General features: G+C 42.3%; 14 protein-coding genes across 17 annotated transcripts in view; 7 read left to right on the top strand and 7 right to left on the bottom strand.

Annotated features, from left to right (window-relative positions):
• The first annotated feature begins 1955 nt into the window (after positions 1-1955).
• LOC131259435 (kinesin-like protein Klp68D) lies at positions 1956-7278 on the top strand. Its single transcript, XM_058260933.1, has 4 exons — positions 1956-2097; positions 3733-3920; positions 4007-5711; positions 5786-7278. Exons 1-4 carry the CDS (start codon positions 2062-2064, stop codon positions 6311-6313), a joined length of 2457 nt encoding a protein of 818 aa, XP_058116916.1. The 5' UTR covers positions 1956-2061; the 3' UTR covers positions 6314-7278.
• A 118-nt stretch (positions 7279-7396) lies between these two features.
• Positions 7397-9095, bottom strand: LOC131259458 (N-terminal Xaa-Pro-Lys N-methyltransferase 1). Its single transcript, XM_058260958.1, has one exon. The coding sequence runs from the start codon at positions 9025-9027 to the stop codon at positions 8254-8256; it is 774 nt and encodes a 257-aa protein (XP_058116941.1). The 5' UTR covers positions 9028-9095; the 3' UTR covers positions 7397-8253.
• Positions 9096-30845: 21750 nt separating this feature from the next.
• Positions 30846-33438, top strand: LOC131259440 (calpain-C). The gene is made up of 8 exons (XM_058260940.1): positions 30846-31309; positions 31392-31659; positions 31740-32226; positions 32298-32664; positions 32736-32847; positions 32913-33103; positions 33175-33307; positions 33383-33438. The coding sequence occupies exons 1-8, from the start codon at positions 30846-30848 to the stop codon at positions 33407-33409; spliced, it is 2049 nt and encodes a 682-aa protein (XP_058116923.1). The 3' UTR covers positions 33410-33438.
• A 20883-nt stretch (positions 33439-54321) lies between these two features.
• LOC131259431 (patched domain-containing protein 3) lies at positions 54322-81891 on the top strand. Of its 2 annotated transcripts, XM_058260930.1 has the most exons (9): positions 54322-54452; positions 55479-55624; positions 58345-58562; positions 58675-59036; positions 59133-59296; positions 65578-65916; positions 78241-78767; positions 78845-80215; positions 80285-81891. In XM_058260930.1, the coding sequence occupies exons 1-9, from the start codon at positions 54322-54324 to the stop codon at positions 80546-80548; spliced, it is 3522 nt and encodes a 1173-aa protein (XP_058116913.1). In that variant the 3' UTR covers positions 80549-81891. The 2 variants fall into 2 exon arrangements, with proteins under 2 accessions (XP_058116913.1, XP_058116912.1); XM_058260929.1 differs by having other exon boundaries at positions 78845-81891.
• Positions 81892-82023: 132 nt separating this feature from the next.
• LOC131259429 (uncharacterized) lies at positions 82024-89329 on the bottom strand. Of its 2 annotated transcripts, none has more exons than XM_058260927.1 (6): positions 89280-89329; positions 88934-89071; positions 87796-88666; positions 87352-87712; positions 87104-87282; positions 82024-87026 (listed from the first exon to the last, which is right to left on the bottom strand). In XM_058260927.1, exons 3-6 carry the CDS (start codon positions 88626-88628, stop codon positions 82472-82474), a joined length of 5928 nt encoding a protein of 1975 aa, XP_058116910.1. In that variant the 5' UTR covers positions 88629-88666; positions 88934-89071; positions 89280-89329; the 3' UTR covers positions 82024-82471. The 2 variants fall into 2 exon arrangements, with proteins under 2 accessions (XP_058116910.1, XP_058116909.1); XM_058260926.1 differs by lacking the exon at positions 89280-89329 and adding an exon at positions 89157-89262.
• A 1644-nt stretch (positions 89330-90973) lies between these two features.
• On the top strand, positions 90974-93831 carry LOC131259436 (ATP-dependent RNA helicase DDX42). The gene is made up of 4 exons (XM_058260934.1): positions 90974-91404; positions 91473-91557; positions 91652-91836; positions 91904-93831. Exons 1-4 carry the CDS (start codon positions 91115-91117, stop codon positions 93750-93752), a joined length of 2409 nt encoding a protein of 802 aa, XP_058116917.1. The 5' UTR covers positions 90974-91114; the 3' UTR covers positions 93753-93831.
• Positions 93832-94245: 414 nt separating this feature from the next.
• Positions 94246-95933, top strand: LOC131259443 (histone PARylation factor 1-like). The gene is made up of 3 exons (XM_058260943.1): positions 94246-95111; positions 95175-95670; positions 95759-95933. The coding sequence occupies exons 1-3, from the start codon at positions 94312-94314 to the stop codon at positions 95822-95824; spliced, it is 1362 nt and encodes a 453-aa protein (XP_058116926.1). The 5' UTR covers positions 94246-94311; the 3' UTR covers positions 95825-95933.
• Positions 95934-96492: 559 nt separating this feature from the next.
• On the top strand, positions 96493-97318 carry LOC131259464 (COP9 signalosome complex subunit 9). Its single transcript, XM_058260964.1, has 3 exons — positions 96493-96786; positions 96870-96942; positions 97012-97318. The coding sequence occupies exons 1-3, from the start codon at positions 96718-96720 to the stop codon at positions 97053-97055; spliced, it is 186 nt and encodes a 61-aa protein (XP_058116947.1). The 5' UTR covers positions 96493-96717; the 3' UTR covers positions 97056-97318.
• Positions 97319-100159: 2841 nt separating this feature from the next.
• LOC131263835 (transcription factor Dp) lies at positions 100160-110734 on the bottom strand. The gene is made up of 7 exons (XM_058266100.1): positions 110215-110734; positions 105848-106053; positions 101840-101906; positions 101686-101756; positions 100507-101555; positions 100343-100425; positions 100160-100272 (listed from the first exon to the last, which is right to left on the bottom strand). Exons 1-7 carry the CDS (start codon positions 110264-110266, stop codon positions 100160-100162), a joined length of 1641 nt encoding a protein of 546 aa, XP_058122083.1. The 5' UTR covers positions 110267-110734.
• A 384-nt stretch (positions 110735-111118) lies between these two features.
• On the top strand, positions 111119-116032 carry LOC131259457 (F-box/SPRY domain-containing protein 1). Of its 2 annotated transcripts, XM_058260956.1 has the most exons (6): positions 111119-111180; positions 114138-114463; positions 114561-114727; positions 114797-114903; positions 114969-115059; positions 115132-116032. In XM_058260956.1, exons 2-6 carry the CDS (start codon positions 114147-114149, stop codon positions 115224-115226), a joined length of 777 nt encoding a protein of 258 aa, XP_058116939.1. In that variant the 5' UTR covers positions 111119-111180; positions 114138-114146; the 3' UTR covers positions 115227-116032. The 2 variants fall into 2 exon arrangements, with proteins under 2 accessions (XP_058116939.1, XP_058116938.1); XM_058260955.1 differs by lacking the exon at positions 111119-111180 and having other exon boundaries at positions 113845-114463.
• A 2007-nt stretch (positions 116033-118039) lies between these two features.
• On the bottom strand, positions 118040-120439 carry LOC131259462 (trissin). Its single transcript, XM_058260962.1, has 2 exons — positions 120403-120439; positions 118040-119135 (listed from the first exon to the last, which is right to left on the bottom strand). The coding sequence occupies exons 1-2, from the start codon at positions 120437-120439 to the stop codon at positions 118657-118659; spliced, it is 516 nt and encodes a 171-aa protein (XP_058116945.1). The 3' UTR covers positions 118040-118656.
• A 3081-nt stretch (positions 120440-123520) lies between these two features.
• On the bottom strand, positions 123521-124415 carry LOC131259459 (leucine-rich repeats and immunoglobulin-like domains protein sma-10). The gene is made up of 2 exons (XM_058260959.1): positions 124347-124415; positions 123521-124271 (listed from the first exon to the last, which is right to left on the bottom strand). The coding sequence occupies exons 1-2, from the start codon at positions 124364-124366 to the stop codon at positions 123521-123523; spliced, it is 771 nt and encodes a 256-aa protein (XP_058116942.1). The 5' UTR covers positions 124367-124415.
• A 5827-nt stretch (positions 124416-130242) lies between these two features.
• LOC131259447 (uncharacterized) lies at positions 130243-132080 on the bottom strand. The gene is made up of 4 exons (XM_058260947.1): positions 131514-132080; positions 131235-131433; positions 131059-131159; positions 130243-130605 (listed from the first exon to the last, which is right to left on the bottom strand). Exons 1-4 carry the CDS (start codon positions 132078-132080, stop codon positions 130243-130245), a joined length of 1230 nt encoding a protein of 409 aa, XP_058116930.1.
• A 9302-nt stretch (positions 132081-141382) lies between these two features.
• Positions 141383-142553, bottom strand: part of LOC131263824 (pro-resilin-like) — a 3142-nt gene continuing 1971 nt past the window's right edge. Inside the window, exons 2-3 of the mRNA XM_058266088.1 lie at positions 141608-142027; positions 141383-141511 (exon numbers count right to left, since the gene is read on the bottom strand). Coding sequence (XP_058122071.1) covers positions 141383-141511; positions 141608-142027 — 549 coding nt within the window. The remainder of the gene's footprint in view (positions 141512-141607; positions 142028-142553) is intronic.

Genomic DNA, 142553 nt, shown 5'->3' with positions numbered 1-142553 from the left:
TGAATATTTTTGCAAAAACCAAGGCTTTTCTTAAAATTTAAACTGAACTTACAGCTGAAGTAAAAATTTCAGATTTATCTGTTTGGCCGCTCTTTTTAACAGGCTATATCTCCACTTTGGGGGTGCCCATGGCGCAGCGGTAGCGCGAGGAAACACCACACCACAGGTGTGGGATCGAATCTCGAGTCTGGCACCCTCCGGTATTACGAACGGCTGACCACCGATCTATAATATACCGTCTTTCGGTCACACAAACTCTCTTCGGAGAGAGGCCTTGTCCCACTAGGGGATGTCGTGCCATATAAAAAAAAAAATATATATATCTCCACTATCTTTGAAGATTTACCAAATCAGTTAACGATTACATTTAAGTAGATTTGTTGACTATCCTTTGGTGTCTTTGGTTTTTTGATGCACCGCTTCATCATTCCGCTAGTTGGATGAATTTTTTTTGCTTTTTTTTCAAAATGTATTATATAAATCCAGAAAAAAAGTTAGAGAGCAAATACATTAAGCAACATTTAAAAATCGGTAAAAACAGAAATGAAGCCCCCAGCCGAAATCACTGTCGTCGCGACAACATAAACTCCCTCATGCATTACTTGCATGAGTTTATGAAAATTTGTCTACACAATCAACCTAGGGGTGCGGTATGAGGGGGTCCACGAGCCCCATCTCTATCACAAATTTATAACAAACTCCCTTTTGTTCAAACTCATTGGTTTATGTTGTTCATCTTAGTTTAACCGATTAGATCAAACTATTACAGATTCTAACGGAAATTTAACGGTTCAAATATTCCAAAACATCAAGCAAACAAAAAAATATGGGTAAAATCCCAAATGAGGCCCCCTACTCGTCGCATCGTCGCTAATTTTTCTAAGTTTGCGCCTGAAAGTTATGCAATAGGTGACACATCAATTCAGTTTGAATATTTGAACCGTTGAATTTCCGTTAGAAGCTGTAATGATTTGAACTAATCGGTTAAACTGGGCAAGATGGACAGCATAAACCAATGAGTTGAACTGAAGAAATGAGTTTGAAACGGCAGCGCGCCCGAGGCGAGCGCAGCGAGCGGACTGCGCTAGGTCTACCGAAAAAGAGAGTTTGTTATAATTTTGAGTAGTAAGAGGGCCCGTAGGCCCCCTCATACCGCATCCCTAGGTTGATTGCGTAGCCGAAATTAACGGTACACACGACGGTTCAAATACTCGTAGGTCGAAATTAATTAATTGATCACCTAATGCATACACTCGGGTATATCCTCGCACAAGAGGTCGACCACGAGCCACGACCAAAAAAACGAAGGCCGGGGCCTCATTTACTCTTTTACCGATAAAGTATATTACCCTGCATTCAACCTAAACTGCATGATTAATTTCAATCGTTATGTTCTTTTAAGCGAACCGTTAGCTTGTGTCGCAAGTATCGCATTTTTCATAGCTTCAGGCGCAAACGAGAACCAGCAGGAAGAGGAGAATCTAGACCGGGGCCTCATTTACCCTTTTACCGGCAATCGCTACCGTTATTTAAACTGTAGATCCTTTCTTCTATTAACCTTAAACATAAGGTATGCTTTGTGCTGCAAAAGACCCATCCGCTAGCAGTTTTATAGTGATGGGTATTAAAGCTCCATCAAATCAGGTTCAATTCCTTAAAATCCAATCCGATAAAGTGGAAAATGTTTTGCGCTCTTGACCCCACAGTTGTTAGTCATTATCAATCGAGTAAATGTAAAATTAAATCTACTCCCGGATGAAGATTGATTTTTCTCATATTTGGTAAATGTAGTTGCTGAATAAAGAAATCTAGCCTTACTAAATGAAAGACGATTGAAAACATTCGCTCCATCTCCGACTTCACATCTCTAATTCCGATGTTGGGATCAGAACTGTGTTCATGTTGAAGTGCTCACCTCTAGTTGGAAACCAGCTGAATCGATATCGCAAACAAACCTTCCAATCTAGTCACCAGTATGTTTTCCGGATGTGAAAAATCTCTGTACATCATGAAAAATTGAGTGTTTTGTTGACAATTTCACAGTGAACGGCAACTAAAGCAATGGATCGAAGTACCAAAACGAAAACCAGTCCTTCGGTAGGTATACCGTGTAAAAGTTTGAGAAAAAAGCAAATGTCTCCTTGAACTCCCATCGCTGCCTTGAAAAATGGTGTATGGCATCATCGGTCAAATTTAGAGCTCGAAGGGGGTGTTGGGTATTCAATACTACGATTTAACAGGGAAGTTGAACGAAAATCGTTGTCTTCTGTTTGCGGTAATAACTTGTAATCGGTGTAAGAAGATGATCGTGCGGTTGAGAAACAAACAAAAGAGAAAAAAGATTGGCAACCAAAGTGAAGTACAGTCAATCGCGAAAGGGAGCATACATATCCAAAGAGAAAAAAAAACTCTTAACATTAGCGAAATTAGAAATATTCCAATTTACTTTTTCAATGTATTTCAATAGCGAATAAGATGGACAATACAAAACTAAAAAAAAAGGAAATATTTTGAATGATTGCTTTTCATAACTTTCCCATGAAAATGCTTTTCATAACTTTCCCGTACCGTAAAATTCAACTTACAGGGTCCAAATTGCTAACATTAGTTCGGGCACTTTTGTGTGTATCCAAAATGTGCTAAGATCGATATTTGGACAGTCTTTTGCTCAAAATATGAACCGCCCCTACTTGAAATAAACGGACATTGCTATGCGTTCCCAGTTATATAGTAAGTGTTTCGATTGATTTTTTGTATCAGTTTACAAAGAAAAAATAGTGCATTCAAATGGAATCCTCATTAATCCTCATACACGCACTCCATATTTAGGAGATCCGCCAATGCTGATGCGGTCCGGAAAATTACCCTGGAATATTATATACCATGACATTACGCATAAATCAGTCTATTTTTATCGGGTTTTGCGACAGAAACTACAAATTTGTCTGGTAAAATTGGAAACATACAATTTTTCGATCACTCTACGATCAAAATGAGTTATTTACTAATCCTAGAACGTTATATTACTTTACATTGAGGCTTCTGGTATAACAGGCCAATGGTATAAATATCGACATGATTATTGCCACAATTAGAATAATTTTCTTTTAAAAAAAGGTAATTCGAAGTCGAATTAGTCAGAGCAATAGTTTTTGTTAAATTTTTACATATCAAACACAATCAATAAGATAACAGAATTTTTAAATCCACATATTTTCATTGTTTTATTTGTCACACTTCGGCAATCGGCTTTTTGCTTTGGTTCGATAAAAATGCAGAAATAATTGTTGGACTACGCACAATTTTGTGGTTCACTGTAGTTGCACAACACCAGTAGGATGTTCCACTTGTCTGGTACCCTCAAAAGTGTGGCTGGTAGCGTCAACGCGTCAAGCAGCTCTCAATCTTTGGGTTGTGTCTGCCTGATCGTGATTTGAAATATTAGCCACCACACTTTCGCCCACGATTCATCCAAGGGAGCCCTCGTGGTGAACCGAAGTGTGACTAACAGCTATTAAAATCGAAAGTGTTGAAATACTAAAATGCCAGTGCGCAAAGAGCATCGTGCCGTTTGTAGTGTGATTTAAATTTTGCCATTGAAAAACGAGGCGGCCGCTTCATGAACAAACTTAAGAAGCATACGTCAACTTTTTGCTATTCGGTGCATATGAGATGTAATTTAAAAAATATCTTGTACTAATAATGTAATTGTTATTGTTTTCTTTCCTGCAGACTGCCAAAAACGAGTGCGTACAGGTGGTCGTACGATGTCGGCCGCTTAACAACAAGGAATTGACTGGCAACTTTCAAAAGGTGGTCGATGTGTTTCCGAGCAGAGGTGTGATTGAAATACTAAACTGCAATGAAGCGTCGCGGGAGAACAAAAAAATGTTCACGTATGATGCCGTGTATGATTACAAGTAAGGATATGAGTTGTCAGCATAGTAACGGCACACCGAATGTGACCATTATTTATTTATGGGTGCATTTATTTTGCAAAATGTAGCTCAACGCAGCAAACGATCTACGATGAGGTGGTACGTCCGTTGGTCGCCTCAGTTATGGAGGGCTTTAACGGATGTGTTTTTGCGTACGGCCAAACGGGAACGGGTAAAACGCACACCATGGAAGGTATAAAAAATGATCCCGACCAGAAAGGCATCATCCCGCGGGCGTTCGAGCAGGTTTGGGCTCACATTAATCGTGCTCAGAACATGAACTTCCTGGTGGCAGTTTCGTATTTGGAAATTTACATGGAGGAACTGCGCGATTTGCTGAAACCGAACTCAACCACCTCGCTGGAGTTGCGCGAACGGGATGGCGGCATAGTGGTGCCAAACCTACACTCAGTCCTCTGCAAGAGCGTGGAAGACATGATGAACGTGATGTACCAAGGAAACAAGAACCGTACGGTCGGGTTCACTAACATGAACGAGCACAGTTCCCGATCGCATGCCATTTTTCTGATCAAAATCGAAATGTGCGAAGCAGGATCGACTCTGGTGAAGGTTGGAAAGTTGAACCTGATCGATCTGGCTGGTAGCGAACGACAGTCGAAAACTGGTGCTACGGCGGATCGCCTAAAAGAGGCTAGTAAAATAAACCGTGCCCTGTCGTCTCTGGGAAATGTTATTTCGGCTTTGGCGGAAAAATCACCCCATGTACCGTACCGCGATTCGAAGCTGACGCGTTTGCTGCAGGATTCGTTGGGCGGCAATTCGAAAACGATCATGATCGCCAACATCGGACCGTCGGAGTTTAACTACAATGAAACGCTCACAACGCTTCGTTACGCCCATCGCGCCAAAACGATCGAAAACAAACCCGTCAAGAATGAAGATCCGCAGGATACGAAGTTGCGCGAGTATCAGAAGGAAATTGCCGAACTTCGCAAACTCATCAGCGAGCGCCAGAAGCGAGAAAAGACGGTGCATCGCGAGAAGAAGACGAAAAAGAAGGCGATACGCGTAAAGCGTGAACCGAGTTTGACTCTGTCGGACGAAAAATCCGACTCCGAAGTCGAAGAAGAGGACGACTGCGAAAAGGAAAACGAACAGGACACAAACGAGCTGGACGCGAAGGCAAAGGAGGAGCTGATGAAGGAGCGCGAAGCAACGGTGGCGCTGGCGTCGAAGCTGCAGGAACTGGAGGGTCAGCTAGTCAAGGGTGGTAAGAACATTCTCGATACTTATACGGAACGACAGTTCGAGCTGGAGAAGAAGCTGTCGGAAATTGCCGAACGAAAGAAGCGAGAGATCGAAATGCAGCAACAGTTGGAGCTGCAGGAGGAGTCGACTATGGAAATTCGCGAAACGTTTACCTCACTCCAGCAGGAGGTTGAGCTGAAGACTCGCAAGCTGAAGAAGTGCTATGCCAAGTGTATGGCCCTGAAGCAGGAGCTACAGGATACGCGGGACGAGCACAATCGCGACCGACGCGAGCTAGAAATGACGCAGAATGAGCTGATCAAGGAGCTGAAGCGGCTCCTGTTGATAATTGACAATTTCGTCCCGGCGGAGGTAAAATCGCGACTTTACACGCAGGCCAAATACGATGATGAGGCCGAAGAATGGTTCCTTAATGGGAGCATGATGCTTAACAATCATCACGCTCTAGTGCGCCCAGTGGCCGACCCGAGCCGCAGGCGGCCAATGAGTGAGTATGCGCTGCATATGATTAAGACAAACTCGCTCGAAGCTATCCGATACAAGGTAGGATATGTTCGTTTATTGTTTATATTTACTCCTGGAACTCTATTAAACATATCGTGTTTCACTTGTTACAGGGTGAAAATATTATCAACTATGAGTTGGATATGCCACTGAGGACTACGTACGAATACTCAAACCCGAAAGTTTCGGCCTCGTTGCAGGCAGTCTTAGCCGAAGCAATGCAAACGGAAGATGATATCGATATCACCGATCAATCGAATTACGCTAGCATAATGAAGATGCGCTTGGATCAAATTACCAAGCGCAACGTGCAAGAGCAGGCTGCCAATGCTGCCAATGGTCCCGCTGGGGTTAACGGTGGAGCTGGTGTAAGTGGCGGGATTGCATCCGGATCGAGCTTGGCTGGCGGTGGTAGCAGTGGCTCATCCGGGATAGCAACCGGCGCAAGCAGCATTATAGGCAGCGGCAGCAGCACTAGCCGGGCTAGATCTTCGATTTACAACCGTGGCAAATCTGCGGCACCGGCTTTCGGAGCACATTCGGCTGCACCGATCAAGAAGACATCTGCCTCGGCGATGATGACCAGCAGCCATGGAAGCGGGAACACGTTCCCGAAAGCGCGCGGTCTCATACCGAAGTAGAGTCTGCGCCACGGTGAAACTGAAGTACTCATCTAGCATCATCCTCATTATCATTGGCCCCGTAATGGGTGTATCATAAATCGAGCGGCTCGGACCATTCACTCTCACATCGCAAGGATAGAGCCGGTAAACACGCTTAATTTTGCAACCTGAAAAACGTTGGTTTTTCGAAAAAAGTTCTTTACCCTTAGATTCGAACCAAATGAATCCGATGCGTGGCAAGCGTTTGTTTTTTGTTTGCTTAATTTATTTCACCAACCCGACTGATGGTAGAATGCAGGAAAAGTTTCACTTACGCGCGCGCTAGCTTAAAAATTCACAGCTTTTGCGGGAACTGGAAAAGAAGTTTATGTGTAGCAAGTACTAGTGACTAACGAATTTCATCCGCAGTGATGAATGGAAGGAAATGAACAGTTTATCCAAAGTAAATCGGAGTAAGTTTATTGTGCAGAATGGATGATTCGATACAGATATAGTCAGATAATTAATGGGAAGTAATTATAAAAATACTCGTAATTTCCATATTCGACAGTTTAACCAAATTCGGTATGCAAAGTATCCGTGTTGTGTTTTTCGGTACTCGGTATGCAACACACATTTCGTGTCGATGATTCTTTCTCTCGAAGGAAATGTGAATTCCCATGAGTATTTATTTTGTTACTTACGAAATTATTATTCACGTATGAAATATGTCTTTTATATTCCTCTCTACCTTCTATGTTTCGCTTCGGTTCTTTGGAAAGCATTATGCTGTATCTTGTATAGTTTAGGTAACGTAAAGGGCGTTTATTTTCTAGATTAACCAAACATTTAGTCAAGCATTGAGTCTTTACGTTGTTAACTTTTTGTTTCCTTAATACTAGGGCTAAAGGCATTTGACACGAATTTGTTGTATTTTGTGATAACTGTTTTGTTTTGTAAATATGTTCGACTGCAATGAGAAAGGAAAAGAATATGGAACAGTATTTTTCGGTTTGTTTTTGTTTTCTTAGTTTTAAAAATAAAGGTTCATTCTTTCCTAGTTTTAAAATTTTGAGCATGACATAATCAGTACCCCACCGAGTACAGGGTGCATCGAGTATTAAATGTTCCAAAAACACTTGCAACACATCAATTTAGACCATGTTGATGAGTGTACTTTTCATTCACGTATGTTAAACGAACCTTCTACATTGCCATAACCGGACATCATGGTTTTTACACTCTCATTCATTATTTATAACGCATAACACAAAGCATTATGGAAAGAAGCATAAAGCTATAGCTCTGCAATTCATCCATCATACATTTGCAAAATAATCAGTGAGTGTGACGCAAAATTAGTAATGGTGAATGTAGTATATAATCCTGGTTTTTTTTTCTATTGGTACCCCTCTAGCAAATCATCCAGGTGAAATAACTAAACCTATCTTTAGATCAAGAATTAAAATTCTATCCTAATCCTACCAATGCACAAGCCCTTTGTACTAAATCATAATCGGTAGAATTAATTGTGTGCTTCACCCACCAGCCTAGGATATTGTTGCAACATGTGCAAATCCATATGAATTCAGTGTTCAATTATTTAAAACTAACTTCCATTGTAACGCTTTTGAAAGATTATCAGTAACGGTAATTTTCTCTGCTTGGAAATCAACAAAATTAATCACAACGCTCTGCATTGAATGAATTTACACTCAAATAAATAAAATAATACAAAAATTCAAATACAAGTAGAAGATTGGACATGATTTCAGTCTGCACAGTCTGAGGGTCGAAGAAGGAAAAGGAAAAATAGGATAGGTAACCCTAGTTGAACGTTTAGCACAACTCCACGAATACAGTCGGTGCAACCAACGGAGAATGTAGAAAAGATGAAGAATATACTATCTGGAAAAAATAAAGCAAACTATATGGCAAACAGGAACCCATGGTGAATGCTGCTGCATGTGCGCATGCATTTAATTCTTTATTACAGGCCTTAGTGCAAGCATGTACACCGGATACAGATCCTTGGGGAAGCTTGTTTGTCGCTGCTCCTTGACAACACGCATGTTGCCCTCCTTTATCAACTGCTTCATAACCGCCAACGGGCGTGTCACAGAAGAGTCCTGCTGGTCGACATCCACTATATTGCTAGAGGTGAAATTTTCCTTTATAACCATCATTCCGCCTCGTGCGAGACCTTTCGTGCAGCGGATGAAAAACTGCACTGCATCCTGATCCGTAAGATGGCCCAATACCCACTGGACCCAGATAATGTCGTAGCGTCCTTGTTCTGGGCTGAAATCCTGCAGCCCGGAATTGTATACCGTACCCAACTTAGGGCCACAGTCCGCTAGTTCGGCTCGGGCAGTCTGGCAGAATTGTTCATCCTGTTCGACGAGGTCAATTTGTTCGTACAAAGGCACGAGCAGGTTCTTAGTGATGCGCCCAATTCCTGCGCCACAGTCCAGCGCTCGCTTGCGTCCCGGTGCCGGCTTCAGTTTGTACAAGTGCTTTAGGAATTGCTCTGAGCCGCGTATATCTATGAATGAGATGGCTCCGAAACCGCCGAGCATGCCGTCAACGGTTGGTGAGACGTTGGACCAATACTTTTTGGCATTATTGTAGGAACATATTCTGTCGGTTTGCACGTTTTCTTCGGTGGTGCTAGATGTATCCGAGGTAGGTTGGTGGTCGTTGTTTTGGGATGACTCGTTGTCGTTCAATTCGTTGGCAGACCCGTTGTCCATTGAGATGAGCGATAAGGAACACTTAGTGAAATAAACAAAGTACGATTCAATTTAGAACACAATCTATCCTCCCTGACAACAAAAAAGCTGACAACTAGTGTTGGCAGAATCGGGATTCGGAAGTTTCGAAGATTCGATCCCTAGACGGATTCCAACGATTCGAATCCCATTTGACGGATTCTAAAGATTCGAATCCCATCTGACAGATTCTAAAGATTTCCCGGCTGACAGACATTTAAATTGTTGCTGGTACTATGTAGTTCCAGCAAGAGTCCCAGCAATCTGCCATGGAAAAACATGCTGTAACTACATGACAGCTGCAAAAAATTTGAAATTTTGTCAACCGGGTTGGATCCCATTTGACGGATTCTAAATATTTGATTCGATTCGACTTGATCCTAAACTGTTTGAATCGACTCAATGATTTGAGTCGAATTAGTCACATAACTAGCCGATCTAGAGACAATTGAGGGTATTATGATCCAGTTCCGCGTTATTGCTCGAAAGTTTCCGCATATTTGCTAGAATAGCAACCTGGGTATTTATACAAGTATTCCAAGGTATATAAATATATCCGCGTGACCACATTAGGCGTACCATACCAAAAACTTGGTACGGTCGAGCTCCAGCGTACCATACCAAATGCAACCCAGCACTTCTGGGTTGGCTGACGATGGTGTGCTCGAAAGAGCTCGATGAAGTGCTCGACTTTTCATATTGGTAAGAACTTGTCGAGCAATTATCAGTTAATTTGTGAAGAGCATCTCCAAAAAGTTAATTGATAGAAAATAATAGCATATTTTAGAATCATGATGGAGTTTAAAACTGTTATTATTATTTTTCCGTACCATAATATTGTTGAAACATGGCAACTTTACTCCATGGATGAAAATAATGCGCTGCAACTGTCGTTCCAACCAGGCGTTAACAAACAAAAATACTCGTTCTCTTTTCATCGTTTTTTTTCTTTTATAATAATTGATACGATGTATTTGCTTAAAATTTTTCTACCCGCTCTGTTGGTCATAGTTCTTAATCCAACAAATATTTCGTTTTTAAAGAAGTTATGCAGCATTCAATCCGTTGATAAAAATATTCTCATGTTTTCTAAGTCGTGAAACAATGTGGTAAAACGAATCTTATTGTTTTTATTTGCCTGTAATTACTATCTGTAACCGTAAACTGCTGGATTCAGTTTGAGTACACGAGGTGAGCAGGACAAAGCATAGAGTTGGAGTGAGAGGTTTCGTGACTACACTTGCATCGCTCGATTCTGACAGAAAAATCGGTTTTTGACACTAGGAGCGTACCAGTTTTTTGGTATGGTACGCCTAATGTAGTCACGCGGTAACACTTGCTGCTCAATTCACTTGCGCCTGCACTCTGAGATTGCTATGAACAGACTGCGCAAATACATGATGCTGTAGTTGCTCCAACAAGGAACACACTCACATATCTCAAATAGGTTTCGTACGTAAGTACGTGCGTATACGCTAATAACGACACATGCTTACTGCAGTAAGCATATTGGGGATAGTTTGGCGTTGCATGGTTGCAAAGGATAGAATATGCATAGGAAGCATTCGCACTCTCTCTCTCCCTAACAAAACGACCAACGCACACATTCTCATTTCTAATCATAGAGTTGAGGGGGGGGGGGGGGGGGGGGGGGGGAGAAGTACAGATTTTTGAATGCGGAGACCCAAAACCAGGATGAGCTGACATTTTTCGTCAACCGGGTTGTTAATAACTTTTGATTCTTTGAACCGATTTTCACGATTGACCCCTCAAAAGAAAGGTCTGCTCAAGACACACAACTTTAACGAATGTGAAATTTTCTTGGCTACTTGTAATGTAACAAAGGATTAACTAAAGCTAAATATATTTAGAAAAAAGATAATTTGAATAAAAAGTTTACATCTATACCAGTGATGTCAAACTCGTTGATGTTGATTTTGATATTATAATACTTCTTAAAAAATTTACAATTTTGAGTAAAAGAGAAGGTTTCTTGATCAATCGTTTTCCAAATTTTAACGAATTCAAATCAATTTTATTTCAATTTATTTTGCAGTTCAACACTATTGTGCATTTTGGTAAAGATTTTACAACTATTTTACTTTAATACGATTTACTGCTCCACACCTGTTATTTTATTTAGACTGCTCTTGTAGTTCATAACGTTTGTTTTCTATGAACACTATTTATTAGATTGTCTCGAAAAATCTGTGTAAACCCTTTGCTCTCAAACCGCAATATAATCGGCGTGATGTGGATCAAAGTTGTATATCACTCTATTATTATTTAAATTGACATTCGTTTTGTTCTCATGCAATTCGCAATTCGTAAAACCATTCAAACAAAATGTTGCTATTCAAACGAAAGCCAATACTACCGCATCCATTGTTCTTGCGGGCCGCATGTTTGACATCCCTGATCTATACCTACTGCTGACAAGGATAAAATTCGACCAAATTTGTTACAATGTAACAATTGTTTAATAACAGCATGTGCGTTCCATTGTAAAAATGTAGTGTGTAATAATTCTACAGTCTTATCAGATTTTAACAACCACTAATATTCATCAGATGACGTGAATAATAAAAAGTAACATATTCTTTAACAGAAATTACCTTGTTTCCATTAATTTATAAGGCCTAGACATAGAAATATCCTTGCGGGTCCGCGACAGCCGAGCGGTATCACCGGTTAGAAAGTCAACCCACGAGCTCCGAATGCCTCGACGGCGTGGGTTCGAATCCCAACAGAGACCGGACACACCCGGTTGTGCGAGAGGACTGTTTATCCACGTTTATTTACGTGGAAACAAACTTGTAAGCCCTTAACGGGCAGGCATGACCAACAAGGTCGTTACGCCAAGAAGAAGAAAGAAGACTAAATATGAAAACTAAAAAAATATTAAAAATCTTTATTAGTCCAAGAACCCCAAACAACCCCAACAGATTTAATTATTTTATCAGCTATGATCATATTATATCGAATGAAGAACCAAGAAGAAATATATATTGGAGATTATTAAAATCAATTGAAATGTATTGCAATAATGCAATGTAATGAAATGAAATGTTAAATAAATAGCTAATATGATGCACATCGCGTTATGTTTTTTTTTAATTTTCTTGATAAATAACAATCGCCGGAATACACAACGTCCACATTACGAATTAAGTCGTATTTTAGAAAGTTTCTGCCGTATTTAACTGTATTACAAGTGAACTTTCATTTTCGACATTCCTGCAAGTAGGGTGTAAAACAGGATTTCAAAAGCATCAGCATACTTTCCTGCGACGGACCTAGAAAATCAATCCCATCAGTGGGAGCATTGTTTGCTTTTTACTTACATATGATGATTTTTGAGAGCATGAAACTTAGCACGAATCATTTCAGGAAAAAACAAGTTTTAGATTTTGATTGCAGGGTCTGCCGGAAGTCATACATCACGAAATTTTGATATTTTAGAATAATGTTTTGAAAATAATCGAAACTTGATAGAGGAATCGATATCGTTTCTATCACAAATGCAATAAGCGGGAAATATAAAATATTTTGTAAATTGCGAAAAAATATGCACTGCTCTACTTGATTATGAAATCAATCAATCACGACTTCAATAAAAAAAAAACAATTATGTTTTCCCGTTTGACGAAAATGTGTGTATCGTGACAGATATGGTGTGCCTTAAATAGCACATGTGTGCCTGTGAGCCTAATAAATCGTGAGCTAAATGTTTTGTACCATTACTCCTATCATGCTTCGGATATGATTCTGTGTCCGACTTATGCTACGCGAGCGTCTGATCATTTACGGCTGAATAAATAAATTCCTCAAATGACAGCTGATTCCTTTGCGTGTTCCAACATTGGACCATAAAAAACCGGTTCCAGCATTATCGTCGTTTTACCATAGCCTCCACTCGAATTCATCGATGACCAGCACGGAACGAAAGAGCATCATGGATAGACTCTTCAATAACACAGCTAGATGGTATTTACTACATGCATGGAATTAAAAATTTGCTTAAGATTGCGAACCTGGAACCACCATTACAACATTAGGTGAATGTGCTAGGGTTCCAAAGATATGGCAAGTTGAAACACTGCGGTGGGGATTTACGTTTGTTTTGTAAGATTTCTTATGTAGATTTATTTGAATCCTATCTAACGCTACGCTACGTATTAGTAATGTTTATTCAACGTCTGTTACTTCGATAATGCATCATTTTATGATTATATTTCCTGATCCTAAGCTACAAGGTTCGTTTCAGTTGTGTTACTGGGTCCAACCAGACAGTTGATGATACGTCTGTTGTTAGTGATACTGAAGATGTGCTTTTCACGTGCATTTTCCTGCTTGCCTCATCCACTACCGGCGATTCGTTTTTCAGTGTATTAATCAAACATTTATCGTAGTGTTGGAAAGGAGGACAGTGAGCGAGAGCAGGTGAAAAATGAAAACAGACAGTGCTGAACGATGAAAAAGAGCAAAAATGGAGAAAGGACGGGGGAACCGCATCGAAGTGTGCTTTATCTCAAACTCTTATTCGACATGTCGCATAGTTTGGCCTTCTTCGTCGTCATCACGTTGGCATGCTTCGGACCTTGCCGTTGAGATATGAAAGTTGCCTCGGGCCATTTTGGGCTCATGAGAGAGCTACGATCATGCTCTTAAACCAAACAAGAGAATCATGCCCTTCAACCAAACGAGAGAATTGCGTTAGTGAGCTTTTGTGGAGAGCAGCTTAAGATGAAGGAATACAATCATTGTGAAATAGCATGAAAATATTAACCAAACCTCCTAGAGCTAATAACAATTTTATTATGTTTGAAACATATTGTATTGTAGTTACCGATGCACTTTGTTTACAAAAAGATAAAAAAAATCAAATTGAAAAAGTCCATTACAGTAACAGATTGTGACTGATTTGTATTTAGTCCTATTTTTATTCAAAAAAATTATTTTATAACGATACATTAATTAGTGTCACCAAGAAAATGGCTGATGATGCAATTGACTAGTTTAAACAATGTGATTTTTACAGACTAGCAATCAAGTATCATGGTACTAGAGATATTTATGTATAACACTTTATATGTTTAAAAATTCCACATAACAAAAACATGATCATTTCTAAAGTAATAACTTAATAAAAGTTCATACATTTACTCATCGATGCATTTATTTCAATTGCAAAATAAGCGGTGTCTTTTGCCATTTTACGGATCAACGAAAACAGTTCTGAGGTTTATTTATACATTATTTTGATAATGCTCCAAAACCGGAGACAAATTTGTATATACAGCACTTAAACAGCAGCTTAGACACACTTGTGTTTTGGGGCAACCAAATGAAAAAGAAAAATTTACAAGAAAATGTGCTGTGAAATCTCGGTTCTGACAAAATTTAACAGAATTGGAAGCATGTCTTCTAAATGATTGAACATATTCCAAAAATACAGGCAAATGTAAAAATACATGTTATAAATTTAATAGTACCACTGTAAATAGTAGTCAGAGTTACCAATACTACTAAAAATAGTAGTTTAACCCACCTACCTTCTTCATTTGAGTTATCGCACGGGTGGACAATTGGTTGGACATGTGGACATTGATCGATATCAAAACCATTCTCCAACAATCAGAAAAACAAAAGGTATGTTGGCAGAGAGAAATCAAAGAAGCTTAGCATAGTTTAACACTCTCTTTTTAAGAAAATCCATGCAAAAGTCCGAAAAAGAGAGAGAAAGAGAGAGAGAGAGATAGAGAGAGAGAGAGAGGATCGCCTGCAATCGTTCCGCCATGCTGGTTCCGGCCGACTCGCGGTGCTTTGGCGCAGTCAGTTCTCAGAAATTGCTCGTCGGACGCAGTCACGATCTTTCCCGTGGGTTCCGGTTTGTACGGTTCAGCTGCCCCCCCATCCAGTGACGGATAAGGGTGGTTCTCAAGTGTGTTGTGGTATTTCTTGGCACCATTCGGGTGCACTAGAAACCTGCCAGTGTGTGCGCAATTTCCCGTCTCGTCCGGAACTCGACTGGTCTGGTGTTGTGCGGGGGGCGTCCCCATATCGGGTGCGTCAAGCAACGAGAACCGTGCAAGGTAACTGGTGTGCGGGGTGTGTTAGATCCGCAGCACACTGTCTAGCTGACTAGCACCGAATTGACGCAGCGTTTTGCGCCTGGCCGCACGTGAATGAACCGCAGGCATTCTTCGGCGTGGCCTTACACTTCGCAGCCCTTGTGTTTTGCCCTTCCCGGTGGTGAACAAGCCCGGGATCCCAAGCGCGAGTCGGGCCACCGAACCATAGCTTCGTAAAACAATATTGCAATCTCAGCATCAGCTCGAACAGAGACTGGCTGTGGAGTGCGTTCAGTGCGAGAAAGAAAAAGTAAGGAAAGCAAGCGACGAACCTCGAACTGCTTCTACTGGGCTGCTGCCTAGAGTCGATAAATGTGCGTGTACGAGTGTAAACACCTGGTAAAATTTGTTTAAAATAAAAGTGTTTGTTTTAGTGTTTGCCTTAAAGTGGCATTGGAAATCTTTCGCATCTATCCCAGCATATGACATCATCAACAGAATCCCGTGTTGCTGCTAGTTCCACCAGAATCCATACGATTCACACCAGCACCACCTGTCCTGCTCAACTACTCTTCGGCAAATCAGCAACGGTGGGAAATTGATCCATGCAGTAAGATGCGCAGTTTCTTAACTTGTTGAATCTGCCCTGTTGAGTGAATTCAGTGGTTACCAAGCGAAATCATACCGGTGCAACCAGTGACAACTGCAATATATGTCTATGCGTATACACATGTACGATATCATATGTTTTAGTTATTTTCCTTTCGTACTACTGGCCCGATACTGGCCCGTGCGAGTTCGTAGAGAAGTGAAATTCAGTTCAGCGTGCGCCGGGCGCGCACTTTCACGTTTTGCGGGTCGTTACCTTTCCGGTCGCTGGTCGAAGGAGATTGGAAATCGCGCACATTAATATTTCATCGTTTTTCGGAACCATCCCCGCCCCGTTGGCTTTCAAACGGGACGGGTTGACGGTACGATTGCTGATTTTTTTTCTTTCTCTCTCTCTGTGTCTCTCAGTGAAAACCCTGCGAGAGTGTATATGTGTGTATGTGTGTATGTATTACTAGTGGATGTGTTTCGGATCCATTCTAACTGATCAAGAAAGCAGGATCGAGAAAGATCTGACAGCTGTGGACGGTGAAGTCAGTCGAACTTCAGATAGATCCAGCTTGAGCTTGAGTCCCGGGGGCAGTGAAACGAAGGCCTGGTTTAACCAAACCAAATTTGCTTCCTAGACAGTGATTTGTTTCTTTGCTCAAGAAAAGGTTTATGTTGAGGCAGTGATTGCTCCAATCTTCGGTAGTGAAGCTGTTCTACGATTTCAGGGCATTATGTACAAAAAGGTATTTAATTAGTTTTGCCAAATTACTTTGTATTTATAGTCAGCATTTTCGAGCATATTTCAAAATTCTTAAAAAAATGTAAAATTTCAAAAGTTTTACTCAAAAACCACTCAAGCAAATATCAACACAACCCGTTTTATGCCTATTTTGACCCGCTAATTCGCAAACCCGACACGATGCCCCCCTTTTCCGACACTGTTCTCGTACGATCGTTTTCCCTTGAGCGGGAAAAAAGAAGGCCATCCTTCGGCTAACGATGGGCAATTCTCACTGAGCGGCGCGGCTGCATGAATGATTGTGTTGGTGCTGCAACCAAGTTGCAACGAAGAGGGAATTTTACCGTTGTGTCTGCGCCTCTAACGGATAATTTATCAGAGCGGCATCTAGGGCTCAGCTCAACGTTATCCCTACCGGGCTGCAAATTGCTCGAGACCAACATATTAAAGCATTTGTTGCACTTTTTATACATTCTGTTGGGGTTGTTTTTTTTATTCTTGTTTTCTCATTTCTGAGAATACTGAATCCGTGTTTTTTAATGAGAAACCTATCTGTGTTTCTTTACAGCTGTGGCTTAAAAACGCCGTCGTCATAGAGGGGGTATTAGTGAATTTAATATATCGTCTTCTTCAAACTCATGTTTATCAGTTGTCTTTCTTGACCAACATGTTTTCCATTTGCAATTTAGTGATAAAGTTATAATAAACAATGGCTGGCTAATAACATAGTTATTTTTAAAATTGTAAGACTTTGCGATTATTCTACCCGAAGATTCAGTTTCTCATATGTATCAACCGTTTCAAGCATCCACTTGTGGTTTTGTTTACTACGGCTAAGAAATTCGTCAAAACTATAGATACAAACTCACTTTACCTCAAGCGCAAACCGGAGCGAGCGAACAAAACCTAGAGCAGATCAGCATAAAGGCGACACTGCCCGCAAACCACAGCGATCCCCATCTGGTAAAGCTCGGGAGCGAAAGCTCTACTGGCGCCGATGGACGCTAGATTTTTCACTGGTCCCTCTCATTTCATCGTACACCGGACAGCGGTGAGAATTTGTTTTCCCTTTTGGTCCATAAAACCAAATTGTCTCATTAGACACTTGTGCTCCATTGTGCAGCACTAGTTCAGCCCGGACTGGAGAAGGTAGCAGATAATTATGCGCCGGTCGCGTAACATAGCCACGGACGGAGAGGGTTAGCCCCTTCGCGCCAAACGCAACAAAAAAGTGATCGGTAAAATGGGTGATTATGTTGGTGAGGGATAGAAAAAAAACAACAAGCCAAGCGCAAAACCTAGACCAACGTTAGCTACGGCCTTCAGCCGGTTGCGTCAGAAGCAACCAATAAAAGAATGACCGGGGTGTAACATTTCATAAACGCAAACCTATGTCGATGTTAATGTGTTAGTTAGCTTAATAAAAATATGTAGCAACAATTTGTTTTGATAGTAATATCTCTATGAAGGTGTAATAATCAAAATATGTGTAAAAATGAGATAAAATTATCAAAATTTCCTTTCTTGTATATAGAATTTGTTTTAATAATAATAATAATATAATGTTTTATGACATCTTAATGATCAAAATATAAACTTTAAATACATTTCCAAAATTTCTTGTCTCGTACATCAGCACATGAATTAAAATGAAGAGAATGTTAAAAAATATTTTTTAAAGTTTGTGTCATTCTTGCAATTTGCAAAATTCAAATTAGAATTAAAAAAATTATTTACAATAAGTTGTTGTAAAGGAAGTTTAGTTAATCAGCTTTTACTGGACTAGTAGAGTCAAGTGAACGAAAAGAACTGCTCTTAGCTCAGATCAGCACAGAGCTCAAGCAAGTAATCATATTCTTGAATTTGTGTTGTGTGCGTATAACCTTCCCGAATGAGACAACCAGTCAATTACAGTACGTGATTGTTTAACCAAACTAAAAAGTAATGCTTCGTGCATTGAAAGCTAAACAACCTCGACGGTTGTGAAAGAATTTCAGTCCTTCCAGCCGAAAAAGAAAATTGTTTAGCAGAGAGAAGCGGTAAAAGCTGGATCATAAAAATTAAATTCTCTCCCAACTGCTTGGAGGCTTGGAATGAAGAACCTGACGACAAGTAGGACGTAAAATATGAGAAAACGAAACGAACGAGAGAAACGTACAATTTCTGCAAATATGTAACTCGCCAACCGAACTCCCCACGCGGTCGAACATTTTTGAGCCGCACCTAGCGAGCCACATTTGCGCACCGTCCAAACTTGGACCAAAATGGGTGTCTTACGCAGCACGACCGAAGCAAGGCACCGGATGTCGTTGAACTTTGCGCGGTGGGGTTGGATAGGCAACAACACACCAACAAGAAGGGCAGTAGTTCTTAAAACGACGTGGATTCTCTGACAGTTGAAGGGTAATGAGCAATGTGTATAAAACAACGGAAGAGACCAAGATTGCCTTCCTGTGCTTTTCTCCAATCTTTCTTGGCCACCTTCTGGCCGGGCGGTGGAAGTGAGGAGTTTGATTTTCCCAATCAAGTTTTTTCTTTTCTTGTTTACTCTACTCTTGTAGGAGCTCAAATTCAAACAAAGCCATCCTAACATGCTTTGGTGAGCAGCATTGAAAGATACCTAGACAACTTTTTCATGCGCAAAATAGTAGAAAAAGTTAACAACAAAATCTCCACGGTTCGTTGCTTCCTTGAGCAACTAAATTACACTTCGTGCAACATGTCATTTAGAGGTGTTCAACTTGTCATCGTGGCATTTAGTAAAAGGAAACAACTAAATAAATGTTTTGATAGAGAAAAAGCTACATAAATGTTTACGTTCTATGAAGTCGCAACATCAAATCAATCAGACGGTTTCATAAGCTGTCTCAAATCATCGCCATATGCTACATAATGCATTGTTCGTCTAGTGCACGAGAGGGTTTGCTTTTGTCTATCTTGGCCTCAACCGCGTGGTTTGATGCGTATTGTGTACAATCAGCCTACTTGAGAATTCTGCTAACATTTCGAACACCATTCGGTGGAATAATCCCGCGCTGGAATGCATAACGAAGGTGCGTTTGGCAAAATGTTTTCCCCCACTCGACGGTGCCCTTGCGAGAAGATCCAAACGCAATTTATGGATTAAATAAACAATGGTTCTGAGATATTCAATGATGACCTAGACTGAACAGCTCGTTTATTGTTGGGCACTGTTCATTGACTTAGAAAAATGAACGCGAATTGTTACACACATTGAATAATATCTTGTAATGAAGCGAACTTTAATCTTAATATTCGGTTGAGTTTCGGGTGCATTGCGCAATATTAACCGTTGAAAAAGACGGAAGAAATAAATATTCTTATACTCACCACCACAAACTAAGGTAGTCGATTTCGTGACAGCATTTATCCATTCGTTCGGGTATTCAAACATATGCAGAATTCAGGTGCAGTAGAATCCATCCACAGTTGAATGTCTGGTAGCAAGTGGGCAAACCAGTCGTCCGTACCACGCACAGATCTGTGGCCAATAATATGAACCACCGCTCCGCGTGGAGGCCGACATCCCACCCACATCCGTGCGACGCAACCAGCTGGCAACGCGATCGAACATTCCTTACTAGGAAACAGGTCGATCGGTAGAATTACTCACTAATCGAAACCAGTTTTCGATTTTCTAGACACTTTTCTTGCTCTACACCAGCACTGATGGTTTAAGTCACAGTCCTTTGTTTGCTTTCTTCATATGGTGTAGTTTGCAAGGGATTTTAGATGGTAGTTAAAGAGATTTTTCCAACTTCGCAAAAATGATGCCATTCATTCTGAATTTTTTTTCTAATAATTCAATTGTAAATATCATTCATTTGATCGCCCTGTGTCTCAATCTATTTTTATCAATAGCTTTGATAAGAATTACTCATTACACATTTTTATTCAATACATTTTTTTAGAATCTAGGACCAGTTTGTAAATCTTTGTTTTTTTTTTGATTTGTAGAAATAGATGTTTTTCTATAATATTTCGACTATCAGAGTTAATAAAAGTTCAAAACAAACTATGTTAGGGTCAAAGTTAATGAATATTTATATCATAATGCAAATACAAGCTGTTTGATGCTGCCATTGCAGAAAATATCAATGAACAATGTTTTTTCCATTATGATTTGGATTTCATGAGTTCGACACATTGATTTTTCCGTTCTTTTTTGCTTTTTCATTGTATGGTGTAATGCGAATAGCTGCCGATATTTGTTATAATTGTAACCTCTTTTTTATTATAGCTGAACCTTAATGTTTTATGGAGATATCCTCATATTGCTCGAAAATAATATCCTTATTCACAGCTGTAGAAACTAAAACGGTCATTATATAAACAAAAAGAAGAGATAAAATGTGTGAGATTTGAAATACTATTCAATATCTAAATCAATGATGTAGCTGTAAATATGATTGTTGCACTGCACTTATCTCTCAACGCGCCACCTGAGTATGATTTTATTATTTTTTAACTTTTGGATTTACCTTACATACACTTCAGTTATATACAACTTTTTATGTCTGAAAATATCTAGGGAAGAAATTTAAGATCCACCAGTTTCTTGTTCATTTTACACCAACATAAACATATACATCATGTGTTTTATGTTCATAAGCGCTCTTTTTTCTTCCCACTTTTCTTCGGATCGTACCGTGTACCCGACAATCATGATCCCAATGTTCACAACCTTGAAATTAATCATCGTTTTGGACGGCTTTCACTCGTAGTCTTCGCTACTCCGGGAAACAATTGAAGATACAGCGGCAAATATTCGTGGGTGCAAAGAAGTATTTGTGTTTTTTTCTATTTGTTGCTTCTGAACGAATTTTTGCTTCCCGCGTATGATCTGTCATGACATGCTAACCACAGATCATCGAGTACAATGCCCAACTGAATTTCCCTCCTACGAAGCAAGAGATCGTTGTGCACGTTGGAACACGGTTTTGTTGCAAATAAATTTTAACTTACAGCTTCCATTGTGGCGCATTTAACAGCGTGATAAATTGTGCTGCTTTTATTTTTGTGTTTTTCTTTTATTATTTTCAACAAGGTCAAGCCGTTGGCTACGAAAGCAAATGAATAAGTCATATGTAACCGTGAATGCAATTGATTTGTGTCTCGTGTTTTTTAATTTATGCATATAAACCCCTCTTTCAGCCAGGCCTTAGTACACTGCATTACACACTTTGTAGGATTAAATGAGTCTATTATATCTCATCAGCTTGGACGGCTGCATGTTTGAACTTCGTTTAACATGTACAAAATACAAGTACCTGCCTGATATAACTCAATTCGGAACAAATCGAAATTGAAAAAAATATTGATAACGTATTGTATAAGAGACAATGCATCTTGAAATCTAATATGTTCCAGAAATAATAGCATATGTTTCTCTACTAATTTGTTACATTTCATATATACACAGACAAATTGTATTCATTAAAGAATACAGTTTCTATTGAGCTGAGCCAACAACTGAATAAATTTAACATGTTTTGCAACACGTGTTTAGAAATGTCCATATTACCCCCGGGAACATTTCACCGATCCATCATCGAACTCATATAAATTCAGCTTTAGGGCCTCGAATATGCTGCCCCCAATCAATGAAACCAGCAGTCGCCTGAGGCCATAAAAAAGGCAAAGCCTGCAAGGAAAACCTACCCTTGGATGGAAAGTGACTGTCGACTGCCGGGGGCCGACTTGACACATTAAAATTCACCAACGACCGAAACTGGACGTCCCGTTTCTCAAGATGGAATGTTAATTGCGTGCGTACAGCTTTGGAAATGCGCTGCAGCCATTTACACTAACTTTGTGTGTCTTCTACTCCCCTCGAGTTGGGAGACGATCGATTAAATTGGCCAACCAGTTCTGGCAGGGCTTAAAAGACCGGTATGCATACCACACAGAATGCTAAATATTTTTCGCTCAGCGCTTAGTTAAATTACTTCAGATTTGTTGGTAAACTGGCAAGTCTATAGGTTCGATGGCCTCTTAGTGTTAGCTTATCAAATGATGATGAGAAAAACAAAATCCTGTATAAGCATAAAGCGTGTTTGTAGAGAGGTCAACAAAGTCACCAAGGTTAACACTTTCTCGAACTAACGATTGTCATTAGTGTAAACACAGGTGATTGATGATATTCAAAAGCCCTATTAGATGTTGGTGGTCGAACAAACCGATGAGCCACACATCTACGTCTTACTGGCTGGTTCAGCAGCTTGAAGATCACGTTGTGAGCACTTTGCTGAAAAACAAGCTCTTGTGATTTCGGCTGCTTTCTATATTTTTGTAAAAGAGAAATCTTCGAGTCGTATTACAGATACCAATATACGGGAAACTGATCTCGATGTGGAATGCCAAGCCAAATCTTGAATTGTTTATTTTGGGTGCCACAAAAAGGAGTGCCATTATTGCCTTTCTTTAGTTAGTTTTATTAAAATGTTTCAATCAATTATTTGAGTATTGATTGTGCGCTTGCCTTTTAAATTATAAATTATACATATACGATTATAATAATGTTTGATATTAAACGCTGTGCCAAAATATCATGCACACAATCTGGATGAAGTTTTATTGTTTTGCTTGCGTTTGATATGTTTTCAAATCGCACATTTCTTTCAATCATAGTCTGCATTCCCAACCATTCAAGGAGTTATACTGATTTTGCGATGAAAGATGTTCTTCCGATCTCAAAGATCTACTCTTGTATGGGCTGAAATTAATAGAATGAAAAAAAAATACCACTAACGATCACTACTTGAGGGAACACGCAACGTGGAAAGAAGAAAAACAAAACAGATACAGGAATGCAAGCATAAACTTTGCAACCACACTGCTCGAGCGTGTGATGCTGCTTAAAATAATTTTCAGAAAACGGACGATGTTCACAAGAACATAAGTTTCCCTGTTTTCCTGTTCCGCGCGAGAAAATGTAGCCCGAGGCGCAGTGGTGAAGTAGAAGAAGCAAAAAACAAAAACAAAGCAAAGAAAGGAAGGAACAGTTATAATATACCACTTGCTCTCGATATTTCCCGTCCCATTTCCTTCGGGTGGGCTGCTTTTCTTCACACATACACACAAACACACACACAAGTAGTCCCACCGTGTGCCTGCGACGGCAGCGATTAAACTAGCTCACGGCCTCGCAGACGCAGATGTAGACTGAGCCGAAGGTTAGCTTAGAGGGTAGAAAATGGTTGCAAAAACTAGGCATAACATACTTTAAAGCTACTTATGTTCATCTACTCCAATGCTGAAGAGGCCTAACCACTGTTAGAATGTAAGTGTTTTCTGAAGAGAAGCTTCTCGGATAGAATGAGTTTCACGATGTCGGATTATTTTTCAACACATTTTATTGAATATTCAGCTATGTTTATTGTGACCAATAAACTGTGACGAAAGATCGCGAACGAATCTTATGTATATCATTTTCGTATTAAATTTCGATAAATTCAACGTTTGCTCACGTGCTGTCGTTTCAAGTTCAGTGTAAACTTTCACAATCATTTACACGGCACAGGGACGACAGTCGAACAGGATGGGGCGGATTGGCCGAAAGCGAAAGCTGAACCTTCCTATGTGATTCCGAGATATGGAGGATACCGAGAGAAATCGTAATAGAAACGTACGCCTTGCCTAGTCGATCTGTTAAACGTTACACGATTTCGTCACTGTAGGCCCCGCGCGGAATGAAGCGAATTCGAACAACGATCATCTCGTTCTTCACATCACTGCTCTCCTCTGTTTTATCCTCCGGCATCGCAGTGACAACGAAGCAATAAAACCGGAAAACCTGGACCGGATCAAGATTTCGCTTTCTCCGCTATGCCTCTTTTTTGGACTGGGGGTGAGAGATAGATGGGCGGGGCTGGCCTTATCATTTTTGCATCAAAAATTTAATGTAGCGTAAAATCAATATATTGGAACTCAATAGTGGCCTAAATGAAGTTTCTAATAAATGACCAGATCGATTCCAACGCTCAAGGACCCGAACCATGTTGTTGGAAGGACTATGGGCTATTCTCAATTTTTTGTTTTGTAGATTGGATGAAAATAACTAAAACGACATTTAACCAGATTCTAATGCTGACTGTTAGATTCTTATGCAGCTATAATAAAATTTGAGATTGCCCCATGTTGTAAAGAGCTGGGTCAAAATACATTATCAACTCAAATTTCCTTAGATTTTTAAGGCTGTGAATTTTGATTCTGTTCTTTTTTTTGTTGTTTCACTGAGAGGGGTTTTGTGATCCTTTTAAAAAGGCATGATAAATTTATTGGAAATGAAACTAAATTTTTCTACGGATTGTTTGCTTTCTATGTGCGCTCAGTAAAGCAGTTTGATTTGAACAAACTGCTGTACAAGTTCATTCGAATTGGTATTTTAGCATAAACTGTAGATGGATCGCCTTGTAATACTGTAAGAATTATTGATTTACTAATTTTGGAAATTTTATTTTACTTTAAAATGTTGGAATTATATAAAAGAAATGCGTTTCTCGTTTCAGTTAAACAAATCCTTTGTCTTGTTCTGTGTGGAATTACTAATGTCGCTTCCATTATGTTCAGTGCTATAGGAAGTTGGGTTAATACAAGTAACAAAAAGTAATATAACCAAGGGTAATTACTGTAGACATTTAAATGCCACTACATCTCTCTCTATTTACCAGGGACGACTGTGCTTAAAATACCATTTGGTTGATAGTCGCGTGAAAAGAGTGGTAAGCCAGAAAACGAAACCAGCAAACAAACAAACAAATTTATACCATATGGCGTCCGTCTGGGTACCGTCCCACGGAAAGTAGAAAAAGGTGCGATACGATAATTTCACGATGAACCACACACACTGTTGCCATAGTCGGAAGCTGTCCCAGCATTATGCGAGCGAAGCAGATCACTTTCGCTTTTTACAACCGCACTTCGCACGTCACGTGATCACGCACTAAAGAGCATTTACCTTTTGGCAGACGCTTCGCCGACCGATCGGTGCATATGTGTATGATTAAGGGGGCGTTGATTTTGTTCCACTAATTGAATTTGGCAACGGTTGCATCAATCGACGTAGCATAATAGAATCGCGCGTGCCTGTTGCGTTTGCACCACGGCACGATACGTTTCCTAATTGCACTTACGAAACTGCATGAAAACCGAAAATTTCGCCAGCGCGTAGTTCTGTCGCCTGCGGCAACGGACGGGTTTTCCACGAGCTCGTGCAACTTTTGTCACCGTCCAAATGTCAATATTCGACTATTCCACGCAGCGGTTCGCATAGCTTCGGTGCTGCTTAACGATAATTACAGACACCATTTTCGGGGTGGGTTTCCTTGGGCACTTCGCCACACGCGTCCCATATGAGCAGTGACTTGCGAGCCCTCGAAAAAGCTGCGTTTCGGAGTGAAAGTAGTACCGGTGTGTTGAAGCGCTCACGCGAGATTCCAAACGTCGTCGGGGTCGATGGTCGTGTCGTGCTGAAGCTTAGCAGTTTTGGTAGGATCGCAAAGCGCATACGTTTGCGACAGAGTAGTCAAATTTGCTTTCTCTGGAAACAGGTTCAGAGTTGGCTGTATCCATGAATAAGATGCTTTTCTTGCTGCATCTTGCAGAATTCCATTATTTTATTTTTAGTACTTGTTGAAGAATGTTGAGAGAATGTTCAATAAACTATGATATTTCTTAAATCGTACTCATTTCATCAAATCGCCATAAAATACCACATTCACAAAAAAACTCGTCTTGTTCATGTGATGCTTGTTACGTCGGAACAGAAAAATTAAACTTAAACGGCAATATGCACTTTTCAAGAATATTCAATTGACATTAATTGTTTGCAGTCCATTAAATCTCCCAAGCAAAGATCTGTGAAATTCTTGGTACATTATATAACAATAAAAAATAATAGAGAGAACCATCTCAATTTACCTTCAAACATTATACTCGAAGAGTTGCTGGCCCATTCGTTTCCGTACGGCATAGTAAACTGATGATGAGGCGAACCTGACGCCAAAATACAGCTACATCGATAGGTTTTTAGCTGTTGAGCAGCTATTTTAACATAATTTAACATATTTTAACGTCATAAGATATTCATAAACCGTCAAATAAATGTTCTTTCAACAATTGTAAATTAGAGACTGATTATGTACATACATACTAGAGTTGATTATGTTCGGAAAGTCCCATCTCGTAAAAGTGTAGAAAAATTGCATGCTTTGCTTCGTATTGGAAGCAACATATTGCAACCGGTGGAGCCCGTTTTATGTTTGGTCTCTATTTCAGGAATACAACTGTCGTTGGTATTAAATCCATTAAAATAAATACCTGCTGTATCAAAACTGATTAAAAGTTTCATTCGATTAAACTATGTAACATGTTGTTCAATTATCTAATGAGCGATTCTTGATGTCTGTCATGCAACTCTTACAGACACATTAGAAAACCTACTTCACAAAGGCTATAGCATTTGGAAGGCAGCTAACGGGTGCGATTAAACTAGTTCATAAAAATTCCATCTTGACCAAGGAGGCGTATTAATTGTTACGTTCTCCCGAGAATGACAATTTAACCAACTGAACTGACTAGTTGTTTTTCTCCATCCCTCTTTGTTGGAATGGAATGTTTGGTTTTTCTTTCCCGTGTGATAGCTGTTACTGCTCGCGATCGGCATTCGATCGGCAATCAACGATTTACATAACATCCACTTACCTGCGCACTTGGCGCGGCTTTCGAAGAACCGAAGTCGCCAGTGTTTGATTGGCTGACACACATCAATCCGAGAACGGTTTCGACTGGATCACCGTTGGCTGAGCCCCATCGAGACCAGTGCTTCTCATATCAACTATGATACTCGCTTTCTAGGTGCGAACCCTAAGGTTCGTGTCTTGCGATCCATTAAGATCGACGAGATCACCTTTTCGCACGCAATCGCTGTTGCAGCTGATACTAATGCAACCAGCGTCGGTTTAAAGCCCCGTGCTGGGACGTGTCGCTTTTCCCCCCATTGCTTCCCGACACAATCGGGCCGTTGAGATTTTCTCTCTCCCCTCTTACACACACACACACACACATGGTCGATTAGTTCCGACATTCCTTCCCGAGTCGGGGTGATTGGCTTAGGCGAATTACTGGCGCCTACATCGAGCCTTCGTGGAGCATCCTTAGGCTCTAACTGCACCGTGTAGTCATAGGGCGCCGTTGCACGCATGTGTGAACCACTCAAATAGTAAGCAGCAAACCTCGAGCAGACCCGGGCAGAAGCCCCACGGCATGAAAGGAGAATGTAAATAAAGCAATTAACTGTTATAAAACGCTATAACGTTTTCCCTTCCCAAAGCCAAACTCTCAACCGGCTCGGCTATTGATGGGGTCTGAATTTCTCCCGTCTGTTTCCAGCTAGACTCGCCAGAAACAGCAACGATCGCGAAAGTATTATGAGTACGTGCAGTGCTGGAAAACAATTGTCAATCACATAATGCCGATCGGGAACATTTCTTTCCCTTCGGTGTGCCGTTACAATGCCAAACAGAGTATGTAGTACAGATAGTATCGAGGTCGATTGTGGGTTCATGAACCACGATCGGCAAATTAAAACTAGTTTGTCTACATGTGTTTTGTAGGGTAGAAAGTTTTCCTCGTCGGTATTTTGTGCTACGGTGACACATCCACACTGCATGGTGTATGGTGTTCTTCTGTTGAGTGTGATATATTAAGTCTAGGAAACTTGTTTCAATATATTTTGGTTAAGCAAATCATTCAAGATCTTCTATTAGTTATAAATTCACTTGGTGGGAACTGTAACTAAATACGCGTGACACATTATGAGGCTACTTCGTGAAAATATTTATAATACATTTTCTACGACCGGAAACCAGTTCCTCAGCCACGTTACGCATCGATACGGGATGTGCTCGTCGAATTAAAAAACAATCCCCTTAGGCATGTGTGTCTTGTGGGTTATTTTTTAACCCACTGCGGACACCGCGGCCTCGCCAACTTCCACAAATAACAACCCTCGTGTAACCTACCTTCTGACCCAAAAATGGGTTAATCAAATGCGCTCACTTATCATCCATCACGCGGTTCATATCGCGCCGCTTTTGCGCGCGTGCGGTTATGTGCATCTTCTTCCACCATTCCAATGACCCGTTAGGATTAGTGCGTGGCTCGCAAGTGGCAGTTTCGATGCAACATCAGCGTATGTGCTTGCTCGTTCGAACGGATACCATACGGGCGAAGAAGTGGCCAGGATGAGGCAATCCGCAACCCGATGGCGAAGTTCAAGACTTTTATGAGTCTCCCGCCATTGGCCTGAAAATTATACGTTAATAATACGTTTTATATATTTATCGCTTTTCTTATACCTGTGAATCTAAAACGAGAAACTGTTGAAATATTTATCAATTACCTGTGATTGTTGCAAGAAGAAACGATTTATTAAAACCCCTTGATCTGACAATCAAATGTGATTAGGGCAAGAATTTTCGGGTGGAGTTAGATAAATTTAACGCAATCATTTATCAATAATATTTGTTTCAGTTCATGTAGATTGGATCCCAATCTGAAACTTAATTTAAATGGTAATAAACTTTACTGAAATATATTTTCTGATTTAATAGCAGATAAGAAGATAGAGCAAGAAGATAAAAACATTAATAATTAAATAACGTCTGATAATTTTTGCAGCGTTCAAGTGTTTTTCTAGAAAGTCTTCATCTCTCCAAACAATATTTTTTCAGTAATCTAATTAGATTGTAATCGATTAATGAACGATCTAGTCGACTTGAAAGATATAAAAAATTGAACGGGAATACTGTCTTGCCCCTTTGTTGCATATTGTGACACAACCTGATGGAAGGATTTGATACACTTTTCTGTTTCTGTGCCTCAACAATGTCCGCAACGGTATGCTTCTTCATGCACAGTTTCTGGTTGTGCAATGAAATGGCTAATTGAGTAACAGCACACAGCGAAGTAGTATAGTAGCGAATATGCGGGCGGGTGGTTAAATCATAAATTATACTTTGGTTATACGGACGTTCGCTACCCAGCGCGCAAGTGTTTCCAAACGATGATATACCGGAAAACTGCTAAATGCAGCAAAGTGCACATTCACTATGTTTGTTATTGTCGGAAAGATATGGCCCATTGCGTCGATCCTTTTGTGCATCTACATATACATCAAACCAATTCTTGCGCATGTTTCTGCCTGCTGTCTTAAGACGCTAATGTGGGTCTGTCTTTGGACTTTATCCTGGGTTTCATTGAACCAAATTAAATCATTGTTCCCTGATAGTTTCGCATAATAAAACTTTTTATTCTGAACAAAGATCATAAAGATACACAGGTTTTATGTGTGAAGGCTCTTAGTACTCCTTTTCAATCGTAACAGGTAATCTCGAGTAGATGGCACCCCAAATTATGAATGCTGTTGTGCTAATTTAGCTTTCCGTTACACAATATTTATCTAACACTTGGAGTTGCTTTAAAATGGCTCGTGTTGCGACCACAATTTGCAACACCATCAACAGAAAGGGAGTATTTAAATGATGCTACTAGAAAATGGAACCTTCGGGCGAGACGGAGCTTGCAGTGAAAACGCAACAAATCATAAATGCGTTCCCATGCTCACGATAAACAATGCAACTGACTGCATTGTGCCGCTCGGGCATGGGAAAACGTGTGCCAAAGCGTATCGTAACAATTCACTCCGTCCAACGCTGTAACGAACGTTGACACTTGGGTGTAAATCGTCATCTGAGACGGCATCATCTGATAAGACTTACTAATTTAGGGCGAAGCGAAAGGACGCGTGTTAAACATAAACAATTCGAGGACAATGGGGAATGGTTGAACAAATGTTCATTTTGCAACTTCCCCGAAAACTACCATTCAAATCGAATTTGAACGCGTGTAACAATAGTGGAAAGCCACTTGACTTGAAATTAGTTGCTTTCCTGTGTGTATCATAAATTACAGGTTGCAATGAAAGCCACAACAGAAATGAAACATTTACCTTCAGATATATTGAAAACTAAATTTATTGCTGTTGAAAACCATTTGACGACAAATGGAAAACAGCATTGTTTGAAAGCAATAGTAATGTTAATATTAACTTTTAATACTTTTTGCAATTAAGTTGGTTAAACATACTGTCCTTCAAAAATGTTTGTTGTCTTTTGTTCATTTTAGGTTCCAAATTATCAAATGAAATGAGTAATCAGCATCCAACGAAAGAAGAATACTTTCGGGCAAATACTTAGAAAACCATCACTAACTTTGAAAGCACACAGTTGTCCTCAAGCGCATTCATTTCGTTTCATCCGTTCACCTTCCCAACTGACCGGAAGCTGACCGGTTCCTGCCTCGAAATGACCTCTTCCTACGAGCGCATTAAATCGGAATGCAAACAAAAAGGCGTCCTCTGGGAGGACGACGACTTTCCGGCCACACAGTCGTCCGTGTTCTACCATCAAACACCTCCGTTCACATTTCAATGGAAGCGGCCACATGAGATCGTCTCGAATCCAGTGTTCGTCAACGACTCCACCGCGCAGTTCGACATCGTGCCGGGGAAGATGGGTGATCGGTGGCTGGTGTCCTGCCTAGGGGTGCTGTACCTTTCGAAAGGGCTGTTCTACCGGGTTGTACCGGCAGATCAGAATTTCGACAAGCCATACTACGGCGTGTTTCGCTTTCGTCTGTGGTGGTGCGGCGAGTGGCTCGAGGTACTGGTCGATGATCGGCTGCCGACAATCAATGGCAAGCTTGCCTTCCTGCAGGCGCAAAACACCAACTCCTTCTGGCCGGGGTTACTGGAGAAAGCGTACGCGAAGTAAGTCTCCATTACGTACACGTCAGTAGTTGATTGATTGGGTTTTCATGTAAGATGTATTTTACTACCCACACACACACAGGTTGCACGGATCATATGAGGCGCTGAAGTACGGCACACTGCTCGATGGCTTGGCTGATCTGACCGGAGGCATCACCGAGTCAATATCCATCAAGGTGGACAGCAATATCATCATCCGGCCCCCGTTGCTACACAACCTACTGGACACCACCAGCATAATCACGTGTACGATCAACAATGGAACCATCACGCAGATACGCAACCAAACCGAAGCCCTGCCAAATGGGATACACATTGGCATCAACTACCGGCTCTGTTCGATGGATAAGGTAATTCTATGGGGACCTGAAAACCCATACCCCTATGGCTCTATCTCAAACGCGGTTATCTTTTATCCCTCCCTTGTCAGGCCGAAACGATCATGGGAGACACAGTTCAGTTGGTACGACTGCGCAACCCGCTCGCACAAACGCTCAACAAAGCGGCTGCGAACTTCAACGGCGACTGGTCGTCCTTTTCCAACTCCTGGGAACGCGTGACTATGAATGAGCGCAACCGGCTCATCGAGCAGCTCGACCAGGGCGAGTTCTGGATGTCGTTCTTTGACATGACGCAAACCTTTACACATCTCGAGTGCGTTCATCTCGACTCGGACACGGCCCGCGACGAACCGCAGCTGGCGGACAAGAGCCGACGCTGGCTGATGCGACTGTACCAGGGTGCCTGGAAGCGGGGCGTAACGGCGGGTGGTTGCCGCAACAATCCGGACTCGTTTCATATCAACCCGCAGTTGCAGCTGTTCCTCAGCGAAAAGGAGGACGTCATCATCTCGGTGAACCAGCACAGTGTGCTAGAGCCGAAAGTCATAGGATTCACCGTGTACAATCTAAACAGTGGTAATGCACTCCCAGTTGTGTTTGATGGAGTTGTTCCGGAGTGAACTAATCGCGCTTCTGCTACTTTCCAGTGCAAAACATCAACGGATGCCTTTCGAAGAACTTCTTCAAGAAGCACAAAAGCTTAGTCAACTCCCAGTACACCAACTCGCGGCAGATCAGTCACCGCTGTTCGCTCGATCCTGGTCGCTACCTCATCATGGCGACCACCTTCGAGCCGGCCGAGGAGGCGTCCTTTAGCGTTCGGGTTCTCGGGAGCACCATTCGACTGGCGCTGCTAGAGACGCAAACAATGCTCCTGCTCGATCCATTCCCGCTGCTCAACTCCAACACCAAGATCCTGATCGATTCGGCAAACAACAATAACAATAATAATGGTATCGCCTGCAGCACCGCGCAGTACGAGCCAGTGTTTATGCAACTGGCGGACGATCAGAGGTAGGATGGACGTCTCTAATAGCGACATGAACGTCCACAACTGACGATGTAACAAATCCGTTTTTCCGTAGGACATTGAACTGCTTCGATCTACAGGAGTTGCTCGAGGCGTGCCTTCCCAATGATTACATTCGCAGCTGTGCCAGTATAGATGTGTGCAGGCAGGTCGTTTGCCTGATGGATGTATGTATATGCCAAATAACCACAAAGTTTCTCTATTAAAGACATTTCTTGAACCTTTTGTACAGAAAACCAACCGAGGCCGTATTAATTTCAACGATTTCAACAAGTTCATGATCAACCTGAAAACCTGGTGGGGCGTCTTCAAGATGCACACGAAGGAAAAGTCGGGTATACTCAAGGCGGAACGGTTAAGGGATGCACTGTTCGACGTCGGGTTCCAACTAAGTACCGACAATATATCCATTCTTATTTTACGGTAAGCCACGGCACACATGCTCTAGTAGTTAAGGTGTCTCCTAACAGCTCCATTGACTCTGTCTTTCGCAGGTACATGCGCCGAGATGGCACGTTGCGGTTGGCAGACTTCATATCGGCCATCCTGCATCTGACGATGGCCTTCGAATTGTTTAAAGCGAAAGATACAAACCAAGATGGCATTATCAGCATGGGAATGAGTGAGGTACGTAACATAGGGCACACGATATGATAGTCCACAGAAATGTATATTTTAACACCCCACTTTCTATATTTTTAGTGGATTAAATCCGTCTTCATGTGTTGAATATAGCTGAGTGTAACCCTCGACCTGGATACTCGGCGTACTATGCGGATATTTGTTGATTAAGCACAGTCGGTATCTTTGCCGAAGGGATTCAATTAGTATGCCATCCAGAAGTATGCCGGTTTTAGCGTTGCTCGTTTGGTATATCATACTACTTCTTCATAGCATGCACATTCTCTACCATAATGAAAATAAGATTAGAATAAAAGTTGAGTAAGAACCCTCCGCCCAGTTGGCGTGTTGTCTTTGATCGATATTGTAATATAGTATGCGTAAAAAAGGTTACCTTATGGTAATCATAAAACAGGCCCACTGTTGCACAAAATTACTAAAGCAACAATGCGGGGTGATGAATATGTTATGCGAATTTTGTACAACCGTATCGAGCAGCAAGTGACAACGTAAGGAACATTGCTTATTCGAATTCCGGTTAAACAGTGAAAAGCTAGTTGCTAATATTAAATGTTGATTTTTGTTGCAGGATGTTTGTGAATTCTGCATAGTTTTGTAAATAAAATGTCATTAATAAAAAGTATCATTACTAAATGAAAAATCACTTCTTGCAGCATTCATTTGTTCTACTCAATAAAACATGTACATAATTTACCCGCGTTTTCTTACAATCAATTGGATGTTTTCTGGTCCCTACTACACGCAAATTAGAAATCTAAAGTAAAGAGGTAAGCTCTACTTTGAACGTTAGTAACCACCGCTCACTGATTCCATTGGTTGAATATTTTGCTGAGCTCTTGAGGTATACTTTCTGTGCTTCGATTCCGCCTATGTATTTACTTGATCCTCCAGAAGCGCAACGCTTCCAAAATATTTATTTTGGTTTTCTCTCTGAATAACATTGAGTTATCAACATATGTACTGCAGATACTCGTATAAATGGTCCCCATTTGAACCATTTTCTCCTTATATTCTTCAGCCAGTTGAAATGATATTGATAGTCATTTCATTTATTTCATCAGTTAATTTTGGGGCAATTATTTATGCGTCATTTACGTACTGTTAATTTCAAACAGCAAACTGCCCTGGTCTTAAAATTAAGACAAATTTTCTTAATTCCCAAGAATAGCTTCTTTTATTTACACTGTCGCAATATTCGTATATCCTGTAATCTGCATGCTTTTACATGCTTTAAAATATATTCAACGTTAAATTTTAAAATTCTATATTTTCACCGGGGTTCGTTCGGTAGAGGTCACTGAACCGGGTACGCTCAAGCGCCCTCTAGCGGAGCCGGGCTACCCGTGATACGTTCTTTGAATTTGAAATTCGATCGCAACGTTTTTTTATTTGCCGTTGATTCATTAAAGGAAAGTTCATGGTTGTCAAAAGACCGCCTTCGCTTCTGTTGCACCATTTTCACCAAAGTGATGCACCTGCATGCATTCAAAATCAGCTTATTTTAAATTAACTAATAAAAACGGAAAATTGATAACAAACTATCGACAAACTGCTACAAACAGGGAAATCATAAGATAGAAAAATGGATATAAATAGATAAATGCTCTAGTAAAGGATTATGTAATGCGGATATACATGTAACGTTTATTATTATTCCAGCTAATTGAATGGCTTTAGTATCTAGCCAAAGGCGGATCATAGGGTAAGCAAACTAAGCAGCTGCTTGGAACCCTCAGTTTTCAAGGGCGTCCATGTAGCTCTTTGTTTTATTTAATGTTGAAATTATTTTTATTATTTTGAAATAACTGGGTTATAAGGCGGTGGATTTACTTTTGAATGAAAGTAAATTAGGAATATGAAAATGCGTGAATGATCCAACTTATCTGAATTGTGCTTTGATGCATAGGTGCAGTGGGTTTTGAAAAAAGATGTGATTGATAGCGTAAATTAAGAGATCAGTGTAAAGATATTGTTAAAGAACAGAAAAATTCTCTGTTAAATGAAATTAAGGTTTGCAAGTTGAGCTCTTGGCAATAAAAACTTTGGTCAATGGTATATATATAGTATGTTTTCGGGCCCTTTACCTTGTAGCTGCTTAGGACCCCTAGACCGTTGAATTCGCCTCCGTATCTAGCGTTTTAATTCAAAAACTATTTTTCTCATAATGTTTCTCTTTCTAGTAGAAAGTTTGTATTATATTTTTCATCGAACAAATCCAGCTAAGCTTCAAATTTTCAGTCTGTTTTATTCATCCAGCACGAAGCCTCATGCTTATTCAAATTAGCTGTTTTCGCCAAAAACTGAATTGAAAAAGAATGCCCATTTTGCCAACATCCTGTAGAATATTTTGTCATCATTTTTAAGCAGCTTATTGACCAAAAAAGCATTGTCTGAACATCAACAGCCTATGTCAATTACTTTACGATCACTGTTAACCGGTTCTTTTTCAGGTTCATTTTACTGGACCAATGTTACCAAACCATTTACCCTGTGACAATTAGATGATGGTCAATTAAGACGGTCTGCAATCATGTCATCCTTCAGGTTGTCGACAACAACATCGTCGGCGACAGAGGCGATTAATGCTAGTGGTGTAACCGCAAGACCAGACACAGCGGTGTTTGGAGATTAGCTTTGTTGACTTCTACAGATTTACCGGGGGGTCTTGCCGGCTACAAACACACAAACTACAAGGTCAAAGAGTTTGTAGCGCATTTCGTCGCGTTGGCGGATGCGTCTGAGGGTCCGTTTCGTTAAAATGGAAATTCATGGCCATTTTTAATGAAATCTGGGAGCATCAAGTGAAACTTATCGCTATGCGTAATCTAGTCAACGGGAAGAGCGATGCCCGGCATGTTGCTATGCGTACTGACCCGCCTGTAGATAGTCATTGACACATTCTGTACGATAAGCGTATAAAAATTGTACCTTGTATCGATAGTCGAGAGGTATTATACATAAGAGACAAGTAATTGGTGGTGAGGGTTAATGCAATAGACCTTTGTTTCATCTTGTGATTATACAGCAAACATCTTGCGTTGCACATTGCTAGAGAGCTGATATGTCTAAACTGATTATCTAATGTCCCATACTTTCAGCATTGAGCCGTTCTAGAAGAAGAGTGCAAAGATTTAATAATTTATCTTATATCATCTTTTATGCAGGAAAGAGTGTCACACTCTTGTTTCATGCGTTTTAGTGCGAGAAAAATCAGCAACCTTTATCCCGATGGGCACACCCTGTTAAAGCGAATGGCGCATAGCGTCTCGAAGGAACTAACTGGGTGACTTGTTGTGTCAATTTCAATTCTAGGTCTATCTGGCAATAATCATGCAGTACCGTTCGACTGCTTCGACTCGTCGGCACATTCGGTACATTTTATTATATAATTGAATTCGGCGGTACCGAATTTGCATACGGACGAACTACATAAGCGTCGGTAATGAAGAGGTTCCTCGAGTAGACCGAGTTGACCAGTATCCTGTCTCTCCTCGAAGGCGGTCGGGTTCTTTGCATTAGGGTCTGCTTGTTTATCCCCACAGATTACACCGGAGTTCCATGACAGGGGTGAATTGATAAATTGCTTTCACGCTGGTTTGTGCGTGACCATTTGGATCAACAGTGTGGTGCGATGATGAGTAAGCGTAGTGGAGCTGAAGATGGCACCAATTGTACTATTGTTTTATTAATTCGTTTTTTTTTGCATTTTTACTTCATCTCAATATTTTCAGCGTAGCAATGTGAAATAGAGCTAGCGAAAAATAAATTGAAGAACAATTTTCAACTTAGCATGCACATTGACGATTAAATCAAAACATGATAACAATCCAATCGAATTAAGCCGATCGAATTGAGCTGTCAAGTTTGATAAATATCACGTCAAAAGTTCGGTACCTTATCGATATTCTTTAAACATATTTAAAACTTTAAGCATGCTCAAATACCACGTGAAGAGAAAATAGTTTAAACACGACGTACAAAAACACTTAAAGGCCTTGAAGTGGTATGGCAGCACTAGTGATGATTAATAACTCTTAATGAAATGTCAAGGAAGCTGATTAATTCCTTCAAACATTTTGTTTGATGATAAAATTTACGAGCCATTTTTGAAGATCGTTGTACACATTCACATCGTCTTAAGCATTACTTTGAGATGGTGTTCTTTGGTCTTCCGCAGCTGTATTTCGGTCCCATGCATTTTTTCTCGAAAATCGATCTGTCTACTAATGGGTCGGCCTCTGGTAATGGGTGAATGATAAGTTCTTCTGCATCAAATTTTGAATAGGTTTTGTTATCACTATTTTGAAGTTGAATTTTGATATTTTTTTTTTCATTTGAAATATCCACTGACTAAAAAACTGTCATTTCAATTACATTCTTAGGGTAATCTTAAGGATTCCAGCACAATACTCTGTTCAGTCTATCTCGTTTTGATACATGATTTGCAGATTGGTTTCAAGGACAGGTTTTAAGACCGACTTAACTTCCCACACAACATTTGTCGGGTCGGAATTAGCAATAAAAACTACCATGAAAAAATAATTCAAACATTTTTTATGATTAATAAACTAATTGGAACTGGTCAAAAGTGAACTAGCCAAGACCAGGTATTATAAACGTATTTTAGTATATGTTTGATTATCCGTGGAATTCGATTATCCGGGGACCTCCCGGTCCCGACACCCCCGGATAATCGACGTTCACCTCTATTTCGATTCGGAATCGCCACATGTCCAAATATTTAATTTATTCTGCACTAAAAAGGCTTAATAAAATCTAATTTGACCCATATACTAAGTACACCCGTTATGAAACCTTGATAAAACTTGCTTAAGTTGTTTGTTCAATGTTATTTCAGGCATTTCAACTAGATCAGTAAATAAACAACGGCTTATCAAATTTGGTTAGCATATTTAAAAACGATTCTACAAAGCTAACACATTATTATTTGTATTTAGAACAAGGATAAAATACAGCAAAGCGAATCAACGTTGCAAATTTTACCTGTAGCGGCTTTTTTTCTATCGAGGTACAGCAATAGGCTCTTACAACATTTGTTCAACAATTTATACATTTCATTAACTCATTAGTTAATTTACTGGAGAACCTCATAGTGATAATGATCTGCAATGAAAATAATTTATTTGAAAAAACAACACCCAAATTCGACTAGCCAAAATCTCTTATGCAGTGATGTTTAGCTATTTGCATGAAACGAATTGCAATTTGTGCGGGTGTGTTGAAGATAACTTTAACCCAAAGCCATCCATAAGCAGATGTACGAGCTATCTACGAGAAAGTATACGAGAAACAATCCCTTTAATCAATCCATCATCGCCTATGATGTTCATGAAACATTCAACCCAATCGAAGCCTATCGACTGTTAATCGCTAGATTAACGCAACACACTCATCTGCTGTCTTTTCCTCAGCTCGACCGAAAACATTACTAACCAGTTTGGTAAAACTTTCATGCCAAACGCAATGTTCGATAAAATCTATAACCAGTTCACCAGTAAGCTCCGGCAGTTCGTAAGTACACGAATAAAGTGAAAACGCACTAGTTTATTTGAAAGAAAAAAAGTACAAACAAACTATCGATAAACACTGAAGGCGGCAACGGCCACTGAAGAGAAATTATGCTGCCCTGTCCGGCACATGCAGCACCAGCAAGTCCCGAAGTGCCACAAGATGCGTGCCGCTGGATGATGAGTGACCCAGCGAAAGTGAGTGCTCGTTCGCGGTTCGTGGAAAACGCAGCACACAGCTGTTGCAGAGAGGTGCCGAGGGACGCTGAGTTGCATTCGCTGAATGCGCTGGCTCAGCGCGATCGCAGCTCGCGGAGTTGTTTATGGTTTGAGCGCACAGCTCGAGATCAGTTTCGATTTGACGGTTGTGGCGTGCACAGTGCGACTTCTCGGGCGATTCGCTTCATTTGAAGATCCTCCTCGGTGTTGGTTCAATTTTCTGTGCGTAACAGGACTTGAGTCCTCGTGCGGCTGTAGCTAGCTCAAATTTTGGAATACATTTGGCTGTTTTGCGGCGAATCCATCGATCAAAATGGTCGCTGGAAGTGTGGTTCAAGGATCGTCGATTGCACGTGCAATCGTGTAACGGTTTCTGTCGGCAAGCAGTAGACGGCCGCAATCCTTTACGACCAGGAACGGATTTTTTCCGAATCCATTCCAAAGCTTCCTCCTCCTCTCTGCCGTCCGTTTTTCCTCCCCTGCACCCGTGAACTGTAGGAGTGATAAATGCTAGTGTAATTGTGCGAGCAAACCCCCGTCACGTTTGGTCGCTGGGAATACTTTAAACCCTCTCGGGCAGCAGCTTTTGGCAACAGGGGTTGCACCAGTTTATACGATTATTGTTATCATTTGGCGTTTATTATTGTGGCCAACGAGCGAAAGTTGGTAGCACCAGCAAGTGCGGCCGGGGTGTTGTTGAAGTTGGCTGATCGGTCAGTTGCGTCGTTTGAATTTTGTGGTGTACCGGACCGCCAGCACTGGCACCAGTTCCATCAGTCGTTCGTTGTTGAGTGCGTGCGTGGTCGAATCGATTTTGGTGTGTTTCGTGCATAAAAACCAAGTGTAGAAGTGTGAACCGTGTCCTGGGCGTTAGTTATTCGGCTGGCGACGTAGATTCCCTCCTGGAATTACTGATCGACACTTCGTTGAACCGTGCTCTGTGAGCTCGATCCGTTCGCATCGCAGAAGAGGGTGCAATTCTCACACGTTTCGAACGAACGCACGCATCGTAGGCACGCACGTTCGCTGCACGGCCATCACGGCGAGCGGCAGCAATTGCGGCCAGCGAGTGCAGTTGCCTCACGTAAAGCAAAACTAATAAAAACGAAAAGCGAAAAAAAATAGTGTGCCAGCCTCGGTGCAATAGGGTGTCGGTTTGCGGCCTTTCGCAAAACCGCTCGCTCGAGGGAGGAACCTCAAGCCCTTGCTGTGGCCAAGGAGTGGTGGAAACGAAAGGAAACGGTACGAAACGGCAACACCGAAATTGACTTGTGAAAGGCGCAGTGAAACAAACCCACCATCGCCGGAGCCGGTAGATTGGTAACGCGAAAACAACCTGAAACGAAAACCCCCAGTGCTTGCCGTCGAGGAGATCCTGCCCCAGAGAGCTCGAGCCGAAAATCGATCAAGGTAAGATCGCGCTTGCGCATTGCAGCCTGCAGGTTTCGGAAAAATCCCTTCCCAAAATCCTAATGACACCTCAGAGCCTCGACGTGAACCTCGACCGTGACTGGTTCATGGCTCGTAATTGACCTTCGGCACATTCTTCGGGACAGGTTCTATGATAATTAAAAGTGCTTACGAACCCGAAGTGCACCAGGGAAGGCACGGCGGACAGGGCCGCTCAAAACAAAGGCCCCGACGGAAAAGGGCCAGATCGAGCGAGAATTCCTCAAAAGGGTCCGCCAGGGGTTGCCAGGTGGATTTGGTTGGCTGTCTGTAGCAACGGCCGGGCCTTTTCTCGACCTTGCCGCACCGAGGGACTCCCATGCTGAACACTCCTGTATGGCATGCCCCGCTACATGGTGGAATGCAGAGACAAAAAAACCACAGGTACCGGACAGGATATTACTTTTACACCTCTGGATCACACGGTAGGGGTTGCCCTTTACAAGCTGGTGTTAGTGCCGGTACCCGACGCAGATTGGTGTGCGTGTGTTTTCCATTCCCTTTACTCCCGTCTGGGGTCACTGAGTGCGAGCCGAACCGATTTGTTATGCTGCCTTAAGTGTTGTTTTATTTGCCGGATCACTCTAGCAACTTTCGGGACCCTTCTGACCTGAAACGTCAAAACAACGGACCGCCGGAGGGAACGGGCGTCCAGAAATAACCCTACAATATATGAATGGCCGAACGCAACGACGAGACAGAACCGCACGCAGCCAGCATGAGCCAGCACGCTTGCTGGTAACTGGCAGGAAAAACCGGGGTGGTCAAACCTGTTAGCACCCTTTTCGGGCGGGACAGGTTCTTCGGGGAACGGTTTTTGTACGGCGCATTCACTTTCTCCCGGTAACACAGTTTGACCCGAGCAACCAGCGGCGAGAGTGACTGCAGTGTAGTAGGTGAGATCACTCCCTAATACGAGTGACGGTTTGATCTGTCCAACAAACTTCTTCTTCGGCACGGTTCGGCGGCGGTTTGGGTTATGCTACACATTATCTAGCTAACTCATGGCCCGATTTGAAGCACCCGAATGTTGGCTTTATCCAGCGGGCGAACGTCTCCACGCGGCACACATTCCTCCAGCAGACTTTGGTGCTTTCGTGACACCAATTTCGTTCCCTATCACACAGCATCATTTGCATTTCGGGACTCCATTCGGGTATGCATGGTTTTATGGATTAAAGCAAACCTGGTGAACGGCTTAACCCATCTTCATTCGTTGAAATTCTCTTCAAACACTCTCTGGAAAGTGTGTCGCTAGGAATTGGTTGTCCAAAGGATTCCTGGATACAACCCCAATCGTTCAAAATGATATATAATTGTTTGTGTAAAACTGTCGTTGCATAAATGATTTGAAATACAATGAAAATTTAAAAAGTATTTTATAAAATATTTAACTAGGTATTGAATCGTATGGACCTATAAACGAATAATACAAAATTGGTTACAACCAGTTTAAGCGGCCTGCGCCAAACTCCGAACCTGATAGAAACGGGTGTATGTTATTTGGGGCTTGGTGTATTGCTTTAATTACGAAATTGACCAATACGAAACAGTGTGGAACTAATCTGGCGGAGGTTGAAAAATCAACTTTCTTTTTACCCCCGCCCCCATTTGCGGATCCATACTTCCGTTTCCGCTTCCTATGCAGCGAGAGATCAATCCACCTACCATGAAAGACACGCGTGGAGGTGTATTTGGACAATTTTGGAGCTTTCCTTTGTGTCGTAGGTGTTCGTAACGTTTTAACTCTGCTGCTTGTGCCTTTTGACTGCAATATTGCGATAAATTTATCAGAAAGCGTTGTCTATCAATAGAAGATGATGCTGTTGAAAGATGGCAAGTTTTTTTTTTTTTAATTCTGTTACACGGCGCACAACCTTTCCTACGGTGCAAAAACCAAGGACCCGATCGTTCTATCACGGAAGAACATCCCGACCTAACGGAACATCGTTGACAACTTGTTGGACGGTATTTTATATTCCGTGCGCCAGCCATACGTCTATCCTCGGATTCATAGCATTTCTCGCGCTCGCCACGCTTCTTCCTTCTATTGCTCTAGCAACTATGAGCAGCGATCGCCTTCAAATGGACGATCGGCTGATCTGTCGGGAGCTTGAGGAAAGAATTCCCTTTTACGAAACGGTGGCAGCGAGACATGCCTCATTGAGTGTATAAATAAACATAACATTGATTTTCTCGAGCATATCGCGAGATTCGACGGACATGATTATGCACAGTGAAGGACCACCGGCTGGGACCTACCACGATACGCTGGTTCTCTCAGGTCATGCAATCATGCAGTCAGCATCCCGAACGGCTGTTCTAAAGCTGATACGGTTATTTAGCCCCAACGATGATAGCGGCTTTAAGCAATGATAGTTTTCCATCCATCCACTGTACGTCGTCTGATAATCTGAGAAACATGGAACGGTTGTCTGAATAAGCATGAACAGGTTTATTTCAACCCTTCGGTCATATTGACCCTGATGTTGAATTATGATGCTGTTATTGGGAATCGGTTCCTGAAGCAAATTAATAAATGCATCGGCTATAACATATTGAACAGAATACAGAAATAACGACGAGCTAATATTATGGAACAATAATATCTTAAGAGTATAATTGAATGAATCCTATTGGTATGCCAATGAATCAGTGAATTAGAATTTCTTAATGGCCTTTACTGTTATTCATTATAGATGCCACAACGATACATCGTTGAGTGAAATTACTGATTTAATTTATTAATGCTTTTTATCATAATATCCTGCAATAGAAGGAAAATACTCAAATCATACAATAAGTTCAACGTTTGTCACAGGTCAGTGTTGCTACCAGAGACGCATATCACCGCCCTACTTTTGAACCCACCTCTGTAGATAGAATCAATGAACTCTCATAACATTAACCGTAGTAATTGCAGATTTGGCAAAGCCCTCCTCTCATTTCCTCCGCTTGCGGACCGACGTTTCTACCGGCGTGTTTGTGCGAGCTATCAGACAACCCATAACATATAATTCAACTTTATAATCATTTCCCTCCACCATGGGAAACCTGCTCTCGATTTGAGAACGGCCCGGAGCGTGTGTTGGGATTGGATGGAATTTGACTAAAGGGGGAGAAAATTTTCGTGCCTTCGAACGGGGGGCGAGTAACAGGAATCGAAGCAGACAAAATCCCATACCAGCACACAATGCTAAAACATGGGAACCGATTGCATGCAGGTGGTTTAACGTGATTGTGCTTAAACATTACGGTTCTGCACCACTTCCCAACTGGAAGACTGGATGCTCAATAAGCCGACACATGGTACGAGGTGTTCTGGCCTGTTTTGCAAAAACCTGTCGAGCGGGAAGGAAAGAAATCGTGAAATCGAGCTGCGCGGATGAAGGAAGAGTCAATGGTTGAACAGTGGTTTGTTTTGACATGCAAACTCTTTCTTACCGTTACTACAAACATTCATAAGGTGGACAGCTTTGACAGAGAAAAAGACTGTGATCGATTGAAAACATAAAATGTAAATCTAACGGAGCAATTTTGGTTTTGAAGACATACTTTTTCCGAGAAACATTCCGTTTGCTTTCTTGGTTTCTGAAAACATTTTAGTAATTGATGACATAATGATGTTGTATTTTTGTTTTTGTTGAACCATTTTCATAGCTTCTGCATTAAAGAGAAAATAATAATGTTATTCCTTGAGATTTTTGTTTTAAATATATTCGGACGACCAATATTGTACTTATTCCTTACACTTTTTTTCTTTTTCACTTATACTCTTTTCTTATTTTAATAAATTATTGATCGCAACATTACACTACAAAATTAAAACCATTTTGTTAAAACATGTCCGGAATTATTTATCGAATAAACAAAATGAAAACATTGAAGCTCCGAACCAATTTCCCATCCTATGGTCACAATTTCCGCATCAAAACAGAAAATTTAGTTCCTACCACGGAAACCCCTCAAGCTGAAACCCATTTAGGGAAGGAAATAGTTTGGCTATTTGGTGCTTTCCTTCACTTTGTTTTTGCCAAACCAAAATCCCTTTACTTCCTTGAAACGATCACTTTTCATCAAGGCCACCACGATATCATTTAAATTATCTCCCGTGACGAACCACACGTCAATTTGAACCGTCCAAAACGAACCGATAGTTGTAGTTAAAAGCAACGTAAAAAGTCATTATGATTTGCACGCATATGTGATGGTTTTTGCAACGCTTTGAATCGACACACATCTGGCCTGCACACTTAGAAGGACGCTGCATTTTCTACGACATTTATCGACCATGGAAAATTGATTTTCCAATATCACATCAGTTTGTGGAATTCGCTGAATAATGCTCCGCTCATGGCCATTTGTCCGATGTCTATACGAACAATCAGGTAATTTAAAGCACATAGGAAATTTGATAGTCAATCTATCAATAGCAAAGTAATAGCGCAATTTAACGCATCAATTACAAGTAAGATTTTCCTTATTATTTCCTGGTTTCTATGTCAACTTAAGATAACAATATGAGGTAAAAAATGCGTCTGTCAACAACTGTATTTAGTAACAGTAGTCGATCGAATCGATAATTCGAAACGGATCAAAATTTTTACGTGATCGATTCCTGACTATCCAAAAATCGAGTAGATTTCATGTAATTTAAATAATCAACGCATGCCCAGCGACCTCAAAGCTTTTTTTCGCTCTCAGGTGGTTTACCTTGCAACCATGTGGTTTACCAATTGTAATTTATTAACAGACGTTATAAATTTGAAGTGGAATTGTACTTTTTTTAAATTGCAAAATAACGGATCCAATCAGCTTCCACCAAGAATTGATTGTTTAAACCGATTGCAGCATTGAATTTTAAAAGATAAACCAAATGGCTAGCTTGATTGTTTGTAACATCTACAAAGAATCGCGTTGCAAAAGTGTGCACAAGAGCTTCAACAAAATCGTCGAACGCCACCTCAGAATTGAACGAAAGCCGAGATGTTGATTCTGTGATAACATAGCGGTACCGAGCATAAAATATGGAAATAGCAAAACGGTATAACTACAACCGCCAGCCGCTCCGTACCACCGTCAGGCCGTAGACATATAAAAACAACATCCGAACATTGGCAGCAAAGAAATCCAGTTTTAACAACTCAACTCAAATCGACCGAGATCACCAACACCATCCTATTTGATCTCACTCACTTTCTCCTCCTCCCTCGCTCTCCATGCCGTTTTCCTTCTCTAACTGCTGTTCGTTCGTTATCTAATCAAGTGTATAATTTTAATTATTTCACCAAACTCTAGAAATTTTGTTTCCCCTGCACCAATATGCGCATGCCGCTTACGGATCGCAAGCTACCCGTGCATCGGCCAATGCCGTAGGTTATCTAATGACTTCTTCGTTAGCTGCGACGGGCTAAACGAGGCCATGTCGATACGAGGTGAAGTACCGTGAAGCACCCGCGACTCCCGCCAGAGCCAGACAACGCCAGAAGAAATCAATTTATGACTCCCCGGCGTTAAGCGCTGCAAAGTAGCGTTAAATTAAGTCCATACCGTCGGTTGATCCTACCGCGGACCGGTGTGCAAATACAAACGGCCGCAAATATATGGTAGTTGGCAGGCCAATGTTAGACGAATGGGAGTCATTGTTGATTGTTTTTTGCAACACATTTTCGTCGTCAACCGTTTTCCTTTGCCTTTCGTTTGGGTATACCCTTGCGACGTTAGTCGTAAATTCAATCAAAAAATCAACCTGAACAGAAAAGAAAGTCAATACTGATGCGACCAACAGATTACGCTACTTCCTCATTTGTAAATTTCGCAAACCCCGCAACGCAACCCCGCTGGATGTTCGTCACGGAGCTCGCAAATGCCATGTCCTTTGATTTAGTAGTAATGTAATTTGAAACAAGTGATCCAAAGTGACACAGTTTCGGGATGAATGTGATAATTGACGTTCGCTTAGCAGATCTGTTAGTGCGATGTCCCGACTTGCGAGTACTGTGCCCGATGGCTCCACCGTGATCATCACGCTGCCCAAAGGGCATTACTGTAAATTATATATTACAAGCCCCCATCTTGAAAGCACTTCCGTTGCGGATCTAGCTTTCCACGTTCCGTTCAGTCACAAAGGCGCAGGAAACCGACGGACCCGACGAGCAATGTCAGATGGTGCCGGAGCTATTACAGGCCACAAAACACGATCAGCCAGTGGGCCAATGCGTGCTAAAACGTTGGACCGGAAATCCATAAGCGAAAGTTTCGGTTCTCTCGCGTGCCCTCGCCCCCGGCACGGCCCTGCTTCAGATTATGATAGCGGCATCTTGAAGGGGGTTATTAATGTATTTTCTTCGCAGCTGTACAACTCACGCGCGCGCACTGCACTGCCCCTGCCGGCGGGATTTCCGCAAAAACACAGGAATCAATCAATGGGTAAAAATCACAGTTTTTCCTTCAGATGTGTTTTCAGTTTTTTCAACAGTGGCCTACCGTCGGGCCCGGATTGGTCGGGAGAAAAATGCCCTTCCGATTGCCGGATTATCCGTATCCGCGTGAAGCTTGGTTTTGTGGCGTTGGCCTTTGCCTGGCAGACACGTTCCATGTCCGTGCGGAGGCTATTAAAAACATTTTAACATTCCGCTAGACCAATGGGTCAATTAGGTTGCTAATTATGAAGGCTGGAACTGTGGTTGTAAATAGAAGAGAGTGCATATAGATGCTACCTGCTGCCATTTCCCTTGTCTCGTAAAGTCTCGACTCGCATGCCATTCTTGGTACTGCACCAAGATTATTCTATCGGGACTTTATGCACCTGTACCACCTATAATATCCCAATGTATACCAGCAGATATGCAAAACCTTCAACGAACTCAATCAAAAACTTTCTCTTGTTTCAGTAATATGTAACACAGTAATCCTTAAGCGCGATATTGTTGTCTTTTTCTCCCAAAACTATTTGATACGCTTGTTTGACGCAACACTAGAAATGGTTCGACTTAGAAAGAAGCACATTCTTCTTAGCATTGCGATGATTCGCGGCGTTATCCAGCGTGTTCAACGCCGCCAGCGAAACATGCCTTTCTGGCACCGTATCTGTTGATCTCCCGTTGGTCAGTTCGTTTAGGTTTTCCACCGTGTGCCCATACTTGTTCAGTTATACAACCCCTAACCAGTTAGACAAGCGCATACAACAACAACTACTACAACACCACCGACCCGTGCGCCATTGGAATGAGCTACTACATCGCTTGAGTGCGTCAACGATTGGTAGATGTTGCTCCTGCTATTGATAGACTTCAACCAAAAACCACGGACTTTAGCACTCCACGCCAAACGGTACATAAGCTCCCCTAGCCCAAGCACCCCAATCAGTGGTTGCTATTAAAACAGTTCCGATGGGTTCGTGATTAATAGAAAGGTTAATCAGGAGTAACTCAATTGACAGCTACTGTTCACGTGTAGCGTTTTTGGAGGTTCGTCGTCTGCTGCCAAAATGTCTTTTGTTTTGTTACTTTCATTCGCTCGAACAAATTGGGTCAACGCAACACGCTACTTGAAAGAAGATTTACTTAACATTCCTTTTCCCCGATGTTATTTAAAATACCACATACCGACTCCCAACGGTTTCCGGTTTGGACTTAAATATAACAACAGTGTTCAGTTACATCTGAGGACTAACAACTGAGGACAACTAGCTTATGATAGGTGTTTTAATTGAACTATTTACACACACGTGCTGGCTCTGATTCTAAGGACTGTTATGTAAAGGTTCAAGTTTAGCCCCAGCACCGACGTGACTGAGGGGATGAAACTTCGAGATCAGTTGCCTCATTACGGAAAGGCCTCACATGGCTTACCTTATTGTTGGCGTGTTAACGCTGTCGTTGTGAACCACACTTCAGACTGATGCCTCCACGACTTACACATTATGTTCTTATGATAATGGGGTCTTGATTTGAAAAAGAGTAATATTTTAAAGAATAATCTTACCAAAATAGATTCTGGTTTTTGACAGCTAACATGTTACCAGTATTGCTGATTAGTAGTTTTAAAAAAATTGATAATAAAGTCGAACAATAAATTTGGTTTCCCCTCCACCCGAAAGATGTGAAAACAAATTGTTTTCTTTCTTTATATCATTTGGATGGGTGAGCAATAAGCTGCTGCTAATGGGAACTATGTGTCCCAAATAACCATGCTTGTGCGACCAACACCCTACTTGTTGGATATTCGCACGAAGTAAAAGCCAGTTTTGAGGAAGTATACTCAACTCAAGCATCGTAATTATTATCACCTACTGCCCTTTCCTACCAGTGACCGGTAAAACAAACCGTAGGAACGATCGTTAAAGATAACAATCCCCCAAATGGGATGCCCGTGGTCCCCTTCGGTCAAAAGTACGAAAATAGTACAAGGTTAACGATGCGAAATCATGTAAATGCGATAGCGTTAAATTTATTTATTAATGCCTCCGTTTTGCGCCATCTCATTCACCCGGCGGAAGCATCAACACAACATGATGAACTTTTCCCCCAAAATGGAGAAAATAAAACATCTTCCTGGGTACACTTTCGGCGTCACGTTAACGCCGATCGCAGCGATGCGATGGAAGTTAAAACGCTCCCAAAACAAAAAAGAAACTCTTCGTGACGTAGGCGAAGCAAGCAGCAATGAACAACGAAGACCAAATTCGGCCGAGTACGTTTTGGGAAATAATTTCGATTAAAGAAAGTTCATCTGCCGAGTGCGTTGGGCTCCACACTGGATCTTCCGTTTGAGAAATTGTTACGGATGGGTTCCACTATCGGAAAAAGTGGAACGACGTGCCTTGCATTCCTGAGCGTGCGGTATCATTAAAAATGATTTAAAACACGCTTTATACTTGCGTCACAAACGAACCGATTTGGCCGTTTTTTGTTCGTAGTATGAGGTCGCTCTGTCAGTTAGTGGATCCAAAGACTTGATGATCTTATTAACAAATCTGTTTAAAGATCATCAATCAATACACATTTTTGAGCCTAAATTGAATAATGTTTCTTTAGTTAGGATTATTAATGATTGTCGCTCAGAAAACCATCCATCGCGGGACCTGTCAACTGGAGTATTATGGGTTCACTGTGCTTTTAATGAAGTCAAAAAAAAATTGAATGAGCAGAAGAATAGTTTCATAGGACGATCAGGAAGTTCATTACCTTTCTGACGCAGGTGAATGAAATAAGATTCTTTATTGAACAATTGATGGTGTTTTTATGGCAAAAGGTGAAAGAACATCCAACATATAAAGATAAGATATAGTTTATATAATGTGTATCTGAATCATGATTTATTTCACAGTAAAAATATGTGTATAAAAGAAGAAATACACAGATATATGTCTCAGCTTGGTAGTTTATATTTTTCAAAAAATATTTGCCACTATCGCTTAAAATTATTTATTGGTGAATTCTGGCTGAAATTGTGTTTTATGGACAGTAGCCTGGTTTTAAAATGTTCCCATTCAAATAATAAGTCATATTAAAAGCTTATGGCCGAGTTGCTCGTTAAACGATGAACGAATAACAAACTTCCTGTGATTTTTAAATTTAGGAAAATGTCTTCCACCTACTGAACTCAAACGCTCTACAAACAAGCAAAACTGATACGCAACAAACAGGTAAAGGTTCCCAAAAGTTCACACCGAATCGATGGTGTTGGATGGCTGGGAAAAATCCATCACCTCTCCCAAATCGAGGCCATTACCATAACCAACGATAATGGACTGTAATTGTTGTATCAAAAAACCCTCTGGTGCCGTTGCAGCGGTGGCGTGCACTGCATTTTCGAGCCAACCTGCACACGACTGACTGACGTGGCGTAACTGCGCGTGAAATATGAACCAGGGAAAGGCGTCGTTCCTGTTTTCCAGACGGCGAAGAATCGTGTGCAGCCCAATCGACAGACCTCGGAAATGGAGTCGCCGCTCATTTGTCCGCCCTGGACCACTTGAGGCCGAGTTGTATATAGGTCGACCTTCTTCCGTGGGCAGTTTCTAGTATCATCCAACTGCGCTCCTACCTCCCCTCCGCTCCTGACCTGACTGAAGCCAACAAGAAGCTGCGAAGATAAACAGGTGAAACACCAGCACAAGCCCTGAATCAGGCCTAGCGATGCTGGTTGTTTACCACTTTTCTCGCTGATACGTATCACGCCTTTACTCTGGTGGCCAGGCCGTCAAAACATCAGTTTCCCACCGATTTCCCCATGGCCGTGGCACTCTCGCCCTCTCTCAGCCCATTCTCTCCAAAGCCTCCGAAAGGGTTGTGCTACAAAATTGCCGACTATCCAAACATGCCAAGCTAATGGCAACGAGGTGTATTGCTGAATCTCTTCACCGACGCAGCGTAGCTTCGAAAAGCACGCAAACAATGCTCATAGTTTTATGTCCCGTTGTACGCGTGTCTGCTCTCGGTATGATAAATATGGATTGTTTCCAAGCGGCCACTTGCAGACAATTAATAACAAAAATCAACAACTTGAATTTTAAATAAAGCTACCATTTACTTTAATGCTATCACTGCAGTAATGTTGCAAGCACCAAGCTAATTTTCATTCAAGAAAAAAAGGTGTTGACAACTCGTATTGCAAATGCGAATTGGAGTAATCGCGTCAATTTGCACATTAATTTTTGACAATTTTCTTTTTGCGTTAATAAGAAACCAGAATGCTTGGGAAATCTTGATCTTGGAGAAATTAATGTTCCGATCAGTTATTGATAACTTTTTCTCGGATTTTTCTCCCGCTTTTAAATCGTTTGTGGAAAAAACGTCTAATTAACAACCAATTCTATCTGTGCGACCACATAATGAAGGCTTTTACTTTCTCGCTAGCCTCTCATTTATAATGAACATACAAACATACACACACATAATCACACAAAATCTAACTACTGAACTCGGCAAGCGAATAGGTGTACTAACTTCCATCGTAGGTAAACGGTAGCACCGTCGGCTTCATTGCATCCAAGTTCGTTGCCCTGGGCACATTATGGCCACACTTCTAGTCAATGGAGTTCGTATACACCTTGCGCTGCCATTTGGTGTTTGGCCATTAACAAACTTCAACGTGGGCTACGGTCGGAGCAAATTTTCACATTCTTCGTGCAGTCGCGAAGGCTGACGGGATTCGTTGCCTGGCGCAGTTCATACCCTCCTCCCATTTGGTCACGAAAGCGAGTATATGAGTTTTGTAAGCTGCTTTCCATCACAACTCGTCTCAGCCGGCTTCTATCAGCTGTTGCATTAACGAGCCAAAACGGATAGGAGCAGGCATGTTAGTGCACTGCACGTTCCTAGCAGAGATTAACTGATGTCAACAATGAATTATATGATGAAAATTACAGCATGATAATCAGAAAATAAAACAATTAACATTTTTCTAACAAATAATCGATCGATGACCGCATTATGATTTCCCCTGAAGTTGTTTTTCTTTAATCCTTTTCTAGTACCCATCTTGTTCGTATTCTAGTAACATAAATACCCATCTGATTCACTATACATCTCACGTAACAAGTAATTTTGTGAAACTGGTTGCTCTCATCAATCATTTCAATCTGGTGAAGGAATATTGGTGTTTGCACAAACGGCAAGTGATACGCGGAAAAGAAAACAAACTATAAACAAATCTCATTGAATTCGAGCTCCAAAGTGCAAGAAGAAAGTTATTCAACAGAGCTCAAAACACTCACCATGAATTACGCAAAGAAATGTGGCGAAAATAAACTCAAGCACCGCGTTTTCCTTGGCCACTGTCGACAATAATAACATTCTTCCTTATGGAGCTTTCCAATGCATCAATCAATGCATTGACGAATGCACGTGTGCTCTGTCATTTGCTACACCCGCTTCGCCCTCATCGTCAGGGTCGCATCCGGATGGGATGCATATGTACGTAGTTTGAATGCTCCAATTAGTCGAATCCGTGCGGCAAATTATAACTGCGCATCGAACGTACACATATCCGCGCTATCGTACGTCGACCTTTGGAAGCCTTTTCCTACATATCGTCCGATCGCCAATGTCGGCTGAAGTAGCGGAGCTGCCCGAACACCACCGGTTAGTTTGCAAAAAACAAACTCAACCATGCACACCTATCGATTTCCACCCCGGTCTCGATAGAAAGTGAAACGGATATGCTGATGGTCTGGTCACATTTCACCGGAGGCTCCTTCGATGCCATCGACTTGTGTGCTCTGGAAAAGCTACCGGCGCCTTCGGTCCTGTCGAGGGGCAGCATGACGCTTAGGAGCGCTTTCTCAAGCGACAAATCCACCTCCTTTCCCCCCACCCCTGGGCGACTCAGCAGACGGGGCGGAAAGTGTAATCATATTCACCCGTTTGTCGCTCGTAATTAATGCTACCACGACACTAAACTCCGCTCAGTCACATGACATTTAGCTTTCCCGCCAGATTATCATCGAGCGAAGTAGGTCAATGTCGGTGTGGGTCGGTTGTACGACTGTACGCGTGATTGTGCGCACTACTGCTCGGTTCCCAATATTTAGCACAAGCGCAACTTTATGCAATGCAACGTAACATGCAATGAGGTATACCTAAAGTACAGTTAAGCACATGTTGTGGAAAAAATAGTTCTTTTACACGTGCACTGGATCCATAACAACGACCATTAAAATCCACCAACTACTAACGTAGGGTGTGATTAAAATCATCCCAAAACACATTTCCAACCAAGACAAATATGTCGCTTTTTTCTGGAGTGTATGAGTTTGTAGATTTGTGTTACATTCCATTCCATTCCATAAATTTGGTTGCACTGAATTCTCTGATTAAGATTATGTTAAACGTAGGTAAAGAGAAGATAAATTATGTGTTCTCTTAGAAAAAATTGTTATTCATTTAATGTTACCCATAACTTGATCTAATGAGACGCTATTATGTAGACACGGGTTATAAATTAAAGCTAACACACAAAGTTTAAGGTCATATCTAGCTGAAAACACATACTACTTTCGAAGTATGCAGCACATTTTGATGAAAATATTATTTTTAAATCACTTTAGAAAGTACTATTGGATGTAATTAGCTACATGGCTTAGCTTGGTAAAGTCCGGTATTCATTAAGTTCAGATTAAACAATCAACAAACTCTGATCAAAATACCATTTGGCATTCCATTGATTTCTCCGCGTCTTTTATCAACCACAAATCGCGAGCAAGCTAGACAGAAAGTGACAAGACGGGGCAGATCATACCCGCTGTCTTATCCTTAGCCGACATCGACCCAGCGGCCGCCCGGGGCCGTAACATAATCATTGGAATTGTACAACGAGTGGGAAATCGACTTGCATGAAATGAAATTTTCCCTTTCGCCGACAGTCAAAGAACTTTGGTGGTGGTTTGTTTACGTCGTATTGGAAATGGAAAGTTGCGCTGTCGTACGTTTTCTCTTCTTCCCCGTTGCCTATCGCGCCCAGCGTCCGCCCACAGCTAATCTGCATTTTACATCCACTTGTAAACTCGAGCTGGAGAAAAACTATTTAATCCATTTCACATCGTTTATGCGAACCTTCGCAGCCCACACTGCATGTCGGAGGGAGTTTTCCAGGGTAAACGGGGTACAAATTTGATTGTGGGTCCAGCGCAAACACACTGCGTTTCTATTTGTATGCTGGTTCATGTTCCAGGCTAAATTTGTGTGCGTGCATCACCGATAGGTCGTAAAGTTAAGCGTAAGAGGAATCCACTCGATTGCATTCCTCCTGTTTCTTCATCGATGACTTATCGAACATAAATGTCTTATTCCTTTGCAGATGACTTGTGGTATCTCCTGTGTAGACAATGCGCTAAATAGATCCTTCTACAAGCTGGGCCTCTTCATCGGAAGGCATCCAGGCTACTTTCTGATTGTGCCAGTCCTGCTGGCTCTGCTGTGTATGACCGGGTAAGTAACATGATCGTACATTAGTACTGCCTCATCATCATGCTTCTCTTCCGAGGAATTTGGTCCGGTGTGAACTTCTCTCCAAGTGGTTAAACGAAAGTGCACGCAAACCGGCGATTCGTTTCACCAAATAGCAAAGATTCATTAATTAACCAATTTGACCAACGAAAGTGGAGGGGATGAAAAACATCGTAAAGGTGCACAGGTGTTAGACTGCTTTTGGCAAACAGGTAAAACCCAGCAGCTAAGGCCACCGCGTCAGCTGACTGGTAGTGAGAGTAGATTTCATGTTTGCTCGAAACAGATTCAGGCCTTATAAATGTGAGCGAAAATGGTGTAAAGATCCATAAAAAAACATAATATTTCTTTATCAAAGTATCGTAAACATGCATAACTTTCTGTTTAACCACCTTCAAAAATCATTATATTCCTTCCATAACCATTTCTTTAGTAGGCATTCTATTGTGGTAACTTTTTTGAAGTTTGCTTTTAATTAGTGATTTTCTAATTAATCTATTCACTAAATTAAATCTATTCAAAAACAAAAGGTTTATTAGTATATACTACCCAGAAAACACTTGAATACGAGATTATTTGAAAAGTTTTTCTAACATTAAACTTGAATCAAATGCCTTTGTCAATCCTTTGAACAATATTGAAATATCAATATGCATAGCATTTGCTTGAATCACGCAAAAATGATTTAAAAAAGTACACCGCCTCATTAGATAACATCGGCTGAGCTTTTATCCCCAGGAAATGCACTGTTTTATTACCGTCCTCTGTCATTCTTTACGATGAGCGTACATGTATTATGCCGTCGAAATTGATGTCCCTTCATTAATCTTTGACACGTTCAGTTTTAGCACCAAGCTTTACGACCAACCGGCTTTGCCGATTCGAAACTCCTCAGCATTTGCGGTATAACACAATCAATACTATATAGCATCACCGTTTCTGGTTTATTGCTAGAGCCTACCTTCTCTGTCTGACGCAGAAAGTATACCGTTTTGTGAATCGTTGCAGCTATCAACAGATCAAATATGAAATCGACCCGGAGTATTTGTTCTCGCCGATCCGCGGCGAGGGCAAATCGGAACGTGCCATCGTCGAGAGCTACTTCAAGGTCAACTATACGCACCGTTTCAACGTTGGACGAATTACACGGCCGGGTAAGGATTGGTTCACAGTACATTCCAAGAACAAACTTGTCCAGAATTATATATATATATAGCTTCAGTAATACCGGTTACATGCGAACGTCGCTCCACATATGCTACTAGGTTTTCATCTCGGCCTTACACGGTCCACGGGGAAGAGCTGTGCGGTAGGAGTGGGTTCACTTGTCTACTTTCTATTCCGTTCGATGGCCAACGAGCCATTTAAAACCGGATCGATGGGCGACATAGCGCCGATTGCTAATTACAGTTTCAAGAAATAGGGCTATACACATTGTTTAATCGCTTTGCATACATTTTTCTTCCTGCTTGATATGACCAAATGTATTATTCCAAATAATAAAATTTATTAATATAATTACTAGAAAATTCTGTTTGAATTATCTGTGTCCTACAGCTGTATTTGAACATTGAAATGGACGTCATTCAAAACGTCAGGAATAATAACAATGATTATAAAATCCATGTCTCATTAATAACCACACGTAGTCAGTTACGCTAAGGCCAAGTCACTGGTTGGGCTTGTGGAACATGATGGTTTCGAATTTTTTTTTCACTACCTAACAAACCTTCATGTGAGTGTATTTAACTCATGAGTTTTAATTCAAAGCAGGTCAACGTATAAAACCTTCGTACAATTTGAATGACTGTGAGGTTCGTCGCTTATATCATGGTGATCAAGTCTTTCGTTTCATTTCTTTAAAGTGAATGATAATTGTTTCAAATTCTGGATTAAACCAATAGAGGGATAATGTTGTAAAATGGTATCTGCGACAACCTAGTTGTTAGAATGAGTGAAAACACAGGTAAAGCATACACTTTAAAGTATGGGTAAAAAACGACCTCAAATTCTCCCACCATGCGATGCCCGCAACCTTCGCACAATGAACGGGTGGTTGCAACCGTAACAAGTTGTTACTAACAACGCTTCGCATACACAAACACACCCTCACATGTTGCTAAATCTTAAACGCTTATCAGAAGCAGCTGAGCCTAGACAATGCTTGGCAAACGATTGGCGCGACTTAGTACGTTCAGCTTTAAGTCAAATCATGCATTCACACGTTCTCAAATGAACTGCCCAATTGTTGATGCATCGCGCTCATCGATTAAATAAAGACTATAAAAACATAGCGCACGTGCCCATAATGTGGTCAACAGTGACGTAGGCCAAAGGGGTTCGATCACATAGAGGCTTTCTTGATGGATTCTCAGGGAACGCATCCCTATGCAAAACGATTCAATGCGCCAGTCCGGTGTAAACCGTTTGTAACTAATAATTGATTTCATTGTGTTTTGTGGGCAACCGCAGCTAATTATTGATCTATTTTAGTTATCAGTTAAGCCACCCTCGATTAATCACGTGCTAATGTTTTTCCGTGCACGAGGGTAACTCGTCCTGGCTTGTTTGCAAAACATTTCCTATTCGTTGTTCATTTTCCCATTAGTCTGAGTTCAATTGCAACAATTCAAAAGTTATGATGCGGTATTATTCCTTATCAAATCGTTATTAGTGCATGCATTTTATAAACAAAACATCTTGACAACTTTTGTCAAATCAGTACGTAATCTTCGTTGAATTCCAGTTGTATCTACATCTGACACGCTGTGATCACGTGGCACATTTTCACACCAGTGCCTAAGAATAATCTCACGATGATTCCGCGCTACTGTAATATTTTTTAGGGCGCTCTACACTTTGAATTCCGGTCATACACACGCCGCCCATAGATCTAAATGCTTTCACGATAATCTGATAGCCGAACGTGTGGGTTCACGCGTAGCTTGGATAATAAAAGTAGCTTTCGTATGATGCAAAAAAAGAGGTCGATAAACGTGTGCATTGTTTCAGCGTGTATTTTACCCCGGTATTAAAACACGTGTCGTAGAACTATTTTAACCACACTCGGTGGGTCTAAAACAAGAATATTTATCCAAACAGTTAGAAAGTAGTCGGGGTTTATAATGAACCTAAGGTAGCACTTAAAATGATCATTGTCTAGGTTACAAACGACCCCCATCTGACGGGTTCTGCACGTCTCAGACACTAGCAGTGTTATGTAAGTCGACCTTCGACGGTGACTTGCATACCTTCCTCGAAGGTTTAAGCTTTAGCGTTGTATGGACACTAATCGATGTTTAGGCCCACAGCCACAGCACAATGCCGTTGCAGTGTATGACCGTTAATTCCGTTATCGTTTTCCGTCATCGATTGATGCAGATAGATACTTGCTCATACAACTTTGCCTACTTTGAAAGCTACTCCAGTTATTCAGCAGGACCAAGAAGGCATCTGTAAATTATTCATCCTTTCAATCCATTCCATACATTTAAATAAAACTACTTTGAGTCAAACGATTGAAATTAAAACATTTTTTAACAACCGGAGTCAAATATGTGTGTCTGAAGTAACTAGCATTTATTAAAGCGAAATAAAAGTTAATTATTGAATCAACTGATCAGTCATTATTTGCTAGATACATGCTATAACCGATTAGCAAGCTTTGACAGCAGGGGCATGCGAAACGAAGCAAAAAATATTGGAAAAATAAGAAAAATCGATTAAGCCTAAACCTTGATGACCGAATTCGAGCAATCCACTTAAGCGCAGTCCACTCCCTCCGCTGAGTCACGAACGTACCACGATTGCCAAATGCAACTCAACACACATACGAACGCGATTCATGTCGAATCTGTTTCGCATTCTCTTCTAGGACGTTTCGGCCGAGTAATTGTGATTTCGAAGGACGAAAGCAACAAAAACCTCTTACGAAGCGAAGTCTGGCAGGAGCTGCGACTGTTGGACGGAATTATCCAAAATGCGACAGTCCAGTACGATGGGGAAACCTTCACCTACCGCGAGGCCTGCGCCCGGTGGGAAAACGAATGCTTCACGAATGACATTCTCAACCTGGATAAAATCATCGATGAGGTAAGTTTCCGGTCTCCGGTCTTCGATCCCCGGTTGTTTCTTCGTTTCTAAAATAATCTTTTGTTCACCCTGTGCTTTCTTTGCTGTATTGTATTCCCGAATTGTCCCACAGGTTGAAGCGGGTGATTTAAATCTTACGTTTCCAGTCATGTTCAATCCCGTCACGTGGGACGCGCATGTGTTTCCGGTGTTCTTCGGCGGGACGCAGGTGTCGGAGGATAACATTATCATTTCGGTGCCATCGCTGCAGCTAGTGTACTTTGTGACGGCCGACTCGAAGCGCCAGGATGCACGGGGCGCCGCCTGGGAGGAAGCGTTCCTGGAGGCCGTCGGCTATGCAGAGGACAACGGCGTGTTCAAGCACATCTCCGTGGCTCGCTTCGCCTCGCGTACCCTCGACCACGAGCTGGAGCGAAACACGCGAACGGTGATACCGTACTTCAGCTCGACGTTCGTCCTAATGATACTGTTTAGGTAGGGCTCGAATACAGGCGAAGAGGTGCCTTAATGGGAGATGCCATTACCCGATACCGGAATACCGACGAATTTCTCTTCCAATCTCGATTCCAGCGTGGTGACCTGCATGATGGGCGACGTGGTGCGTTCCAAGCCATGGCTCGGCCTGATGGGCAACATCTCAGCGGTGATGGCAACGTGCGCTGCCTTCGGACTGGCCATGTACCTGGGCATCGAGTTCATCGGAATCAATTTGGCGGCACCGTTTCTTATGATTGGTAGGTCTTGCCTCATTGCTCTAATTGCCTCACGTACCTTTACTTCGCACACTCAAATGATCGACCCCAAAAAACGTACGTCACTCTTCGCATCTCATCTATCGCATACATACCCACATACATCGCCACATACGGAGATTACCAAGCAAATTACACGCGATCACACCCGAAAGGTAATCCCTGGCCTGATGGCGCCGGTCGATCTTCTCGAGACGAGGCTGACTTTCGAAATAGATGGCACCTGTGTACGGTACTCGCGCACGTAACGCTCGCACTGGCGTCGGCCGGACTTTTTGGCTACCGGCTTTCATTTTCATAATCTAATAACTCTTCTGATCGCCATTCGCCTGTAATGAGGAAAATTGCAACTGGCGGCCATACTGACGCCAAACTGTTTTGCAACCTCTAAATCAAACCCAACACAAACACTGCAAATCGTTGCTTGATATCTGATCGGTTATCTACCGACACCCAACTGGGTCGTGTCGCTAGGATCCTTAGTCATCGGTCAGCCGCTTTGAATTCGATTATGGTAGTACGGCCCTGAGCGCTGCTATCTTCAAGACCACCAAATAGCCGCAATAAAACGGCATGCAGACACAAACAAACAAACGAACGAACGTTCCTTGAACAATGTCACTCTGGAGCTGGGTCCATCGCTAGAGCTCGCCGGCGACATTGCAGAGTTGGTACGACTCTCACATGGTGCGCGTAATGCGTAGAATACTAATTACCCGTTTGAGCAGGCAACTGTCCGATGGCAAGGTGCTACTCCTCGCATCCTCGTCTGAACCTCAAGCGCCTGCACTTTTACGATAAATGTGTGTTGCCTCTGATGGCGCGACGATGGCAGCGGTTCATGGCAGCACCGGGACCTACCGGAATTTTCACGTGTCCATTTCGACGGCGAGAGAGTGCCGTTGCGCCAAACGAGGCCCTCCCCCACCCCAAAATGGCACAATAAAGCCAAATTGTTTACACTTCGCCAATACCGGGGGACGGACGTGCGAGTGCTCAACAACGGCGACTTTTGTCACCTCTACTCAAAGGTTCGTGGGACTTTGCGCCGTTAGTCATCTACCGCAGCTTTCGGACAGACAATGAAAGGTTCTTAAACCAATCATGTGAGCACACAATAACCAACGACGAGCATCTACTGCTTTGTTTCAACGTGAACAATTTTCCTTTATGAGATAATTTCTGCAAACAAACGAACCATATGGACTCGCTTGAAGGATACAACAACAAGTCGGAAAACACTCTTAATGAAAAATATCCGTTCCGAAAGTTCGATGCCACCCGACGAGGGTTGGCACTTCCCGGTTCAACCGCTCACTGGTGCTCGATTTTCGCGGCAGGTGGAAGAATTTCCCCATTTGCGATGCGGTAACCATTGCCAGTCTCATAACGTTCCAATTTTCACTCACACACCGTGCGTTTTTCATATCACACCAGCTTCCAAGCACGAGATGTTTTTCTTTCCTGCCGGCGAAGAAACCGGAAACCGGGCCAGCGGAAGATTGTGTCTGGCGTTTGCCGTTTGCCTCGTGTGATTGTTTGGGTTTCTGTTTGCTCGCCCGCAATCATTTCGCTATCATTGGCTTACGAAATAAAACGGTAACGTCTTATTTTTTAACAAATATTATCCATTACGGTAATGGCGTACCGCGTGGGGCAGGGGTCTCGTGTCGTTGAATTTTCTTTTCTATTTTCCCGCCACCATAATACTATGCACACTATGCTTGGGGCCGCAGTAGAAGCAGATGACTAAGAAGAAGAAACCCGGTGTACCGAAACAATGGCAGCAACCAGCACAGCCAAATCACAATGTAGTGAAATGAACCGAAAAGAAATCAAGCAGTCAGCATGCGAATTAACCATGTGAGGGAAAACCTCCTCTCCGGTCCGGAGCCGACGGCGCACGGGGTGTAGCATATACCCATGGGGATTTTTGCCGTTGCATAACGTCGTGCCCGCCGCCGTCGGGTAGAAAAAGAAAAAAAAAGAAAGATTTAAAAATTTCCAAACTCTATGGTATTTGCCAGTGAGCCGAAAGATAAGTGCGCAAGTGCATGCCCGGGGAGCAAAAAGGGAGCAAGATTGCGAGGGCTGGCGAACCGTGGCCGAAGAGCGGGCCGCGCACGGTGTGAATGTATCGGAGAATTCAGCAATCAACATGACCGATGCACTCAATTGCCGGCAATTTACGGCCACCGAAAGGTGCGCCGCAAGCAACAACATCGCGACGCCGAGAGCGTAGAGCCGGCAGGACCGAAAGGAGCGACCAATTGGCAGCGGCGGAGGCGGCAAGGGATGGGTTGAGGCGGCCAATGTAATGGACAAATAGATCAGCACATCGTAAACCGGTCCGGTGGGCGATTTCGCGAGGGAGAAAGCATTTTTCGGTCGTGCGGGGAAAATGGGCACATCCACGCACTAATGCATTGTTAGCTGGAATTGAACTGGCGCCAACGAGGTGAAGATGGGGTGTGACGCGTGGAGAATTGTCGAAACACATTTTCGTGCGGCCACTCGGCCGGTTGGACTTGGTGGAAAATCAAATGCGTGCCCGTGCGAGCGGCCGCAAACCGGCTCGCTTCCCCACTCGGTAATTGGGGGTTTTATTTTGCAGCCCAATTGTCACGGCATGTCAATACGATTTCGAAGCCGTCAGTGAACACTGTAAAGACGCAAACATGAGGTAAACAATCTATATATACGTTTATGCTCGGGGCTTACGAGACACGCAGCACAGTCGCCGTAAGTGCAATGATGCGCGAGGAGTCGTGAGGAGACGCTCATCTTTTCAACCGCACGCCCAAAGGAACCAACTGGGTTCATTTGCTGATACGCTCGGTTGTTGTTCTTTTTTTCTTTTCCCATATACCCATGCAGCTGCAGCAACAATCTATTTTGTGCCGCAACAATTGTGTAGGGGATAAATTTGAAAATTGCGAAGAAAACGGTGAAGACCGTCGCCGCAAACCCAATCGGCGAGATAATTCAGCCAGACGGTGCATCGGCGGTCAAGTAAACCACTTGTGACATCGCGCCATGATTGACGATCTGCTATTTTAACTGAAGTCGGTTCATGAATGGGAGGCGTAATTTTGATGCACTGAATCTAGGCCACACGGGAGAAAAGCATGTTTGTCCTAACGATTTGCAAACCAATCCCATGCCGTTCTGATACTATAGTATCGACCGAAATACTAGTGATGAGAATAACAACTTTTTTTAAAGATTTGAATTAGAGTGAACAATTATCACGATGATTCGAATCTTCAATTCACTCTTTTGTGATTGACAATGTGGTAAATGAGTTATTAGTAGTCACAGAGAATTGAATACTTAACAAGGAATCAGATTCCAAAAGCGTGAATTAGTGAGAATAAAAGCTAGTTATAGAGATTCGAACCCCACATTGAGAATCGATTCCCAAGAGTGAGTAAAAGAGATACTAGTTGCCACAGAGAGTCAAAACCCAAAATAGGATTCGATTGTCAAATAGGGATTCGAATCCCAAATTGTATATGTATTCGTATATAGCTCGTATGTAAAGTCTCAGTTTGGGATTCGAATTCTTATTTGAGATTCGAGTCACAGTTTGAGATCGATCTTTGTGACGACTAGTAACTCTTTTACTTTTGGGATTTGAATCTCAACTTGGGATTCGAATATCTATGACGACTAGCAACTCTTTTACTCTCTCATTCACTCTTTTGAAATTCGAATCCCAGTTATGGGTTCAAATGACAGAGGAATAACAAAAACTATGCGTTAGGATTTAAATCAAATCAATAGCAATATTCAACTCAATCACTAATTCTTCTAATTTACTTTGTAAATTTATAAAGTTCAAATCATGTAATTGGATTTGGAAGCATTTGGCATGGATGCATTCATAAATAAAATAAACATTTGCCTAAAATTACTCAAACCACATGTCCATGGACTGCGGCATCTTCTTCTTCTTGGCGTAACGACCTTGTTGGTCATGCCTGCCCGTTGAGGGGTTACGAGACTATTTTACCCTATGTGTATGTGGATAGTCCGTTCTCTCGTACAGGGGAGGGCCCGGTCTCGATTGGGATTCGAACGCACATGGACTCCGGCATGTGGTTAGCAATTCTTTTAAAAAAATTGTTGCTATTTCAGTTTTGAAGTAATTTTTATGAAAGTTAGTTTCTTATAACTCTTATATTTATCCATTTTAAATTGGTATAAACTATTTTTAACCGTTTTTTAATCCTGATGTAAGGATTTAGACAGATCGTCAGTGATTTTTTATCGGGAGAACATACAGTAAGGATCAATATTCGGAACAATTTGTCTTTTTACTCAAGCAGAATCAAATATTGTATCGTTCATTGCGTATCCAATAATAACTTTCAATAAAGAATGTCGATCGATCACGCGCAAAACAGTTTTTGAGACATTTTTGTGTACATTGGTTAAACATTAATTGCGGCTGCGTGTACAAGCATTTTTATCTTTTGGAAGAAAAGTTTATTGATCGTCCTTGTTTTTGTGACTTTATTTTACAAATAACTGGAGATAGTTTTACAAGCCCTGGCAGTGCAGGAAATGTTTCTGCTAAATGTTACAAGGTGAGGCTGTACGTGCGCAGTTTATTATACCATCCACCAGAACGTCTTCAGTGCAAGGAACCTTCAATCCACTTCTTCATACCACAACTATCAATGAGCACTTGCTTCAAATCCGCCGCTTGTTTACTTATCGCCACCCAATCCCACCATCCGTCCGATAACACCCGCATACACGCAAACCAATCCTTTCGGAGGTTACTACCTGCCGCTAATACAGAAACAAATTTACTATCCCATAAAGTACCCTGAACTACGCATCATGGTCTGATTGGCTTCCGTACAGTGTTCGGACCTTTGTTCGAACGCGTTAGCTCGCACCGTTTCCGGCTGCCATTTTTACTCAAGTTTTGTACCATACTTGTACTAGCCAGCAAGGTGCACACAAGCAAACCGGCTAAGGTTAGCTTTAATAAGCCGTGAAATATTAATTGAAGGTAGTTGAAGTTAGTACTTCTCAGGAGCTATCGTTGCGTTTAACATTTTTTCACCATGGTCCCATCAGATCTTGTTCCGAAAGTAATCTTCCCAGCTGGCGCGAATGTATGGTAACGTTTCTGATACTAATATACATCGTGAAACTAAAAGTCCAAGGGTTGTTATGAAGTTAAGATTTCGCAAGAACGTGCGAGTATGAAACCACTATTTGCCCCGAGCAACTAGTACTAGCAACGTACCAAAAGTGATCGACAAGTTTCACAACAGCACCCCCCTACGATCCGGTATGGCCCGCCAGTCATGAACAGCGGAGTTGGTAATTATCTCGGCGTCGCGACCGAGAACCTCCGGAAATATTCCGGTCCGTAGTAACCGTAGTCGCCCGATGGCTGCAACTCTCGAACACCGTATCAATATGTCCAACCCTGATAGACCCCAACCATGTGCGAATCGAGGTTTTCCGAACCACGAAAACCACTAAATTTGGCCGACGGTCAGTAATTAAGCATTCATACGGTAAATTTCTCGGTTGGTAAGCATGGTGAAACTAAGCCGTCCCACTACGCGAAACCTCCAGCTCTACCAACACCAACAACGTGGTACAATGTGATAAGACATTGATCGGGTGGAATGGCCATTGCATACATTTAAGAAAAAAAATACACATGCATACTACGCACTCGCTAACAAGCTTTGAACCGTTCAGCTTCGACAACTTCTCCGAACGGCCCTACGGCAACCCTTTTTGCTCGGCAATCTTCTGGCCCATTGGGCAGACCAATGTCTAACATCGATCATCGACCAGCGGCAAGCGGCCATCGGCTATCTAACCTCTGCGAATTACATACGGTTTGAACACGCACCCACACATGCACATCAGAGCACCTTAGTAAACGCAAGTGGATATCGCGATACGCATGGTTATGTCATCCTGCACACAAAGCCCTTGAGGGACGAGAAAAGCAGGCAGACGGCAATGGTGTGAGCGAGATAAAGAGGTAGAAGGAGCATTGATTTGAGTGTGGGTCACAATTATCAGCGCGGTAGGAGCTGCTCACGGAATACCAACAAGGCAATGCCACACAGTGTTGCCCAGGTGGAACACCTTCTGCAAATGCGTCCTGGATCGCGTGCCCGAGTACAATGTCTGCCCCGAATCTTCCTATCCAAACAGCATGAGGAATAACACCTGTTAAACGATTCAATTATTTTGTTTTCTTCTCTCTAACACAACAGGTATCGGTATTGACGACACATTCGTGATGCTCGCCGCCTGGCGACGCACGTCGGTGAAGCTGTCGGTGCCGGAGCGCATGGGCCACACGATGTCCGAGGCGGCCGTGTCCATCACCATCACCTCGCTGACCGATATGATCTCGTTCTGGATCGGCATCCTCAGCCCGTTCCCGTCGGTGCAGATCTTCTGCGCGTACAGCGGATTCGCCGTCTGCTTCACTTACCTCTGGCACATCACGTTCTTCGCCGGCTGCATGGCCGTGTCCGGTCACTGCGAGTTCAAAAATCTGCATGCCATCTTCGGATACAAGGTTCTACCGGAATCGGTTGCTATAAAAGGTAGGTGGAAGCGGCAACACGCGCCATACAGCGTTAAACTGTGCCACGTTGGGGCAGTCACCCCGTTAGCTCTGCCTATGTAGCTCTAAAAGGTGTTACCAGCCAGTTGGCCGATGCGACTCACCACTTACCCCTCGGGGAGAATCGCGCTTCCCGCACGTCCAAACACACGTTGCTTTCACGATCTTTTCACGCGGAAATTGTTCGATGCGTCTAATAGCGACGATTTATAGGTCGATTATCAGAGGGCTTAAGAACCTATTCAATGCCAGCATGGAAGGGCGATTTGATCACAGTCTGATAAAGTGATTTCTCGAAAAATTACGCCTCGAACATATCGTTTGTTAGAACCTATTAGATGAGTGCATCTACATGTTCATATCGTCCCTAGATGCGGTTGTAGATGCGGAAAGCATCGGACTCGAAAATTGCGCTCTCCTTTCAGGGTTGGAACGAAAAACAAGAGGAGTTATAACCTTCCATTATCGTTATCCAACGGTGTTCGTGAACGTAAAACGCATCCTACACGCAAGCGACGAACCCCTGGCTCGAACGAACGAACAAACCTGAATGCTTTTCGATGCGCCAAGCCGATGCCGATCGCAAACTGCGAGCGCGAAATTAATCTGATTATGTCACTATTTAAAATCGCATGCTAACGGCGTCGCCGGCGGATGGGGTCACACGCGATAGGTATGCTCCAAGGTTGGATGGACGATCGGCTCTTGGCTTAATTGAGGAATTAAACTGCTAAAACCCCCATTCCGAGACATCGGGACGATAACCGGCCGGTGGGACGGTATTATTGTCACTGTCAAGCATCTTGATGGGAGTGTTTAAGCTAAGATAGGATAGGATTGCTTCTTACGCTTGCACCTTCCAGAATTTCTGGCCGATCTATTCAACCGGAGAAAGGCACTCCCGCATTGTGGACGCCTCTGCAGTCTTCGGATTGCTGTCGGGCTGAATCCTTTCAGAGCGGGCAAAAAGTAGCTCCAGATAGCTGGAATAACTGTTTTTCGCTTCCGTCTTCACTTGTTCAAATGTGGCGAACCTAGCTTTCATCGCAAACACGCTGCTCACTCAGTTTCATTTAAGCGATGGTTTTCTCACACTCGTTCCTATTGCTTGGATTTCCCTTCCCGAAAGCACTCCTCCCTTGCAAAGGACAACCCAGGGCGCATTTGAACTAACGGTACCCCTCGGAGAAGAGGGTGTGGACCAGATTAGGCTTTGACCGCAATGAAAACACACCGCGGGGGCTCCAGCATCCGTTAGAATGCGAACTAAAAGAATCAATGTGTGGCCCACGCAAAATTTCTTTTTATCAATTTATTCCGAACCAATTTATGGCCAACCGTCGGCGGGATACGACGCCCAAGAGGAGCTAACCGGCGGCTTCAATGCTTCTTGCCTTTCACCAGTTCCTGTCCAAGAGCGCTCCCTGTGAAAATGCGGTTTTCCACCGGTATTTTCCTAAATCATGAATCACGCCTCCCAATAGCCATTCACGCCCCCTGCCCCGACCAAACCAAACTTGGTGTTCGGCGGCCATTGCAAGTAGCTGGCTGAAAGCACCATGCAGCATGCACCGTGCAACCAAGACGTCCCAGGACGGGGGTGTGTTGTTTGGCAGGACGACTGCAGGGGAAGCATTAGAATAAACGAGCGATGTGTGTCGAAACGCGGTTCCAGCCGACACTAACGACAGTGCACCGGACCGGACTGGACCGCGACGACGGGCGTGACGAGTTCTATTAGGGGACCGTGTCCGGATCAATTAGATGGCCGGTTAATGATCACTACCTGCCACACGGCCAACCGACGGATGCGCTGGAAAGGAAAGGGACGAGTGAACGCTTGATCGCGTGATATCATCGCGGTGGAAAGCGACCTACAATAATTTTCAACATCACCCAAGGAGGTGTTCGTCCATCGGGGCGAAGATTTGTGTATATGTTAACTGAAAACGCCCTCCGTCCGACAGCTTTGAATAGGGCGATGCGATTGCTTTCGCCTCATTGCATGCCTGCACTTTCCGCGTTGGAGTTTGTCGGGAACTTGATTCTGTGTCGGCTGGAGCTAGTTGGAGGTTTTCCCACCAGAGCTGAGAGTAGTGGACGCAGAGTGAGCTACTTTGGAGTCGAACGACGAGTTATCGGTACCCGGAGACCCTTTTTTATCGTTACTCGCACAGCGACGATGCTCGAGAGGGGTGTGCCTTTTATTGGGTCGGTATAATCGGCGATTCTGATAAAAGGGGAACATTTTTCACCTAGCCCAGCACCATGACGACATTGAAAGGTGAAACCTTGCAATCCTTTATCGAAGTTTCTATCTTAGACTAAAGAGACGACAAATGCAAATGTTTTATTATATGCAGACATTATGTTGTAGGTTTCAATTGTAAAAAGTTGATAACATTAAACCGAAAACCGTATAAAATTTTGAATGTTGCAATTTACATTTTAATCGATAAGTCTAATAGTGTGTATATTGAAAAACAAAAAATATTCACAATAATTGTGCTTAATGAATCTTTTGACGAGATTCATTCATACGAATCTTTCACCTAAGATTTATTCAGATGGATTCATGCATCTTTGAGGATCCGGATCTTCAAAGCTTAATGAATTTTCATGAATCTTTCATGGATCTCTCACGATTCTTTCATTCTTTCATTGGCTACCCATTTTTGACTTATCACTTTTCATCAGTGTCTTTGGGATTCATGAATCTCTCAATGAAAGATTCATGAATCCCTAAAACACAAAGAATCGTTCAAATTGATGAAACGGAATCTGATTTACACAACTCTAAAAATAATATATCTTTCTACAAAATATGCTAATTTCAACTAAAAGGAGTTTATTGAAATTGCGCCATAACAACGATGACTTCAGGCAATCGTTGATCTCATCAACAAAGATAGATTGGGGAATATCGAAGGTGTTTGTCTGAAATCATCTGATAGAGGTACAAATACACCATCAAGTAGGTTGTCGTTAGTTTTTTAATCTTTAGGTGTTCCTGTGCAGTGTCTCAAGAGAATGCTTATATCCCAAAATGCATTTCATGCATCATTCAAGATGATAATTTTGACTTCTCATGCAAATGATATTCGCAATGGCCAATTTTTTTTTATTTTACATGCGACAGTTGTTCAATTGCAGCTTAAATATCGAATGTTTGGTGTTCTTCCTCCACCCAATAAACGGGCTACAATTTTAAAAGATGTAGCGGCTAATGCAATATCTTTGATTGATATATGGATATTGCTCATTATGAATTAAATAATTGTAGTTTCAATGAATAGCAAACATGAAAAATCATATACCAAACCCAAGGAAAAATAACTTTCATGTAATTATTCGAGTTAAAAATGTATCGCAAGTACCAGGGCATCATTGAATGTTAATTTTCGAAATCAAAAGTCTATCTTGCAAGTGGCGTACCATTTCTAGTACAAGAGTTGTGGCTTTCATCTTAAAATTCATATGAGGCTGATTATGTCATGGGGTGCGCGACCTAAAATGTTCATTGGCATACGTACCCCCACACCTCATGGTCGTAAAACATGAACGGTACAGGAAAGTAAATCATGACGCCCAGAGCTCTGGTGTGCGTCAAAACGACAACAAAAAAGCGTCTCTCCGACGAAACTGAGAGATCCTCACGATACCTCAACAACCTTCCTTTTTTCCTGGAGGCAGTGTGCCGTTTTTGAAGCTCGGCGGTTACATAACGAATCAACTCGTTCTTCTGGCGATGCTCGATTTCTTCCATTTCGAGATGCCGCACGCACTCGCGCAGGGTTATTCAGCGGGAAACCCGTAGGGGGAAAGAGAATCATCGATGGCCAAGGATTGAAGTTCATTAGGTGCGAGGCACATTCAATTAAATTCGGATGTACTGTGACGGATGCAGGCCACGGTTTGGCACGAGGAAGACCTTGCACGTGACAATGAAAGTGTAATGGGAAATTTACCGTAGCGAACGTCGTCAATATTGGGCCAATTCCTCCTCGGCTTTGCCCAAACATGGGTGCCATCGTTAGTCAGGCATGTAGACAGAACGCTGATGAGCGGGGATAAAAAAACAACAAAAACAAATTCGTGCCACGGTTTATTCAGCATGCAGGGGGTTACTTTTGCTTTCGTTGTTTCATTCAACCCAGAGGTCTGAGTGCAGAGCGGATGTGGAGAACAACTTTCACCTGATGATTTAAACTTTGATTCATTTTCAGCGAACGCATTCTCAAGGCTAGTAGGTCTGACTAGCGGCTTCTTGCCCACGACTCATGGGTGGGTTTTCGTTAAACTGGTTTACTTGATATTGCGATCAGACTGTAAACACTTGAGCTTAAAGCTGCACTTTGTGTTCATCTATCAACACGACATACCTTTCATAACGATTTGTTGTTTATGGCTTTTTTGGCACAAGAGGAACTTATTCTGGCGATAGAAATCAAATTCATATACTTTTCACGATCCTTTTTCACTGAATGTGTTGGTGTGGAAACGGAAAACCATTAATCATATTTGATGATTATGGAAAAGAGTTCGAATTTGCAATCCATATTACTCGAATCCTTCACCTTTCAGCCGCTGTATAAAACATTCGTCCCCATTAGCTAGCACTTCAAAACCGAGAAAATGCTAAACCTAAAACTAAAATAACAACAAGTATGACATGATCGCGTGCACTCCACTGCCCTCGATTTCACGCCACAACTCGTCGGCAGTACTCGCCACGGATTGATGAACGGATCGTGATCGATGGAACCCATCTAGACCGCAAACACTGGTTTTAGGGTCAGTAAACTTCCCACCTATCGACAGATTCGCTTCCTTGCACATGTACGTCACCGGCGTTATAGAATTCTAGCTGTTCGCAGACGTGTGCTTCGTCCTTGTCAGGCTTGTCGTCGTAATGAAGCTCATGAGTGTATGTATGAGTTTGTTTTTATCACGCCATATTTGCCGGTGAATGATTGTAGCCGCGGAAAGGTCGCACATAGGCATGAGGAAGTTGATCCGCAGCTTGATGAAGGGAATCAAGTGTAATGGAAAGCAGGAGAGTAACAGTACTTCAATGTTGGCTACGCACCTGACTGGTGGTGCTACTACAACATCTCAGTGGGAAGTATGTCTGCATTTTATCCAATGGTGGATTACTCGAAAATTTAGATTTGAACAAGGATTATGAGTTTAAAACGAGATTACATCCCACTCCAGAATTGTCATACCAATCCAGCAACTCACCAAATTCAACCGCCCGGGTTACGTTTCGGTCGTTGACGAGATAGATCGCGAACTTTCCAGAATTTGACGGTATCATTTGACCGTGTACACGCGACCGATACAACGACGGTGCGGCTGGTTATGCTGGTTGATGCAGGCGCGAGCCAAACGGAAACGAGTCATTTACGTGAATAAATCAGATTATTTACGATACGTCCCGGTCGACACCGCCGACTAACACATACACGACACACTAACCAACTCGTCCGAGATCCTACAAGAGAGGGGCGATGAATTTTTGTGTGTCCGCTATAGCTCCTCGTGGATCCAGAACCTCCGAGGAGCGCTAACAATCACAGAGGAGACAGTTTGCGGGAGAAACCCGTTACGGACTGACTTCCAGAAACAAAATGCTCCTCCCGAAAGACGCTGCCTCCCCCAATGCGTCCACGCCGGTACAACGTGTAATAATCCAATATACACGATAATTAGCTTAAACGGTTGTTCCCGGTTTGACACACGATCTCCGCCAGACGATAGGGAACGATGGCAAGATCATTGGTCCAGAATCACTTGTAGTCAAGTGGTGGTCAAGATTGCGGAAGTGAGCGACTTGATGGGCGATATGGGATCTTTTATTTGAGTTGAGATGCGGCTTTTTGCAGAAAGGCATGGAGGCAGAGTTGATAAGATTGTCATCATTAATAAGTGCAATTATGAAATATGTATAGTCATTGAAGCTAACATCCGGGAGACTCCTTTCCAGAAACGATTAACATCCTCCTGTTTTTAGCTGTATGTGTAAATTAATCAGCGAAACAGCTGTTAACAGCTTTGAGTTTTTGAGATCAGCACATGTGTTGTTATTATTAATTAAAACATCAGACAGCGGCATAACAAATATGCCAACTCATCCGAACCGAACTGTAAGTCTCCATTACGCAACAGTGTCCGATGATGTCCCCAAAGAAGTGTGCCACCTTTTACTCCTACTTATAGATGTATGCTTTCATCTGCCATGTGCCACCATTGGATGGTGTTGGTTTTTTTTTTGGATGGTCAAAGCCTCCATTGACATTCTCCTCCGATGAACGTTCAGTGTGACGACTCGCACGCGCAAAGTCTTAAGTAAACCTGCGGGAACTTCCATCAAGTCCGGGGAAGCTGATGTGTAATCGATGATGGTTCGTTTCGCAGGATGTGGTTTCGCAAAAAAAAAAAAAAAAAACAAAGCCCAAATCGAAGAGCTAACACCGGACAGGGATGGGGTCTCGGGATGGATTTGAATGGTATTTCGTTGACCTAAACGTTCCGCTCCCGCTTGCGAGATGACAACACAGCTTCACACTGCTTGCACAGTGTCCAGCTGTGCTATGGGACGAACGAACGGGAATGGGTTGCAGCTGAAGAAACCGTGTTATGTCATATTGTTTGAGGCTCGGTGAAGATGTAACCGTGATTGCCGGACAAAGGCCAACACAATGAAACAGCTTCACGGGGATTTTACTAGTTTCGTTACTCGAGCAGTGGGTCAAGTATAATTTTTGGGTGCGTACCGGCGTGAGGACGTGGTCAAAAAAACAAAAAGTATGTTATATTGACGCAGACAGTAAACCATCTGCCGGGAAAACCGAAATCCGACAGATAAGAGTAATACATTCGTATCCCAACCGATACCACACTTTCTGCCAAAAAAACACAGCTCCTTTTCACTGAACTGCGCGTCCAATTTTGGATGTGCGTACGACAGCAAGTATGACTGATTTACGTTATTCAACGGGCTGCTTGTATAACACAGGTTGTAAATTAATCGAATCAATCTCTCAATTTAGTGGTACAATCTTACCCAATGCAATTACCACGCCTCGCATTATGCCAATGGTTGGGCCACGCGTACTTTCGGGCCTGTTGCGGTCTGGTAAACGATATTTACCGGATCATCGGCCACTTGCTGTGCGTCGCTGTCGAATGTCAAAAGAAGTGAACAGGAGCACGTTTTGTAAACGATTTCACATTGCTGTTTTATTGAGTTCATAAATTGCATCCTTTGGTGTCGAGAGATTCATGTAACAATTGGTAACAAAAACAGTAACTAATAGCCGGTCTATTTTCTAGCGGTAATGTGAAGAGAAACTGTACTTTATGTCGTTAACAGTGAATTGTTGAAACCTTCGATACATAACCTGCTGACTATAAAGATAAAACGTTATTGGATGAAGATTAGACAGCAGCTTATCACTCTGTAACCTATGCCAGAAATCTCTAGAAGCTGCCAGGTTAATGGAACCGAAAGCGAAGAAATATACAAACGCCATCTACAACAACACTCGTCTAACAGCTGTGGACGTTCAAGTCGATTCCAAATTAAACTACCCTTACTTAATGTTCTACCCGGCCCAAAACCGAACTACTAAATCGATAAATACATACACTACAAACTAAAGCACCATCTCCTTTTCACCGGCGTACACTGGTTGATACTGGCCACTAATATAAAGCTCGTGGCTAAGCAACCTGCCACCAGGGTCTCATTACATAATGTTGCGTTCTGTATGTGTATATCGCTGGTCTCTCCCAACCCAAACGGCAATGGCAAGCATAGTCGCGCATAGGCCGTTTAGCAGTTACCGAACCTGGTCCCACAACTAACTTCGGCCACCGGTTCGGTACGGTACAGGTTGCACCAGTACGATCGACGAAGCCGACGCTAGACGTGGATCAGTCGGAACTGTAGGCCATAAACAGAACGTGTGTGCAACGTGCAGAATCTAGGTACTTGGCCTGCCGGGGTCGGTAATTACATATCACTGTGCAATGCAGGTACAGCTAGTTTAACTGCGCCTGATCATCATCGTTGCCGTTTTGCGACGCTTAAGACATCTTTTATGGCTTATGACCGTCGTTGGAAGACAACCGGCTAAGAACATGCTCGGGCTCGTTTTGCGAACGGATTAACGTATACCGGATGGTAGTGTAGCACAGTAACCTTGCCACTTGGGTCCGACTGGCCGAAGAAGCTACCGACGAGGCCAACACGTGCCATTTCGCCATCCACCATCAGCCAGTCGCCGTCAGCTGGGCGGATCTAGGCTGTCGCAAGATAACATACAACATTAAACCACATGAGAAAATGTCACCATAACGTAGGTCCGAGGGCAACGCGGTTGAATTTCATCGCCAACATCTACTGCGTGGTACGCAATTGTGGTAAATGTTACAAATGTTAACGCATTTTGAGATTTCTATAAGGCATGCAACAACCCCTTCAAACACACAATTTTACCGCTTGAAATAGATGACCTACAAATCTGCCTTATAATTGTCACAAAGACTCTAAACTACACCGAGGAGTTACACGTCCACCCGGAGTCTCATTCTCTCGCCGGATGAAGTTATGATCTAACCTGCGGGCAATAGTCTCGCAATCGGATACAAATTCAGATGCGTGTACAGTTACATAAAGGTTTATCCGTCCCTTTTAAGGTTTATTTCTGTGTTTGTTTGTTTTTTCTCCCGTCACAAGGTTTGTAACCACTCGCAAGTTCCACAGATCTCGCAGCAAACCGGTAGTTCACTACTTGCCACTAAGATACACATTCACTTAATTTGGAGACCGATGACTCCCGAACTTGTAGATTGGATAATCACGCACATGATGCGAGAAAAAGCGCTGGCGGAGAGCAGACACACCAGCAAAGGCGTCGGAACAGGAAGTGTCAGACATCGTCGCTGGTAGACGAGACGTCGAAGGTCGTCGAATGCTTTCGTACGGGATGATATAAAAAGGAAAAGTGGCAGTAATCGCTGATCGATGGCAACTTTTCGAACAATAAATCGATAAAATTGATGGGAGGGTCAACAACTTAGAGAAAAGCGACGGTAAATGCGAATTATTAGAGATAAATCGAAAGCCGCCGCACTGCGGGTCATGATTCTGCTCTTAACGAAGCCTTTGACAAGCCTAAAGTCGACACGATGATGACGAGGGCATAGGTGAAGGTATGAAAATGGCAATTTCTCTTTCAGTTTTTGCTCATCCTCGCGGAACAAAACTTCCCATTTCTTTTCCATCTTCTTTTGTTTTGTCTTGTGGTTGGAGGTCAATAAAATAGATACCCTGAACCGTCGTCCGGCGTGGTGCGTTGTCGTAGCACATGGCGGCCACCGTGTACGACTAGCTTGGGAAAGTTTTTCCGCACATCCACGTCCAGCCCACCGTGCGACGCATGAAATATTGATGATCAACTTTCTATCGGCCAATATAAGTGGGTGACCTTTTCGGAGTTTATAAACGATTCTGGGACGCGAGCGGCGAGTACCCAACCTTACTGGCGGTCAATAACCGTTTAAACACAGGATAGTGGCAAAGATTGAACGACAACAACAACTACAACCGCCAACGATTTTTCCCATCTCGACAACGCATCTGGTACACGCTGTTAGTGCACCGGAACCGGTCCCCGCAAGTGAAGGAAAGCTTTTCGGACTCTGCCCGCCGATGGTCAACCGCACTGCGAACAAGTTCTACACCGCGACAAATAAGCCGCGGTCCTACGAAATGCCTACGAGATGCCTAGTATTGCGCCACGCGCCATACTTCGTGTGGCGATCTATCGACAACGCGCACGATGGACAGGGATGGAAATTGGAAGTTTTCCACGTTCATTCATTGACTCGGAAGTGCAATTCCTATACATTTCCAGTGCCACTCGATCGAGAGGTTGCTCGCCTCGAAGAAGCACGTTATGATGAGCGCAACCTGCCGCTTCTTGTCCGACGTCTCAGTCTCATTTTATGCCCGCGGTAAAGCATGTAGGAAATTGTCAACATAGCTCAAAACTGGTACCGGTAGTGCGCTGCTCGGATGGGCAACATCTGGGCTGCCATGTGGCCAGTCGCGTTTCGTCGATCGCTTGTGGACCGCCAATAACGGTGGTGATGTTGATGATGATGATGATGACGCGAAGGATAGTTTCGGCACAGTTGGTGCGACTAGTTTCCCGCACGGCTGCTTCGCCGTTGGTTTGCTATTTGGCGGATATGGTTTGATTTTCGAAATCGTGAGAAAGAGCCGGTTAGTAATCCATTTCCGGAATCGGTGACACGAAAGTAATGGCCAAGCTGTAAATTAAAAACTTTAAATGAAAATATGAAAATGTTTATAAGCCGACAAAGAAAATATTAATTATTGAATTTTGAACTCCGTTTCAAAATTATTGCTAATTCTTGCAACGATGTATCCCCTTTCGTAATTTACAATAACTTCACAATAACTGGGGACTTGAATGGCATTCCAACCAGATCGACACTTTAATAGGGCAACGATCGAATGTCTACGAAAGTGAAACTGGGTACTCAAAGGCTTCCACGATGATACTTGACGGAAACATTAACCAACTCTTTCTTAAGGAATCAATCACCTCCAGCATAGTGCCGGGGAAAACCATAACGAATGGACACGTCGGGGAAGCCGAAATCAGTCGAACGTATGTGGGTTAAGATACGTCGACCAAAACTTGTGGATTGCCGAGTGAATAGTGAATTTTGGGCGAAAGAGTATTTCTTCCCACCTGAACGAATTGAACGTAAAAATGACCAACGAAAATGGAATGCTCCTACAAAGACAAGATGAAATCCAAAAGCAAACGAACTGCCTCCGGCGATAGTACCACAGTCTGGACGACCGAATCAAAATCCCTCGGTCCAACTGGTGGACGCTTCAGGACCGAGGACCGACCGACCACTCTTCGCCATCGTTACATGTGAGGACATTTGGATACACAGACATACGCACATATCTGCCACACCAACCGCTGCACCGCAGAATCCAACGACGGACGAAAGTGTGTCACTTGTCATACGGAGACTGGTTGGGCCGGGTCCTACAGACCTCGACCACGGACGGAAGATGGTCCATGGTTGGGTACGGACGGATGGGAGAATGATTTTCGCTTTCCTTCAACACCTGCCCTGGTCCGGTTGGAAGTGCCTCGCGCAAACTTTCCTTCGTCATCCACGGCGAGGCAAGATACAGTTTGGTCACGTTCCCGGTCTGGAAGATTGGGGTGGCCTGAGCCAAGAGGGTGACGTACGCAGTCAAAATTAAAAAAAAAAAAGCGAAAAAATCGAGGATGCCAGCACGACGCTGACCAACGAGCGCGACATTCCAACGACGGTCGAAAGCGAACGCAGTATAAGTGCTTTTTCCTCGTGGAGTGTGAGCATTTCTTTCAATGTCATGCTTATGTATACAGGCAAGTGTGAATTCCCGGACTTGGCAAGTTTGTAGCCATGTTTTGGCTTCGCTGAGCGAGCATAGTTTCACTCGGACGAAAGAAAAATTATGCCAGAGTAACTGCGTACCGTTCATTCTGCGTAAGAAATATAAAGTAACGATAATTAGGTTTAGGACAAACATGGATGGTGGTCTGCATTTTACTTAAGCAATTGAAAGATCAAAGCGTACTCACACATTGTTTAATATCTACCGACCTTTCAAATGCTCAATTTGGTTCAAGGTTCAACACAGAGCTTTGCAGAGTACGACAACGGTTTACTGCGAATTTGAAGTAGTTACTACAGCATTCCTTTTAAGAGAGGAACAGAGATGAATAAAGAGAGAAAAAAAGATGTAGAATAGCTGAAAGTAACATTCAAAAAGCATACTTTTTTCAAATTGCTTATAATACGAGCTGACGAGCTGTTTTTTTTTGTTTTGCAGAGGAACCTAACAGAGTCTTTAAAGTGGATCTGATTTTGATAGACAACTGGGACACTATAAAAAGTAGCAGGATTTTAGCTAACCTAAACTGTTGATAAGCCATTAACCCCATGGAACTTTTATTGCACCGGGGGAATGAAAAACGTAGAACGAAGTCATGAAGCGAATTGAGTAGAGCGAACAAAAACTGATGGTGTATGAGAATTGCTGCGAGGAAAAATAAGCTATAATTCTTCTCTATCAAGTACAAATTCATTCCTAATGGATCCTTATACGTTACATTTGATTTTTTTTAGCATCAATAAAAGCAGAAGAACGCATTCTAAGTCATTCTTCTCTTGTTTGCGCTCACTTCCACAGAAAAACGATCATGGCTGTATCGGAAGTTGAACACCGGCGGAATCAACCGGGACGATCCGGATAATCCGATCGACAACAAGGAGCACGCGCTGATGGCGTTCTTCCGCGAAACGATGGCACGCATACTGAACAAGGGCTGGACGAAAACCATCATTCTGGTCATCTTTGCCGCCTACCTTGGCGGGGCCTGCTTCGGGCTGACGAAGATCAAGGAGGGCCTGGAGCGCCGCAAGCTGTCCAAGGCCGACTCGTACTCGGTGAAGTTCTTCGACCTGGAGGACGAGTACTACCGCGAGTTCCCGTACCGGATCCAGGTGATCGTGACCGGCGATCAGAACTATTCCGATCCACACACGCAGATGCAGATCGAGGAGTTGATGCAGTCGCTCGAGAACACCTCGTACGTCACGTCACCGCTCTACAGCGAGTCCTGGCTTCGATCGTTCATATCGTACGTGGATCGCAACAATGACTACCTCAACCTGACGCTGGACAGCGAGCAGGCATTCATCGACGCACTACGAGAGGTAAGAACTGGTTGCAATTCTCATCGTATGGTGCTGTGAAAGTCTCCTCTAAACGCCTTTTCCTTCGCCGTTTGCAGATTTGGCTCTTCCCGGCGAATCCGTTCTCGCTAGATGTCAAGTTCAACGAAGCCGGCACGAAGATACTCGCCTCGCGCTTCATGATACAGGCGGTCAACATTACGGACACGAACCACGAGAAGGTGATGGTCAAGGATTTGCGGCAGATCTGCAAGGATTCGCCTCTGAACGCCACTGTCTTCCATCCCTACTTTGTGTTCTTCGATCAGTTTGAGCTCGTGCGGCCAACCTCGATCCAGTCGATGATCGTCGGAGCGCTGATTATGATGCTGATATCGTTCATCTTCATACCGAACTTCCTGTGCTCGCTCTGGGTTGCGTTCTCGATCATCTCCATCGAGCTAGGTGTCGCAGGCTATATGGCCCTGTGGGACGTGAACCTGGACTCGATCTCCATGATCAACCTCATCATGTGCATCGGCTTTTCGGTGGACTTTACCGCGCACATCTGCTACACGTACATGTCTTCCAAGGCGCGCACGCCGGATGAGCGAGTCCGCGAGGCACTCTACAGTCTCGGCATGCCGATCGTACAGGGTAGCACGAGCACGATCCTCGGCGTGGTGGCGCTCCTGCTGGCGGACAGCTACATCTTCCTCGTGTTCTTCAAGATGGTCTTCCTGGTGATCTTCTTCGGTGCCATGCACGGACTGTTCTTGCTCCCGGTGTTGCTGTCCCTGTTTGGGCCGGGCTCTTGCACCTCCAACTACCATCCGGACGACGATCACAAACTGTCGGCGGTGGAGAAATCCTACCCGCACCCGTACTGCATTTCCCATCCCCAGCTCGCCCTAACTGGAGCGTTCGGCAGTAAGAACTTCCTCGGCGCACCGTACAAGGCGTACGGTGAGGATAAAGACCTCGGTATCGGCACATCCGGCGAGGACTCGAGCGAAAGCTCCAGCAGCAAGTCCCAGCGTCGGCAGGCGATCGAAGACGAAAACACTCGCCGCCGGTACGAGGAGGGCTGGCGACGCTCGACGCACAATCTCACCGGCCAAAGCCAGTTCCAGCCAATGCTGGATCTGTACGGCCAGGAAGCGCTGTGGACCAAGACGGCCAGCAAAGTGCCTCCGCTGAAAGTGGCCAACGGCCGGTACGGCTACGACGACATGCTGCTGAACGTGGCCCAAGGCCAAACGACGACGGCTACTCGGAAGCAGCGCTCAGCAGACCTGGAGCACGACCGCCCGGAAGACCATCGGCGCGATCGCCGGAGGTCGGCCGAGGACGAGCGGTACAAGTCGCGCTACGAAGACAACCGGACGTTCGTTGACGACGAAATGTTGGACGATACCGACTACCAGCACACGAACCGCTACTACGTCTACGACACCAGCCACGTGAAGCGGCTCTCGAACGACAGCAGCGCCGCCGGCAGCAGCAACAGTGGCCATACCCACAACCACAACACTGGGGGCGGCCATCACGTAGCACAGGGCGGTGGTCCTTCCAGCGACCAGCACAACATGGTCGTCCCCAACAGACGAAAGTTCTCGGACGAGAGCGACAATCGGGGCCGACGCCACAGTGACGAACGGCGCCCACGAAAGTTTTCCCCACCGGAAGGCATCTACAAGCAGAACCCGCACCGTTCGTCCTCCCAGCACAACCTGTACTATCCCCGGCAACCGCCGCAGCGGACCGCCTCCCAGAGCAGCCTACACCAACTGCGACACATGGGCGACATGAGATTTCCTTGACGACCCTTGCCCTGACCCAATCCTGAACGTTACCAACCATTCTAGAATGAACTGATTGTCTGTAAACTCTGTACGTAAACTAATTGAACGAGTCCCCCAAAAAAGCAGTATGTGTGTTAGCGAATGTATGTAAGAGCAAAAAGAGAGAGAAAGAGAAAGAAAGAGAGAGAAAAAGCGAAAGGGCGTCTGAAGCGTACGAAGGACGGAATGTATGTATAGTTAAGCTAAAAAATAGGTGCAAATCACAGAAAAGTTAATTCTGATGCAGTTACACCTGACCCGCACAAAAGACTAAGTTCATGCTTACTATTTCATCGCAACTCTTTTGTATTTAGATTCCATACATACTTCATCACTTTAGTTTTGTTTTATCATTAAGGGATTGGTGTTCGCATAACCTAACATCATAGAGGATGGTCTTACACCCCGCTTTTCCAAAGTCCATGACCCCGTCTTTTCGCATCGATAATTTCTTCTCATCGTGGTTTTCCAGATAACGTACTTCTTCCTAGTGAGTGAACAAACGCATCGGTACGACTTGCATCGTTCCCGTTTATAAATATTTAACTTAAGATTTTTTATCTTCCCCCCCTCCCGCGAGAATCTAAGTTTATGGAATAGAGCTCCACTTTGCCTGTGAGATTTGTGTACAGGAGTGATATTGTAACGCGAATATACATGATAGTAAATGGCTTTCGCGTGTGGACACGCATGATGACTAGAGTTAAGAATCCTCTATAATAATAACGTTTGCAAGCGAAACCCAACACTCTTTAGATGAGTGTAGTGGAATGGCTATGGTGATGTTTCATTGCTTCTGCGTAAAACTTATATGCTGTGGAGATTCATGAGAATTACATCTTTCTGGTGCCCATGTGTAAATTATAATATTGTATAGTCGAGGCAGTGGTTTCTGTAGCCGCAGCTGCCAGTATACACCAACGGTCCAACGTATAGCCGTTTAAAACAGTGCTTCCATTCGGCTGGTTCACGATACCTTATACTACTATCCTACAGCTTTTTCCGGAAGTTTTTCGAGTGTACTAAGGGGTGGTTTCCTGTTAGCTTTAAGGGACACATTTTCAAATCCACTGTGTAAGATATATAACAACAAATGAAAAAGAAACAGAAAATGTAGCAAGAATTCGATTTTGAAAAACGTCTGTTTGTTTTAAAGGTCGAATGGAAGGCAGACGAATTTCAGCTGTAGTGATGATGCCGCTCGAATAAAATCACGATCAAGTGATCGCACGTGGAACGCACGTTCTTACACCCGTTTGTCTTTGGTCTAACTACCGTGGTCTTGGTCAAAAGCAACGGCTTAGAGAACCGATTCGAATAAAGAAAACCTTAGAATTGAAAATACCTGTGTTTTATGTTACACATCACATTGGTGAATACTGTATCCGAAACGGTTTTCCTTTCCTTCGCACGAATTGAAGCCAAAAGCAATGAAAGATTATTATTTAGAGACCCTATTGGGTAAGGTTAAGAATGTTATTTTATATTTCATGTCAAAATGATTTTCATTACAAATACAATGGTGCCTCGCTAACTCTACATATACCTCATCAATCGATGGACTTCGAAGGAATTTAACATAAATTTGTACAAAAAATTGTCATAGAAGGAAAACACGGATGGTAAACTAGCAGGGTAAAAAAGAGATAGGTAAGCAGTAGTTTATGCGTCAATCCATATGTTAGCAAAATAATCAATATTATAATGCCTCCGGAATTTGTTTCTTTTTTCGATGGCATGATTTGAAGCTTACTGAACTAGTTAAGTTATTACTATAATTATTTTGAATCAGCGAGATGAAAATTTAAATCATAAACTCAAGAAAAAGATTGTATTGGATTGGGTCCCATAAATAAAATTGTCCATTTCCGCTGCACTAAGAATGAACTCAAAATTTAGAAATTACCGATCGCTTGCTTTAAAGTAGTCCTCTAGCAAAGCCATCATTTCCAAACGAGTTTTGCGCGCTAATTCCTCTTTTAAAAACCGTTCACGAAGCATTGCCAACGTCTGACCGTTTGATTCCATGTCGACTGGTAGATCGTGCAACTTCTCGTAGATTCGCTGAACCAGCTGTAGACCGTCGTTATCTTTTTCGTCCGGGTGGGTGGATGGGCTACTGGTGCTGGCTGCAGCACCGGAAACGCAACAACCGCTGCGCAGTTGCTTGAAGATGTGATCAGTCATTGCGGTGAGGGATAGGCGTTCGCAAACCATGGTGCTGGAGTTTTCTTGAATAGCATGCTCCAAAAATTCCACCGAATGACGCTCCGACAACTCGTCCAGCACCAGGTGGCGAGTCTTTGGGTCCTTGGACATCACCGATGATAGTTCTTTGGTCAGCACGCGTATCGTCGTTTTGCCATGCTCCAATGTTCGCCCTGCAGCAAGATATCGCTCAACGATGTCCCCTAGCGCGTAACGACGCAGAACATGCTCCAGGACAGCTTCTTCCGAAGGGAACCGCAGTCCACTGGTCAATAGCTCATTTTCAGACGATTTCTCGGGGGACGCCGCTATCGGTTGGACAGAACAGCCCTCGCTTGCCGAAGCGCTTGATTTGTGTTCTTCTGAACTCTTACCGACGTCCATTAACTCCACTGTCACTTGCAATGGGTCCATGTTTGCAGTAGCATCGTGGATCATAAATTGATTCTCGTCCAACGATTCGGGGGATGATGTCAACTCTTCATCGTCTTCCTCGGCGTTAGCATCGGTCGAAGGACCACGTTCGTCCGTACTTACGACGTTCGTCGCTGAAGTCTCGCCCGACTGGAGATCGTCTTGTTTGTTGGTATAGCTTTTCAACTCGGATATGCTGTCCGATTTGCCTCGCCGGCGCATCATGTATTTCGCTTTGTCCGCCGACGACATGCTGGTGGCAAGCTGCAAGCATCGGCTGATGGATGGCGATCGGCACTCTTCCGCCTGTCGGATATATTCCTTCGTTGCCGACACCGGAGGGTCGTGAAAGCTGACTCGCTTCCGTTTGTTTATCGGTGATTCGATATCGTCGCCACTGTCGTCTACATTGTGTCGGCGCTTGAGAATGCTGATTGCAGGGGATGCCTGCGGTGAAGGCAACACTTTCGAGAACACAAGATACTGCGATGTGTCACAATTCTCTTCACCCTGCTTGGAGGCAGACGATGGAGCAGCGGCATTGCCTTCAACGGCAGCCGAGGCCGAGGCACTTGCCTCGATGGCTTTCTTGCGCATCATCAGACGATTGGCGGAGGCGACCGATTGACCTCCTCCCTTTGGTGTTGAAGCGTTCTGTGGCGGTGTGTTCGGATTGGGTGATTGGCGAATCAAGTTGATCAGCTGTGCTCCACGGCCACCAAGGTTGATCATGTGCGTACTCGGACTGCGTGGTGTTCCTAGAACGGATGCCGACGATCCCTGGTTCTGTTGCGATCTGAGGGGAACCTTCATTCCACTTGCATTTCCTGTTTGTCCAGGACCAAGCAACAGCTGCGGCGAAGGGCTCGGCCTATTGCGTCGGGACATTGTAGACATCGGTATCGGGGTGAAGGTCACACTCGACTCGCGTTCCTTTCCCAACACCCTGCTCGATAACCGTCTATCGGCACTGCCGGCAAGTACGCTACCATCATCAGTACCCTTCGCCACACATTCCTCCTTGTGATCCGCAATCGGAGATATATTCAGCGTACTATTCATCAAATCGGCATTGCGTTCTTCGGTGTCAGCAAGATCGGGCGAGGAAACTATGCTGCGATTTAACGATTTGTTCAGCGGCTCCATCTCTTCGTCCAAGTTTTTTACCGGCGACAGCGGATCAACTGATTCCGTCGTCTGACCGTCCCTATTGTTCTCCACGGTGCTATCCACTCCGGTGCCTTTCGAATTGACTTGCTCGGAGTTCCCCACAGTTTTATCCGCAATAGTTTCAGCGACATCACCAGCCTTCACGACGGCGGAATAATCTTTAATCGGTTCCAAAACCACGAGTGGACTGTATCGAGCCACTTTCGGGCTACTCAATCCCGTACAATTTTCGGCAATAGTATGCCCCATCTCATCTTCTAGATTTTTTTTGGGCGAGTTAAGTAACTGCAAGGCTACCCTTACCGGGAAGTCTCGGCAGGTAATTTTCATTTTGGACGGCGTTCCCTTCTCCACTGCATCGCTGTTCTTTTTATCTTTGGGACTTTTGGGTGCATCCAAGCAAACGTTCGCTGGTGAATCGATGACCTTCTCATCCGTACTCGCACGACGGACGGATCGTCTGCAAGGCGAAAGCGGCGTTATGGTCGGTTCTTTCTTTTGGTCCGGGACATTTTCAACACTAGCACTATCGGTGCGTGTTTGTTTGTTTTCCAAAATTTCTACCGTTTCCTCTTCCGCGTTAGTATCAACCGTTTGCTGTTCTGCTTTACCGAGTTGGTTTTCCGAAGCTTCCATAATTCCCGCATTATCTTCCAAGGGAGAATCCACTTCCATTTGCTCACATACGGGCTGTACTTGCGTGACATTGTTTGGTTCCGTTGTTGTCACTGGTTCACTCTGGGCGGTGATATTTTCTGTGTCTGTATTGCCTTTCATAGGAACAGGAGCTTCCGTTGCGATGTCCGCCGGGTTTGGTCGAGAGTTATCTGCCGGTTCCGAATCTAATCTGGATCTACGCAGAAGCATCTTTTTGCCAACCAAAGATTGAGCCGGAGCGGGAGTTTGGGATGATTCAATAACATCATCAGATGTATTTCCTACCGATCCGTTCTGATCGACAGCGTCAATATTTTCAAAGTTGAGCAATTTTCTCGAGCTTCGCACGTCCTTTGGTTGTTGATGGTTCTTCTTGGCGTCTTTTGCAGCGGAAATACTTTTCTCAACCAACTTTGTCTCGGCGGTGCGTGATTTCCGTTCACTCTCGACCCTTCGCTCTGGGACACTCTTACGCCGAGTGGAGCGCAATTCTGGTGCTTCCGTACGCCGCGTTCGTGACAGATTCATTACGTCCAGCGTTTTGCCCTCGACGGTGTCAATGCGCAGCTGCTCTAAGATAGAACGTTTCGATTTTTTCGTCTGCTTTTGTTGCGTATCGGTGTTACGTTCAGATCCGTCCGTTTCCGAATCACCAGCCTCTTCCTTGATCGCCGTGAACGGAGACTGTTCGTCGTGCAAAACGTTTCCGGCATTGTTTTCTTTGTCTGATCGAGCCAAATTTGTTTTTGATTCAACTTCCATCATCGACGTCGATCCGACTGGTTCACTGTCCGGGACAACTATTTCGGTCATCTGTTGCTCTGGCCTAAACTGCGCTACTTGTTGTGTCATCGGGATGGTATCGACCGACGAGGAAACTACTTCTGTGGTAAGCCGTTCAGCAGTTCGAACCGGTTCATGTTTTTTATTGGGCGTCCATGGTTTAATGACGAAGCTGTCCTGGGACTGGCTCATGTCGTTGTACAACGCAGGAATATCCGTGCGTTTCTCCAACATTTTTTCCCTCTGGTGCTCAGTCAGCACTTCCGGTTTGAACTGCCAATTTGACTCGATGACCACAAATTCATCAGCCGTCTTTTTTCGAGTAGGTGTTTTCGCTTCCTTGCCACCCAACAGAGACACGCATTTTTTCATATCGTTCTGCTTCCATCCCAACTTCACGTCCGCGGGCAACTCGAGCAACATGCTCAGAAGCACTTTGCAGTTCCATCGCACTTCTTTTGGCTCATTTTTTAGTTCGCCCGACATGCCCGCTGTAACCAGTTTGGTTGATACTATGAAAAGCGATAGCTTTACCTCTTCCATTGCGAGACTATTCTCGTTTGAGACCATTTCGTTGATCGCATTCCTAATCGGCAGGATCAACGTCAGCATGTTCGTGACGCTCAAGAGTGAAAGGACCTCTCGGAAGGAACGAATCATTTTCTCCACGCGGTTCAAATTAGCCTGGTAGGCTTGAGCTTTGCGCGTCAGATCTTTGAACAACTCAAACACCTTCATCGGCGGTTTGCTGGGATCGAACTCTACCGACAGCGAGCGAAGAACGGTGCAGAAAAAATCCGCCACCACGCCAAGGTTGAATGCAAATTTGGCAATGGTCATGGCTTTAATCATTTCACAGAAGGTATTGGTGAACTCGCTAGATGTCTTTTCCCGCAGAGCTATCGGTTCGTATACCTCATTCCATAGACTTCGGACGCTCTCGATCACCACCAACTGATCGTACTCCAGGGGGTACAATAAGAAGCTCATAACGGTCGACTGATGCTCTTCGAAGCCGGCAGGATCATCTCGTATTTGAACGATCAAATGGCTGGCCAGGTGGCAATAGATTTGAGTGCGAATCGTACGGAACTCACTGATACTACCGTTATCTTCATTGGTTTCGCAAAGATACTGAACCGTTTTCTGCAAAATTTCCCAGTACCCTTTCTGCTGCCTGTACTTTTGCAAATCAAATACATGCTTAACAATTTCGTCCGATTTGCTGCAACAGAAAATTGTAAAACCAATTATTATGAGCAAACATTGTTCAATCCTGGCTTTAGGTTCAATTCTACTTACTTGGCTGGACACGGAAGGTCCGCATTCAGTACGGCGGACATGAAAGCTTTGTAGTTAAGCATCGGTTGCTCTGGAGAATCGTACCCAATATTGACCGTAAGCAGTTCACTCTTTGCAATTATCAGAAGCGTGTCATACAACAGCTCACGAAGAGGAATTTCATTTTCCTGCTTTATACACTGTACGCAACAACAAAAAAAATAGTTAAAACCATGTCCATGAAATAGATAGACGTTTTCCAGACATACCAGTCTCAAAAGAGCATTGATGACATCTTTGATACGCTGCAGTAGTTCGTTTTTCGATACCGTTTTTTCACAATTGATTCGATCCATTAAGTTACACCAAAGGCAACGATTGAGCTCGATGTAGTTGAGATGTTTCATCTGTGCAAAGAGTACGGTGCACTCAATGCAAGCATCGATGAGCAATTTGGCTTTGGTGGAAAAAAGCACCGGAGAGATGACCATTTCATGGTTCGGAAAATTAAACGGCAATGTTCTATCGCCTCCAGCTTCACTAGAAATTAGCAACGTTTTCGTTACTTCTGGGGCCGGGCCAAGCAGATGGATTAAGGCAACGGCAGACAATTGCTTAATTGCTTGATATCTGAAAATAATACAAGCATACCGTATTGAACAGAGCAATATACACTGAAACAGAGGAGTCGTATCGAATGCGAGTAGACTTACATTTTTCCCGGTGCGCCATACTCCTGAAACGAGTCATCAAAGTAGTAGCTTAGCGGAGGCTTAAATACAGGCCCAAAGCAAAAGTAAATGAATGGCTCGAATATGGTGTCTGCCAATCCGTCCAGATGGGGCCTCAGCTCATTCAACAGGTACCACCAGATGTCAAACTTTTTCAGTGCGATTATTTCCGTTTTAGACTTGGAGCTCTTAAGCGGAATGCATATCAGCTTCATCCGTTTCGGAAGGTTCATTTGTTTGTTGTTCGAGAACACTTCCACCAACAAGCGCCAACAGTCGAATGACTGCTCGCGTATAGAGAGCTCAGGTGAGCGGAAACCCGCTTCCACGATCGACAAGAACATGTTTATTATCGACGATCCCTGGCATAGATCGCGGTTCATGACGCGCACAAGCGCAGCCCACATCCGGTGCCAGTTGGGATCTTTTTCACTGCGCGCCGTGTCTATGAGTGAAGTGTAGTCCCGGCTTATGGTGGTTCGTAGTTCTGCCCATAGCGGAAGTTCCTGATAATTCGTCTTCACGAGGTGTGGTACGGCAGCCTCGAGCGCCATCAGCGCTAGTCGCCTGGTACTAGCGGACTTTACTTCCAGCATCAAACGCGCCACATCGATGAGCCAGAACTTCAACTCATCCGGGTTTGTAGTAAACTTGCCATCGCATGTACTCAATGCACTATTCGGCTTTTGGTGGCACACCGCTTCAAGCTCGCACAAGATACGATCAACGTCAGCCCAGTTTTCCTTTTGCAGTTCTGTGCGGAGCCGTTCGTAGTATTTTTGCCCATCCTTTAAACACGGAGACGAAATCATCATGCTCGTATATCGGGTGTTTTTATACACTTAGAAGCAATCTAGAATACGAAAGAAAATGCCAACTTAGTATGATTTTCTGTATTCGGTCAACTGGGAAAATTTCGGAAGGATCTATAACTAGTCCCACTACGATTTCATTCTAATATTAGTCGACCCATTTGTACTCAACATATTCTAACCAATCAAGTAACTACAGGTCAAAATGTTAATACATTACGAAAAACAATCGGGCTTTGCTAAGAAAGCCCCATTGAAACTGTCAAGAGTGAGACGTGACAACATGTGAGTGAGACGGCAGTACTTACCCTGGTTTGGCGTGGGGTCGCTCTTCCACCACACACGGCGGAATACAAAAATGCACTTTCAACACACTTGCAGGCTCCACTTACTTTATGTGATGTTGTCTATTTATTTCAATGGCCTCACGGTTATTACTTGAGCAGCTATCAATATCGCATAGAAAAATCAATGAATACAATATTTTTGCACCAGCATCGAAGCTAGCAACCAACGCTCAACGCACTGCACCTTCACAACTGATAATCGAATAAACCACACACATTAATGCAGGTATGGAACAGATGATTTCGATTTCGCTTGTAGCATCTGCCGCTTCGATTATTCATAAAGAAATACAGTACCAAAACGCACCTTTATCAATGCAGAACATATAGAAAACTCAACTTCACCAAAGCACCCTTTTTTACCACTCAGTACAAAACAAGTAATTTCCGAGGATTTTGGCGCGAACAGCTGTCAGGGCAAAACTCCCGGTGAAAATATACATCACTACCGAACAGCGAACCAAATGATCCGATGATTGGATTTAATTATACCACTGGTTACCAAAGTCGTGAATTTAATTAAAATAAAATCATAATTTCACATGAACGAAATGAAAATTAAAAAAAGGTTTTGTTATGTACTAGGTAAAACGGCCCGGTTACACGGGCCGGTTACACGTTACCGGACCCGGTTACAGTGTCCGTTTACAGGACCCGGTTACAGGGCTAGGTAACACGGCCAATTTACAGGGCCCGGTCACAGTGCCCGTTTACAGGGCCCGTTTACAGATCCTGGTAACACGGCCCGTTTACAGGGCAAGTTTACAGAACCCAGTTTCAGGACCCGTTTACAGGGTCTGGTTACAGTGCCCGTTTACAGGGCCCGGTTACACTGCCCGTTTACAGGACCCGGTAACAGGGCCCGTTTACAGGTCCCGGCTCAACCTTATGGATGTAGTTTTATTATTAATTTTATTCTGCGTTGGTTATTTCGTTCATCACGTTTAAGCACCACCTTTCCCAATAGTAAATGCAATGTTCGAAAAAAATGTTTCCATAATCACGAAAACGTTTCATTTCCCTCCTATTACAAACTTTAAATGAAACTGTGCCTGCAGATTTCCGCTTTGCTTTGTTTTATTTTCCGGCAAAGTAGCCATCGATAATCAAAGTAACCATCAACTACCAAAAATTTGCTCATCAAATCGTTCACCCGATCAGAGCGCAACAAAAATTTCCCCTTCATCCTTAGTATCCTTAGCAAAAGCTGAACGCGTGGGATAACCGGTATTTTTCAGTGCATCTCGTTTTCGCGCTCGCTTCGCTCGTTCGTTGCTATATTGCTATCTAAGCGTAAGAAAAGCGTTACATCAGTGCATCTCGCTTACGTGCTCACTTCGCTCAATCGTACTGTCTAATGGAACCACTCAGTTAGCGGAGTTTGTATACGGGATAAGCATAGAAATTGAACAAGAAAATTCATCGAACTGTCCGCTGGTATAAATTATTCCAATTCCCAAGGATTTGCAGAATTTTGGAACTGAGTCCTCAGCAACATCAAGTTTGACAGCTGTAAACGTTCTTCAGAGTAGTGATGGAGAAATGAATCTTTGAGATTCATGAATCTTATGAATCGTATTCAAGATTCGCAGAAGATTCATATGAATAAATCTCATTGAAAGAATCATGAAGCACAACATTGATTTGATGACAAAACTGTCTCGTTCTGAGTCTGTCTGTGTCTGAGTCGTGAGTAGGTATTTTAAACGTAATACCCGGAAATTTGACATACTTTTTGTGCGCAAAGTCCCATTTGTTCGCGAAAACCGAGACAGGCCTGACTATCACGTGAAAGGAACCAAACATTCGATAGGAAAGATTTGACCAAAGTCCGTGCAGAGCCTGATTGTTTCTACATCGACTCGGGTCAAGTCTGAGTCAAATCAAATCGAGTCCCAAACAAATCAAATTTGATCCGAATCCATCCCAATCTTTTGGAATTCGTTGAGGAATCGAGTCTTCGAATCTTCCGAAACCCAACTCTGCCAACACTAATAGAAACAAATGTAGGGAATTCATTATCGATCTATACCGTAAAATTTATCATTTTGATATAAAAAGCGTGCTTTCGCTGTTGATATTTCGTAGCAGATCTATTTTGCAGCGTTGCCCTTAAGACCGTAACTGGTTTGCTTGGGTATAATGAGTCGGAATCGTGGAAATTTCAGCTTTCAGATGCGTCGCACCGGACCGCATCGGCCGAATCAACAGCAGCAGCAACATTCTAAAGATCAAAACCGAAGTTATTCTTTGAATGCTGTGCCCCCTCCCAGTTCGCTGTGCGGGAGGTCATCCGGTGTTCCGCCACCAAAGTCGTACAACCAAGGTCCTGGAATATCGAAGCATGGTTACCATACTATAGAATCGATTCATCAGTATTCGAATCCATCCCAATATTCAGTCGGAAAGCGTCGTGGCCGTACGGAAGATGAGTGAGTAATGCAGATTATCTTTTGCCTAAGAGCTAGGAAATCAAAATCGATTATTTTCTATCTTTTAGGTACTTTGAAGAAGAAGATGAACCAATTGGACAACAGCTGGAATATATTCCCGCACCCGGTTCGCCTTCAGCTGCAGATTCGAGCGTAAGTTTAGTTCATACTCTGTCCTCTTCACTCGGTTGCCGGCCAGAAGAAATGTGTGTGTTTTTGGTCCCGTGGTTTGGCCACAATAATATAGGAAAAAAAGAAAGGCTCATCAGATGACGACGATGACGATGAAGAAGACCCACTGGATGCGTTTATGGCCGGTATCGAGGAGCAGGTGAAGTTGGAGAATAAAAAGATCCCGCAGCCGAACGTCGATCCGAAAAAGGGGACTCGAGGTGACATTGACGACGAAGACGACGAAGAAAGTTACTATCGGTATGTTTTATTTTCAAAAAATGTGTTAGATCGACCGAGGTTAAATGGGATTTATGTGTTCTTGCAGATACATGAAGGAAAATCCAAATGCTGGGGTTTTAGATGAAGGCTCCGATGCGGAACTTGAGTACGATGAAGATGGTAATCCTATCCCACCACCGAGAAGACGAGAAATTGATCCACTTCCAGCGATTGACCATTCGGAAATAGACTATGCAAGGTTCGAAAAGAATTTCTACATCCCCCATGAGGACATCGTCAACCTTTCACATGCCAAAGTGCAAGAGTTACGCCAAACGCTGGGAGTTAAAGTAAGTGGACCCTTACCACCGCATCCGGTCACGAGTTTTGCACACTTTGGCTTCGACGAATCGCTGATGAAAGCGATAAGAAAATCGGAGTACAGTCAGCCTACACCGATCCAAGCGCAAGCCATTCCGGCGGCACTGAGTGGGCGCGACATAATTGGCATAGCGAAGACTGGTAGCGGTAAAACGGCAGCTTTTCTATGGCCCATGCTAGTGCATATCATGGACCAGCGAGAGCTCGGACCAGGAGATGGTCCGATTGGATTGATTCTGGCACCAACACGAGAATTGTCACTGCAGATCTACGGAGAAGCGAAGAAGTTCGGAAAAGTGTACAATATAAGCGTCTGCTGTTGTTATGGCGGTGGGTCAAAGTGGGAGCAGAGCAAAGCGCTTGAACAAGGTGCCGAAATTGTTGTTGCCACCCCAGGGCGTATGATTGATATGGTTAAGATGAAGGCTACAAATCTACAGCGCGTCACCTACCTAGTTCTAGATGAGGCAGACAAGATGTTCAATATGGGCTTTGAACCGCAAGTTCGTTCCATCTGCAACCACGTGCGTCCGGATCGGCAAACGTTGCTGTTTAGTGCCACATTCAAGAAACGCGTGGAGAAACTTGCTCGCGACGTCCTGACGGACCCTGTGCGTATCATCCATGGTGACCTAGGAGAAGCCAACTCTGACGTAACGCAACGCATTATGCTGCTGCCGAATGTGCAGAGTAAATGGAACTGGCTGCTAACAAACCTGGTGCAGTTGCTTTCCGAGGGAAGTGTGTTGATATTCGTAACGAAGAAGGCAGATGCCGAACAGGTGGCAAACAATCTGCGCCTAAAGGAAAACGATGTCGTTCTTCTCCATGGTGATATGGATCAATCGGAGCGTAATTCGGTCATAACACGGTTCAAACGCAGGGATGTAGACATTATGGTCGCTACCGATGTCGCTGCTCGTGGGTTGGACATTCCGCATATTCGGACCGTCGTGAATTACGACATCGCACGAGACATCGATACGCACACACACCGTATTGGGCGTACAGGACGCGCCGGTGAAAAAGGTACAGCCTACACACTGATCACCGACAAGGACAAAGAGTTTTCCGGCCATTTAGTTCGCAATCTGGAAGGTGCTAACCAGGAAGTACCCGACGATCTCATGAAGTTGGCTATGCAAAGCTCCTGGTTCCGGAACAGTCGCTTCAAGCAAGCTAATAAGGGTAAAAATTTGAATGTCGGCGGCGCAGGTTTGGGCTTCCGTCAACGACCCGTCCATCGAGGTCCATTAAGTCGCCCATCCGATGGATCGGCGTCAGGATCATCGACCGAGGACTCCGCAGGCATACCAGCGCCGGGTTCGTCCAAAGGTCCAGCAACAGATCGTTTGTCAGCCATGCGTGAAACTTTTCGCGCTCACTATAACGCACAGTTCAAAGCGTCCACCGATCGGACGTGGGAGAACACTGTACCGGAGGGAGGCGTGTTTGCTAAACCGGCCCTGCCCGGAATGGTACCACCTAGTGGTAACAACTCCGATGAACAATCGTCATCCGATTCAGCCAACAATGACTCGGCTCCACGAAAGAAAAGAAGCAGATGGAACTAAATTTATTCGTTCATCTAGCAAACAATGAGCATGAAAATATTCTTGACTTAAATTGATTTAAATAAATCTCTACCCTCATAATAAAATCATGAATGGATTGTTTTACTTGATAGGCGACTAATGAGAAAACGCCAGCATATGAAATAGAACTATTTTTACTAACATTTACTGGATGTTTGCATACAATTAATCGTTGTTCAATAAGAACATTTATGACAGCCATTTTTTTCTAAGCATGGAAAAATAACAGCGCAATTGTGCGTCGTGTAAGGTTAAGTCTATAGTTTTATTCAGTTCAGGTAATGCATCCCACTGTTCCCTTTTGACATACAAACTTTTTATATTTTCATACTTTTTAATACAGTTTAAATATTTTATTTTCGTGATAAGTCGTGTTTGATTTGATTTAGATCGCATCGCTATGTCAAATATGCCATAGCCATCTATGACGCTATGCGACTTTGCAGCTGTCAGTTGTTTTGCCGGATTGCATTCGCATGCTAAGCATCGTCAAGTTAAATCAGGAAAGTGTTTGTAGAAAGGATTGTTGAATTATAAAATGAATAAACCCGAGTGCAAGTATGGAGCAGACTGTTATCAAAAAAACCCAGCCCATAAGGAAAAGTACGCTCATCCCCCAGAAACCACAAAAAACGATATCAAAACAGAAGAGAAAGCCAATGAACCATCGGAGGAAGGTAGCAGCACTTCGCCTCACAAGAGATTATGGAAAGGTTGTACTACAGCAGAACAGCTGGAGGACCTGAAACGTTGCAAACGCCCTCCTACGCCAGAAAAGGATGATAATAATATCGAGGAAGAGGATGCTAAGCATGAGTATCACGGGATGACGCGACAGCGTTACCGTTTACCGGAGGTTCCGGTTGATGTCGGAATGATGAGCGATCTGTACGATCCTCAGATTGAATACTCGAAGCGTGCCGAATACAAGGAGCTTTGTGAGGATCCGAAGAACTTTATTAAGCATAAGTTTTTGGTCTCAATGGCTCCGTGCTTCGATAGCTTATGGGAATTTTGTACGGAGGAAGCTGGCAAGGCGAACTGTAAACCGGAGAGCGTCTTCGACAGCCTCGGGCTACGAATGGTTGGCCCTTTCGATGTGTTGGCCGGCAAGTTTAAGAATGTTACGATACATGAGCCAGGAGATTATCTGCGCCATTGGAGATTCTACTACGATCCTCCGGAATTCCAAACGGTGCTGGTGAAGAAAGGCTCTGGTGTCCACTATGGTTACTGGCGAGATGAGCCAGACAATGCAGATGGGCTTGTTGCCTTCAACGATGTAAATAAAGGTTGCGAGTTCAAAATGATTGGTGGCAATGTGTTTGATGCAATCGTGTAAGTAATGCTTTCCACAGGCAATTAGAAACTCAGTATATTTATTAAACATCTCTGTTCCAGTCATTACTTAGACGAACACGTTAGCGCTACACCATTCAACAAAAAGCAGATTACCAGCATGAAAAAGAGTTTGGAGGAATGGACCACAGCAAAAGGGATACCGCTGAAGGCAACAGAAAAAATAAAATCCCGCAACAAGTTGATCGTCTGCAAAACTTTCCACAAAGCGGGACTTGTAGTGCCGTTCGACAGAAAGCAAGAGCTAGGGTATCGACCCCTTCTAGAAAGCGATGCCAATCTACGCAAAATGCTCTCAAAGTTTAACAACATTGATTTTTATAAGGATAAAAGCAAGTTCCAGGATGCTATGAGGGATTTGCAGGCCGTCATCACAGCTGCGAACCTCGCTGTGGACGAGTGTGATTTTGGAACTATTCTCGAACTTGCAATGGATTTGTTTTGTTATGGTGAGAAAAATCTACACGAAGTTATGAAACCGTTATTCTTTACCGGTTATTCCATGCTCAAACGTCCACAATACATTGCAATTATCAAGGTAAGGCATACTCTTGTTAAATGTTTATATTGAAAACCTGTTCAACGATTTATGATATTGGTTCACCTTTTTGTGTCGTTTATTTTAGTCCCACTTGGATAACCGTTGTGAGGGTATCGATTTGGATTTGTTGATGAAAAACTGCCAACCTTGATTAATGTGCCGTAGCATTAATTTTTTATTTCGGAATTTTCATTATTAATTGCATTCTATATATTTCAACAGTTAATAAAACTGTCGGAAAAATATGAGCTTACAGAGCACTTTTGGAAAGTTTTGATGTATGTATTGTCTTATGTATAAAATATTGAGAAAAAATGAGTAAATATTGACGAAGGAGAAATGGATTGTTGCTTTAAAGGTGTAAAAAATGTGAAAGCGAGGAAAACATCACTTCTATTTACACGAATATTCATGATTTGTCATGAAGATTTATTTGAATAGAAGGTTTTAGGACGAAGAAACGGAATAGAACAATTTTATAGAAATGGTTGTGCCTGACATTCTGCACAATTCAAGAATTTAGGCATATTGAAATTTTCATAAATTTCATTTAAAGTTGAAACAACCAACTTCAATTCACATTTATTATGCTGCAAAGGATAGACACAAATGCGCGCGTATTTCTGTTGGCTGCATGGGTCAAGATAAAAAGCGTCATGTTGACACTCAACCGACTACATTGTCGGTTTGTTCGTCGAAAAGGCGGCACTCTGCTGCTGCGCGGGAAGAGGAACATTGTTTACGAATGCAGGCGCAAGCGAGATACAATCAAAACAAAAATACCGTTGAACAGCTGTCACACGGCAGTCGAGACGCGGCACGATGCATGCGCGTAGCTTTGTGTTTGTTTGACAATTGAACGCTTTCGAACGTCACAAAATAACAACAAACCCGAATTTATTTCAGAGTTCTGCAGTGCTTGCTTACCGTGAAACCTTTTTCCCCTGCATTCTTTGGCTTGCAACTGTTTACCTTCTCCCTGCAGTGTATTACCCCATTTTCATCATAGAGGAAAAGCAGGCACCACTTGAAATCATTAACGAGATGAAGCCGAACGTTGTCGCGGACGAAATGTTTCCGGAAGGCCCAGGTCCGTTCATGGATCTGGAAGAGGTACGTTCTATGTGTTTCGTAGATTACGATACGGCCCGGTAAATGTAATGTGTATTTTTGCCTTTGTTCAACATCTACCATAGGCAGGAGGATCTACTGGGTTGCTGATGGATTTGGCTGCTAACGAAAAGGATGTTCATGCTGATTTCTTCAATGGTACGGTGAAAAGTAAAATGCCGGACTTCAGAGCCTGTACTAATGATTTTTTATTCATTTTCGTTGCAGACTTTGAAGATCTCTTCGATGAAGATGAGGATGCACAGATGTAAGAACTTATCGGTTGTTCTATGACAAGGGTCTCCAAACTACGGCCTCTCCTCCTTGGGAAAATGTGGCCCAACGATATGGTCATTCCACCCAATGCGGCCCGCGTTAAACAATGTTTGGAGACCCCTGTTTTATGATGTTCAGCAGACCAAATAAAACAATGTCATAAGAATAAATCCCCTGTATTTACAACCATGTGTGTGTTTACCAGAATTATGGGAATTCTCATCGTAAAATAATAAATCTTTTTCTGTCTCATTTTCCATCGCCACGCCCTGCTTGCTTACTTGATTAGATTCGAGTGACTGCGAGTGAAAACCCGATAAAAATGTTAGCAATGTCTCCTTTTTTGATAAGGAGCTACAAAATAAATCTAGTGGGTACCATTCTGGGTCCATAACCAGCGTGACACATTTTTCAAAATGCACAAAACTTAACGGTACAATACCTTTGGGACTATAAGTTTTTCCAAACAAAAAGTGGTGGCCATTAGACTGAGTAAAAATACATCTCACCAGCGATGGCATTCTTCATCTTCTTAGTCTGCGAATATTTACACCAGTACGGTTGTTGAATCCAGCTTTCTTGGCCTTCGCCAGCTAACCTGGTGATGTAGACCTCTAAGGGTTAAGGACCGGCAACTAAGGCCTTATGTCCCCGATGGCATTCTTGATCGGCATAAACATACGAGCATTTCCTCCTCGATTGGAAATGGTGGACATAACTAAAGAAGCTAGGAACACTAAGGAGCAATTAGTTGTCGTGCAATGGCTTATTTGTTGTAAGATTTATGCAAAGAAATAATTCCATTGTACTAAGTTTGACCATACTTTATTAGCAGATCGTAATAGTTCATTAACATAAAATTTAAAATTTCAAACTTATCGATACATAATTGATAGTTTTTTTCTGTTCTTATGTTTTTTCTTACATTTCCTATCATTTTGTGTCAAGTTTTTTTCCCCACAGCTGGCACCTACTGTTCGTGTAATTCACTTTTTTGGCATAACCTTTATTTGTGTTCAGAAAGCAATATATTGTTGCATCGGAAATTAATCCTATCCATCCTTGAAAATTGACCTTGGGGCCAGCGACAGCCGAGCAGTTACGCCGGTTAGAAAATTGGCCTTCGAGCGTCGAGGCACTCTCTCGACGGTATAAGTTAGAATCCCAAACGAAACTGAACCCTCCTCGGTACGAGAGGACTGACTATCCATGTACACAAAGGGAATATATCTAGTAAGCCTTATGTTGCCAGGCTTGGACGAAGACTGTTGTTACGCCAACAAAAAAGATCCTTGATAATAGTCATAGTTCTTTTTTCTATGTATGAACCGTACAGATGAATAAAAGAAAACTAAGTAGTTTATAACATTAGTCAAAAAAAAAAACTTGCTAAACAGAACCACAACGTTCAGGCATTGCCTTCATCATGATTAGATACAAAATTTATAATTGCGTCTGGATGCATATAAACACACCAATGAACTGTACCTTCCTTACAATTTATATTGCAGGGTAAAAATAGTGTCTTCCAGAGTCAATGGATAACGTCTAGTATTTTCACTACCGTTTTGTCACACATTGTTTTTTTCCAACGAGCGTTTAACTCTCTTCGCGCATACGCTTATTGGGTTAGATTTCGAATTCGCACTGTACGAATGCATAATCAAAACTGTGATGCCAATGTTCAACGGTTAAATTATAACGTTTCCAAAATTTTTTTTATCCAGCTGTTCACCTCGTTCATTACCTTTTGCGGTATTTATTTGTTTAACATTTAGTATGTACAATTGTGTCTTACGTTCCTATTATTCCTTACAGTTTCGCTGTTAATGCTCTTCACCGATGATGATGGATGGTTTTTGTAAAGAATTACTTTCTTGCTCTATAGAACGGCTGTCGATAGGAGTATGAAAGTGAACAAACGTTCCTTTACTCCACCAAGCGTTTATAGTTTGTTTACCGTAAGCTCAGTTAAATCGTTCTCTTCTAAATTTTCTACTGTATTTAACGAAACGGGGTGTTGCAAACGGCGGGGGTGCAAAATATTCAGACTCCCTGTCGAAGAAAGCATAGTTTTCTAAAACGATTAACCTTTTCATTGTTTACTACTACAACCACTAATGGATAGTATTATGTGTATTTTCTTAAATTGTGTTTGATAGAGTTTTGCCGCAAAATAATTCTCTTTAATTACGTCGTCAGCAATTGGTTGGTTGGATATTTGCAATTGCATGCTGCGATTAGTGTGCCCATGCTCTGGATAAGCTGTTTATCGTTACACAACATAGCAACCGTAGGGGATGATTTCAGAAAACCACTACAACACTACCCAAGAACGATCATCTTTGTGGCTTTCTGTGTGTTTATTCTCTAAAATTCGGTGACACCCAGCTTAAATTTAAAAGAATCCTTAACGTAGTTTGTAACACGTAAACAAAAAAAAAATAAACATACAAAATCGAAAAGAACCTTACTTCAGTTTGCTCACATGCCGCCTGATCGGAGCCGATTTTAGTCGGATTCGATGGCTGGCAGAGGAAAACAAAACGGATACCTGAAATCTGCACAACTTGCGTGCGATATCAACCGTGACGGATTCACGGCTTCTTGTGTTCGCATATTTATGCTGGACCGACGCAGCTGCGCCGTGCTGTTAACGTACACCTCTGCTTACACGGTATAAAGCAAAATGTGGTACAATGCATTGAACTCGCTATTCAACCAGTTGACTCATACGTACGATACCGCTAGATAGGCCAGAGGGAATCTTAAGCCATCGATGACACGAATTCAGACTGTTCTGAAAACTCTCGGACACAATCCTCCCTACACTACACGGCCAATCATATACCCTGCGTATGACACAAATTCTAAGCTGCGACATGAGACCCAGGCTGATGAGTCCTTAGAGGAACCCAGTAGAGAAGTGGAAAGACAGGAATATAGGTGTGAAAATTGAGTGGTCTCTATTAGATAAAAGATACAAAATGGGTTAACCGAAAGTAAGAGCAATAAACAAAAGAGATACCAAAGAAAAGAGATACCAAAGAAAAGAGGGTAGAAACAAAAGAGATACCAAAAGATGCGTTAACACATTTCCTTACATTCGTTCCTTTTCAAACTGCTTACCGTCGATGTACTTTTCCACAGATTTAGGAACCATCGACTTGATCTTAATAATGTCCGTCTCCGAGCATTGCCCTCTATCTAAACCTGGAAATTCAATCGCATACAAAGATAAGTAAATCTACTATAAAGCGGGGAATGATTTGTTTGTGCTTACCTAGCGAAAGCCCCATGCGTTTTAAAATTTCCAAATCATCGTGGATCTCAAAGGTATCTTCAAATTTAAACGAATATTCGGATCTGAAAAACATTAACATCGAAAAGTTGAAACGCTACTGCAAACGTTGGTGCGCGTGCGCACATTGACTCGGCGCTACTCACTTATCGTTGGAAATGCTGCAATTTATGTTTGTTTTCCGGTCCGTATTCACAATAATAAATGGCAACTGCACGGCGGAACTTGGATTCGGCACCAGGCCGCGCTCCTCATTCGCCTTGTTGCGTGCGATTAGTGACTTCAGTGCGACATGCTGCTGAACCAAATCCCTGAATTGCTGCTCCTTTACCTCAATCTGACGGCGTGCCTTCTCGTTTTCTTTTTCCAACTCCTCGCACTCTTGCTGGGTGTTAGTAGAAGGCAAACCGTGCCAACGAATTTCCTTCTTCTCCTTCGAGATGATCTTCATGGCCATTAGCACGTTAAGTGCATCGTACACCCGCCGCCGGATGTTTTTCTGATCGTACGTAGCCGGATCAACTCCTGGGTGATGGTTTTGAGTTTCTTCCGCTACCAACTCGTTGGCCACCTCGTTGTACGTGGTGGTGCCCTTCGCCTTCACCTTTTCGCACACCTTCATCGAGAAATGGCGCAGACCGCGTCCCGCCTTGTCCGTCTTTCGTCTTCGGGACGCCGGTGTATGGATCTGGCTCGGAGATGTTTTTTTGCTGTACGAATGTTGGTGCTGCTGATTGTTGCTGTGGCTGCTGGGTTGCTGCAATTTCTTCGACGTTACCGTCGTCGTCGTCGAGGACGACGGTGATGAGGACGATACCGATTGGATCGAAGCTTCGCTACCACCGCCACCACCACTCTCTCCAGCAGGGGCTGAAGCAATGATGACCCGGTTGCCAACACTGACCACATCGCTGCTCGTTGCGTGTGCGGAGTTGTTGGCGACGGTGGTCACCACAGGCGCTTTAGCATTGTTGGTGCTGTACCGGACGGCATTGTTTGAGCTGGTCGGTAACGTGAACGACGACTGCGATATCGCCGAGGTGGAAGGTATAGCAATGGTGGCACCCACCGAACCCAAGGTGACGGAATTTGTTGGGATGGCCGTGACCGTATTCTGGATGGGAGCGTTTGCGGGAGCGGCGAATGTGAGATTTCTGCTAACAGGCTGTTGTGAGGACGTAGAAATCACCTTATACTGTCACGAAAAACACCACAGATCAGTTTAATGGTTTCGACGAAGTTAGAACGCAAAATACTATGAGTTAGCTTAGGACAACTCTCCGATCTGGTAGAGTTCCAGTGTAGTGCAAAATAAACACACTTACCAGCTTTGGTGATATAACCACTGCTTTGCCATTGACGGTTTTGTTGGTAGCAGATGTTGGGAGAATGAGTTCTAGTGCAAGAAAGGCGAATCAATAGCGCACGGTTATGAATTGTAGAACAAATGCAAGTATGTCATATTTTTATGTCACTTACTATGCTTCGGAACGGTGATTAATTTTTGTCCAGGCGAAAGTTTACGTACGACAGGCATGGTGAAACTCTGAAACGATATCATACATTTGTTACATATGAGTTATTATGTATATAAAACATACGTTACAACAATCTTTCTGATCAAACAATTCCCGAATTGAAGATTAAGAGATTCTTTACATTTACACAATAGTAAAAAAAAAAGTTGTCTAATTTGACATTTAGTTTTTGAAGCGTGATAGATTTTGAGAACCTATCTGCAATAAAATGATGACAAATAGCATCGCAGCAACATTGCCTTCAATCTCCGCAACTCATTATCTTTCCATCGTAATTAATCTTCCCCAAAATATTCATCGGCGTCGTGTTTTAACAGGATACATATGTAGAAGAGAAAACCACCAGCTAGCTAGGTAAACCGTATGGCGAGTTGGATATCCTGACTGATTTCAAGAGGGTGCCAGACTTATGCCATACCAGGAAGATGCTTACCAGCGACCCGCCCGGCATATGACGCAGAGGGAGCGTAGCTTGACCGGTGGTGGCACCAAGTGGAGCAGAACCATGCGCGACATTGGACGCGATCGGGGAAAAAACAGAAACTCATGATGATTAGTAATTCTTCTGTAATTTTTATCACGAAGAAATTTATTAGTAATTCATTGTCCCAGAGATTTCAATCCCAAACAGGACTTAATGCTTTGAACCTGATCTAAACTGTGTCGATCGTAATTTCTCGATGTGAACGTAACTTGAAGTGGTCATTTCTTGACCTGACCAAAAACTTCCGGGAGTTAAATTTAGAACTGATATAGAGTTACAGAAATGCCATCATGGCCATGATTGCACTTCACCAATAGCTGCACGCAGAGAACCGAATGAGAACGCTTTATTTTGCAGTTGACCAATGTAGTTAGAAACACTTGTTTTAAGTGCGGATTGTGTTGTAGATTAAGGCAAACCAGCATATTTATGCCAGTGATTTGAAATTTAAGTCAACGTTATTCATGTGTTGACATTTATAAAAGATGCATGGAAGAAGTATCCATAATCGAACTAGAAATAAGATGTAACGTGTTTCAATATAAATTTTTGTCTGCATCTATTTGAAAAACAAAGCATTATCCCGACTTGCTGTCAGAAAATTTGGACGAACCAAGCAACGAAAGCTTAGTAATTAAGCTAGAAAGTAAACAAGATTTAAGCTCGTACTACCGGATTAAAAAGCATAGATTTGTCCTCTGTCATTCGCACCATTTTTAACAACCCATTTTTACAAATAAAGTTGAACTATACTGATCTTTCTTTTGAAATTGTATGACACGAGCATCGAAACACAATAAACCTTGCCATAAAGTTTATACCACAAAAGAGTTTTGTTCTTACGCAAATTGCAATGCAATGCAAGGCGATGCATTTTTGATACAAATAAAAAAACACATCGCCTTGCATGATTTTCAATTCGTCAATTTGATTCTAGCACAGCACACCAATGCTGCACACAAACGGTCGCCGGAGCGGAGCAAAATATAACTTTTCATCGCAATGCAATTCAAAGACAATAACTAACGGTGGACAAAATAAGCTTAATCGCTGAGTTGCTTAGCTGGATGGGTTGATAAATGGCACAGAACAAGAAAAGAGAGAATGATGTTGAAGATGTTTGAATTATAAGAGGGTGTTAGAACGTTGACTTGTGAATGTTGGAGTGAAAGGCATTGCCAGTTTGGAAAAGTCTGTTCGATGAAATGAGGGTCGGGCGGCTGGGGAGGGAGATCGATAACAAAACAAAAATGTAAAACGGACGCGTAGATCCCTGCCGGTTTGGTTCGATGCATTTTCTTTTCGTTGTTTTTCGTTGCTGGTGTTTGTTAAAAAAAGAGATTCCTTCATGCACATGATGCATACCGGTTTGGGGTGTCCCTGGGGAATATACACTCCTCATCTCAATACACAATTTCTTATTCCAATTATGGGCTTCTGTATACAATTCCAACGTTTCCCATAGACAAAAACAAATAAATAAAATAAATAAACCTCCTAGTGGGAGTAGGCCTCTCTTACTGAGTTACTGTGACCAAAAGACGGTATATTATAGATCGGCCATAATGCAAAACTACTGTTTTACTCACACCCTTAATTTCTCTTTATCCCTCAAGTTTGATTACGGATGGAACCTACCAGGAACCTTTCAAAAATGAACGATGTACTGCACGTTTTATAAGGTGCATCCACATCTTTTGCAACAACGATCCTACGGTTCGCGAACGCGTCCTTTGCTAGTAAAGTGTCTCGTTTTATTTCATACTTTTCTAAAAAAATAATGCGTTTTTTGTAAATTGTTAACTGAATAAGATCTTCTGTCGTACGGATAAATGAATTTTGTCGCCTGAAAATAGGAGTTCGAAGATTCTCCAACAATACCCAGCGAATTCTAGATATAAACGAATGATGCATCTCCAGGTCGCTTGGCGCGCGAATGCGCTTCCGTTGTGTTAGTCCAATTTTCCGACCATCCATTATAGTTGCTTGCGAGGGGTTGTTTGCATCGTACGGTCGAATGGTTAAACAAGAGACACACCAGCAGCATGTTGTTGTTGTTGGCTCTGCGCAGGCTAGCTGGCTGCCACAGTGGTGGCACGCACTTGACTCATCGTAACACGGGCCCACCACCAAACGGTCGCGGTCCCACTACTACCAACAAAAGGCGAGCGACCTTACGCTAGTGAGCATAACAAAACCAACTCAACACAACAACCGCAGATAGACGTTGACCGTCCTCGCAGACAGAACTGGGCAGAAAGAGACGGTCTCTAAACTCCCGCCGCATTGTGGAACAATAAAGAAAGTAACACAACACATCCGAACTGAAATCCGCCCAAGAGTAGGTTCTACCAATGATACATTCGAAAAAAAAGCTTGCGTGAGGTGACACGCAGAAGTCAAATGTGGCAATCATACAACCATTTATCGAACTAGAGCTCCTCCAGCAGCTTGAGCCCTTTGAACGTCCATTGATATTTACATCAGTAACAATAAAAGCGACGCAATGCCTAGCCGACAAATACACGGTAGCATCATTTGCGAACCGCGACAGATTGCCAACCATACATAAATAGAGTTTTTTTTCCTAGAGTAGGCATCTTCTAAGAAGAAAATAAGCTGTACCGTTAAAGCTAGCTTTGCACGCGTGGTTTAAATTCCATGGTAGACTTTAATAAAACATAGCAAACAACAACTCGATCGTTCGATCTATATTTGCTTAACGGTAGGATTACCGATTAATGATTTGTTTGTTCACGATGTGTGGCTCTGATGGATAACGGACAGACGAATCTCTCGTAATAAAACATTATATTAAAATTTACAAGGCAATGATCATACGCCGATCTGCACAATCGTTTGGGTTCATGTTTAAATCCAAACCAAATGTTGTGCTGTATCCTGCTTGATTGAAAGGTCTTGATGCTTTGTTGGACATACGAGACGCATTGTACTACCGATTTTGCGCAAGCAATTAATTGATTGGAAAACGCCGGCAACAGCGCACCATTCCACCTTCACCATGAGTTTGCAAGTAGTGAGGTATCAATGGATGGCGTATGTAATGAGGTAGCAATGGAGTATCAATATCATATGCAGAAGCTAGCAGCATACACGCACAGGTAGAATGCGAACACGGGGATGAAAGCGGAAAATCTCAGCTTTATTTAGTGAAATCAACTTGTTCACATTTGGTCGCAACAGGACGATGCATGCGTTCGCAGTAAACAGAAATTAACCACGGTGAACATGTTCCAGACGGTACCACCAAGGTGTGCCCAAGATGGGCTTGTTGTCCGTCTTGTAGTGAAGCGTGACGTGCTTACTTTTTGTCCAGTGCAATGCAGCGTTGCAGCACTACAGCCGCTCCAACAACATGCCCTTCCATGTGTGGACGAAATTTTAAATTTTTCGAAGGTTTGCGAGTTTTTATTCACTTCCTACTGGCAAACAACAGCTACCTACCTGTCCACTGATGACGGCCGTGGCAGTAGTGCCAGCGGTGGCAACGATTCCTGAGTGGCTGGTTACAGCTCCCATCGAATCCTGTCCGAGATTGGCCGAGCCGGAGGATGCCAGATCCTTGCTAACGATCGTCTTCATGGTCGTGACACCTGCGGGAAGGGCGGTACGTGCGCCAGCGGCCGTGTTTACAACATGAAATATTTGACCTACCGATAAAGTAAACAGAACAAATTTGATGAATATAAGGATTAAATTCGGAATCAAAAAATAATTCTGCTTAAATAATGCGATCATCTAGCTTCGAGAAGGATCATCTCATATGACGAAGATAGGTTAAACGTAGAACACTACACAATAAACAACAATACGGTGCAGCATGTGCGCGTGTAAAATAGAGAGACGGAGAGTGTGTTATAAAAGGGAATAGCTAAAATACACATGCACATAACGCTCTTCAACTCAGCCCCGGCTTAGCGCGACGGCCGATTGTGTGGGTCATTTCTTTAATTAGGTTAATAGAAATCGGTTTTAACCGCAACACCGGGTACGCACATCATACGTATTCGAAACTCTTTGCACTTTCGTGATTCAACATTATGATGTTAGCGCCAAACGAAAAACCACGCCACAAGAAGGTTAATTTAGCTTGTTGTATACGCGATTGTATGTGAACATCTATCAGCAACTAAGTATAGACGAATTCAAGTGCGCTTCTCGGATTTCATTGCAAGATGATCATTTGCATCATTTTTTGCATCACACCATCTCAACTAACGATACGTGTTTAATTGAAAGAACTGATAATTTTCGATTACAGTTCTCTTCTGCATTTGTTTTTATTTTAAAAGTTGGGTTATGACAAAAACAAAAATTCCTTCAGACTGTTACTGTAAACAATGTGTTGTTTCAACAAGACTGCACCATACTATATGCAAATTTCGCTTTTATTAAATCGTTGTTATTAGTATGCAAAAAGGGGAAAAACTCTTCAACTATTCATCACATACGGAAGTATATTTTAATTCGCACCACTTGGTGAGGAGGTGGTTGATGACTAACCATGATTCCAAAAGAAATAGAAATAACCTTTCAGCTTTGCTTGTTATAGAAATTAACACTGGAACCGCAATACAACAGTATTATGTTGTATTAAAGCATCACAAAACCAGCAAGTTTGGTAAACATTTTTATATTGATATGGTAATAACATATGTTTTGTCGTCACACAATTTTGTGAATATGTGGAAAACAAATCAAATAGGAAATATTTGATAATCTAGTTATAAACTAACAAAGTTTTCCCCGTAAATATGTAATCCCCTTTTTTTAGTGGTAGAAGTAACACCAACATACTGTTCTTAAGACTTTTGATGCCAACGGTACCGGAATCGTCCAACCATGATAAGTGAACGAATCCCAATGTATCGTGCGGTGCAGTGTGTAGTTTACGCAAAGAAATGCAGCAGCAGACGTATAATATTGTCCCACAGCCGTGATACCACTACAAACTTCCGGTGCCACCGACGGATGCACGTGTCGAAATCCTGTCACTAAAGAATTTGCTTTAGTATACAGAACTTAGTCTTTTAAATGCCTGTAAATAATCTTTCAATGCAGAAACATTGAAATTAATTCGTCAAAACAGTAGGAGTGTCTTTTATTGATAACCAATTTTCCCTTATTATTACCTAAGGGGATGAGTGAAGGTGCATGTTACGTTGTTTTCAATTTGTGCTTTCAAATAAATAACTAGTTTATCTGACGGGTTTCCTTTTCTGATACTGTGTAGTTTTCATGGGGAACAAATTGAGTAGAGTTTTTAATTTATTAGTTTTATCAGTTTAAACATTAATATTTAAGAAAATATGCGCTACTTGTCACGGTGTACATTTCCATGTGAGGAAATACCGTGGGAAAGAAAAAAATGGACCACTAAACAACTCCAAGAAGGTGATGTTTTCCCAACAAGTTGCAAAATCTTCCATCGGCTGCAATTCGGTTTTTCATTCTCTTATGCCTCGCCTCCTTATGCTATGGAATTTTCCTTACACCTCCTGTGCGATAGCAGATTTTGGCATCATAATGTTAAGGATATGGTCTCGGGGAATACTTACGGAATCCCTTCCACACTAGTTCCCCCTTTCCATGTACCGCACGTGTTATTCCACATTCGCCAGTCACGGGCAACATATCATTTTTTTCACGACTATGCTGCTCCTTGCATTTTTCCCTCCTTTTACAAATATTTCGGTTTGGTTACTTCTTTCGCCGTATAGTTTCCCTGGCGTGGTGTGGTGGCGTCCACTCTCAAACCGTTTCCTCCGCGTATTCGTTCGGTGGTTATGTTTGACACGCTGGTTTCATTGGTTAGCTTAATTCTCATTCAAACTCTCTTTCGCTTTCGCTCCATGCTTGCTTCGTTTTCTCTTACTTTTTACGAAGGAGTCACAGCACATCTCCCCCGGACATACGCTATACCCCACGCCAATGTTTGCTCTGATTCGTGCCGAAAAGATTCTTATGCTTTCTTTAACCGCGCGCACACCGGTACATGGGCTGTGTTTTCTATCGACATCTCGCGGGCTTCGCTCCTCTTCTTCTGGACCATTTTTCTCGAATTTCCTGTTTGCGCGTATCATCATCATCTTGCCGTGCCAAGCGAGTTCAGTTGTATGCTTCGCGCTCTCCTACATTACCACCAAATCTGTGCGCCTTTCAATCGGGAGTTTATCAAAGGTAATGTATTTACAGCCGCTTGTGTATGTGTGTTTGAATGTGCATTATTTTTATCCCTTTTTTAGAATTGCTCCTGAGTGGGGCATGGTTAGTTAATTCTTCATTCTTCTACTTGTTATCCCCCTGATGCAGCTTCAAACTCACAGTACTGAAAACAAAAAAGTTGACATTCGGTTTTGCTATGCCATCCCGTTGGTCAACGAGTCCGATGGTCCCGCCACATGCAGGACCTACTTTTTCATTAGCAATCTTACATCTCGACAATGGATCGAAAACCTAAACTGCTTGAACAAATAAAATTATATACACACATGGGCTGGGAGTTTACAAGCACCGGTGTCGATGGGAAAATACATAAAAAAATGGCCCTTCCATGTTCATGCAGTCCCAAATCCATGTCAGCAAAACCATGCCTTCAGTACGCGTGAACATAAAACGGACAATTGGCATTTACACTGACTGGCTTTGGAAACATTCTATCGAAGCGCGAATAGAGCTGCCTTACGAAAAAAGGCCGTAAAGTCGGAGGTCCTTCAAATTACGAAGGCTTGCTTCACACTAATCACAGCACATCGAGAGAATCTACCGCTTGTGTATCTGCCTCCACCATTGACGGGTGGCAGTAAAGTAGAATGAAAATACAAATCGTCTACGCGACACGTTTCCTGCGTCACAACTGCGCAGAGAAAACATCGAAACGGAAAGTACATCCCCCGGACGGAAGGCGCAACGAGCGCCTGGTAAAGTGGGAACTGATATCAAAAGAAACTATGTTTATAGTGAACCACCCAAACCGATGATTGTAGGCTCTTTTGGGGGTAATTAAGCAGCTACTGATAATTTCCGAACTTCAAACTCATTATGTAGGTAGGGGTAGGTCACATAAAAGTGCCAAATGAAGTGATTTTTTGTCCGAACAATCCCTTCCAGTCAATATAATTAAATATGCCAGACAATAGAATGGTTACATCAAACAAGGCAAGTGAAATTGCATCAGGTGAATACTTATCAAAAATAGAACATCGTACCGGTGGCGAAGGTAACACCCATGGCTCAAAATGCCTCAAAGAGGGCTTACTGTCGATCAGCAGACAAAATTGACGCAACTGTAACGCAATCGAATTGCTTCGAGGGCAATCGAAAAAAAAACAAATCTTTGCCTCTGATTTGTTATCAGTACATTAGATTTCTTACATTGCACCGTTCCAATGCATCTTAGATATGCGTCTTAACCATGTCCGTGGGTGGCCCTCTTAAGAGAGTAAGATAAATTGTATACATTAGAATGGACACTTCTTACGGGTTTATGACTGCGTTGGTTCCTCTACATGCTCGGAAGGGGCCAAAAACCATAATCAAGACCTCAGTGTGACGAGGAGAGTTCAAGGCCATTACATCCTAAACCCAGCGAACGGTCAGACAGCGCCGGTTGTTTCCTTATTCCACCTACTAGCAAACTAGCAATGGGATGGTATATGTGAGGTTGTCAAAATAAAATAAATTGTTAATCAGAGTAAAAACCCATTTAAGCCTATCCTTTGCATTCGATGAAGTGTTACAAGAGAGATACGGGCGGCTTAGAATCAGCGCATGCACTGCAAACGATAACTACAGCATCAGTGAAAACTTACCTGGTTTTGCATCCTGGAACACTAAGTTAACCGGTTTGGTCTGGTGCGCCATAATGTACTGAGCCACGGAAATCTACGGTCCGGGTCTATCGCAATATCTTCGATCAATCACTTACTCGATACAGACACCAAATTTGCCCCAAAAGCGAGCCTTTTAGTTCGTTTTGTCCGCGAAAAATTTCCTCCTTCAAATATGCGCCTCGACGGCGTTCGACACCACACTTCAAAATGGCGATCCGCAACAGAGCCTCGCTCAGTGCTGTGCTAGTCTATATTCTACGTCGTTTGGAGCCGCGGTACCACGCACGATTACTATCAATTTAGCACCACTAGAAAGAAGAATTCTGTCGCTTCACGATGACGTTGGATAGAGGACAATTCGTACCGTCGATAACGCACTAGGCCACCACAAAGATTCACCTTTTTATGCAAAAATGTCCGCACAACGATGCCAGAAGCACCGACTCGAGCTGGGTTCGGCGGGTCTTTTAATGTTTCAGTGTCGATGTTTCACCGTCGCTTTTTCGTCCGTCTTGGCGGACAGCACGCAAATGATAGAGCCGAGGGGGTGGGAACATGTTCGAAAACGTACCGAGGGTGGATTTTGTTGTCAAATTCACACACACACGCACACACACACACCGTTCAAAATGTCATTTTCATATAAGCCTGAAAAACCAATGTCGAATTTTGCTGCATGGCAGCAAAATCGATTTCGAATTAATTCGAAACGTCAAACGACGCCATTTGACGTTTAGCAGCCGTTTTGCTGCAATGCCGTTATCAAGAGCAAAATGACGATTTCAGTGTTTGCTTTGAGCTCGCCTTCACGGTGGTTTCTGCCAATGCAGCTGAAAAAGCGAACCGCAATTCATTGAAGCAAATGCATATTTGAAGTATAAACGAAGCGAATATTGCTAGTTTATTTCATTGAGAAAAAAATACAAACCCTTCATTAAAACCAAAGTAAGTAAAATTTGCTCATAAAAGCATGCCAATTGCTGATTCAGTAGGTCTATTACAATACTTAAATCATTCCAAAAGAGAACCTCGCTGCACTTTCCTACCAATGGTGTACAGTCTGTTCTCGAGTTACGCGGTTCTCGACTTACGCGGATTCGGAGATACGCGGTTTTCAAAATTTGACAGTAGATTGGGTTTATTACATCGATTTAAATTCCTGAGATGTACAACCACACGAATAAATATGTAAATTACACACTTGCATAACATACGCTTTTTATTTCGTTTGTTGCAATTTATGTTGTTTGAATACGCTTGCATTGCATTCATATTAACCGTCACCCGTTCAACCAAACCTACATACGTAGACGTTCAACCGGACTACCCGGGTAGTCCAAACATTTTGTATGGGAGACTCCGTTTTGCTGTACTTTAGACTTAATAACTTTTTATCTAGACGTCGGATCGATTTGAAATTTTCAGTGAAGATACTTGAGAGTGTTTCCCACAATGTTGTGTAGTTTTTATAATTTTAAAAATTCATTAAGTATGTTAATTTGAGGTTCCAAAAAATTCCAATATTTTGGGAAACACCTTCAAGTATCTTCACTGAAAATTTCAAATCGATCCGACATCTAGATAAAAAGTTATTAAGTCTTAAGTACAGCAAAACGGAGTCTCCCATACAAAATGTATGGACTACCCGGGTAGTCCGGTTGAACGTTTGAGGGGTATCAACCGAAAAACGCAAATAAAAATTATTTAAATTCCTTGGAAAATTTTTTTTCTTTAGCAAAACGATCGAAAATGAATTTTTCTAGGTATTCTAAAAATTTCATGCCGATACGTCAATCCAATCAAAAGTTAGAACAAAACAAAACTCCAAAAACTACCCGGGTAGGCGGTTGAACGGGTGACGGTTAATGGACAAAGAATTTTTTTGAATATTCTATGATACATGTACACAAGAGCTCGATCTCTTAACTCCTAGTATAAACTATGTGTCAAGCAATATTCGAGATACGCGGAAATTCGAGATACGCGGATTTCTCTGGTCCCCATTATCCGCGTAAGTCGGAAACTGACTGTACATGCCTACCTAAAAGAACTTTGCCAAGTGTATTTTTGGTAGTCATGTACTCCTCATAACCTACCAATAATTTTTTTTTTGTGGCACCGCAGTGGAGAGAGGTTACTGGCTGTCAAACCTTTGATTGTTTACTGTTTACTATTGACTGTGCAAGTCTGGCCAACTAGCGGCGAGTTAAGAATAACGCTTTCGCGGGTTTGGGTGTCGGAATCGGAGTGAAGTTTATTAAACAATGTTTAAACAATACATGAAACATGGAAGCAAAAGGGCAGGAAAGAAAACAGGAAGGGATGATGACCCTCATCGACAGGTACAGAAACTGCAACGCAGTGTAAATAGTTGGTCGGTGGCGGTTGGACTTCGCGGCGATCATCGGTTGTTACCGGGTGTAACATAGTATCGGTGGCCAGTGTTCGATAGCAGCGCTTGGATCGACCGACTCGGGGTGGTTAACCGGGGTCGTGTTAACTCGCATCAGACAGTAAGTACGTGTGTAAGAACCCACATCAGAGAGTTCTTACTGATGATGATTTGTCCGTGCTTTTCAGGCTTTGCTTTTTCATTTCAGGGTCTCGACAAGGAGGAAGAAGCGGCTTGAAATAATCATCAATGCATTCTACGTGTTTTCACTGGCCATGACGGAGTGGTCCTGCACATCGTACATCGAAGGAGCCTGCTACGATCCGTGGTCGCTGTTTGCCAGCACGAACCAGAGGAGGCGTCGGACGATTTCTGAACATTTCCCCTGATTGCCTTCCGAACCGGACGATATGCATATAATATTATCGATGTATCAAAATAATAAAACAATCAAAAATATTTTCCTGCATGAAAATAATTATTTTGGGAAAGAAAAGATATCCTGAACCCAGCTCATATAATGTACTACGAATGGGTATACATTTTTTGCGCGTATAGTCAGAAATAGGTGTTATAAACGCACAGTCAAAACTGTTCTCTTTTGCGGTGTCCCGCAAGTATTAAAAGAATTGTTTTACCCTTCTTTTCAGAAGTCGTTTTACATCCAAGATTGCATAGGAAATCTGCTGCAAAAGAAGGAGTAAAAGAATTCTCAAAAGAAGAGCGGGCAGTTCTGAAGAGAATTCTTTTACCCCAAAATAACGCCAAAATTTCTCGTTGGGCAGTTAATTAATGTACAATTCCTAAAGAGCCTTTTGTTTGCGAATAACCGTTACGTTCTTGAGGAATTATAAGGATTATGAAACGAGAATGTGTATGCCTCAAACATAGATTCCAATTCTTTGTTGTGAATTCAATTGTTGAATTCGTGTATGGATTGGCTGGTGAATATTAGAATAGTAAGCAAATGTGCAATCATACTTTTATTACAAATTTCAAATAATTTCGAGATAGTCATGCAGCAAAATCGAAAAATCAATTTCGAATTCTAATCTTCGAAATTTGATGTAGGGGTGGAACGCATTACTGACTCGCTTGAGCTGACTATAGTTAAATGTTGACAAATATACAATTTTACTTTTACGGGCAAAATAGTATTTGTTTGAAATCAGGCTCAATACGCATTCTACTGAATTATATGTGCGGGATGATGAAGAACAAATAAATATCTGTTATGAACTCAGTTAAGTTTTTCCGATTACTCTGAAACCATCTCTACAACGTACTGAATGACAGCGAGACAGGCTGATTTACTGTGTGCTGTCAAAACAGTGCAAAGAAAAGTTGACCAAACTCGCATTTCTGTTGCCTCAACGAATGTTTCGGTGAAGAAAAGTGTTTGTTTTACGTAGCTTGCGGGCGCACCGTACAGTCTTGTTCAGAATTTGCAACGTGCAAATAAGGCAGTCATTCTGGAGTACACTCGTTTTCTAACAATCCGGCTTGCTAGGCGTATGCGATGGATGACGATCTGATCGAATACGCACCAAACATTCCGGACAATGTTTTGGAGTTAATTTTCTCCTACCTGAAGCTGCAAGATCTACGTAATTGTGCCCTAGTTTGCAAAAGCTGGAATCGGTTTTTATGCGATGAAAATAACGAGGTGTGGCGGGCACAGTGTCTACAGAAAGTTCCGGCGGAAGCGTTCAAGAACGACTTGCTATCGGTAGTGCCGACTTACAAAGCGAAGCTGAGAGCGTTCTACCATGCGTGGAACCCGTTCGACTGCAGTCGTCATGTTTATATTAAACCAAATGGCTTCACCCTACATCGGTAAGTGCATCAGAGGATGTCTTTTATTAGTAGCAAATCATTCGACCGCATCGATGGTTTTAAAAAAGTATCTTTTGCCAATTCAACTCTTCCACAGGAATCCTGTGGCTCAAAGCACAGATGGTTCGAGAGGTAAAATAGGGTTTAAGCACGGTCGACATGCTTGGGAGGTAAGATGGGAGGGTCCACTAGGGACGGTGGCGGTCGTAGGAATCGCAACAAAGGATGCTGCTATTCAATGCCATGGATATTACGCGCTTTTAGGTAAATTCTAAAGTAGGTGAAAAGGCTATGTACCTACTTCAAATATAAATTTCTTCTTTCTTGTTACAGGAGCTGATGATCAGAGTTGGGGCTGGAATCTGGTCGATAATCTCTTGCTACATAATGGTGATGCACATGGGATTTATCCCCTGTTAAACAATGCTCCAAAATATAAGGTAAAAACGCAATATCCTCTATGTTCATCATGACCATAATTATATATTAATTTTTATAAGCGCAGGTGGGTGAAAGAATAAGAGTGGTACTAGACTGTGATGACAATACGTTGTCATTCGAGAAAAACTACGAATTCCTAGGAGTAGCTTTTACAGGTAAAAGTAAATGTCATTGTAGATGATGTCGATAGCGATAACAATTTACGATCTTTTTGCGACGGTTATTAGATTTACCCGATAAGCTGTTTTACCCAACCGTGGCAGCAGTATATGGGAATACGGAAATCTCGATGGTTTACCTCGGTCCTCCATTGGACGGCTAAATGGACCATCCGGCCGGTAGCTTTTTCAACATTCATCGGAGTATGTGCAAACGCAAGTGCAAATCAAAATATGCAGGAAACAAAACACTCACAGTACACACCCGCCCAACGTTTAACTCACTAGCATATAAAGGCACAGTATAGTGTTTCGAACAAGGTCCAATTTATGGTATAATTGGACGGGACGAGCATCAGGTGCTCCTGTGAACGATTCCGTGAAACACTATATTTTTATTGCAATTTTAATTTATATCTGCTAGCCAATGCTTTGTTTGTCATTTGTTAAAGATGGAATGCATTTTTTAAGACTATAAGCAGGTCGACCAAAGGAAAAGCCTGATCGCCTTTGTTCTAGTCATTTATTTCATTCCAAAGTAGTGTTATAGTATAATTTATAGTTTTATTATTGCTAAAGATGATTATACCTAATCACTTTTCGAGCAAATCGTTCAAGAAAACCATTTAGTTTATTCGTCGATTATTTATTTATTTTTAATTTTATTTAATTGATGGATTGCTTTCGTCGAATACTAGTCACATATGTATTTCATTCCACGTATTATAATATTTATTGTTTTATCATTGATTGACATTGTTGTTTCTAACGAATCGCTTTCCGAGCCAGATCTCTCAAAGCAACAGCTTTGTTTGTTTGTCAGTATTTTATTGATTTTTATCTTTCATTTAATCAATGATGAACAGGTTCCTGCTTGTATACTCATGAAAAGCGTGCAAAGAAGTTAGCCCAATGAAAATGATCGTGACACAGTAAAATGAATATACCGATTCAGATACTCTGCTGATCTCTACCATTAATTTGGTTTTATATAGAGCTTTTTGTTTATAATTGAAACAAATCCGAAATGTGGTGACTGTACGACGTCAAGGAGCAACGTTAATAATCAAACTTTACAAAGATAGCGCAAGTAAATTTTATCACAAACAATAAGTACAAGAAATGCTGCGAGTTGGTTTGCTCGAACAAGTTTTTAAAGCTAAAAAAAATAATTTATTCTGTATCATAATGTCTGTTTAGGTGCCTAAAATGAAAGTAGGTTTTCAATCAGATAGGAAGTTGGAACAGTTTCACACGTGTCTGAACAAGGTGGAAATATTCCACATTAATAATATACAGTTGCTCCCAAAAGTTAAGGTACAGTGTCGATTTGCTCGTTAAACCCCAATTTGTCAATTCTCGTCGTTGCCGAAAAATTCAACAAGCATATAATAGAGGAACTTGTAACATTTGAAATCAAATTTTCAGGCAGGAGGCTTTCAAATAAGCCTCTAACGAGATTTTCATAGGCTAAATTGGCTTAGTTTCAATCCATTACCTGATAAAACACCATATTGAGAACTCACAAAAGTCATGCTACACGATGTGAGGTATGATTTAAAAGGATATATTGACCGACTTTTAATATAGCGTATGGCCACCTTCGGCATCAATTACGGCTTTCAAGCGACAAGGCATCGAAGCAACTAGGTTTGTGATGAATTCAGGTTCGGTATTTTCCCAAACTCTAGCTATTTTTGATTTAAGCACACTCTTGCTCGTCGGGTGGCAATGAACTTCATATTTCCTACTACGTTTTATTACATAAAGCCCCACAACATAACGTTTCTATATGCTTCACGCCAAGCTCCGTATTTTTCGTTCTACGAATTTTTCGCCCATTGCTACCAAAAAGTTTGGTTTCGTCGGTGATCAATATATCCGGCCAACATTATATGGGCTGATTAACGTATTTTTTAGCAAATTCCAATCTCTTTCCCCTGTTCGCGGCACATATGAAAGGTTTTTTTCGTGTTATCCTCCCATTTTAACCATTTTTTCTTAATGCTCTTCGGACAGTTTCAGCAAAAATTGACGTTGAAATAGTGTTCGATATCTCTTCAGCTAATTTTGGAACACTGGAGGTTGGTTCTTGCCATGCTTTTCGGACTATTATTCTTCCGTCATTTTCTGATAGTATTCTTTTTCTCGAACTTCGTGGAACATTTTGCACTCTTCCTTCGTACCTCCCCCGGTCGATGACATGCTGGACTGTAGAATGTGTCCGCCCAATTATGTTACCAACTTTTCGCATTGAATATCCTTTGCAATACAGTGAAATAATTCGTTTTATCAATTCAACGCCAGTTTCCTTTCTTGACTCCTCCATTTCGAAACAACATTGAAACGCCCAAAGAAGTTTGCAAGTTGTCCCGAACCCTGTATTTCATAATTACCTAAGCCTACTTAATCTTTTTCAAGAAATTCCTGTAAGTTCTCCATTTTGTCAGATTTGGATTGAAATTAAGTTAACTTGGCCTATGAATATATCGCCCCTCTATAATATGCTTGTTGAATTTTACGGCTACGATGAGAATTGGCCAAGGTAATTGGGGTTAAACCAGCAAATCGACTGTGCGTTCACTTTTGGGAGTAACTATAAGTTTAAATTACCTTCAATACTTATTTTTGTTTTGATGATCGCAGCATTTGATCAAAAATCAAAACTTGTTCCAAATCAAAACACGACTATTGAATATAAAAAAAGATATCGATGTTGACGAGAAACGAATGGAAAATATGGTGAAAATGAACAATTTATTCATCTTTAGTGACCTATGAAGGGGAGAAACCCATTATTTTAGGGATATTGGCCCACGTTCCCGACTGAATAGCCATAGCAGCAGCTAGTCATAGTAAGGATTGAGTAAGATACTTATCTTAATGTATGCCTTGCGGAAATTTTCAAAAATTGTCATCATTCGAGCACGCAATTACATTTCTAGCTCCTCTTTTACTTACGTTATTTTGACATCACTGGCTCGGCTTTGCTGCATTTATTACATAAAAGAATCTACATTATACAATTGTTTTACAAATTTCAACACGTCATATCCTCTTCTAATGCTTCTTGTTTAATCAACAACACTCATACGACCTGGTAATGTCCATGAGTTTCTTGCGGATTCCCTCCGAAATCAATCAAAACCCTTACCGTACCGTTCCTCATGATCAGAGCGCTTGGAACCAAATCAAATTGGGCTAATTTCCCATTAATATGGGTTATGAAGCCTTTAAAAAATGGTTCACCCAGGGGTGAGTTAACTGATGTCGGATCAGAGATGGATAGGAGCACACGTTTCCTCAATCGGTTTGAGTCTTCTATACCGTCATGGTGAAACAGCGTGATGAAGTTCGGAAGGTGCACTTGTGTGGGTTCTTTTCGCGTGTCGTAGATGTATGGTGCTATCCCAATCGTTAATCATGTGCTGAACATATGTGAAAGGCGTGAGGTTGGATAGGACAAAAGGTTGTCGTCGACCGGAAGCTTACACCTACCCAGCACTAAATGTAAGCTTGTGGTCAAAAGTGTCTCATTCAGGAACGGATAGACAAAACTACCAGGCATACAACGATTGGGGTTCAGGTTGAAGCTTAAGACTCATACAGCAACTGCAAACGCCCAGATTCCATTTCTTCGGATGATTTTTCACTGCTTCTTTCGACGGTACGTCCTTCCTCGGATTCGGGTGAGCGTGGTGACGGATCTCCGGTGATGCTCCCCGTTCGAGACGGTGTTTGTGGTTCGCCGCGTGGAAGATGGTTTGACGAAATGATCGGAACGTACTCGTAGTCCAGGTCGTTATCTGCGTTAGCCATCACCAGCTGGCCCAAACGTCCGCCCAGGTGGTTTTCACGGGAGTTTTGTGCGGCCGCCTTCGCCGCATACCAGAATTCTAGATGTCTATCGGTTGCGCTGGGTCCCACAATCGGTGGCGAAGAGCTGCGCTTGCGAAGATAGTTAAAGCAGCAGGTCCGGAAATGACGTGTGCCGCATGCTGACGCACACTCGCGGCCACATGAATCGCATGACAAGGCCACCGGGAAGGAGCAAGCTACCCACAGCACACAACCTGTAGGTGATGAAATGAAACAAATGCAAATCGACATTTGCGCACCGGTGAGTGATGTGGCGATTCCTAGCGTGTGTGATTTATGGCTAGCGCTTATCATAGACAAGTGGTGGATTAAAGTCGTAAAACGATTTGATTAGACATATCTATTCATCTGATAACCCAATTCAATTTTATGGCATTATTAATTGATTCGGAAGTTGATTCGGATTAATTGATTCGGATTGATACGGAAAATTAGTAGGGAAAACCATTATAATTGAACCGCTTGACAGGTTGACCGAAATTGTTACGGGTGGTGATGACAGGCGTTATTGAAGCAAAGCGTGATTAGGTGGTACAGGACACGAAGAGATCAAAGATAAAATTAAAATAGATTCATCTGACATCTTCTTTCTTCGATACCTTCTAGGAATTCTAGGAATAAAATTGCTCTAGCCATGAAGGTTAAGAAAATGAATGTCATGTTTAATCACATTAATGGCTTGATAAACGAAATGTTGCAATTGAAGATTATTTTAGTGGAGCAAAACAAGGGTAAATGAAGTAGTTACTGTATTTGAGTTGGAGTGTGCGATATGATAATTTTGCCAACAAACCACGGATTCATTACTAAAATCTGTTTGTTATACAACAAAAAATGTATGGCATCATGTGTTAGTTGTTATCGTCAAAAACGTTGAAGCGAAGTTCAAACTCACAATTTAAGAAAAGTTCTTCTTCTTGGCGTAACGACCTCTTGGTCATGCCTGCCCGTTAAGGGCTTACGAGACTTTTTACCCTATGTGTACGTGGATAGTCAGTCCTTCTCGTACAGGGGAGGGGCCGGTCTCGGTTGGGATTCGAACCCACGCCGTCGAGGTGGTGAGCCCCGGCGCTCATGGGCCGATTATCTAACCGGTGCTACCGCTCGGCTGTCGCGGACCCCTTTTCGTTTGATGTCTGTTCTAATAAAAATTTTCTTAGTGTATGGAAAAGTAAACCTTTTTTTACATTTCTTATAGCATTTATAATCAACTTAATTATAATAATTAAGTTTGCATACTTTTTTTTAAAATTATTTTAGAATGATAATTGTTCTTTGCTATATTCCTATGACACTTTCTTTATCCCTGGCCCCCTGCCAACTTTCCCTTCATGTCTCGATAGGGGATTAACAAGACGTTTCACTTGAGCACTAGTTTTGTAAATTTTTCTTCGTATCACTTTAATCAAAGTATAATTTAAATAGGAAACTTTTAATCAGCTATTTGTTTACAATACTTACAACCAAAAATTATCGAAACATAGGCTGCTGAATTCATTGCGTTGCAGTATAATACTCGGTACACCAGGGAAACGTCTATCGCTTCGTTTCAGTACACTCTGTAGACTATCTTTACGTTAAGAAATATTCACGTCTTGTGCTGCTTTTTGGTTTACAAGGATGTATCACCTCACTTAGAACTACTTTTCATTTTTGTGTATCCATCTTCCAAGTCCAAAATCTGTCCTACTGGTGCTTAAACCTGACGCACCTGTTGCTTGTACCGAGAAGGTTAACGGAAAACTGCACTTTCTCCTTGGAAAGCCGGCCGTATTTATACACAAATTTTCCACCACATTGTCTCCTTACGATACCACCAGCTACCGCCGTCCACTGCGGCAAGATGCTTCGTTGTGGCATCGTTGGCCCTTATCACACTAAGGTGGTCCTCTCGCGTGGGGAGAGGTAAACTGACGTCATGGATGCGAGGACCGAATGCGTGTGGAGCATTTTGAATTTTCCCGCGCAATCTACTCCGATGTTAGTCTCTCGTTTTGCCTGGTGGGATCTTTCCTGCTCTCACTGGTGTAGTGGTCGTACGGGTGGTTCGAGTTTATCACCCGTTAGCCGTTAGTGGTTTTTGTACGGTCTGATATTCCATTTGTAGGGTTTTACTACGCTGTTTCCATGCGTTCTGCAAGCGGAGAGATTCAGCCAAACTTGTCTTCAGGTTAGTTAATCGAATTATTAAATTTGAATTCAATTATTTCCACAATGGACACTCGGGATGTAACCATGGCGACAAGATGGCGCATTGAAATGGTATTTTGAAACGATTCGTCATATCCGACGTCCGAAGATACCTCGCCACAAAACTGTTAATTCGATTTGTCTTGAAGTTTATGAATTCGAGGTCCGGAAATAATTGAACATTATTTCAGGCCCCTAGCAACATTCAGATGTATTCATAGTTTGATTCGTGACCATGTCGTTATGACGTATAGAATGTGCGATTGCGAAGCAGTCTCTAAAGAAATAGATTTATCTTATTATTTCGATGAACTCACATCTTATGACTACAGGTCGAGTGAGTACCGCAGAGGCCGTACTAGAAAAATGCACATTTTCGACAAAAAAACAAACGAAAGGCAGCAGCTATGGCATCATCCAACGATCAAAAGTTAGCTACAAGTAAGTGCAACAAGTAATAAATATGCTAATTTCTTGCGACTTTGTCAGGCCTTGTCCATATTTTGAAAAAATCGATCGCTCGCCGAGAGCAATCAAAGTGACATTGCAAAATATGTTTTCCAATGAAACCATATTTATTTTATCATGTCGTACGGACAGTTTGGGCTCATGTCGGTGGAGGTGAGATACATTATTATTTTATTTTATAATATGAACAGGTCAATCCAAATAATGCGTAGTTCCATCAACAAATTTTCATACAGTTGCATGCAAAGGTTTTTAAAGAGTTGCTTTAAGGTCACAAATGTGCAATTTTTTTGCCTTCCAAAATGTTATTTATTGGATTAAGTTTTTTAGATTACTTTAAACCATCCTAGCACATCATTTTTATGGTTGATTTGTTATAATCATTGCACATAGAAAGATCGCTAACGGAGAATAATATAGATGTTCCGTATCTTTAAGACCTAGGGCTTGACAAGTATGCCATATCACATACTTATGTGTTGATTAGATAGTTTTTAGATCGCATGTTGAAGATTTTGACGGCATGTTGAAGAAAAACTTCCATTCTATGGAATGAGATCTTTAAACATTGACAAAGTGGAACGTAGGCCACTTTGTTGAACAGAAAACCATAAAAACAGCCAAAATGGATGACAAAAAAGTATCCATGATACGTATTGTAGTATTTATTAAGCAAAAATTGTGTTTTTAATATTTGATATGGCCGCCATTTGCATCAATAACCGCCTGCAAGCGTCGCGGCATCGATTCAACTAAGTGTTGTAGTAGATAGAATTTACAAACTTATTCAGTGCGGCAGTGTCCCAACTAAATACATTAATTTAAGATAATGATAAATTGTCGGTATTCATTAAGGAATATATATAATGTGATATTCATTGCGACAAAACACATTTTTAATTGAAGCTAAAAACACAGTTTACTATCGATCTAACGCTTCTTGACATAGTCTACTTTTTATTGAAATAGTAGATGCTAAAAAAATCTTTGTTTTAAGAACAATCTGAGAGTTTTAAATCGTTTTATTATGTTTTGTAGTAGAATAGAGCATACAAAATTGATCTTTGAAAACTCGGGGATGTTACTTGAACAGACTGTGAGATATTAAAGTTTTTCGCTTAAAGGGTGCATTTCTTATTTCACATCACATTATTTTCTTTCTTTTTCAGTATTCGGCAATATTCATTCAAACCATAATGGCCATCCAAGTTTATCATTTTTGAGTAATTCAAATTTCATCTTTCATCTCTATTTTCTAAATCACTTAGCGAGTGTGCGACAGTTATAAAAAAAACCCATGGTACTATAAAATCTAAAATAATCCGCAAATTCGTCGGGAGTTAACTGTAGTTTCGTTAATGGTATATGCCATTGTTGTTTTTTATATTGATATGTGAAGTAGGCCATCTTAGGACGTCTCCGGGTTATGAATCAATAATGCACAGCAGTTTCGTTTATAATCTCTTGACTATACGTAATATGATTAGAGATTATAAAGCTGGCGGCATATGTTATTGCAATTTGTATAGCGGCCTGAAAGTTGATCACAAAAATGTATGAGTAGTTTTTTAACTAGACTTTATTAAACAAAAACATAGTTTATGAGCAAAGAGTATTCGTCGTAGAGTAAAACGGGTTTTTATTGTTTTATCAAGCAAGATTTTGTTGATTGTTTGTCAAATTCCAACAACTCAAGCAGCAATGCCATTTTGATGCTGATCTGCGAATCTGAAATCTATGGAGATGGTAAGTGGATGGCGAATAGTGTTATCTTTTAAATAATTGATTCTGCCTTGTAGATCAGATTCAAATGTTTATTACTGTGTTTGTGTTTTTATTAATCAACATCAACTAACAAGTGTAGCTTATGTTGCGGAGTAGAGAATATATTTTCAGCTTATTTAAATGCGCAAAATGTGCACTAGAGCAAAACACTTTTCAAGCGAGGAAACGATTGTTGGCTGGAGAGGTTTAGGCGCTTGATAGGATTTCCGGTGAGATTGAGCATCCGGAGCGCCGGGAACAGCCAAACGCCGACGTCTAGCTTGGTCAGCTGATTTTCCGCCATATTCGCTTCCTCTAGGTTGCCCAACGATATAACGCCACTGCCTGCCGTTGCACTGATCAACCGGTTGCGTGCGAGGTTGATTACCCGAATGTACGGCATGAACGAGAACACGTCAAAGTTGACCGTGTGCAGCATATTGTCGCTGAGATCCAGTTCCTCGAGCATATTGAGGTACTTGAAGCTTCCGATGGCAGTCAGCAGGTTGTTGCGCATGTTCAACTTTCGCAGGGCATAGCTCTTTTCCGAGTCGATGTACACCCGCGATATCCAGTTGTCGGCCACGTCCAGCTCGAGCACGGTCTCGGGCATGTCCAGCCCCACCATACGTACTCCGTTCATTTGCAGGTAGCGAACACGTCGCATGCGATAGAACAGCTCACCCGAGAAGATCACCACCGTACTGTCGGTGTTGACAAAGTCGTAGTACTGTCCGATGCGGATCTTCTCGTACCGATCGTCCGGAAACACGAGCCCACGGACATCCGTTCGGGCCGTGATGCGGAGCCGCTGCACTGTGCACCACTTGTTTTCCACCACCTGGCAGGCCACATGGCTGTAGCGTGCCTGCACGAGCCCACACAGCGTAGCCACGATAGCGAGTGTCCTGGAAAGGAACGTGAAGAACCGGTCAGCATAACGAGGCAAAACTCTCGCTACTGGACCCAAAAGGAGCACTTACAGAACGCCATACTTAGCCATGCTTCCGCACTGGAGTGCGACTGTTCTCTGACTAATGCTAGAACATCGGTGTGCACTCTGGACGATAAGTATCGTGTTGCGGCTAACGACCACCTTCCCAACCCTTGCTCTAAGCCGAGCCCAGACCGATCGACGTCACAAGATTTAAGCGCGGGGTCGGAAAATGCCACCGTAGTGGGACTGCTGCTACTGACCTGACCGACTGCTCCCGATACACGCAACCGATAGATGATGATATTCCTCTTGGCTGTCTAGCTCGACAGCGATCGTATCTGATCGCCCGCTATGCGGTTCACATTCCCATTGACAGCTGACGGCGGTGGCGGCGGCGTCGACGGCGGCGACAGGGTGCATGGCATATCTTACATTTCAGGGGCTAGGGAGGAAAGTGTTACTACACGAGTGCGAGGGCGTTCGACTCGTTGAGGCAGAGGCTGAGGTGTAAAGCACAAACGTATCCATTCATTTATCAGTCGTTTATAGACTTTTGCTCGTTAATTGGTGGTTGCTCAACCATTTCGCGTACGCGCTTTGCGAGTTTGCTCTATTTAATGGCGATCAATTGCGCATCGAGTGCGGAAATACCGGCGAAACTAGCAAAGTTTCCTTTGCTTCCTCCACCGGATATCGATTGCCGAACGCACGCACGCTAGGTGTGGTGCAATTCTCTGTCATCGTGAACGCACTACTCCAGTATGGAAAATGAGTCCACTGTCTTCGGAGATAAAGACAGTGTTCTTCGTTCGGTTAGAGACTAGTGGTAATTAGTCGCTCCACTTGCAATCGATTCCGATCGGTAGAAACTATGTGGCGAGGTGAGCTGGTTGATTCTTTGTTTTAAGGTCACAGTAATGTTTATGAATGTTGATACGATTTATGTGCAGTTATGTCGTTTCCGTTCTTCAACTGCTGAGATAAGCATGTCGTAAAACTAAAGAAAACTGGCAAAACAGAAAAAAGCAACACAATAATGCTATTTACTAAACGGGTTGTGCTCAGAACGGAAATAAGCCAACCGGGAAGGTATTTATCATCCATTTTGAGCCCGTCCGGATTTCCAATGGGTGGTAAATAATTGTTTTTCTCACAAATAAACCCCACACCGGAAAGCTCATCGAGTAGCTTCTCCCGCAAAGCATTGCTTGGTAAACATTCACATAAGTTCTAGATAGCATGCTAACGTAGAAAACAAATCTATTTCAGTTAGAAATGAAGTCTGTGGAATGGGCCAAAATTAGATTGTTGACAACAATTTACAATTAGTTAGTTAGCAATCGCCTAAGCGATGCTATAAGAATGATAAAAGAAGTGCTTTCTACCATAGGTGATGGGATTGGTGGTGTAGCTATAATTAGTAGCAAAGCTAATTAATGTTCATAGAACTGCATTGTTTGCCTGTTTTAATTTCATATCTTCTCAAATGTACGTGTAGCGTGTTCCTTTAAAGTGGTATTGTCAGCGTTAAGCATATTTTGTTTTAAATGTACACCTCACGTGTATGATGGATTTTTCCTACTAAAATTGTATAATTAAGTCGGATTAGGCTTTTTTATTAGTTTGAATGAATAAAGATTTTATTTATTTTTATTTATCGACATACCTAATAAAATAGGCGTTTTACACAAATTGTACAAAATGGTAAGATAGATACTTACCACACCAAAGCTTATCAATTGAATTCAATTTCAAGTTCAATTTGAAATTTTCAAAATTAAATATTAAATTTAATAAAGCGATGTGGAATGTTGAAATACATTCTGCGACATCTTCGACGTTTTCGGCCATGCCTGTGTATAAACCTTTACTTGACATTCAGTGGTATCTAGAGGATTGCCTCTCGGATAGGGGAAAATATGATTTTGGTTAGGATACGCAATCCCTTCGATTGTTGTGCATTCACTGTATTATCACTAGCGCAATAATTCTAACACGAAATGCATTAAACACACCAAAAACGGCATGAGAAAATGATACAATAGAGATACGTACCTGAATATCTCCTTGCGATACGAATCCTGAAACGAGATCTTGTTTGCGAAATTAGATGCAACATGGTTCAACCACTTTTTTCAGTAACTCTTTTCAATTTATTGTATATTTAATCTTCGTCGTGTCACAGGAAGATTTTTTAATATTGTGAAATTAGCTGCTTAGACTAGTTGAGTGTGCTCGTTTCTTTTTGCTTGTGAACTAATTTTGCAAGGCTCCGTAATAAGGCCGTGCGCCTGTTTAGTGACCCAAGTCGTATGAAGTAATGGTTACCTTTCTGGTTTACCTATGTCTAGCTTACTTTTTTTATTGAATTATTTTAATAAATTGTCTTGTGTTTCGGGAAATGCATGGATTTATATTTCTGTGAGTTTTGTTTTATTTTTCTTTATGGTGCGCTACGATGACGCTATGCTCGATGCGCAGTTCTAGATGCATGTAACTGGAACCATTGCTTATGAGTCAATTGTAATTATTCATTAGAAATTTAAATTTGATCAGTTATTTGGATGCGTCGTACAATTTCAGGAAACTAGGGAATGCGTGAGAGCTTATGTTTTTGAGCAGGGCCACTAAGCTATTGTTTCTTGACTGTATTTTCGCAAGTGGTGACAAAAACTCATTGTAAAATAAAACGACTAGTTTATTTCTTTCGATGACTCTGATTGAAAATCGTTAATACGCGATATGATCGTGTTAATATTATATCTACCCCTAAATTGCATTGCGTATTGACTTAGTTTCTGTAGCGCATTTAACCAGTTATCTTGCGCAGTTGACCTCGAGGATGTATCAATATGTGAAAGTCGGCACCGTTGCTGCGTCGTCACACAATTTTAGCTTAGAGAAATTTTTTATTCATAACGTTTTACGTTAATTAGCGTCCTTCGTGGGACTTTGCGTTAACTATTTTTCGAGCATCATGCATTTTGAAGAAACTACCAAAGCTGTAAAACTACACCTTTGTGAATGTAATGGAAATTTTTGTTGAAATTGCCCTTTTTTTATAACAATAGTATTTCGGTTGTATCAATCATACAATAATACTCACGAGCGTGGATTGGTTTCTAAAGTTTTGTTAGCTCTTACAGAACGTCATACGTTTGAATTGAAGGCACACCGAATTGATAGGATTTTCCTTTTCAGCGATGCAAAAGAATTGAGTAGTGAATGAATTGTTTGAAGATAGCAAAAAATATGAAAGTATTTTCACACGAATTAATCATCAGAACTGGTTCAGCATTAGTGCACATAATAACATAGTGTTATTTCTGTCTGATTTTTTTCTGGAAAGATTTTTTCTGTTTGGTTTCCGATTGTGCCGTTCGTTCGTACACCAATCTTATGGCCCAGGTTAAGTAGCTGTGTCTCACTCTTCAAATCACCTGTATTACTTAAAAACTGATCACAACGTAAGCACTTGATGAGAGCAGAATGCTTCAAGTTGGAACAATCTGTGATTAATTCACACGACTGTTAAGAAAGCGAATAACTATATCATAAAGTAGGATATTCAAATGCAGAGTGCGCTCGTTAGTGACATTGGAGTTGCTGTAACGTTCCCCACAAAAGGGCTTTGTCCAACGTAAGTTCATACTTGCAGTGATAGCTATATCACTTAACATTGATTTATCGAACTCTCTTAATAAACTCAAGATCATTTGAAAATACACTTGACGGTTGATTTACAATTGTTAACTTTTCCTAAACTTATACACCTGGTTGCCACATGTCTTATTTGTCCTTCCAAGTTACTGCGGTTCTTTGGGATATTTATTGCATAAGAGTATTAACCTTTTGAGCTCTTCCATTTTTGGATTCGAGTTTAACACGATTTGCAGTTTAAAGGTAGAATGAAACAGATCGTGGTTATTTGCAGCATTGCATACATATCACAACATAGCTAACTGCACTTCTTTGTGCAGTCTGAATATGATTCTCTTTAATGCGGTTACTCCTACGAATAGGACTAGTTCCGAAGCAATGACATAATTTTCAACGGCAAGTAAAGCATGTGCGGCTCCTTCTTGCCACCATCGATATTTGCGTTATTGTTCAATTAGTAATGATGGCTACTAACAACCTATTCTCCATTTCTAGTATTGTTCTAACTGTATCACTACTATCACCCGACATGAGGGGCTACCTTCGAGCGTTCTACTTTTACTGCCATGGCAGTTGCTAATCCTACTTGATTTGTTTCGAAGAGTATCGCTCGTTGCTACTTAAAACTAGGGTTAGACGATAGTCTAAGCTAAGCTTGGTATCATTTTGTTTGTTTGGATATGTTTCTAATCGCATCGACTAGAAACTTGTTAAGCACGATGTTACACATGTCTGTAGTGCTTTCAATTCGCTTCTTTTAAAAATGTAAATACCGAGTTTACCATTGACGTGACAGCGAAGTAATAGGATGCCATAATGTTAATGTTGAAACGCTTGTATGAACATCCATAAAAGATACAAAACTTGTAGACCCACCAGAGGCCGGTTGTTTGTTGGGTGTTTGAAACTTAGTCAAAGAACATAGAGACAAAAACACGCATAACCAATGCCTAAATGCATTCTTCGAAATTTTTGATGTTGATATCCGACCTTTCCCTTTTAAGGTTTTGAAATCGCATCAACGGTCTAACAATATAAAAAAAGTTGGCAAACAAATATCATTGCGCTGCCACGTCTCGTTTAAACGGGGAAAACAGGTTTCTTGGGTTAGTTTCTATATTCATGCGTTACTTACTGATAAACAACTGCAAGATTATTGGATTTTGAAAGGCAATTAATGAGATACAACTCATTCGTTTTATTATTTTTGCGTTCGCTTTGCTTTGCTGGAATTAATTCGAAGAGAGATTTTGTCTATTCTAACCAATAGTTGGTCTATTTAAGTGGTATAATTATGATCTTTACGCTAATGCTCTACTCTTAGGTATGACTTTTGGTAGTCCCCGAAGATTGAAACGCAAACACGTAAAGAAGCAGATCAGTGGCTGCTGAGCATTTTAAACCATTTTTAATGAATTTTTAAAACTGCGACTATCTTTACGAATTTCTTGATAAACTAGGCGACAATAAGAGCCGGCTTAAACATACAGAATTTTTAATTCTTTAAAAATTTGTAAATATTTCCATTTCCAACTTATTCAATCATTCTTGATCTTGGGCACTTCTATGAAGCTACCGTATTTTTGTTTTATGATGCCTGGAAAAGGTTCAGATCATGAATTCTAGAATCGTTTAATAGACGAACAGAGTTGAGAGGCTATTTTTCGGTTAGGTGACTTTTATTCGAAATAGTTAACGAATAAAAATAAAAAATTACCGTAGGGCATATGAGTTGAATTATCCTCAAAATTTTCCAGGAATGAGGAGGTTTCAGACAACCCGTCAGTTACACAAGCCGCAAACAAATGCAAACCTTTAGTTTAGATTAAAGGTACTGTCTTCAATCTCTTTGTATTCTAGTTCTCACAGTGAACCAGAAGAATTCATTTTTAAGAGCATAAAACATTCGTGCTCGTAATCATAGCACCATCTAATCTTACGGCACGATATTGTGAGCCTAACACCCGCTTTAGCTGAAGGGCCGAGAAATTACAGTAAATAACTATTGCCTATAAATGTTGCTTATCTGTCGTTATGATAATGCGCGCACTGAGTGGATCAATGTCACTCTTTCCATCTACCAAGAGATCAATGCAGTTGGATTTGGAATTGCCGCTGCTATCCTACAACCGAGGAGCTTTAAGGTAGAGTCACTATTGATACCTGTTCAACTTATATCTACAACCACTAGCGCTTCGCGACTAACTCTTTGAATTTCAGCTGACCTTCGATATAATTTGCCGGCGTTTCAAGCAAGCAAACTGGATCAGTATGGTGCACCACTAATCGATCTTGCTCGTCTTGATGATGATGTTGTTTTCCTGCAGCATCGAGACCGACTTGGCCGGCGACGATGAGCGCGACGATGGACGGGATGACGAGATGAGATGTGGCGGCAGCGAGGTAGACGAGGCCATACTAGAAGCGGGAATGTTGGGAGTTGCATCGCCGGGCGTTCCATTTTTGATGAACGGAGGATTGCTGACTACCGAGGGGGGTAGTGGGCTGAACAGGAATGTCACCAGTTTGCATAGAAGCGTGCAGAGGATGGCCTCGTGGAATACTGCACAGATGCGATAGTTGGGCCCTTCAAAGGGGTCCTTCAATGCAGGGCATAGCATGTGATTAAGATTTACTTGAAAGGGCTGCGGGATAAGAAGAACATTGTTAGATATTTTGAAAAATTGAGAAATGAGAAATCCCACTTATAAAATACAAAAAAGATTTTCTATTTTGTTTTGATACCTAAATAATATTTTTAAATTAAATTGCAAGCTAAATGATATAGTAACTGTTTTGCCTACAGTTTGAACAATATAATTTGAACAGTGTTTACGCATTTTGCATTCGTTTTGCGTATCACCACAATTGTTCTTAATTATGATTCGAAAAATCATATTGAAAAGTTTGATTTGATAATCGAAATTTGCTATTGGATACTAGTACTGAACGCAGTTCGTCGAACAATGTCGATTGGGTACTTTTCATAATTTTTTATCCCGGAAGGCTTGTCGAACACGCGTTTACAAGTATCTACGCGATCCTCAATGACTAAGTTGATAAATAAAAATAAATAATCAAAACAAAAAGTGACTTACGGTAGCTACGGGTTGTAGAACCCCGAAGTGATAGATGATTAAAATTGCGTAACCGATCACATTCCATGTGAAATCGTTTAAAGCTTCCATGTTGTAAACTCCTACAATAACGTACGATAAGAATAATTATCAGTAGGTATAAGAAAAATCCACGGATTCGCTCTAAGTGTCGTTACCTCCTGTCTTTAGTAGATAGATTGGTATAATGCACATGAGAGCGTGCTGGATCCAGTAGATGGATGCTTCAAGTGGCAACTGTCTACTGTCGGTTTCCGGAAACATAAATGCTAACAGTGGTCCATTCAGATAGTTCATCTGGATCCGAAAGAGCACCGTACTGGTCTTTGTCGGTTTGTTGCAGGCCAACAGATAGATCTGCGAAGAGATAGAAGAGAGCGTTTATGTTTTTATAAATGTCTCATCGGGGTTGTTGAATTTGAAGGATTGGAAGTTACCTGCATCAGGGTGGTTATATGGCAAGGATTTAAAATGTAGATAACAGTCCTAGTTGCGAATTTAAAGCCTATCTCTACACCCAACGTGAGTGTCATGGTGACCAGTAAAAACTGTTTGCCCCAGCTGGGCACGAGCGAGTCGCCCGGATACATCCATCCGCCTCGTCCGGACAGCGAGCTCGGCTGGTTACAGCGTTGGCAGCAGAACTCGTCCGCAATGCCGCTAGCTATGGATGCCGAGGAGAACGATCGCTCCCGGTGGTGTGGCATCAGCAGATCTCGGGGCTCCGGATCGGCGTGGCGCTGATAGTGGAGGTGATGCAGATTGTGATTGCTGCCGCTGAGCGGCTTGTTGGCACCGAGCACTCCACCGACCAGCCGGTCCAGCTGGCGGTTGGTGATCGGTTTGAGCCGGCTGACCGACCATTTGATCGCCAGCAGGCAGAGCGGTATCGTGATGACTGTTTCGATCAGCTTCCGGCTCGGCGTGAGGTACTCCGCGCATTCTGGTCCGGTATTGCGTGGTACGGAACCGTTGACGCCATCGTACGCCCAGCCAAATTGCATCGTGTCGAGTGCAAGTTCGGCAAGCAAGCTTAAACACCAACTACCAGGTCACCAGGCTTTGAGCGGGTCGCCTAGCTGCACTTCGAAGGCGATAGCTTACTTCCTGCGGTTGAACTGCACAGACCGAGCTTGGCGTTGGAACTGTTTGGCTGAAAATAGAACGTCCCAGTGGGAATGGTTAGACATTGGGTAGCATAGAGTTGGGCATTGGACATCGCACAATTGAATTACATGTCCCTAGAAACCTTCATTGCGGAACGGGTACGGTACAAATTAGATTAGAATCGATTGGTTCGGCCGCGGGGAGCACCAAACTCGATCAGTGTGCTGTGTGGCCGAATATTGGTGTGGTCTGTGAGATTTGCTATCACCCTCTGACCTGATGCCAATCTGGTATAACTTATACAGCGGCTATCAGCATTTTTTGTAGATTGAACTTGACCATTCATTGAATGCCAGCAATGTAATATGCTAGCGAAAAGCAATATATTATTTTTGAAAAACACAGAGCATTAGCAATCTTACGTTTTGTTTTTTTTTGTAAGTAGTTATACATTTGATGCAAAACAAATTTTAACAAATTTCAAACTATGCATCATATTTCTGTTTTCATTGTTTGTACACCATTTCGTTATTTTTTGCCATGATAAATCACGTAATTTATAGGAAATTCGTACTGTTCTAATAAAGTGAGTAATGGGTAAATTTTGACTCAAACCGTACTAATTTCACTATTATTACCTTTAGTCATAACCTCTACGCTTCGATCAATTGTTTCACTGTTCTCGTTCGTCTTCACTATTCTGCTATCACCGCATCAACGTTCTCTGAGATGTTTGCTGTCTAAGAATCTATCAGCAACCCACGGTGCACTATCAAATGAACAAACTAGCACTGTACGAGCACGCCAGCAATAAGAGCTGACCGACGGGCGTTATTTCACAATCATCATTTGTGTATAACTGGGCAAGGTCTGCGATCGAGCTAACGAGCCTCGTGTTTCATGTTCGAAAGTGTTGCTGTGTACTACCTATCAGTAATGGTAGCAGTGACCGTGATTTGGCAAGTGTTATGCTTTCGTCCAGATGACCCGCTTCCGACCGGCCCCCTTGATTGCCCGCCAATCACGCGGTTTGTAAGAGTCGGGACGCGTTCCGATTGCCGCACACGCAGTGTGATTATTCTCTTCACTTTGTGGCACGATCTTGCTACTTCAACGGTCGCTGATAAACTGAGCAGTTAACACCGTTGTAGGTTACGGATGGCACTTGCATCAAAAATGATTTACCAATTTCACTACAAAAGGGGACTCACAAGGATGTAATCTTAAAGGATGTTGCGTATAATTCCTTCCACAATTAATTTAAACGTGTTTTTATTTAGAGTTAAAACGATGTAAAGTGTCGCTGTAAACCTCAATCAATTGACATGACACGCCAAAAACGGAATGTTTGTATACGCGGCAAGCGTCGCCTACCAACAGTTAGTTGTTACTAATAGTTAACTAGCTGCTTCCACCCGAATGTCCGACATCGTCATGTTTCATAAGGCTGAGAAATTCACCATCCGGGCGATACTACGCAACACCCCTACCGGCGGAAGTATGGGTAGAAAGTGCCCTAGAATGCCCTAGTTTCGTGAAATATTCTTCACCCCTCAGCCATTACAGCTCGTGACGTTGTTTACTTTGGGCTAGCGGCCCGGCGAGGTAGGGAATTCCCCTGCACCATTGTTAAAGCATGGCACCACAAAACACTTGTTTCAATAAAGCTACACTTGAACATGAAACTTAGGAAAGGGCAACGTTTTTTCAAGTACCGGTATCAAGTTTAGGTTTAGTATGCCGACGATAATTGGTTTTACGATCTACAAAAAAACTATTGATTTTATGCGAGTTTTCGATTGTTAGTTTTGTATATTTTTGTTTCTTTCCGCTTTCGGTACGGGGATAAAAAGTACTAAAGATTATCAAAATATATTTGTTTGGTATTGGGTGGTAATAATAGGATTAATATGTGATTGATGTTACTTCTTCTTCTTCTTCTTCTTCTTGGCGTAATGACCATTGTTGGTCATGCCGGCCCGTTAAGGGCTTTCTAGACTTTTTCCCTTTGTGTACGTGAATAGTCAAGTCCTCACCGTACAGGGTCCGGTCTCGTTTGTGATTCGAACACACACCGTCGAGGTGGTGAGCCATGACGCTCATGAACCGATTTTCTAACCGTTAATGGTTCGTAATAAATCATTCAAAGGAAAACCAGCAACATACTTGTATTCAACTTTTCATTCCTTACCCAAGTCTTCTTTATAGCATTGGTTTCGAGTTTTGACATGCCCAAAAAAGCAGAGCTGGATGAAACATGTTTAAAGCACGGTCAAAAAGGAATTCAGTTGAAAGATTTCAGACAATTTTAATGTATTGTAAAGATTTAAACAATACAAAAACAACAATAAATTAGCGTTTAAGTATCATCGGACATACGACTTCAATGTTCACATTTTAAATTATCTTTGTAGTAAGTTCAGTTTCATGAAAACTAATCAAATAGTAAGAGATGAACATGCTATCTGCTCTTAATCGTGAAATCGATATTAAAACACACTCAGCTGACTTCAGTTAGACCTAATAACATTTCTTTTACGGTTCTGAACACACCGGTTAATGTCATAACCAGATGCTTGAAATTTTCCAATGCGCTACTCACGAATGTATTTCGTACGACATTTTTCCTCAATTACGGGTGAAACAAAATGTCACCAGTTGAGGAGCGCCCGTCTGATGGAAGAAAGCAGTGAGAAAGTACACAGCTATACTTAGACTAACATTTGTTCATTTGTATGCCAAGTGAAACGAACCAGATTGAATCGATAGTTGGCCGAATATATGAGCTTCGTCCGTTGTGACTAGCTGTTTATGTCGAAAAAGGGAAACAAGGGTGCACAGGGTGTGTGTATGTGCTGGAGACACAAACGTCAGGACATTTGTTGTCCATGCACCGTCATTTGCTTGCCGTTCCATTTTCTCCGAAGTCGTTTGTTAGTGTAATTGTATAGAACACTGCATGAACGACTTTTATGCTCGACTGTATTTGGCATCGTTTTGGTTAGTGAAACATCCGATCACGCCATACTGTACCAGCATAAAAACCATGACAGCCGGCCGTCCTCCTGGACGTGATGAATGGATTAGTGACCCATTAATCAAGCATTGACAGTGGGGTTAAGGATTGCATTCCAAAGAATGGATGTAGATATATCGTAATTAAGCTCACATAACATATTTAACGTGTTTTTAGTTTTATTGTGACGATGGAATAGACAGAAAACATGAAGTTTTGTACATAAAAACAATACACGGCAGTATGTGATTTCTTAATGTTTTGGATAAAGTAGGACAGTTTAGATGAAACGAAGCCTCATAAATGCATTTTTCGTTTTGGTTGTAATTTAGGCTGACAAAAAATCGAATGCCGTACGTTAAGACAGCAAGTAAATGTGTGTTCATTTACCATTCCATCAAAACTGTTTGTAATGGGACCTTTACTTTCTATGATTCAATTGAAAATAATTCTCTTTTTAAAGTATTGATGTATTCTATGTTTATACGATTTAACAATTTATTACGTGGGGACTGTTATATGGGGACGCCTGGTGATTCACGAAAATAATTTTAAAAAGTTGTAACCGAATCGACGATCGTGTTTTTCAACTAAAGATAATTTGCATATTTCGCTGCGTCTGAGCACTGCAGCAGCTGACGTAGCTCTGATTGCCCTTTTCTCATTCTTCCAAATTTGTTGGAAACTGTGCCAAGAGGCAAAATCTATCGGTTTTTCTCCCATGAGTATTGGTTAGTATTGCATGGAACGTCTTCCAAAAACATACTTTTCTCACTAGAGCATATTGCGTTTCATATCTTATCAAGATGTTCAGTACGAAGACCATTTTTTATCCAAAACTAAAAATCATACTTTAAATCTAGCTGTTATAGCTTAGCATGGTAACGTTCTCGCTTCGATAGCAGTTTGTTAAATGTTAATCTTATTCAATTGAATTTCATGTATCATTCACTGTTTTTCCGGTTCCATGTTTTTAAATTCAAAAGGTTCACCCAAATTTATATCAGTTTAATTAAAATGAAATAAAGTTCCTACATTAGGTTACAGTGGGAATGGATAGAAAAAATCTGTTTATACACATCAATAAATAGTGCAGCCCATTTGCAAACGCCTTTGAGGTTTTTAAATTCAAACGTTTTGCAAAATTCAAACTTTTTTTTTTTGGGATGATGAAAGTCTTCTCAGTTTATAATTTTTTTGGGTACATAGCCCATACGTGGAAGCACCTGTTATTTTTTCCCTATTAAATTCTATGCCAACCAACCGCTGAGCGTTCGTCCATACGGATAATGCTGGCGTTACTGAATGGTTTATTTTGGATCAATGTTTTCCCTTCAGCATCAGTCGGTATCGCACGGACGGCTATGCTGCCAGCGCCATGCGTGTTGAACTAGCAACGTCGGTGTATTTTTATGCTGCTTAATGTTGCGATTCGGAGCGGGGAAAATATCGCGGAAAACAGATGACACGGAAACCAGAGAAATGCGATACGCAAGAGAGGATTTTGTGCAAACCGTTCCGTGACTTCTAAGTCATAATGTTCGCCGTAGAGTCGTCGTAACTCTAACATTATTGAGAGTAACCAAGGACGAGAGTAGCGAAATTGTATGATGAGGAATTTTTTGCCATACACTTTTTATTTGTTTGCTTCTAAAAATGTGTAGAAAAATAACAATCATGAAGTTTATGTAGTGATCGAACAGTTTCGCGGTAGTAAACTGTACCTCAACCTCCTGAAGCAAAGAATTTTTATTGCCCGCCACTTGGCTTCCGTAGTACGTACCTGGCCGACTCGGCTTCGGGTTTCACCGCTCTCTACCGAACCCTCGCATATTGATTCGCTGTCGAATAAGTCAGTGCGTGATTTCACCTCACCTCACGGAGGTTATGTTAACTTTCCGACTGCTACTCGCAGCCAGCTGCTAGCGGTTAGCAGAGATTTGCTCGAAACGACGGTGGTGGAGCTATAATTATGATTACTGCAGCCCTTTCCATTAACCCACATTATCAAGCATTGCCGAATGAGTTGCTGATGTGGGACCCGCGTACACTACGATGCGGCCCAGTAGGGGTGTTATTTACGAACACATTGACGATATGCGGACAGAGCGATCCTTCCGAGCCAACGTGTCGCGCTGAGACAATCACGAAACGCTTGCCAACACTCACTGGCTCACTCAAACACTTGCCTACACTTGCACTTGGTGCATTGGCTGCATTTGATGCACCTGCAACGGCAGCAGCACCATCAGATTACTGAAAGAAATTATGTTATGCACGGTTTTACTTCATGTTAATGGCGCAATGCTTTGGTTTGACAGAATCTGGATGGGGTTAGCTGTCGATCGATGAGGTTGGTTGACTGAAAATATTGGTATTTTTTTAATTTTGCTATAACTGAGTTTCCACCAGGCTATTTTTTATGTTGTGTTGGTCCTTTTACGCAAAGGAGATAAAAAATTGTTACGGACACTATCCATAATGATTAGATTGAACTGGAAAAACTGTGCTTCGAGTAACTATTACATGACATCACACATCGCCTGTACACTGATTAGGATATCAAACCGGGAAAAAACAATCTCCTCATGGTTGGGGGCACAAATAACTGTACATCACGAATACCGGTCTCACACTAGCCAATTACGTATCCTGTTTCTGCCGTTTTCGTTAACCGCTAGATCGTGCGTTACCCACGCAGCTGACTAGAAGGTGGCCCCCGGGGAAAAATCTTGGTCGAACCGAAAAAAGGGCTCCGCACTAACGAAACATCTCCTCGATGATGTGTGCACGGCTGTTTCGATCGATTCCGTCGACCTGCTGGGGCGTTTGGAACACGAAGTCCCGGACACAAGTGAGATATAACCAGGAAAAACGGTACCCCGTGAAGAAAATGTGTTTCCGGTGGATTTCGGTGCAACGGCAGCGCTCAGTGGTTGTCGCACTTTTTCCCGTGTTGGCACTGGTGAAAAACTGCTGAGCACCTCGAGGCCACTGTCAAGTCGGATCGCATGTTGTCGGCGATTAGCTCACGGTTGCAAGGAAAACCAAGAGACTGGGAAAATGCGAACGAACGAGAGGCAAATACGGCGGTAGAATGAGACGCACGAAAAAAAGGAGAGCACGATGGGGGGAGAATTTTAGAAACTCCATTTCCACAACGCGGAGCGCGCTTGCGAAATGTGAAGAGATGAAACTATTTTCAAGAGCATGGAAATCTGCACAAGCACGGAAAAACCGCGTGTGAGCGATGAAATATTATGGCTTGGATCCCATTTGTGGCGGGTTGCATCCAATTCGAATGTCATCTCGGCAAGGAAAATACCGCTTGCGAGAGAGTGTCGCATAACGTGCGAGTACCGGTTGCAGGAGGCTCGGCTAGGCGATTCAATTTTCTCTTCCTTGCAGGAAGAAAATCACTACCACGGATACAAACAAACTGGAAGGAAAATCGATAGCGCTAACAGGAGTGTAGCTGGGAACGAGATAGAACGCATCAGCGTGATGAAAGAGTGAAACAAATAAACGTCAATGCAAATGACAGCACGTAGAAAAAGCCAATTGGCTAGTTTCATAGCGATGGTTTGGATTTTATAATCTAATCAATTATTAAAACCGTGGTTTACTCAGGATGTTTACTTATATTGACAAAGCAAACTTAACCTGATACCACATTGATAATAGAATCTTGAATCTTTATTGCAATTAACATTAAATAAATGTGCTACAGATATATGCGTTGTGAACTTGTTTAAAATAATTTAGTTTTAAATTAATAAAAATAAAAAGATCAAATTGATTGTCAATATCAAGTACAGCGCTTTCCTACGACGTGCTATAAAAAGCTCCAATGTTGTAATAAAGGTGAAGCTTTAGCTCAATGTAGGGTACTAAGGGGTTAAATAAACTCTGCTCACATGGCTCGATGTGAGCAGAGTGAATTTTCAGAAAACTCTAATATTGTAGAATATCAGTGTTTTGTGGTTACAAATTTGGGTTAAATCTATTACGAAATTTTTATAAAATGTGTGTTCAACATGTGATTTATGTAACCGTTTGAAACCGTCCACAATTTCATTATGTTTAGATATCATGCCTAAACAACACAGATTGCTTGATGGTTCTACGCCACGAGCTGTTACGCAAAAATTTATACATCACAAATATCTTTTCAAGTGACCGTTGCAACCGTAAAACAGTTTAAGCACGATGGAATTGGTAACAACTCCATGCTTTGGTTTGGTTCAACTCTGCACAATTGTGCCAGTCCTTGACAACATAAGCAAAGTTGTTGGTGTTTGTTGGTACCGTTGGTTGGGTTCATTAAATTTTTAAGAACTAGATCAAGTTTTTCGTTTTTTTTTTTCGTGTATACCCAAGTAATGCGATATTGCGGAAGCGAGCATCAATTAGCCAATTGAAGCAAAGTTGAGAAACCTTTTAGGATTAAGAGCATGAACAGTTGGAGTAAAGTACTCAAAATGTTTGCTTATCATCAATGTGGAGATCGTCGCGACATTTTTAAAAGTGAATGCCAAACGATTTTTGTCGAATTGCTCTTTGACGGAGTATAGAAATAAATTACAAATTGCATTAATGATTTATGACAAAATCGTGTTTTGTTAGAAATCGTGCACTTGGCGAAGTGCATTGCCATATTTGGAATGACATAATAAATATAATAATATAGGATGCTTCACAAGAGACAAATGTAGAATTGTTAAAATACTGTTGAGGATGGAATGATCATTAGATGGAGAAGATTTACTGGTGACTGTAATCTATGGGGAGCACGATTGAACGGAAGAGCATCGCTGGGGGCGATTTTAGAAAAAAAACAACATCGACGTTCAATGTTCGTTTGAGTCCCCTTGGACGCACTTCCATTAGCCAGCTGGATTGGTTAATTGACGGTTTCTTAAGGTCAAATGCAATGGTGAATGATTTGTCTGGCGTAATGCAAGTAACTGATTGTTCATTTTTATTTAAAACATTCAGCATAGTGGTTTGGTGGAGTCGCTTTTTTTTGCATTCAATTTGAAATTATCGTTGAATAAGTACTCCATCAGCTAGAAACATTGTTTCTTGACTTTATGTTAAGTCTGTCGATTTTTTGCATTTTTCGGATGATCTTAATCGTATTAAACGAATTCCATTTTTTATATCTTCTAAAATAATCCCCTATCGACTCGCTGCAAGTTTTGCAACCAGTCTTTGCGTTTGGGGCTATTTCAGAACGTTTATTATAACATACAATTCATAACACGTTTTGTTCTCTCCCAACTCGCTAGTCTACATACTTTACAACTGTATCTGCAAAAGCATGAAGCTTGCAGTACGTCCAACTTGATTGAATAACAACAAAACAAAACATCATTTACAATTTTACATACAAAATTAAGCCATAGTGGTATCCCTCCTTGCTGTTCAGGTGGCGGAATGCGCAAGTGTTTTCAAATATGTTTTTCCAAACGCACGCTTTGCAACAATTTGCAGCGATTCGAGCGGCTATAGGTGGAACATTGACTGAACTGAATCGGCGCACTGGATGGTTATGGCAGTATTTACATCATCGTTTTCCTTTTTTCCTCATAAAAAGGGTTTGTTTTACATAGCTTCGCAGGTATTGCGGGTTAAAATGCAGTCGGTATCTTTTTTTTTTGTTCCGTTTCCCACTTTTTTTTCTTTAGTGAGAAAGAATTTTTGTTCATATGAATACTTATAGCGTTTAGTTATAACCTCTCCGACGCGGCATATAAGCAATGCAGTCGAGGGTTGGACCGTTCGTTCGCTTTCCTACTGCTAGGTGTGCTTTCCAAAGAAGTTTCCTTTAAAACGAGGCATGGGTCTGATCGAAATAAGCAGCTGTTACTCTCCGTCGTAAGAATATGATCGTTCTAGCGTGGGCGGGGTATTCTTGAAGGGATCATTGCTATACTGGCCATGAGCTGAACCTTGTGCCATTGTTGGTGGGCATGACTGACGCCCAAATGCGTTCGGTACAGACGAAACTGCTTAATGTAATGGGATGCTTAAGGTACGGTAGTTGAATAGTGAGTATTGACCGCTAGCTAAGTGAATTCAATAAATTTGTCTATGATCGCCTACCCAACGTTGGCACAGAGTTGTGGTTCCGTCGGGCGGGCTACCCTGTTGAAATCGAGGGGCATCCGATACCGGTGCTTATTGGTAGCCGTTGAACTGGCCGTTTCCACCATAACCTCCGTTACCGTTGGCTCCGTTGCCGGTGCCGACATCTTCGTAGGTGATCGTCGGGCGGTATCCGTTCTGGTCGGCCTCGTAGTTCACAACCTGTGGGGCAATAAGATGAGCGTCGATCAGTTGAGCCGTTGCTCCGAGGGAATGTTAGCGATGACTTAAAGTTTGCAATTTGTATCTGGGACTCACTTGCTTGCGACCATCGGGAAGCAGGACGTAGTAGCGTCCGACGGTTCGGTCTCCATCGCGAGACTCCATGTGGCCGAAGTCGTTTCCGGAGGCGAAATCTTCAACCTTGTACTCGAACGAGTACTTGGCCGGCTGAGCGTTAGCGTCCTCGTAGTTGTATCCGCCGTTTCCGCCGTTTCCACCGTTGCCCGAGGGAGGTCCGTACTGCTGCGACGGGGCGGCATAGTTTCCACCGTTGGAGGAGCCCGTGGGGTAGTTGTAACCGTTGTCGTTTGCGTTATAGTTGTAACCGTTATTCCCATTGAACGACTGGCTCGGCGGCAGGTAGTTGCTCGACGGGGCGGAGAATCCGTTGCGGGGCGCCGGAGGTTCGGCCGTGGCCAGCGCGACCAGCGAGATGATGGCAACAGCGACGAAGATCTGCAATTACAGTTGAAACGGCACGCAGTACTTAGTCGGAGATGCGAAAATCGAATGATAGAAAAACCGAAAACAAAGATTTGCTTCACACCGCACGGCCCAACTTTCACAGTGCTGCTTCGAAACACGCAGACGTACGATCGGTACGATTACAACTGTGGCAGTCACCTTCACGCGTACGCTTGTCCGGTGGCGACTGACATCACGGTTGTGTGGTTTTGCTTTCGGAAAGTTTGTTTGTTTTTTTCTTCTTTTTTTTGTTACCCTTCCGTCGCCGTATGAGTTTCCGTTTTTGTTGTGATCAATGTTTGAACTATTGACGTCACACACAGCAAATATTAGGCGATGTTGATCGATGGTCGCAGGGTTGCATCGTAAGGTTTGAGCAACAACCATCGAAAGCTCCTGATTCGAATTTGCTCGGTGAACTGTGAGCTCGCAGTAGCACACCAAAACCGTTAGCGTTACCATAACCACGGCAACGTAGGAACTGGATGGCGAACATGCTTTTGAGCTGGCTATGCTT

The sequence above is a fragment of the Anopheles coustani genome, chromosome 3 (genome assembly GCF_943734705.1).
Source record: "Anopheles coustani chromosome 3, idAnoCousDA_361_x.2, whole genome shotgun sequence".
Taxonomy (NCBI): domain Eukaryota; kingdom Metazoa; phylum Arthropoda; class Insecta; order Diptera; family Culicidae; genus Anopheles; species Anopheles coustani.
This window is presented reverse-complemented; position numbering and strand designations above follow the sequence as displayed.

Coding starts and splice junctions, on each gene's coding strand:
- LOC131259458 (XM_058260958.1), bottom strand. CDS start 9,027: ATGGACAACGGGTCTGCCAACGAATTGAACGACAACGAGTCATCCCAA.
- LOC131259440 (XM_058260940.1), top strand. CDS start 30,846: ATGACCTCTTCCTACGAGCGCATTAAATCGGAATGCAAACAAAAAGGC. Junction 31,310..31,391: donor CTGGAGAAAGCGTACGCGAA/GTAAGTCTCCAT, acceptor ACACACACACAG/GTTGCACGGATCATATGAGG. Junction 33,308..33,382: donor TCAGCATGGGAATGAGTGAG/GTACGTAACATA, acceptor CTATATTTTTAG/TGGATTAAATCCGTCTTCAT.
- LOC131259457 (XM_058260956.1), top strand. CDS start 114,147: ATGGATGACGATCTGATCGAATACGCACCAAACATTCCGGACAATGTT. Junction 114,464..114,560: donor AATGGCTTCACCCTACATCG/GTAAGTGCATCA, acceptor ACTCTTCCACAG/GAATCCTGTGGCTCAAAGCA. Junction 114,728..114,796: donor TGGATATTACGCGCTTTTAG/GTAAATTCTAAA, acceptor TTCTTGTTACAG/GAGCTGATGATCAGAGTTGG.
- LOC131259447 (XM_058260947.1), bottom strand. CDS start 132,080: ATGCAATTTGGCTGGGCGTACGATGGCGTCAACGGTTCCGTACCACGC. Junction 131,160..131,234: donor CTATCTACTAAAGACAGGAG/GTAACGACACTT, acceptor ACGTTATTGTAG/GAGTTTACAACATGGAAGCT. Junction 130,606..131,058: donor TTCTACAACCCGTAGCTACC/GTAAGTCACTTT, acceptor CTTATCCCGCAG/CCCTTTCAAGTAAATCTTAA.
- LOC131259464 (XM_058260964.1), top strand. CDS start 96,718: ATGAAGCCGAACGTTGTCGCGGACGAAATGTTTCCGGAAGGCCCAGGT. Junction 96,787..96,869: donor CGTTCATGGATCTGGAAGAG/GTACGTTCTATG, acceptor CATCTACCATAG/GCAGGAGGATCTACTGGGTT. Junction 96,943..97,011: donor TCATGCTGATTTCTTCAATG/GTACGGTGAAAA, acceptor TTTTCGTTGCAG/ACTTTGAAGATCTCTTCGAT.
- LOC131259429 (XM_058260927.1), bottom strand. CDS start 88,628: ATGATGATTTCGTCTCCGTGTTTAAAGGATGGGCAAAAATACTACGAA. Junction 87,283..87,351: donor TCAATGCTCTTTTGAGACTG/GTATGTCTGGAA, acceptor TGTTGCGTACAG/TGTATAAAGCAGGAAAATGA. Junction 87,027..87,103: donor GACCTTCCGTGTCCAGCCAA/GTAAGTAGAATT, acceptor TTTCTGTTGCAG/CAAATCGGACGAAATTGTTA.
- LOC131259462 (XM_058260962.1), bottom strand. CDS start 120,439: ATGAATTCAGCAGCCTATGTTTCGATAATTTTTGGTT. Junction 119,136..120,402: donor TGTTTCGATAATTTTTGGTT/GTAAGTATTGTA, acceptor CATCACCTACAG/GTTGTGTGCTGTGGGTAGCT.
- LOC131259436 (XM_058260934.1), top strand. CDS start 91,115: ATGAGTCGGAATCGTGGAAATTTCAGCTTTCAGATGCGTCGCACCGGA. Junction 91,405..91,472: donor CGTGGCCGTACGGAAGATGA/GTGAGTAATGCA, acceptor TCTATCTTTTAG/GTACTTTGAAGAAGAAGATG. Junction 91,837..91,903: donor GACGAAGAAAGTTACTATCG/GTATGTTTTATT, acceptor GTGTTCTTGCAG/ATACATGAAGGAAAATCCAA.
- LOC131259443 (XM_058260943.1), top strand. CDS start 94,312: ATGAATAAACCCGAGTGCAAGTATGGAGCAGACTGTTATCAAAAAAAC. Junction 95,112..95,174: donor AATGTGTTTGATGCAATCGT/GTAAGTAATGCT, acceptor TCTCTGTTCCAG/TCATTACTTAGACGAACACG. Junction 95,671..95,758: donor AATACATTGCAATTATCAAG/GTAAGGCATACT, acceptor CGTTTATTTTAG/TCCCACTTGGATAACCGTTG.
- LOC131259435 (XM_058260933.1), top strand. CDS start 2,062: ATGGATCGAAGTACCAAAACGAAAACCAGTCCTTCG. Junction 3,921..4,006: donor GATGCCGTGTATGATTACAA/GTAAGGATATGA, acceptor TGCAAAATGTAG/CTCAACGCAGCAAACGATCT. Junction 5,712..5,785: donor TCGAAGCTATCCGATACAAG/GTAGGATATGTT, acceptor CACTTGTTACAG/GGTGAAAATATTATCAACTA.
- LOC131263835 (XM_058266100.1), bottom strand. CDS start 110,266: ATGGCGCACCAGACCAAACCGGTTAACTTAGTGTTCCAGGATGCAAAA. Junction 101,757..101,839: donor AATCACCGTTCCGAAGCATA/GTAAGTGACATA, acceptor TTCTTGCACTAG/AACTCATTCTCCCAACATCT. Junction 101,556..101,685: donor TGGTTATATCACCAAAGCTG/GTAAGTGTGTTT, acceptor TTTTCGTGACAG/TATAAGGTGATTTCTACGTC.
- LOC131259431 (XM_058260929.1), top strand. CDS start 54,322: ATGACTTGTGGTATCTCCTGTGTAGACAATGCGCTAAATAGATCCTTC. Junction 58,563..58,674: donor TGGATAAAATCATCGATGAG/GTAAGTTTCCGG, acceptor ATTGTCCCACAG/GTTGAAGCGGGTGATTTAAA. Junction 78,768..78,844: donor TCATCGACGCACTACGAGAG/GTAAGAACTGGT, acceptor CGCCGTTTGCAG/ATTTGGCTCTTCCCGGCGAA.
- LOC131259459 (XM_058260959.1), bottom strand. CDS start 124,366: ATGGCTAAGTATGGCGTTCT. Junction 124,272..124,346: donor ATGGCTAAGTATGGCGTTCT/GTAAGTGCTCCT, acceptor GTTCCTTTCCAG/GACACTCGCTATCGTGGCTA.